The sequence below is a fragment of the Gigantopelta aegis genome, chromosome 9 (assembly GCF_016097555.1).
Source record: "Gigantopelta aegis isolate Gae_Host chromosome 9, Gae_host_genome, whole genome shotgun sequence".
In the NCBI taxonomy this organism is placed as follows: Eukaryota; Metazoa; Mollusca; class Gastropoda; order Neomphalida; family Peltospiridae; genus Gigantopelta; species Gigantopelta aegis.
In genome coordinates this window covers 15,489,422-15,613,360 of record NC_054707.1, presented here as the reverse complement: position 1 = coordinate 15,613,360, position 123,939 = coordinate 15,489,422, and the positions used below count along the sequence as shown (strand labels likewise).

The 123,939-nt window shown below is 37.7% G+C and overlaps 1 protein-coding gene across 1 annotated transcript; it reads left to right on the top strand.

Annotated features, from left to right (window-relative positions):
• The first annotated feature begins 2,510 nt into the window (after positions 1 to 2,510).
• On the top strand, positions 2,511 to 73,727 carry LOC121381388. The gene is made up of 27 exons (XM_041510676.1): positions 2,511 to 2,519; positions 13,433 to 13,507; positions 18,685 to 18,802; positions 27,421 to 27,547; positions 30,039 to 30,099; positions 31,323 to 31,428; positions 32,265 to 32,374; positions 34,937 to 35,060; positions 40,970 to 41,101; positions 42,643 to 42,897; positions 45,000 to 45,164; positions 46,351 to 46,494; positions 47,469 to 47,578; positions 48,336 to 48,442; positions 50,675 to 50,799; positions 52,307 to 52,451; positions 52,710 to 52,837; positions 53,381 to 53,524; positions 56,914 to 57,096; positions 59,877 to 60,048; positions 64,203 to 64,318; positions 66,526 to 66,633; positions 68,778 to 68,915; positions 69,461 to 69,643; positions 70,942 to 71,137; positions 71,532 to 71,824; positions 73,579 to 73,727. The coding sequence occupies exons 2-26, from the start codon at positions 13,436 to 13,438 to the stop codon at positions 71,821 to 71,823; spliced, it is 3,561 nt and encodes a 1,186-aa protein (XP_041366610.1). The 5' UTR covers positions 2,511 to 2,519; positions 13,433 to 13,435; the 3' UTR covers position 71,824; positions 73,579 to 73,727.
• Positions 73,728 to 123,939: the final 50,212 nt, after the last annotated feature.

The window sequence follows — 123,939 nt, the reverse complement described above, 5'->3', positions numbered from 1 at the left end:
GACGATGACAGCAAGCAACACGATAGGACGTCATGGAAGGCCTATCCATCCAATGACGGTCATCCGTCGACTCGGATGCAGACGCCCGTACAACGGTAACATCATGACACCGCGACATCGTGCTGCGAGACTACAGTTTGCTCTCCAGAATGGTAATTATCCACCATCTTCCTCTCATAAATTGTTATTTTAAGTCCAATAAATATATTTTTCATTAATCACAACAAAATATTGAAAAATATCTGTTTTGCGTTTTCATTGTATGTCATTATATATGGAAATCGTTAAAAAAATATCAAGCTGATCACCGCTAAAACAATAAATGCATTATATTCATTAGCTAAACACTGGATATTTGGGGTGGGGGAGTGCGCAGACCAAAACACTCCCGCCGTATCCACGCCTTTAGCCCATCGATAGCAGTTCTTCTGTTTAAATTGATACAATCAATTAATTACATTGTCTTGAATTATTCTCACGAACATTTCTCATACAGTCTTATTAATATGCTTTGACGTAGCCATTGCCCTCCCCAATCACACCTCATCCCACCCGTATATAGTATTACTAGGTTGTCTTGCAACCCTACTAGTAGAGAAACGCACTCTTGTAAACTTAGAACATATGGAATAGTTCAGAAAGAACCTTCTCCCTCAATCATTTAATCTATTTCAAACGCTAAGCACAAACAATGTTTAAAGGGACATTCCTGAGTTTGCTGCATTGTAAGATTTTTCCGACTAATAAAATATTTCTACGATTAAACTTGCATATTAAATATATTTTCTTGTTTAGAATATCAGTGTCTGTATATTCAATGTGTTTCTGGTCGTCTTAATATTTGTAAGAAGCCCAAACTGGGTTTTGTCTTCAAATAATTTCGTACAAATTTTGAAAAGGGCACTCACAGTATTCAAAAGTACATTAACAGACACTACAGTTTGGAAATATTTCCCGGAAACACCAAGCCAAGCAAGATATGACATGTTCTTCGCTAAGAATTAATATATGTATTGTATCCATTTAATAAACACAGGAGTTTTCAGGGCACTTCGCCATTGAGGAGTTCTTTGTCAAATTCAAAATATAAAATCGCGTTTTAACCTGTCGATTATCTTTGTATAATTGGCATATCGGGTGCCTCCCCCCCCCCCCAACTCCCCCAAAACAAACAAAAAGCCCCCAAGAAAACGATAACCCTACTGAATACAGAATTCTTTAAAAACAATGGAGACATTTAAATAAATTTATTTACTACTGTTTTTAAAAATATATCAGGTGCCACAAAAAAAGGAACCTCCCCCCCCCCCCCAAACAAACAAACGAAAGAAAAAAAAAAGAAAAAAGATAACCGTACTGAATATGAATATGTCTAAAGAATATTCGCACTATTCACTACATGGATATTTGCCACATTCAGTGAAAAATGTTGTTAAAATTGCAACAGTTTCAAAATTGTTAAGTACAAAAATGCGACGCCAAAAGCTTTAGTGATATTTTATTAAATTTGGCGCCCTTGGCCTGGGCTCTACATGAATCTCTATCTAGTGTCTCATCGACAGGAGTACAGCCACTCCAGAGGAGATCCTGTACTGGACAATACACCTTTCATGTACCGCTCACAAGAGGACTGCCACTTTATCTGACAAAATAATGTAATTTTCTGGGAATTAACTGAAAGTCCATTCACACCAAATCAAGACTTTTCGGGTCAAATATACCTCTAAATTTAATATTTTCTTTTATTCGGCGTACTGTTTTTATGCTAAATATACATATATATAGCGGTGTTATTATTAGAGAATTGCTACTATAAACATTGTGTAAATCCGTTAAATTCCGAACAAATAAATACAGGCAGCTTACATGGGTATTTCATAGACTAGCGAATATCAGTTTTGTTAGATATTTCATCTGTATCACAAATGGAAACTGTTTTGGTGAAAGGCAACCTATAGAACAAGTTTCTGACAATGTGAGATTTTAATAAAATAAGATTGGCCTCTGGGCAGTGAAGATGAAAAACAGTACTTTCATTTGATATTATATATATATATTAGAAACAACCGGTAGTAGTTGCAAGCAATACAAATACATATATACGCATGCATATATATTAATAGTTAAACAAAACGGTCATAGTTGAAAGCAATATCAGTTTTCTTTGTATTATTTCCTTTGGGTGTAATTTTAACAAAATAAAGAAAGGTAAACTAATTGCATTTGATATAAGAATTGCAAATAATAAAAACACCAACAACAGAACGACAATAATATTTTTCGTATATTTTATCTTAAATCTTAATTGTGTTCTTTAATGAATTTGATACACAGGCGAGCTGTATGTTTACTAACAATGAATACAATACGTAATGTACGTATAAAACATATTTTATTTGTCACAGGTGTTTTATTTGTTGCGATTAACAAACATTCGTGTCTTCGGGCTAAAACGGTTATCGCTATATAAATGGCGTCAGACAACGTATTTCTAGACAGAACTTCAAGAGCCCCCATTGGTAAGTTTTGCTTAGTTGTTTATATATTATGTGATCGTTACACATGTTAGCTTGTATCTACAATTATCTTTGAGACAAAAAGCACACGCACTAAACTCATTTTGGTAGTTTCATCCAAAAATGTTTCTCATTATTTGCAATATACTTTGTAAATATAATTCTGACAGACCCGTTGGTGAGAACACCATGCGTTATTTTTGGAAAGAAAAAGAAAGAAATGTTTTATTTAACGACGCACTCAACACATTTTATTTACGGTTATATGGCGTCAGACATATTGTTAAGGACCACACAGATATAAAGAGGAATCCGCTGTTGCCACTTCATGGGCTACTCTTTTCGATTAGCAGCAAGGGATCTTTTATATGCACCATCCCACATACAGGTTAGCACATACCATGACCTTTGATATACCAGTCATGGTGCACTGGCTGGATAGAGAAATAACCCAATGGGCCCACTGACGGCGATCGATCCCTTACCGACCGCGCATCAAGCGAACACTTTACCACTGGGTTACGTCCCGCCGCTTATTTTTGGTTACACCTGGTTGTTAACACACAATTTCAAGACATACGACTAGCTGCTCCTAGGTGATGACCAGGTCACCAATGCCATACAACTAAAAAAAAACTACACGATGGAAATCGATTAGACTGACGTATAGTTAACCTGACATTCATGTATTTGTGACGCGTAAATCAGCTACAAGTACAAGGGCTGTAAATAACTTTTAGTCGAAAAAGATGTTAAAATTTGCTTAAAACCTGGTTTATGAGGATATGTAAGAAATAGAATAATACATTCGTGTCCGTTAAATACCATTTATCTCACAACTTGTTGTTTAAAAACGTATCAAAATCGCTTTTGCTCGTTAGATACATTTTAAAACAACTCGTTGTGAGATAAATGATATCTAACGGGCACTCATGTATTATTCTCTATATATACATTCGGAAACGACATTCAATTCTCAAGTCTATGTCCTGTTATCAGTTTCTCGCTAAACGTTTGCGAACTATTTCAACTAGTTCCCGAAGTGGTGATTCAGTTTAAAAAAAAAAAGTTTAGCAAGGGTTACCGACACACGGCGAACTGATCTTAAACCTGGACACGACAGAACATAGGGTTTAACGTGCACATCCAGAACAAGCTGCTGTAGCGCACGCCTGCCATGGGCGCAGGTGACAGTCGGCTTTCGCCGGCTCGTCCGTCCAGGACAGGCTTAAAGCTGCCCCAAGTTCAACCAGTTAACGTTTCACAAATGTTAGCGAACTTTATGATTGGTTCCCGACATGGCCATTTGGTTTACCGTGAATCGCTTAAACCGGTCTAGCGGACGATTTTTTGCTTGGTCTCACTGAACGCTTCCCAGTTTCTCACGGCAACTGGTCCTCTTACGACAATGCAGTACACACCTAGACTAAAGATAGAGATGCACGTATCATCAAAAAGGAATATTTTACCTATGGAATTTGATGGTCATTTGTTAAAAAAAGTTTTTAGTTATGCGAGTTGGTATTTGTTTAAAACTTAATAATACGTCTTGATTCGAGTTTTAACGCTATTCATTATGGATTTACACGCCAACTAAGTTTGCTTTTGACGCAAATTGGGGACGTGACGTAACTCTATTTCATTTAGTGTTGGTCTGATGCAAGATCGGTCTAGGATCGATCCCCGTCGGTGGACCCATTTGGCTATTTCTCGTTCCAGCTAATGCACCACGACTGGTATATCAAATGCCGTGATATGTGCTATCCTGTCTGTGGAATGATGCAAATAAAAGATCCTTCGCTACTAATGAAAATATATAGCGGTTTGTTTTAATATCTAAGACTTACCAAATGTTTGACACCCAAAAGCCGATGATTAATAGAGCAATGTGTTCTAGTTGTGTCGTTAAACAAAACACACTCTCAACTAACTGACTATACTGTGCAGAAACCGCTGTACTACTGCCGGTCTGTCCTTGTTTACGTCTGTTTAATTTGACTGTCTGCTATCGGTTTTATTTTTGACCAATTACACTTTAACAAACCCGGTCAGATTCACGCTGTTGAAACGGTTCCAAGGGCTTCTTGATTATGGTAGCCCCACTCCCATGGCTAGTGATATTCAATGTTGGGCTAGGAAATAATTACTGTTGCTATGTCCGACGGATAGTGATTTTTTGTGTCAAATGTTGCAGTTAAATCTATTTTGTAAATTTTATATCAATATCCTGCCCCCACCTCAACCCCCCAACGTTAGTGATTTAAGCTCTATCTCCCTCTTTAGGTGACATATCAGATTATTACTATTATTTGGTAAAAATGTATTAACTTAATGTAAAGTAGGGCTAGTGAATTTTTAATCGTCAGGCCCGTAGGGACCGGGAGGGGGTGGGGGCACAAAATCTGATATAGAATTTGTACGCGATCCGTCAGTGCCCCCCCCCCCCCCCCACACACACACACACTCCCTCAGTCGTTCCTACGGGCCTGATCGTGGCTAGTAAATGTTTGAAATCACTGATCCCATAGCTACTGGATTTTATAAAAATTCTAGAAGCCCTGGGTTCCTCTTGTCCTACATCACTTCGCCTATAAACGGTAAGTAGTTTAACACAGTGTGTTAAATCGTTTTAGTACAGTCACTCTGTGAAACCAGCCATTTGGTCAAACACTTGCCCAGTCATTTGGTCAAACACTCGCACAGCCATTTGATCAAACACTTGCCCAGCCATTCGGTCAAACACTTGCCCAGCCATTTGGTCAAACACTCGCCCAGCCATTTAGTCAAACACTCGCCCAGCCATTTGGTCAAACACTTGCCCAACCATTTGGTCAAACACTCGCCCAGCCATTTGGTCACATCTGAACGACAAAACAGAAATACGTGATCAGGGCCGGATCTCTGCACCATGCAGAGTCGAATGGGCATCATTTGGCTAAGTAAGGTTTATTCCACGAATCTCTGTCTAGTGCCTCGTCTATAGGAGGACAGCCACTCCAGAGGAACTCCTTTATTGAAGATTTCACCCCTATTGCATCGCTAAAAGAGGACTGCCATTCACAGACTAAATCAAAACTAACACCGGACAGAGCTCATTAGAATACGTACAGCTGTGATGACATGCACGCTTTCCAATCATTTGGTCAAACAAGTCTCAACGAATTGGTCAAACACTTCCCACTGATTTATTTTTATTTTTCGTGCTGGGGTGTCGTTAAACATTCATTCATTCATTAAACTTTCATTCATTCATTCATTCATTCATTCATTATTTCCCACTGATTTGGTGAAACGCTTTCTTAATAATTTAGTCCGACCTTTTCGCAGTCATATAGTGAACAAGGCACGTTTGTTCAAACAAATGATACTATATTTTACTATACTATATACTATATTATATTCTATTTATACAGTTGTTAACTACAAGTAACAAAAAAGAACTTAATAACCTATGAAAATATCTAGTACAAGCAAACAAAATTAGAGATCAGCTATTACAGTAAGAAAAACCTTTTATTATTATTATTTAGTATCCCTAATTACTTTTAAGAAAACCATACCCACCATTTTTGTGCACATGTATATATATATATATATATATATATATATATATATATATATATATATATATATATATATATATATATATATATTTGTTTTGTATTATGTTTTGTATATATGCTGATGAGTTGTAAAACTTAAAGCTAATAAAGAATTGAATTGAATTGAGAATATTAACAACACATGTTATAATGGGCAAAGCAGACTGATGGTGAATGATTTCATCCTGTGTGGATCACAACCAGCTATGTCAAAATAAAATCATAACACAGTACATACAAAATAAAACCATCCTCTACCTGAAAAATAATTATAAAAAGCATACTGTTACTGAACCAACACATGTAACCATATGCGTATGGACTCCCATTTTTGTAGAGGGGTAGGCTGGTTTTTGCCCGCATGAAACGAAAATGACCGAATCTGAATAACAACGTTTATTCATATTAGCATTATTGCAAAACAGCTATATAGGGATGGAAACGAATCACTATACATTTTTTTTACTTGGATTACAACTAATTTTACGGGTAGAATGATGCAAATACGTGAAAAAAAGGTCTCAGGTTAGCACATTTCCCCCGAAAATCTCTATAATGTTTGCCCGAATTTGAGAATTTGCTCCAGTGTAACGATAGCCGTTTACTAACAAATTGTTCCTATTACAGTCAAACTTCGTTATCTCGACCTCTGTAAACTCGAGTACCCAATATATATCGAAGTCCAATGCCGGTCCAGACAGTTTTCCCATGTAATGTTACGAAACTAAACACTATTATCTCGAGCATGCTAATCTTGAGTACGAGGCTTATCTCGAGCATATTTTGATATCCCTAGGTGCATTTTCCTGGTTTTTCTTGAAGTATATACAAAATTTACACGTAAAATGACTCCTTTTTAACTTATGTTTAGGGTATTAATTTGATATGTACTAAAAGATATATATACTGCCATATACATACCAATTCCTTTGTCAGTGACAAAAATGTTTTATAATAAATAGTTTTTAGACATAGGACACATGTGCAATACAACCTCAGTAACAAAAGCACCATTCATATCTGATAACATTGGTTTCCAGTATGATTCAATAACTATATGAGATACGTTTGTGTTGACCAGATCCTCGGACATTAATAACGGCCCGCCATATGTCGCGTTAGTCTGTGTGTCACCAGACAAATTAGATAGATTGCTGATGAGACTCACCAGCCTGTAGCATATCGCTTTGAACAAAACTCTCGTCAGTTATTTATTTCCTATTTCTTTGTGGTGGTAAACCGCGCGAGTGGCGCAGACTGCTCGATTGAATGACAGTAAAATCTCCACAATGTAGGCCACTACGCACTAGGCCAGTGTGCCGTGAGAAAACCGTAATGTGCCGCGAAATGTTCGACAATGGCGTAACTTTAAAGAAGTGCATGTAAAAAAATACATTCGGAAATAAATTCACTCACCCCATCCCCCTTATAAAACCCACACAAAAATCCACACACACGCGCGCACGCACGCACTCACACACACACACACACACACACACACACACACACACACACACACACACCCCGAAACGAAAAACAACTAAACAAAAGAAAACAAAAACTAACCAGAAACAAAACAAACAACCGAAACATATCACCTCAAACAAAACCAACTAAACAGAATAGAACAAAACAAAAGAAAACACGGACGAATAACTCCATTATTATTTTTTAAAATATGAAATATTTATCTAATTTTAAGTTTAAATATAGTATATTACATAGACATTTCGTGTATGAACGAATGGAAGAAAAACGTTTGTTTGTTTTATTTAACGACACCACTAGAGCAAATTGATTTATTAATCATCGGCTATTGGATGTCAAACATATGGTCACTATATTTTTCCATTGGTAGCAAGGATCATTTATATGCACCATCCCACAAACAGAATAGCACATACCACGGCCTTTGATATACCAGTCGCGATGTACTGGCTGGAATGAGAAATAACCCAATGGGCCCACTGACAGGGATCGATCCTAGACCGACCACGCGTCAAGCGAGCGCTTTACCAGTGGGCTACGTCCCGCCCCGTGTGTGAACGAATAACAGTTTATTGTCAAACCACACAGTACAGTGTATGATGTAATCCGTGACTTCCGTGTAGATAACCGTGAATGAATGAATTAATGTTTAACGACACCCCAGCACGAAAAATACATCGGCTATTGGGTGTCAAACTATAGTGAATAAAAACAAATACAGTGATGTGCAACATCAATATAAAAATTCAAGAGTTAAATAAAATCACAGTGTAAAGAACTGGGCAAAAATACAAATATCACAGATAGATTCTGACTTTTATTCAAAATTGTAATTGTATCCCAAAGAAAACAAGGAGATTTGTGCTGTATTGACCATTCTCAAAGAGAATGTTACACCCCTGCACCACGGTGAGGTTACAGCACGCACAGGGGTGTAGATAACCAGCCCGCAGCCATTTGTTTTACGTTAGATGACAAAAGTGACGGCCTCCATTGCAGTTGAATTTATGGAATTCATCTTTGCACGCCATCAAGCCGGTCTTGGGAGAGTGCCAGTCCTATAGAAAATGCAGTGAGAGTGGCAGTCCTCCTATAGATAGTGCAGGAAGGATGAGGTAATCTTGTTTCGTGCCCGCATCGGTCATACTTACTTGACCCATTCATTTCTCTTGAAGAAAGATCCTCCACCTCAGTGTGAGCACTGTCGGTGTCTTCTGACGGTGCGACACATTTTGGTGGAGTGTAAGCATTTGTCAGGAACTTGAAAAGATTTATTTGGACAAAGAAATGTGATGGAATCATTTCGTTTCCATCCAGAATTTGTTTTACAATTTTTACGCGATACTGACTTTTACTTTAAATTTTAATTTTATATATCTGTGACATTTTAATTTTTTGCACAGTTCTTTACACTGTGTTTTAATTTAACTGCTGAATTTTTATATTGATGTTGATCATCAAACATTTTTGCATTTACCATAGTTTAAAACCCAATAGCCGATGTATTTTTCGTGCTGGGGTGTCGTTAAACATTTATTCATTCATTCATCTTTACACATACTATTTTGCACGATGTGTGTACGGTTGTCGATTGGTGATGAGTACAAAAAGATCCTTGCGAAGTGCGGCATGGGGTATGTACTAAGAAGGCTGACGGCAGTACAGATTAAAAGAAGATAAGGGGTCAGAACGTTGAACACTGTTAAATCGACCTTGCATATTATATTATAGATGTTAAACTGACACTATATAAGTACATGTATATGCTTTAAAGTATTTACAAAAAAAAGAAAGAAAAGATACCCCTCCCGCCCCCAAACAAAAACAACAAAAACAACAAAAACAAAACAAAACCCACCAACCCCAAAAAAACGTTCACGAGAAATTATTATCTGATAAGGTGACTGTGTCTTGTATTCACCTCTCACGGTAAAGAAAACAACTCCAGAAAATGGTACAAGTGTTTAATGTGTAATATAATGGGCTGAAGTGCAATTCCACGGTAACTTTTTCAGTTTTAAATACCTGAATTTTAGCCACTTTTAAGATTACTGTCAGACTATCATAGGCTACTTAATGCTGCAGTGAAATTCGCCAGACTATCAAAGGCTACTTATTGCTGCAGTGAAATTCGTCAGACTATCACAGCCTACCTGATGCTGCAGTGAAATTCGTCAGACTATCATAGGCTACTTAATGCTGCAGTGAAATTCGTCACATTATCACAGGCGACTTAATGCTTCTGTGAAATTCGCAAAACTACCACAGGCTACCTAATGCTGCATTGAAATTCGTCAGACTATCACAGGCTACCTAATGCTGCAGTGAAATTCATCAGATTATCATAGGCTACTTAATGCTGCAGTAAACTTCGTCAGACTATCACAGGCTACCTGATGCTGCAGTGAAGTTCGTCAGACTATAATAGGCTACTTAATGCTGCAGTGAAATTCGTCAGACTATCACAGCCTACCTGATGCTGCAGTGAGATTCTTCAGACTATCATAGGCTACCTAATGCTGCAGTGAAAGTCGTCAGACTATCACAGCCTACCTGATGTTGCAGTGAAATTCGTCAGACTATGATAGGCTACCTAATGCTGCAGTGAAATTCGTCAGACTATCACAGGCTACCTAATGCTGCAGTGAAATTCGTCAGACTATCACAGGCTACTTAATGCTGTAGTAAAATTCGGCAGACTATCATAGGCTACTTAATGCTGCAGTGAAATTCGCCAGACTATCAAAGGCTACTTATTGCTGCAGTGAAATTCGTCAGACTATCACAGCCTACCTGATGCTGCAGTGAAATTCGTCAGACTATCATAGGCTACCTGATGCTGCAGTGAAATTGGCCAGACTATTATAAATTACCTAATCCTACAGTGAACTTCGTCAGACTATCTGAACTCGTCTTTGGTGGTCATTTAATAGTTGATCGTGTCTGACGTCACCGGGTCAGGTCAGGTCATAAGGCTTTACGTGCACATCCAGAGCAAGCTGTTGTAGCGCACAAGACAGGAAAGGTGGGGGTGGGAAGGAGGAGGGACCGCCTGCACTGGCAGGTGCAAGGGAGCACCAGCAGCCCGACCGTGGTCGGTAACAGGCGGGGTGGGTAGGTAGTGGTGTTATGGAATTTTGAAGGAAAAAAAATCGCCAAAGAGAAAAGCTGCGCAATTTTGATTAAGGAAATTTGGCGCAATTTTGAGCGGTCGATCAAAAAGAGAAAGATCAAGAGCTAACATAGGTTTTGATTTTAGTGAGTCGAGAGTATCTCGTTAATTAGACCTGGGGTGTCTCCCTAGGTTTCCTGTGACATGACAACCCAGGGGAGACGCGTGCAATTTGTGTATATACACCGGTAGGTAAGGCGCCTTGATGTTGTCCCGGGTTTTTTGTTTTGTTGGTCTTGTCGTCTTGAAGGCGTCCTCCTCTTCAGTCACCAAGTGCCCAAGTAGTCCACCAGCAGCAAGTATTTGGGATTGGGTTAGGGGAGGCCGGTATTCTTTTGTCCAGCTTCCCCTAGGTGCATTGCAATTGTGCACACGGAGCCGGTTTTCTTTTGCCCAGCTCCTTATTAGAGTACGTGCTGGGCCATTAATTGTGGGCGGATGCATTGTTATCATTAGTCAGTTTACCCTATATACTGTTGCGGTTGTGCGGGCAGTCTGTTTGTAAAACCCTAGTTTAGTGTTAAGGTTGTTCCTAATGTCCTAAGTTCCTACTCTAGTGTAAACCAACGGCTAATCAAAGCCACCCATCCCCCTATCCTTGGATTATAATGGAATACAAGGAGAGGGGGGGATTATATTAGCCTAGCTATCTAATTTGAAGGGTGTTCTCTTATAGTGTAGGTATTGGTTAAAAAGCCTAGTGATTAACATATCATTTCTTATCATCGGCTATTGGGCGTCAAACATATGGTCATTCTGACACTGTTTTTAGAGGAAACCCGCTGTCACCACATAAACTACTCTTTTACGACAGGCAAGGGATCTTTTATTTGCGCTTCCCACAGGCAGGATAGCACAAACCATGGCCTTTGTTGAACCAGTTTTTTGTAGTTACGGTCATCCGTCACTAATTCGATTGCTTTTGTTAACCATTCTACCGTTGACCCCCGGAGTGGAGTGCATAATCGAGGTCGAGTGCTTAGAGGTGTACAGGTGGGACGGTGTTACGTGTGGAAAAATAAAAAAATAAAAAGAAAGAAAGAAAAAACCAGAAAAAAACCTGTATTTGTAATTGTAGTCATACGTCATTAAATTGCTTGTTAACAAATCCGCCGTTGGTCCTCCGTGCTGGAGTGCATAATCGAGGTCGAGTGCTTAGGGTCGCTCCTCCATCCGAGAGACGTACGGGCGGGCGGTGTTATAAGCAATACCCAATTGGCCCAGGACTCTGCATCTATTCCCCACTCCACGAGAGGGTCGTTAGAGCTGGTGTCGATTACAGTGCCCGAGCCAAGTTCTTCATTTGGTTATTGTCTTGCGCTACGACGACTTTTCTCATTTATTTTAAGGTGTCAGGAGCCCATTGAGGTTGCTACCGTTCCCCATCCCGCCCGCAATCAACCGAGTTGGAGTGCATATTCAAATGTAGGGTCGCTGCTCCGTGTCAGTTTAACGCTAGCGGGGCAAGGTGGTGGTAGCTTCTAAAGTTTAGGCTTGGTGGACTGGACGAAGTGGAATATAGCTTTAAGTTATTATTTTTTCTTGTTATCTGACAGCCTAGCATATTAATTTTAGCAAGTTTAGAATGTCTGGATAGTTTTTCTTCTACTACTGCAAAGCCAATCCTACCGTTATCTGGATTTTTAGAGCCATCTGTGTAAATGTGGATGTGCTCGGGGTAGTTTTCATTAGCTGCGGCTTCGAACAGGATTTTTCTTAAAGGGTGGAAATGGAGTTGTATCGGTAGCTTTTTTAATTAGATAAGGTGTGTGGCAATCTACTGGCTGATTGACATGGTATAATGCCACTGGTGTGTTATCTATTCCTACTTCAATTTCTATTTTGCTAGCTTTAGTGGGGAAAGAGTCATTAAGGTTCCGGTTGGTTTTAAATAACTGCCCTGGTTTAGCTATTATAGGTGTGAGCTCCTGAATTGGATGGTCTAGTTTAAGAGAATGCATTTTGAGATGGTAGTTAAGATGTTGAAGGTTACGGCGATACTTCAGTGGCATAATATTAAACTCGACTTCTAAGCTTTGTCCGCTAGTGTTTGATGGAATGACGTCACCAAAATGTAATTTGTTTTGTAACATATGTCACGGCCAATTAAATGGTCACCCCAACTTTATTGTTTTAGAATTAAGTAACATATGACCACCTGATATAAACATAACAGTAAGGAATGCGTGGATGCAATAGTGACAACACTAGGTATTTGAAGTTTAAAAGATGGATTTAAAACGCGGAAAGTTGCGGTCGAACTGTTTGACAACGTCTCGAAACGCCCAAAATACAGCGGAGCGGTTTCTGCGTCTGGGTCTGGCGAGCATGGTACCAGTAAAGAAACAAACGCACTGGGTCGAATGTAACGAAACACATCGCGTCTGTGCTGGCGCGAACTACAGATCTGGCAGCAGACGACATAGAATATGCGCTATATACTGACAGCGCCACAAAACCCAGGTCCAATTTCTGTTTGTTTTGGGCTTTAGTTGGCTTTCTGTTCCCCACATCGACCACAGTACACACAACCTACAGAACAATAGTTTTTAAAATACCAAAATAGCTGAAGTGTGTGCCCAACCCTACGTACTTGAATATCATCGGAAAATAGACACGAACATTAAATGAATCCGTTTTGAATTTAATTTCAGAAAATGGAACTCAAGATATTATTTTCCGTTCTTCTGTGGGTTGTTTCTCTTGAAATATACTCCTGTCAAGACAAGGTTTGTACCATCTGACATTTATTGTGAAAAGTTATATTATGTGGCTTCCTATTAATTCATGGGTTTTTGGGGGTTTTTTTGGGGTGTGGGGTGTGGAATGGGGTGTGGTGGACGCATTGTGGTCGGGGAAGTTATTGTTTTATCAGGCCCATAGCCAGCCATATTTGCGGGGGGGGGGGGGGGGGCGTTGAGATATTGAGTGGAACTAAATTTATATCATGGTTGCCGAAGGCACCCGAATCTAGAGCCCAAAGGGCGCGAGAGGTCTAGCGGGGTTTGGGGGCATGCTTCCCCGGAAAATTGTTAAATGTAAATGCTCAGAGGTGCATTCTGGAGCTATTTGTAATGGGGTTTTTATATTGTATTTCAGGTATTTCGAGGTCGAAGCGCGTACATTTTTTTTATAAGACTTCAACAGCAGCAGTAAACTTGAACTACATTAAATGTGTGACACGTCGTCTTGTTACATTACTGTAAAACCGTTAACATTGAATAATGTACTTAATTAAGTATATTGCTTATGTGTATGGGTAGAAGAAACGTAAATATATGGAACATGCATATGCTTACATAATGGGTACATCTCGTACACTATTGTATGATAATACGCCAATATATACTTTATGTCTGATCCCATCATGCATGTCCAACTCATCAGTCGTGAAATTTAATGTCACCCTTATGTTCAAGTATTTTGTTGAAAAACATATTTGGAACGACTAGTGATCAGTTTAATTAAAAAAAAGTTTTCCCCATCTTCATTCGTCGAGGGTTCAATGTCGAGAATACAGGCATTAAAAAAAAAAAACCTTTAAATTCGGGCAAAACTCAGGCTCCCCTCCCCCCTCCACCCCCAGAAAAATTGGAGCCCGTACGCCTGTGAGGGGCTGTATGATGAGTATAATGTTATCATTAGCAGACAAGGATTCATAGTTTGTGAAAACAGGAATCTAGAAAAATAACAATGGAATCACTAAACGCGCGCATGGTAAAACAGACCTCACCAATGTGTTTAAATTTTGGTTTTGGGCATAGCTTTCGTTTACTATTTGGTGTACTGACGGCATCGGAATCGCTTTCGTGAATAATATTTAAGTCAGTTGCTTCCTCTTGACTGTTAATTCGACAAGGGTATTGCAGTCGAAGTTCCACCAATTACTTTATTCAAGACAGAATGAAATGTATGACATGTTAAACATATTTACAGTACCGGTATCAATCATATGCCAGACACGGTTTGAGTTGAGAACGCAATGTCAGCTGTTAAAGAAATTAATCTCTAAACAACATGCAATATAAAAAGCAATTCGCCGAACGCATCAAAGTCAGTAGCCATATTTAACTGGCATTTTATTATTTTTTGGGTGATCGTAATTGATCAAGATATTTCGTAAACGTATTTATTTTATTGACCAGTTATATTATACTTTTTTCTTTTTCGTAAGAAATGCGTCTATTGTTTGGCAGCTCTTGGCTGCGCGATTTTTGCTTCGCTCTCTTTGCTCAGGTCGTCCCATGATAGTCGTAGTTTGTGAGTCGACAAAATAGCGCGCCACAATTATTACTTACTTGATAGACTGGTTCTCAATTGAATATACCCATAACGACGTCTTGTAACAGCATTCGTGTAACACATGTACCATTTTAGGCCAAAAAATATTTACGGAAATTTCCCAACGCTGAAAGGAATATTTGAGCTTCTACAGAGACGAGCCAAATATTATCAGAGGGCGAGTTTCCAATAATGGTTTCGAATAAACTAGCATTTAATACAACCATCTGTTAGGGTAAACGTTAAAATACTTATAATAGGAAATAAAAATAATTATACATTTTTGGGCGGAACTCCAATTCTCACGGGGTGGGGTGTGGGGTGGTAGGGTTGGGTACGTTCGCACCCGTCGCACCCCCCTGGCTATGGGCCTGTTTATAGAACAACCGATATGTTGCTGAATGATTATTAAAACTGGACAGATTCAGAATATATATATATATATATATATATATATATATATATATATACACACAGTAGAATCTCGTTGGTTCGACCTCGGAAGGGTCGAAGACACCGCAACGTTCGAACCAACAACGAAGTCCCGAGTTTTTTGTTCGGTAAACCCTTATATTAACTGCTGAAGGGTCGAATACGTCCAGGGTCGACTATAAGCCTTCGCTCGAACTAAATTGTCGGTCCCATCTATGTTAATAGCTATATTTCCCTCGAACTGGTGATCCATCAAATTAGGCCAAATAAAAAAAAAGAGTTGGTGATCGCCCTTTTGATCACACAAATCAGGGTGGGGGGGGGGGGGGGGGGTGGAGGGGGTAGGTTTTTGTTTTTTCTGTGAAAAACTTTATAAAACCCTGGAGATCAGGAGTAGCAGTCAACAGCGCATGCGCCTGGATGTTGTAGTTCCTTCACTGGTCGCCAGATGGACCTGGTGATAGTTTAACCCGTTACGGTGCTTACGAAAGTTGAATTGCTGCTATCTCGACGCATTTTAAACAGTTTTTAACAAACTAAAAAATAAAATAATTTCAGGGGCGGGCGCATTTGTCAGGTACGGGCGGGGACGATGACCATTTTTTTTTTCTGGCCTTATGGTAAACCGCCAAACAGGACTAACAATTGCTGCGCTTGCGCAGTTGGTTATTATAACCTTCGGATTAATTATTTAGGCGGAACGAACTATAAAAAGAAAGAAAGAAATGTTTTATTTAACGACGCAAACATAGATGAATCGGGGAATCGCAACACTAGCCATGCAAACCTTTTGTCACCACACTTGTCATGTTGTTTGTTAAGCGACAATCGGTAATGATCTTTCAAGTACAGCTAGTGTTACTGCAACTGTTAAATGAACCGTGATACCAATCAAACAATTAGTGCACAAACGGGCCTCAGCATAAAGCGCTTCTTTGAAAAGGACTACATTTCTGAAAAGTGGCCAGTGCTGCGTTTTTTATTGTTGAAGTATTCAAATTGTTTAGTAATAAATTCATGTAAATACAGATTGAGAATTTGCCATTTATTTATTTGATTTCAGTGCATTTACGTGTATTACGCAATTTGTATCTAATTCAACTTTCTAACTGATGTTACGGAAATGTGCGATGTTGACCGATGGTTCGGTCGAACTACCCGATGGGTCGAACATTTTTCGAGCACCGACGGGGTTCGAGCCAACGGGATTTAACTGTGTATATATATATATATATATATATATATATACTCTTAAAATAAGTAGGGGAACTCTAATAAGAATTTATAATTGCCAAAATTGTAAGGTATATCAGCTGTGGGGAATGGTTATATGATAATAGTGAATTAATTAGGCAAACATTACAACCGGTATTTCAGTATTACAGTAGGTTTTATGACCACCAAAGATCTTGAAAGACGATTGGGGTCAGAAGTGAAATTTGAAAGTTGACGTGTTTCTTTATCAGTAAATCGCAAATTCAAACAATAAAAATGACTAAAAACAAAACCATAACAACTGTACGATCAACATAATTAAAAAGATTGACAGAAATAATGTTCCACAGTGATAAATCGACCTTCCTGGAAATTGTCAAAATCGAGAATGAGACCCACGCACGTGTACGGGGCAACTGCGTTATGCACGTACAAACTATGGAATGTGTTTCGGTGTGTTGATAAACAGACCTGAACGTTCTTTACTAGGATGTCTGTGGTCAAAACTTATGTTCGGTCTAATAGTTGATATTAACATTAATGTTTCAGGTACCCCTACGTTATATATATATAAGCAAAACAAATAAATAATGTGAATGAAAGTGAATATGAAAAGTTATTCATTTTCTGTTCGCCAGGATATTCCACACAATGATACTTATAATAGATTGGTTCCGCACAGCTAGATATGATTTAATCAAAACACTGTTGTGTTGCTCAGGATATTCGACACAGTGATATGTTTTTAAAAAATTATTATCCCCAGAAACATAAGCAAGGTCAAGGTTGGCGCCTTGAATCATTGCTGTACATGGTATTATTGTATATACATAAACGATACATAATTAAAGCTTTTCACTCGTATATAATGCACTTATTAAATAATATATGTATACACATGAATGTGCGTGTGTGTGTGTGTGTGTGTGTGTGTGTGTGAGAGAGAGAGAGAGAGAGAGAGAGAGAGAGAGAGAGAGAGAGAGAGAGAGAGAGAGAGAGAGAGAGAGAGAGAGAGAGAGACAGACAGACAGACAGACACGGACGTGTGGAGTAACAGGGATGAAGCCGAAGATAAACGAAAGGGAACACAAAGGGCGCGAGACATATGCACACATGCATAGTATTGAATATTAAGATGAAACAAATAGGCTTAACATGATACTGTAAAACGGGATATTAGCAATGCAAAAACCTCACATAACTGAAGGGGAAATATTCTGGAGAGTAGGAAAAAGAGTACTAGAAATAGAAATAAAGAGTGAGATAAATAAGATCAATGAAATCTTAAAAAGAAAAGAAATTACAGAAAGTCGAGGTACATTTTCCGAACTGGCGATATTTTGCATAAAAGTATGCTTATTAGCATATTCGTATATTTTGTTATTAACAAGTTTATACATGAATTTATACAACTTGTTTGAAGAACTGCTGCCAAGGTTCCCAACGATCATCAACGTCTTTATATAGGCAATTTTTACAATATATGTATTTTTCAATCTGTATTTTATCAATAATGAATCTTAGCATTGCGTTTTTATTTAATAGGATCTTTTGTAATTTCGTTCTATATATATTTAATACTTTATATTAATAACCAACCAATTAATAAAACAATGCTTTTTTGTTATGATACCAAATAAAACCATGTTTTTATCCAATTGACATTTTTCACCTTTTTAATGCCCATTCTTCTACTATTTTCCATAGAACTGTAACTTTAGAGCACTCATAAAATAAGTGTTCGAACACAGTGATACTTAGTTATAGACTGGTTTCACACAGCTAGTTACAATTTAATCAAAACACTGTTTTATTACTCAGAACATTCGACACTATGAAACTTATAGACTGGTTCCGCACAATTAGTTATAATTTAACCAAACACTGTTTTACTGTTTAGGATATTCGACACAATGATACATATAGACTGGTTCCGCACAATAGTTATAATTTAACCAAACACTGTTTTATTGCTCAGGATATTCCATACAATGATACTGAAGGACATCTCAGAAAGAGGCTGACGATTGGCACGGAAGTAGCCTGGAAGAGATGGCCCAATGGAGTTGTGCCATACTGCTACGACGCAGCACTTCGTATGTATAATCATAAGCCTCACCTTCTGAATGAATGAATGTTTAACGACACCCCAGCACGAAAAATACATTGGCTATTGGATGTCAAACTATGGTAATGCAAACAAATAAAGTGATGATTACCCTGACACTATCATAACATATTTCTGGGGCAATAAACTATTTAAAAACAACAACAAAAAAACAACAACATTGAGTGGTGGGGGTAGGGGCAGGATATTCCTATTTAAAGAGGGAGATAGAGCTTAAAAACACTAACATTGAGTGGTGGTGGTAGGGGCAGGATATTCGTATTTAAAGAGGGAGATACAGCTTAAAAACACTAACATTGAGTGGTGGTGGTAGGGGCAGGATATTCATATTTAAAGAGGGAGATATAGCTTAAAAACACTAACATTGAGTGGTGGTGGTAGGGGCAGGATATTCATATTTAAAGAGGGAGATAGAGCTTAAAAACACTAACATTGAGTGGTGGCGGTAGGGGCAGGATATTCATATTTAAAGAGGGAGATAGAGCTTAAAAACACTAACATTGGATGGTGGTGGTAGGGGCAGGATATTCATATTTAAAGAGGGAGATAGAGCTTAAAAACACTAACATTGGATGGTGGTGGTAGGGGCAGGATATTCATATTTAAAGAGGGAGATAGAGCTTAAAAACACTAACATTGGATGGTGGTGGTAGGGGCAGGATATTCATATTTAAAGAGGGAGATAGAGCTTAAAAACACTTACATTGAGTGGTGGTGGTGGTGGTGGTAGGGGCAGGATATTCATATTTAAAGAGGGAGATAGAGCTTAAAAACACTAACATTGAGTGGTGGTGGTGGTAGGGGCAGGATATTCATATTTAAAGAGGGAAATAGAGCTTAAAAACACTAACATTGAGTGGTGGTGGTGGTGGTGGTAGGGGCAGGATATTCATATTTAAAGAGGGAGATAGAGCTTAAAAACACTAACATTGAGTGGTGGTGGTAGGGGCAGGATATTCATATTTAAAGAGGGAGATAGAGCTTAAAAACACTAACATTGGATGGTGGTGGTAGGGGCAGGATATTCATATTTAAAGAGGGAGATAGAGCTTAAAAACACTTACATTGAGTGGTGGTGGTGGTGGTGGTAGGGGCAGGATATTCATATTTAAAGAGGGAAATAGAGCTTAAAAACACTAACATTGAGTGGTGGTGGTGGTGGTGGTAGGGGCAGGATATTCATATTTAAAGAGGGAGATAGAGCTTAAAAACACTAACATTGAGTGGTGGTGGTAGGGGCAGGATATTCATATTTAAAGAGGGAGATAGAGCTTAAAAACACTAACATTGAGTGGTGGTGGTGGTAGGGGCAGGATATTCATATTTAAAGAGGGAGATAGAGCTTAAAAACACTAACATTGGATGGTGGTGGTAGGGGCAGGATATTCATATTTAAAGAGGGAGATAGAGCTAAAAAACACTAACATTGAGTGGTGGTGGTGGTAGGGGCAGGATATTCATATTTAAAGAGGGAGATAGAGCTTAAAAACACTAACATTGAGTGGTGGTGGTGGTAGGGGCAGGATATTCATATTTAAAGAGGGAGATAGAGCTTAAAAACACTAACATTGGATGGTGGTGGTAGAGGCAGGATATTCATATTTAAAGAGGGAGATAGAGCTTAAAAACACTAACATTGAGTGGTGGTGGTGGTGGTGGTAGGGGCAGGATATTCATATTTAAAGAGGGAGATAGAGCTTAAAAACACTAACATTGAGTGGTGGTGGTGGTAGGGGCAGGATATTCATATTTAAAGAGGGAGATAGAGCTTAAAAACACTAACATTGAGTGGTGGTGGTAGGGGCAGGATATTCATATTTAAAGAGGGAGATAGAGCTTAAAAACACTAACATTGAGTGGTGGTAGGGGCAGGATATTCATATTTAAAGAGGGAGATAGAGCTTAAAAACACTAACATTGAGTGGTGGTGGTGGTAGGGGCAGGATATTCATATTTAAAGAGGGAGATAGAGCTTAAAAACACTAACATTGAGTGGTGGTGGTAGGGGCAGGATATTCATATTTAAAGAGGGAGATAGAGCTTAAAAACACTAACATTGAGTGGTGGTGGTGGTGGTGGTAGGGGCAGGATATTCATATTTAAAGAGGGAGATAGAGCTTAAAAATACTAACATTGGGTGGTGGTTGTAGGGGCAGGATATTCATATTTAAAGAGGGAGATAGAGCTTAAAAACACTAACATTGAGTGGTGGTGGTAGGGGCAGGATATTCATATTTAAAGAGGGAGATAGAGCTTAAAAACACTAACATTGAGTGGTGGTGGTAGGGGCAGGATATTCATATTTAAAGAGGGAGATAGAGCTTAAAAACACTAACTTTGGGTGGTGGTGGTAGGGGCAGGATATTCATATTTAAAGAGGGAGATAGAGCTTAAAAACACTAACATTGAGTGGTGGTGGTAGGGGCAGGATATTCATATTTAAAGAGGGAGATAGAGCTAAAAAAACACAAACATTGAGTGGTGGTAGTAGGGGCAGGATATTCATATTTAAAGAGGGAGATAGAGCTTAAAAACACTAACATTGAGTGGTGGTGGTGGTAGGGGCAGGATATTCATATTTAAAGAGGGAGATAGAGCTTAAAAACACTAACATTGGATGGTGGTGGTAGGGGCAGGATATTCATATTTAAAGAGGGAGATAGAGCTTAAAAACACTAACATTGAGTGGTGGTGGTAGGGGCAGGATATTCATATTTAAAGAGGTAGATAGAGCTTAAAAACACTAACATTGGGTGGTGGTGGTAGGGACAGGATATTCATATTTAAAGAGGGAGATAGAGCTTAAAAACACTAACATTGGGTGGTGGTGGTAGGGGCAGGATATTCATATTTAAAGAGGGAGATAGAGCTTAAAAACACTAACATTGAGTGGTGGTGGTAGGGGCAGGATATTCATATTTAAAGAGGGAGATAGAGCTTAAAAACACTAACATTGAGTGGTGGTGGTGGTGGTGGTAGGGGCAGGATATTCATATTTAAAGAGGGAGATAGAGCTTAAAAATACTAACATTGGGTGGTGGTTGTAGGGGCAGGATATTCATATTTAAAGAGGGAGATAGAGCTTAAAAACACTAACATTGAGTGGTGGTGGTAGGGGCAGGATATTCATATTTAAAGAGGGAGATAGAGCTTAAAAACACTAACATTGAGTGGTGGTGGTAGGGGCAGGATATTCATATTTAAAGAGGGAGATAGAGCTTAAAAACACTAACTTTGGGTGGTGGTGGTAGGGGCAGGATATTCATATTTAAAGAGGGAGATACAGCTTAAAAACACTAACATTGAGTGGTGGTGGTAGGGGCAGGATATTCATATTTAAAGAGGGAGATAGAGCTAAAAAAACACTAACATTGAGTGGTGGTAGTAGGGGCAGGATATTCATATTTAAAGAGGGAGATAGAGCTTAAAAACACTAACATTGAGTGGTGGTGGTGGTAGGGGCAGGATATTCATATTTAAAGAGGGAGATAGAGCTTAAAAACACTAACATTGGATGGTGGTGGTAGGGGCAGGATATTCATATTTAAAGAGGGAGATAGAGCTTAAAAACACTAACATTGAGTGGTGGTGGTAGGGGCAGGATATTCATATTTAAAGAGGTAGATAGAGCTTAAAAACACTAACATTGGGTGGTGGTGGTAGGGGCAGGATATTCATATTTAAAGAGGGAGATAGAGCTTAAAAACACTAACATTGGGTGGTGGTGGTAGGGGCAGGATATTCATATTTAAAGAGGGAGATAGAGCTTAAAAACACTAACATTGAGTGGTGGTGGTAGGGGCAGGATATTCATATTTAAAGAGGGAGATAGAGCTTAAAAACACTAACATTGAGTGGTGGTGGTGGTAGGGGCAGGATATTCATATTTAAAGAGGGAGATAGAGCTTAAAAACACTAACATTGGGTGGTGGTGGTAGGGGCAGGATATTCATATTTAAAGAGGTAGATAGAGCTTAAAAACACTAACATTGGGTGGTGGTGGTAGGGGCAGGATATTCATATTTAAAGAGGGAGATAGAGCTTAAAAACACTAACATTGGGTGGTGGTGGTAGGGGCAGGATATTCATATTTAAAGAGGGAGATAGAGCTTAAAAACACTAACATTGAGTGGTGGTGGTAGGGGCAGGATATTCATATTTACAAAATAGACTTAACGGCAGCATTTGACACACAAAAATTCACTAGCCGTCGGGCATGGCAATAGTAGTTATTCACTAGCCCAACATTGAATATCACTAGCCATGGGAGTGGGGCTACCATAATCTAGAAGCCCTGTCGTAAAATCTGTAACAGGCTACAGACACTACGTTCCCACATGTCTCGACTTTCCGGATCCGTCGCAGACTGTATGTTATCATGTTCTCATAATACCTGTCTGCAATGTTTTACAGATGTTACGTGAACCAGGCTTAACCATGCATTATTAAAACCATGGTTTAGTCTGTTAAACAGAGTATATAGTCGCCATTATATGTAATATAGATTATAGTTCACTCCTCAGTTTTCCAAAACAATGTATACGCAATTGCAAAAAAACCGGGAAATCCTCACATTTCATGATCTCATCATACCCGGTTATTTTCCTACTTATGAAATATTACGATATTTACATTTTATATTTTAATTATATTAATAGTTTTACTTTGTTCAATAAACCATTTGGTTTAAAAAAACAAACACAAAAAAACACAAAAAAACATAAAGTGATGATCAACATCAATATAAAATTCAAGATTTAAATAAAAACAGTGTAAAGAACTGTGCAAAAATACAAATATCACAGATAGATACTGACTTTTACTCAAAATTTCAATTGTATCTCGATGAAAACAAGGGGATTTGTGCTGTATTGGCCATTCTCAAAGAGAATGTTACACCCCTGCACCACGGTGAGGTTACAGCACACGCAGGGGATCAAATGACTGAATGCATCAGAAGGTAAGGTGCGCGTGCTGTAACCTCACCGTGGTGCAGGGGTGTAACATTCTCTTTGAGAATGGCCAATACAGCACAAATTGAAGTTTAGAGTAAAATTCAGTATCCGTAAAATTCTGTGATGTTTGTATTTGTATTTTTGCACAGTTCTTTACACTGTTTTTATTTAAACCTTGAATTTTTATATTGATGTTGATCATCATTTTATTTATTTGCATTACCATAGTTTGACACCCAATAGCCGATGTATTTTTCGTGCTGGGGTGTCGTTAAACATTCATTCATTCATTCATTCAGTCATTTGATGTTCATTTTGGCCCCAAATGAGCATGTTCGAATCAAGCGGGTTCCATAATGGATATCGTGAAAACGTATGGAGGGGGTGTGGTATAGAATCTAAAAAATGGGTTCCTGAGTTTATGACGAGGATCTTTTCATGCAATTATCACAAAATGTGAAACTCACAATTTGGTGTAAAGCTGAAAATATGTGCAGTATGTTCACAATACTTTGCACGTGCAAACAGCATACCTTGGACGCATAATAGGCACAGATTGATTATTGGATAAGTTGGTGTGAAACAATGCCACGACTCAGCAGCTGATAAGAAGCGGTTACGTTGATAGTTTCTCCTTTCTCGGTCTTGTCTCCGAGTTGTAACAGAAAGTTGGCCTGGTTGCCCCTGCGCGTGCTGTAACCTCACCGTGGTGCAGGGGTGTAACATTCTCTTTGAGAATGACCAATACAGCACAATTGATACAATTGAGATTTTCAGTAAAAGTCAGTATCTATCTGTGATATTTGTATTTTTGCACAGTTCTTTACACTGTTTTTATTTAAATCTTGAATTTTTATATTGATGTTGATCTTCACTTTATTTATTTGCATTACCATAGTTTGACGTCCAATAGCCGATGTATTTTTCGTGCTGGGGTGTCGTTAAACATTCATTCATTGGCCTGGTTGAGGATAGTCACGGAAACGTTCAGTCAGGTTATATCGCTCGACCTTCAAATTGTTGAAGAGTGCACTTAAAAATGCCTAGCTTCCCGCTGTTGCGAAATTCCACCAGTCAGTATTCCTAATGAACGCTCCCTCTGATCATTGCCGAGTCGTGACATTGTTTCACACTGACTTATCCAGCAATCATATTTGCCTTTTATGCATCCTACGTATGTAGTTTGCTCATGAAAATTATTGTGAACATACTGCACACATTTTCAGTGTTACATCACATTTTGAGTTTCCATATTTTGTGTTAATTAGATGAAAAGATCCTTGTTGTAAACTCGGAAACCCACGTTAACATGCGGGAATATAGCTTAGCATATTATAGTAATACATTCATAGATATACATTAAATATTTTGTTTTAGTGTCACATTAAAACCAAATTGCGTGTTCAAAGTGTCAGTATATACATATACATATATATATATATATATATATATATATGCATTTTAGGTATATATGTGGGCATACGGGCATGATTTGACCAGTGTGTGTATGTGTGTGGTTGTTCGTGTGTGTATCACGACCATCGTTATCTCGGGAGTCCAGGGTATTTCGAAGTCCAGGAATAGCTGGTATAATTTAAACTAACAATTATTATACTTATCTCTAACCATCGTAATCTCGAGATACTGACGTTTAACTGTATATTCTTCAACCTAAAGTAGTGTCGGAAATAGATTAAAAATGATTTTCGTCGATTATTTCTTTCATATTAAACTAACAGGTAAATATTTTATAAATATCTATTTAATGATAGTCTACCTAATTTAGCATTTAATTGTTTGGGCTCTTATTGATGTACAAGGTGGTGTTTACTCTTGAAATTTAAAAGAAAGATGTCGATAAACAGGTGATTTGTGCATTTTATTGGAACAGACTATAACAATTGTTGATGTGTCAGTTTCATTGATCCTTAAACAACTTTTAAGTTAAAACTGCAAGTTAACTGAGTATTTTGAATTGCAGCATATATTATTATCAGCATATTTAGTGAATATTGTCGTTAAACATTCTTTCATTCATTTAGTGAATATAAATTCAATATAAGGACATAAGAAATTTACACATCTTGCAACCACTTAAAAGTGCTATATCATAGTTATATGTGAGCATCTGTTTGTGATAAAAATTCTCCAATAAAAATGTATTTTTTACTAGTAGATAAAATTATTTTGTTAGAATCATTTATGGGCATATTGTTGAAGGTGTAATCTTTAAATTTTAAAGGAAAATTTAATTGTAAAACATGATTTGCAATAGCTGTCATTATGCAACTTGGAGATAGCTCCTTTAATACATATCACCTTTAATACTGGTATGATAGATCACACACTCAGAATGGTTCTTGACAGTTTTGCTCAAAAAGTTACTGAGAAATGTCTACAAATATTTTGTTTTGGAAAGGGGTATGGGTAAACCGTCATCTGAGATAAAATTGACACGTTGATCAAAATGTTTTATAGTCTGTTCCAATAAAGTACACAAATCACCTGTTTACTGACATCTTTCTTTTAATTTCAAAAGTAAACACCACCTTGTACATCAATGAGAGCAGAAACAAGTAAATGCTAAATTAGGTAGAGCATCACATGGGCGGATCCAGGAAATATTTTTAGGGGGGGGGGGACCAAAAAAGAAGGGCACATTGACTCGTCAAAAGGGCACCTTACTACAAGTTTTGATATTTACAATTAATATGAATTCCTACAGTTCTACGTCATAATATACTAGCAATAATGAAGTAAATTGGCGTCACTCGCGTTAGAACCTCAATGGGGCCCCATTGAGACTCAATAACACAGACACATATCTGCAAGCTTGCGCATGTACACGAAAATCTTGATTTCATTTATCTACAATATAATTATTGTTAACTTAAAAAAAAAAAAATTCTACAAACAAAAAGGGCACTTGGACATTTTGAGGGCACTTGAACAATTTTTGGGGGGGACGCGTCCCCCTGGTCCCCCCCCTTGGATCCGCCCATGCATCATTAAATAGATATTTATAAAATATTTACTTTAGTTCTATATGTAACGTTTATTTGTTATATATGTACTAGGAAATATACTCAACACACTTAATTAAGATCGAATATATATTTTAGCATAATTATTTATGGTACCGTACAGAATACATTTGGTTTTGGTTTTACAAAACAATACAAAGCTTTATTTTTGTTCATTGTTAACACTGGTCAGAAGTTACTCAATCAACGTTTATAAATCATCTGTGATGAAAACTGATCAAAAGCTCTCCACTGGTCCTTATGTAACAATGCTGAGTATACAATGTTGAGTATACAACGTTCAGTCCTTTCAACATCGAGATATCGACGTTTGACCGTATAATCTTCAACATATTGATGCTTATGTTTATTTGTTTCAACGACGTTCAACACTTATTTCTCGAGCTGTTTTGTTCGGTCCTTTCAACATTGAGATATCGACATTTGACTGTATAATTTTCAACATATTGATGCTTGTTATGTTTGTTTCATCGGCGTTCAACACTTATTTCTCGAGCTGTTTTGTTTGGTCCTTTCAACATCAAGATATCGACGTTTGACTGTATAATCTTCAACATATTGATGCTTGTTATGTTTATTCGTTTCAGCGGCTTCCCGGTATCCCATCTACACCGCGGCAATGGACGCATACTCGAAACACTCGTGCATCAGCTTCAAGCACTTCGGCTGTGCCTACCTGTCCGGTGGAGGAATCAACCTCAAGAGTGGGGGCGCGTGAGTGACGTCACGATGTCCTTTACGGTTACTGGGGGGGGGGGGGGCGGGCGGGCGTAGACCAGTGGTAAAGCGATAACCTGATTCGTGTTCAGTCTAGGGGTTCAATCCCCATCTATGGGCCCATTGGGTTATTTCTCGTTCCAGCCAGTGCACAACGACTGGTATATCAAAGACCGTGGTATGTGCTGTCCTGTTAGTGGAAAATGATGTGGGCTTCTTCTTTAAGAATATGTCATAATTACCATGTTTGACATCCAATTATAGCCGATGATTATTAAATCAATGTGGTCTAGTTGTGTTGTTAAACAGCAACCCAAAAACCTTTAACTTTACTGTTACAGAGTTACAGTTTATTTTGTTTAACGACACCATTGGAGTACATTTATTTACTAGGATGTCAAACATTTGGTAATTTCGACACGTTGTCTTCCATTAGCCAAAATTATCTTTATATGCACATTTTTATAGACATGACAGCCTTTGATATTCCAGTCGTAGTCGAATAAGCTTTATTAAAGTGGCAGACCCTAGTTTCAACTCGTGAAAATGGACCCTAAGACTGATTATTATACAAACGTGTGTCACATTTGGAAACAAGAGTCTGTGACGTTGTAACGGGGAAACGCCCTTAAACAAATACACTAGAGCTCGTATCCATAACCGTTACTTTTCAGAGGTACGTGCATTTTTAAAAATATCAAAAATGAATTTCGTGAATTAGAAACACCAGGATGACCAGAAACACTTTGGATAGCGTTTCGAAACTAAGGTCTGTCGATTTGACGTTGTTTCGAGACCCGCGGTATCGGGGTATGGATCAGAAAAAAAGGAGAACTCAGATGGCGAAAACACTGTCAAACAACTGGAATTATTGTGGATCTGTAAGTCAAATTCACACTGGAATAATACAGACACGGGTGCAGAAATTTAGAAGGGTGAAATGAAGATTATGACGAGCGAAGTTTATACGGTGACGGGAGTCTCCTGAAAAATGTTTTGAAAAAAGAGAAAATGTTCCCCCTGCATACGCACCTACAATAACATATAAACCCAGTTCTTGTAAAATCTAAAGGGTCATATATGTTGGTAGCTCGAGTCACCCCTAACCCTCCCCTTATTGATATCAATAACGGGAGGGCTAGAGGTTACTCGAGCTAATATGTTGGATGCGTCTGCGGTTTGCGTTTTGGGCATTTACACCATATACGATTATTGCATTGTGGCTGACCGCATGCATTTGGTAGACGCACGCATCGCACGCAGTCTAGACGCTCTCATCTAAACTAATGTAAAAATTGATTGAACGCACGCACCGCTTCCAGTCGATATAAATAAAATGCCGAGACGGAAGCGAGACCCAGAGCCTGATTGACATGAGTGGTTCTCAACCGGGGTAACCAATAATGAAACCTCTCTCGTATTGCTTAATAAGAATTTTTCTTATGTATATTACTTTATATAATATATATATATAAATACACACACACACACACACACACACACACACACACACACACACACATACAGTAAAAATACTTAAGAAAAATTCTTATTAAGCAATACGAGAGAGGTTTCAGTATTGGTTACCTATCATATGCCTGTATATTTTACTGTTAATATGTGATTGTTTAGTCTCTTATAACTCCATAAGGAGTGGCCTTTATATTAATTGTTTATTAAGAATGTTTCTCATGTATTTTGCTGTGTATATATTGGGTTACACTTTAAACAAATATCTGTCTGCCTATCTGTCTGTCTGTCTGTTTATCACGTCTGCTATTCGGCTGGTTAAATTGTCATGAGATACAACGTTGCGGTGGTTTCAGTACATAATATTGCATCGAATACTCGCAACTAACAATTTGTATACGGTATATTATTCACTGTATAGATACCAATGAATGCACTTTCTGTAATCTGCTGCCAGAGACAATGGAACACTTATTTTATGATTGTCATTTTGTTAAAGAACTATGGAAATCTATTGCAAATTGGATAACAAATACTTTGGGTGAACATATATATTGGAAGAATTTAATAGTAAAATTTATTTATTGACAATTTTTCCTGAACTTTTTCAACTGTACTTTAACATACTGGCTTAGAGACAAACATTAAAAGAGAAAATGTATTGCACCGTTATTCTTTTCTGTCTCTTCTGATATTTCTTTTCCCCCGTTCTTCTTTCCCTTCTTTTTTGCTCCCAAAAATAATTAAAACTAATTACTGACATGTATGAAAACAGATGTACATGAATATTTGGTGTGTGTGTGTGTGTATGAGAGAGAGAGAGAGAGAGAGAGAGAGAGAGAGAGAGAGAGAGAGAGAGAGAGAGAGAGAGAGAGAGAGAGAGAGAGAGAGAGAGAGAGAGAGAGAGTAGGTGAGTGGATGAGATAGTTTTTGAATACATGATATGTTTTAAACATGGTTGCCAAGTATTTCTAGGGACAATAAAATTTACTTTAAAAAAAATCATGTATTATTTCAGTGGGTATGCGTATTACGGAAGACAATGGAACTTGAAAGGCACCATACTTGGTTCAGAATATGTAAGTATTGGTGTATGTATGTATTTTTGTATTCAGAACTCTGAATATATTGCGTGAACGATCGTTTGGTTGACGCGTCGCTCAAGTAAGTCTAGTTCTGCGTAACCTATTTTTCGTTCGCGCATTAAATTTAGTGCATCGTTTGCATGAACATTAGAGGCCTGGGGCCTAATTCACAAAACTATCTTAGGCTCTGTTAGACAACAAAGCATCCTCTTTGCAAGGCTTTTTACACTGGACTGCGAGATCGCAAAGTTAATCGCAACTTTGCGATCTCGCAGTTCAATGCTAAAAGACTTGCAAAGAGGATGCTTTGTTGTCTAACAGAGCCTAAGAGACCAATATAATTAAAATTAGCTCCACTATTACACGTGGATCTAACAGCAGCCCGTTGGAGCTCATGTCCAGTTGACCTTTCATGTGACCAATCAAAACCTTACTTGTAAAAATCATGCCAGTGATGTGAAAAGAATTTAAAAACATTCGGGATTATGCCGAGGGTATACAAAATGATTCGGGTGAATTACGAAGTATGCCGGAAACTAATTTCAATATAAAATGTTACATAAAATTCGTTTCGAGATGAAAAAAAACCCCGTGATGGTATAGCCATAAAATCTGTTTATACTAGTGTACAATCTAGAGTTTATTACTACACTGTTTTTTCAATGTTGAAATAGAGGAACAAGTTCACCTATTGCAGTCTCGCCCGATATTTTTAGAATTTGTATGCTCCCGAATAACTTTATGAAAGGCGACGTGTAATTGGTCGATATTTAAATTGTTATTTATAGATGAAATGTCACCTGGACATGGGAGTCCACGCAATGCTGTTAGGCCAGTAGAACTAATTTAATCAGATTGCTAAGAGACCTTTATGTATTAGGCTTCTGGTATGTATGTATAAGAGTATGAATGTATGTGTGTGTGTGTGTGTGTGTGTGTGTGTGTGTGTGTGTGTGTGTATATATATATATATATATATCTGTATATATATATATATATATATATATATGTGTGTGTGTGTGTGTGTGTGTGTCTATGTACTATCTAATTAAATACAATCTAATCTAATCTAATCTAATCTAATCTTAATCTAATCCATTCTAATCCTTTCTTGTGTTACATGACCAAACATAATGCACACGTACACAAAAGCTGTAATTTAAAATGTGCTGAGGTGTCGTTAAAAAGATTCCTTTTCTGTTTCTTAAAAAACCCAGCAAATGATAGCCCATGAATTGTATCACGTGATCGGTGGGTACCATGAACAGCAGAACTACAAATCGATTGCCACAGCCCAGTTGATGTACAAGAACATCATGCCATGTAAGTCCGCACTAAGGCCCAAAACACACCGAAGCTGCGTCTATGTCTGTGTTTGTGTCTGGCGAGTGTGGTACCATCTAAAAACAAACGAACTGAATCGAATGCGACAAAACTCACCGCGTCTGTACTGGCGCGAACTACAGATCTGTCAGCAGGCGAAATAGCTTCGGTGTGTTTTGGGTCTAAAACAAGTGACGTATCAGCTGAATTTACAGTGAAATATGGTATCTAGAATATATTTTGTATTACAAGTTGTGCTAACTTCAACCGTGTTCTTCTACTCGGACATTAAATGCCAAAGAATCCGCAGTTGGAATTTTCGGAAAACTCTCCATCTAACCAAAGGTTTTCGTTAGTAGAACTGAATAGCATGATTTATCACGCCTATCTCTAGGAGAGGAGAGGAGATGCCTAGTTGGGGTATATTAACAAATTCTCTTTCAAAAATATTATATTTTTCTTGGCGTTCTGTCAACTGAAATTAGTTTTTACTATTAAACTATGTTAAATAATAATAAAGATTTTGAATGATGCGTATTTTATATGAATGCAATAATATGAAATAATGTGAGAAACAAATGATCTTCTATAGAATAGTTCTTATATAGAATACGTAGTTTAACACTGTTGATATATTCATAAATTAAAAAATATAAAATGTTAGAAGTTATTGACATTAGTCGGATATTTGGGTTGAAAATGGCTGGATCCAATCGCAAACGGAAATAATCGATTACTTCATCGGAATGGCAATCTTGTTATTAATATTCATGATACTTGCGATTGTGTTTGTAACGAACGAATATTTAACATTCGATTTTTTGTCCTTTGTACAGATTACAGGAAGCAATTTGTACCAGTATATTCCGAGAAAGACAACATTGTTGACCATGAGGTCATCACATACCACTTCGACTTTGCCTCCCCGACACTATATTCACGTTATGTAAGTTTTTAAATAAATAATGAATAATGAATCTCTTGCTATTTTAATAATATTTATAAATGTCCACATAGTAATGGGTATAAAATACTTTTTAAAAATTCCATATTCAGTAGTGTTATCGTTTTTTCGGTCACCCGATATATATACATATTATTCATATACATATACTCGAATAAATAGAGAATAACAAATTAATGACGTCGGATATCTGTTTTATCCTGTGAAGGTAAGAATGGGAATTTCTCATTTGGTCTGAAGAGGATAAAGCAGATATCCAACGTCATTTACTAGTTATTATGTTTATCCTGCAGACCATAAAAATTATGGGGAAAGACTATAATTTCTGTTATTTCAGCCACATTGTACGATGATCTGGAGGTTAACTGAGCAATTTTGCAATGTATATATGCGTATGACGTCATATGAGTGACTTCAAAAGTCATAATCTGCTAGTATACGTTTATGACTTTGCTTTAATTGGTCAATAGAAACAGTGGTTGCAGGATAAATATATATATTTCTCCCATCCCTAGCCATGCAAGACAGACCCATCCCATGACGTCAGCCCATGCGGAATAAATATGTGTTGCATGGGCTATGACGTCATTGAATTTAACATGGGAAGTATTACGGCGTTGGTAATATATGACGTCATATCAATGCGAGTTCATTAGATTTAGGTCGATATTTTGTAATTAAAAACTTCATTATAAAAGCTATCTTGTTAATTTGTAGTGTTAAATTATATGTTAAGTCCAGGATCGAAATTTCCACCACCTCGGATGTACTTTTTCTATCCCACATGACCACATATGATGGGGTCTATTAATATATATAATAAAAAAACCTTCATTATAAAAGCTATCTTGTTAATTTTAGTGTTAATTTGTAGTGTAAGTCCTGGGTTGAAATTTCCACCACCTCGGGTGTACCTTTTCTGTCCCACATGACCACATATGATGGGGTCTATTAATATATATATATATATATATATATATATATATATATGTGTGTGTGTGTGTGTGTGTGTGTGTGTGTGTGTGTGTGTGTGTGTGTATGTGTGTGTGTAAATATATAATCAAACTTGTCTTAAGCGGTCACACAAGGGAGTAGATAAAAGTGGCCGCTTAAGACAGGTGGCCGCTGATTACAGGTTGCGACATATAGTCTTTAAACATATGTTGTTATTTCTTGTTTTAACGTCTGTACTGCTAATTAATGGATGTGCTTCACAGTTTACTATAAATACACGTTTGACACGTCGCCTTCTTCAGGAAAAATTGCAACTGGAATGTGTTCAATTAACCATTCTCAACAAGTTTGTTTTCTCTTTCCATTTAATTATTTAATTTCTACTTCATGCTGTGTATTGTCATAGTCAGTGAATCTACAAATGTCAAGCGTAGCCTGCCCAGAGGCAATTAGATGCTTTCCATAGTCATACCTTCTTAACTGATACACAGTACCGATGTCGGGACTGAATGGGTACCATAATTCCTGAAGGTGTGAAGATCGGTTATTTGCTGCATCTTGTCGCTGTTGTTAAATATCTCTTTTATATAGTAGTAAACATTTACAGTGGCCGCTTAATACAGGTATTTCAGAGATTTGGGATCCGATTTGAGTGGCCGCTGGCCGCGTTAGACAGGTGACCGCTTATTACAGGTGCATTTACGTTATAAATCATTTGGGAGGGATAAAAGTGGCCGCTTAAAGCAGGTGACCACTGAATACAGGTGACCGCTAGGACAGGTTTGACTGTATATATATATATATATATATATATATATATATATATAGATATATATAAATATATATAGATATAAAAAAATAAATAAAAATAAATATATATATAGATATAGATAGATAGATAGATAGATATATAGATGGATGTATGTATGTATGTATGTATGTATGTATGTATGTATGTATGTATGTATATATATATATTATATATATATTAAATATATATATTAATATACACTATCACATATACAGTAAGCTGCAAAACAAAGAACCAGTGAGTTAACATGAACTAGCCGGACAACATGACAGAGAGCAGGTGACGTAGTTAGAGGCTGATGCAGTATTTATCCGGCGGGTGGGTGTAACGTATACAAATGCACCTACAATATTCAGTAGAATAACATGCATTATCTATACCAAGGCATCACACCCCCACCGACCCCCACCCCCACCCCGTCCAAGCCAGTGCACCACGAAAACTGGTATATTTTTTATCGAGTGCAATCATCTGAAGGAAACTAGAAAATATATATTTGGAAGAAGAAATGTGATGAAATTATTTCGATTCCATCCTGAACTGTTCTTGCAATTTCTGATACTGTGATACTGAATTTTATTATAAATTTTACTTTTACTTATCTATGATATTTGTATTTGTGCACAAGTTTTTTTTTTACACTGTTTTAGTTTAACTGTTGAATTTTTATACTGATGTTCATCATCACTTCATTTTTGCATTTACCTTAGTTTCGCAGCCAATAGCCGAAGTAATTTTCGTGCTGGGGTGTCTTTAAACATTCATTCATTTGTTGACAGCTTCCGTCTGTAACCGGGTTTCCCGTCTACGATGTCATGTATCCTGATCAGTATTTCACAGATGAAAAGCGCGTCTTCCTTGACCAGATATCGGAAGAAATAAACGAGTTCTACAACTGCTGGGGTTAGCCATTAATTTTAATTAACATTTATATTTCATCATCCATTCCAGTAAGAAAGAAAGAAAGAAAGAAATGTCTTATTTAATGACGCACTCAACACATTTTATTTACGGTTATATGGCGTCAGACATATGGTTAAGGACCACACAGATTTTGAGAGGAAACCCGCTGTCGCCACTACATGGGCTACTCTTCCGATTAGCAGCAAGGGATCTTTTATTTGCACTTCCCACAGACAGGACAGCACAAACCATGGCCTTTGTTGAACCAGTTATGGATCACTGGTCGGTGCAAGTGGTTTACACCTACCCATTGAGCCTTGCGGAGCACTCACTCAGGGTTTGGAGTCGGTATCTGGATTAAAAATCCCATGCCTCGACTGGGATTCGAACCCAGTACCTACCAGCCTGTAGACCGATGGCCTACCACGACGCCACCGAGGCCACCGAGGCCGGTCCATTCCAGTAAGATGATGCACGTTTTATTGCGGAATTATATTGTTAATGATAATATGAAACAATGAACAACGTTGAACACAAACCAGTAAATATTTCCCTTTTGGTATGAATGTTCAATAGCTAAAACTTGCAAGATTGAACAAATTATATCGTCAGTACCTTAGTATTACGTCAGATTACTGACATATTTTTTTTTAAACAAACAGTTTATCCTTTTGAAAAAAAAGATTACTCGGATAAATTATGACCGACACACATCACATTTATCTTTATAAAAAATGCACGTGCGATATGTGACTTCACGTTATGGTCTCGATAGCTAAGGCTCCAGTTGTTTAAAACATAGTTAAATTAACACTGGGTTTTGTGTAATATTTTCCTTTTAAAGGGATATTCCTGAGTTTGCTGCACGTTTTAAGATGTTATCGACTAACAAAGACTTTTTAACGATTGTAATTACATATCAAATATATTTTTCTGCATATAATATTAGTGGCTGTATATTAAACGTGTTTCTGATCGTTCTAATATTTGACAAAATCCATTTTGGCTTCTTACAAATATTAAGACGACCAGAAACGCATTGAATATACAGACACTGATATTCTAAACCAGAAAATATATTTAATATGTAAGTTTAATCGTAAAAATATTTTATTAGTCGGAAACATCTTACAATACAGCAAACTCGGGAATGTCCCTTTAATTATTTCAGCACAAATACAAAATAAATTTTAGTTTTGGTTATGTATGGATACCTTTTGTTGTTTTAAATCAAATTTGCACATTAGGTTTTCAATTAATATTTGTTTTTGATTCAGTCCTTAGTTTTGAAATTGTCTGTTACCCACTGGTTAAGCTAACTGACGTTTGAACAGCAGGGTCATGCCTTAGGGCCTCCATGAGTCCAAAATATTGGACTCGAGTACTAGAACGTCAAACTCAACCCGGACCCGAGTATCCGACACTTACACTAGATGACAATGAGACTAAGGAATAAAGTAAAACAACATTGTGCATTTATTATTCCAGCGCTGAACATGGATGCCAAATAATGCCTTTGTATTGCATTTAGAAACCTTTTGATACGTTCAGAATTGTGACGAACGGACGGCCGTATTAAAAAGAGAAAGAAAGAAAGAAGTGTTTTATTTAACGACGCACTCAACACATTTTATTTACGGTTATATGGCGTCAGACATATGGTTAAGGACCACACACATTTTTTTTAGAGGAAACCCGCTGTCGCCACATAGGCTACTCTTTTTTACGACAGGCAGCAAGGGATCTTTTATTTGCGCTCCCCACAGGCAGGATAGCACAAACCATGGCCTTTGTTGAACCAGTTATGGATCACTGGTCGGTGCAAGTGGTTTACACCTACCCATTGAGCCTTGCGGAGCACTCACTCAGGGTTTGGAGTCGGTATCTGGATTAAAAATCCCATGCCTCGACTGGGATCCGAACCCAGTACCTACCAGCCTGTAGACCGATGGCCTGCCACGACGCCACCGAGGCCGGTATATATTAAACAGAGAAACTAGCTAGCACATGAACATTGTGTAAGTTGTATTGCTGATTAGATACTGCTGAAATGAATGCTTGACATTGTCTCACTTGTACGGGTACTGTGAACGGACTCGAGTCATGCTAGACTTGGCTTGGGAGCACGAGTACTCAAGTACCCGTGGATACCTTACCATGTCTTCAAAAGCAAACACATGTTTCAGTGTTACGTTACTTCACAAAGATATGCCAGTCGTGGAACATTGGTTGGGAAGGGAAATGGAACCTAAAACCCGTTTTGGCTTGAAACCGTAGCCACTTTCTTTTTCAAACGAATTGATATTCCACATTTAATATCATTAAGTATTTGTGTAAATTCTTGGTACTGTAATAACAGCCCCATCGACTCTAATAATGAGGAGTAGCCTATCCGGGCCATGGGTTTTCTTAGGTTTTCCGTTTTGTGCGATTACCGTGTGCCGTCTAATGCTTGGCACACACCTACCAATTAACGTGGACTCGACCGTCGCGTCGGCGTTAATCGGTAGGTGTTTTCAGAGCAAAAAAAAAGTTTGTTTTATTTAACGACGCCACTAGAGCACATTGATTTTTTATCTTATCATCGGCTATTGGACGTCAAACATATGGTAATTCTGACACTGTTTTATAGAGGAAACCCGCTGTCGCCACATAGGCTACTCTTTTACGACAGGCAGCAAGGGATCTTTTATTTGCGCTTCCCACAGGCAGGATAGCACAAACCATGGCCTTTGTTGAACCAGTTATGGATCACTGGTCGGTACAAGTGGTTTACACCTACCCATTGAGCCTTGCGGAGCACTCACTCAGGGTTTGGAGTCGGTATCTGGATTAAAAATCCCATGCCTCGACTGGGATCCGAACCCAGTACCTACCAGCCTGTAGACCGATGGCCTGCCACGACGCCACCGAGGCCGGTATATATTAAACAGAGAAACCAGCTAGCACATGAACATTGTGTAAGTTGTATTGCTGATTAGATACTGCTGAAATTAATGCTTGACATTGTCTCACTTGTACGGGTACTGTGAACGGACTCGAGTCATGCTAGACTTGGCTTGGGTGCACGAGTACTCAAGTACCCGTGGATACCTTACCATGTCTTCAAAAGCAAACACATGTTTTAGTGTTACGTTACTTCACAAAGATATGCCAGTCGTGGAACATTGGTTGGGAAGGGAAATGGAACCTAAAACCCGTTTTGGCTTGAAACCGTAGCCACTTTCTTTTTCAAACGAATTGATATTCCACATTTAATATCATTAAGTATTTGTGTAAATTCTTGGTACTGTAATAACAGCCCCATCGACTCTAATAATGAGGAGTAGCCTATCCGGGCCATGGGTTTTCTTAGGTTTTCCGTTTTGTGCGATTACCGTGTGCCGTCTAATGCTTGGCACACACCTACCAATTAACGTGGACTCGACCGTCGCGTCGGCGTTAATCGGTAGGTGTTTTCAGAGCAAAAAAAAAGTTTGTTTTATTTAACGACGCCACTAGAGCACATTGATTTTTTATCTTATCATCGGCTATTGGACGTCAAACATATGGTAATTCTGACACTGTTTTATAGAGGAAACCCGCTGTCGCCACATAGGCTACTCTTTTACGACAGGCAGCAAGGGATCTTTTATTTGCGCTTCCCACAGGCAGGATAGCACAAACCATGGCCTTTGTTGAACCAGTTATGGATCACTGGTCGGTACAAGTGGTTTACACCTACCCATTGAGCCTTGCGGAGCACTCACTCAGGGTTTGGAGTCGGTATCTGGATTAAAAATCCCATGCCTCGACTGGGATCCGAACCCAGTACCTACCAGCCTGTAGACCGATGGCCTGCCACGACGCCACCGAGGCCGGTATATATTAAACAGAGAAACCAGCTAGCACATGAACATTGTGTAAGTTGTATTGCTGATTAGATACTGCTGAAATTAATGCTTGACATTGTCTCACTTGTACGGGTACTGTGAACGGACTCGAGTCATGCTAGACTTGGCTTGGGTGCACGAGTACTCAAGTACCCGTGGATACCTTACCATGTCTTCAAAAGCAAACACATGTTTTAGTGTTACGTTACTTCACAAAGATATGCCAGTCGTGGAACATTGGTTGGGAAGGGAAATGGAACCTAAAACCCGTTTTGGCTTGAAACCGTAGCCACTTTCTTTTTCAAACGAATTGATATTCCACATTTAATATCATTAAGTATTTGTGTAAATTCTTGGTACTGTAATAGGTGTTTTCCCAGCCCCATCGACTCTAATAATGAGGAGTAGCCTATCCGGGCCATGGGTTTTCTTAGGTTTTCCGTTTTGTGCGATTACCGTGTGCCGTCTAATGCTTGGCACACACCTACCAATTAACGTGGACTCGACCGTCGCGTCGGCGTTAATCGGTAGGTGTTTTCAGAGCAAAAAAAAAGTTTGTTTTATTTAACGACGCCACTAGAGCACATTGATTTTTTATCTTATCATCGGCTATTGGACGTCAAACATATGGTAATTCTGACACTGTTTTATAGAGGAAACCCGCTGTCGCCACATAGGCTACTCTTTTACGACAGGCAGCAAGGGATCTTTTATTTGCGCTTCCCACAGGCAGGATAGCACAAACCATGGCCTTTGTTGAACCAGTTATGGATCACTGGTCGGTACAAGTGGTTTACACCTACCCATTGAGCCTTGCGGAGCACTCACTCAGGGTTTGGAGTCGGTATCTGGATTAAAAATCCCATGCCTCGACTGGGATCCGAACCCAGTACCTACCAGCCTGTAGACCGATGGCCTGCCACGACGCCACCGAGGCCGGTATATATTAAACAGAGAAACCAGCTAGCACATGAACATTGTGTAAGTTGTATTGCTGATTAGATACTGCTGAAATTAATGCTTGACATTGTCTCACTTGTACGGGTACTGTGAACGGACTCGAGTCATGCTAGACTTGGCTTGGGTGCACGAGTACTCAAGTACCCGTGGATACCTTACCATGTCTTCAAAAGCAAACACATGTTTTAGTGTTACGTTACTTCACAAAGATATGCCAGTCGTGGAACATTGGTTGGGAAGGGAAATGGAACCTAAAACCCGTTTTGGCTTGAAACCGTAGCCACTTTCTTTTTCAAACGAATTGATATTCCACATTTAATATCATTAAGTATTTGTGTAAATTCTTGGTACTGTAATAACAGCCCCATCGACTCTAATAATGAGGAGTAGCCTATCCGGGCCATGGGTTTTCTTAGGTTTTCCGTTTTGTGCGATTACCGTGTGCCGTCTAATGCTTGGCACACACCTACCAATTAACGTGGACTCGACCGTCGCGTCGGCGTTAATCGGTAGGTGTTTTCAGAGCAAAAAAAAAGTTTGTTTTATTTAACGACGCCACTAGAGCACATTGATTTTTATCTTATCATCGGCTATTGGACGTCAAACATATGGTAATTCTGACACTGTTTTATAGAGGAAACCCGCTGTCGCCACATAGGCTACTCTTTTACGACAGGCAGCAAGGGATCTTTTATTTGCGCTTCCCACAGGCAGGATAGCACAAACCATGGCCTTTGTTGAACCAGTTATGGATCACTGGTCGGTACAAGTGGTTTACACCTACCCATTGAGCCTTGCGGAGCACTCACTCAGGGTTTGGAGTCGGTATCTGGATTAAAAATCCCATGCCTCGACTGGGATCCGAACCCAGTACCTATAGCCTGTAGACCGATGGCCTAACCACTACGCCACCGAGGCCGGTATTTCAGTGCAAAGACGCAACTGTAGATTCGGCTGGTGGGTGCAGGTGCACATTTTCAGACTACTGCCGACTCGACAGTCGAGTTGGCGTTAATCGGTAGGTGTGCGCCAAGCAATATGTGTCATCATAGACATTCTTTCTGCAATTTGTTTCAGAACTGAAGTCTTGTGGGACGAAGCCCATATGTGATAACGAAGGCTACCCAGGCTACTACAACAGACAGTGTGGGTGTGTGTGTCCCAGAGGACTCGATTCAGCGTCCAACTGCGCCGCTATCAAAACTAAACGTAAGTCCATACGTGTCATACATTATATTAACTAGTGTCTTACACCATCAAAACTAAACGTACGTCCACACGTGTCATACATTATAGTAACTAGTGTCTTACACCACCAAAACTAAACGTAGGTCCACACGTGTCATACATTATATAATTAGTGTCTTACACCACCAAAACTAAACGTACGTCCACACGTGTCATACATTATATAATTAGTGTCTTACACCACCAAAACTAAACGTACGTCCACAAGTGTCATACATTATATAATTAGTGTCTTACACCACCAAAACTAAACGTACGTTCACAAGTGTCATACATTATATAATTAGTGTCTTACACCACCAAAACTAAACGTACGTTATACTCTCCATAGTCTAATGACGGCTGTTTGTGGTCAAGCAGCAATATTTTCATCTCATTTTCGTTTTGGGAACAAAGCTTTATAATTCAGTAATTTCAGATGTTTAAACAGAAAACCCGGTAAACTACTTTTTGGTGAGAAACAAAACTCTAATACACGATTACAGGTGTGTTCAATGAATGAATGAATGAATGAATGAATGTTTAACGACACCCCAACACGAAAAATACATCGGCTATTGGGTGTCAAACTATGGTAAAATGCAACAACAGTGTGATGATCAACATCAATATAAAAATTCAAGTTAAATAAAAACACAGTGTAAAGGACTGTGTAAAAATACAAATATCACAGATATATATTATTAAAATTTTGAATAAAATTCAGTATCGCTAACTGCTTACACTCCACCAAAATGTGGCGCACCGTCAGAAGACACTGACAGTGCTCACACTGAGGCGGAGGATCTTTCTTTATGAAGGTGTGTTCAAGTAGATATTTTCTCATAACGGTGACGATATTGTTCTAAACATAGCATGCGTTTTCAGTTCATGCATCAAGCTTCGTAACTTACTTTTTTCGTGAAAAGAGGAAGGAAATGGTTTATTTAACGACGCACTCGACACATTTTATTTACGGTTACATGGCATCGGATCGTAAAAAGAGTGAAAAAACTATTTCAGTCCCAACTTACAACATGTTATAACTGAACAGGTGCAGTGCTCATAAACAGTACATCGCATGGTAAATTTCAGTCTATAACAGAAAGTGGATTTTGTCTTTGGTATATATATTTTTAAACATTTCCACATATGCAATAAGATCATCATCAGTTGTTATGTAGTATAATGTAGTATATGCTTATAAAGATACGAGCGAGTTGAATAGTGGTGGTGGGGGAGCAGTTTTTAATTCACCTTTCAACTGGGATGGGGGGGGGGGAGGGTCAAACATATGTGATTACCTCAGCTTCAGGGGAGGGTGACTTTGTTTCTAGTTGTGAAATTTCTCCTTCACCAATTTATCCGTACTAAGGTTACAATAAAGATTTGAATAGCATTGCACTGTGTTATATTGTACTATATTGTATTCCGTGCACGACATACCCTCCGAGTTCTGGAGGTTATGTCTATCAGTAACTTCCCAAAATGCTTTTTAAAAACAATTCACACTTCACCTCCAGCTTCTGGTTCGTGGCCCGACACCGACATAAAGTTGTTGAAAACGACGTCGGGCTGTCCAGCTGGATTGAAGGAGTCCACTGTTGTCGTGACCGGCGTCACTGCCATGACGAAGTCATCAAACTACAACCTGGCGACGGCGTTGTCTGGCGACACGTTGACTGTGTACCTCTGCAGCAAGCCGTCTGCTGGAAACACGGAGGTGTGGGACCACGGCATGAACGGCTTTCTGGCGGGAAACAACCAGTGTCCGTCTGGTAAGAAAATTAACAACCACTGTCCGTCTGGTAAGAAGATTTAACAACCAGTGTCCGCCTGGTAAGAAAATTAAAAACCACCGTCCGTCTGGTAAGAAAATTAACAACCAGTATCCGTCTGGTAAGAACATTAACAACCACTGTCCGTCTGGTAAGCAAATTAACAATCAGTGTCCGTCTAGTAAGCAAATTATAAACCACTGTCCGTCTGGTAAGAAAATTAACAACCAGTGTCCGTCTGGTAAGAAAATTAACAACCAGTGTCCGTCTGGTAAGAATATTAACAATCAGTGTCCGTCTGGTAAGAATATTAAACAACCAGTGTCCGTCTGGTAAGAAGATTAACAACCAGTGTCCGTCTGGTAAGAATATTAATAACCAGTGTCCGTCTGGTAAGAACATTAACAACCACTGTCCGTCTGGTAAGCAAATTAACAATCAGTGTCCGTCTGGTAAGCAAATTAAAAACCACTGTCCGTCTGGTAAGAAAATTAAGAACCAGTGTCCGTCTGGTAAGAATATTAACAACTAGTGTCCGTCTAGTAAGCAAATTATAAACCACTGTCCGTCTGGTAAGAAAATTAACAACCAGTGTCCATCTGGTAAGAATATTAACAATCAGTGTCCGTCTGGTAAGAATATTAAACAACCAGTGTCCGTCTGGTAAGAAAATTAACAACCAGTGTCCGTCTGGTAAGAATATTAATAACCAGTGTCCGTCTGGTAAGAACATTAACAACCACTGTCCGTCTGGTAAGCAAATTAACAATCAGTGTCCGTCTGGTAAGCAAATTAAAAACCACTGTCCGTCTGGTAAGAAAATTAAGAACCAGTGTCCGTCTGGTAAGTCTGTGTAACAACCAGTGTCCGTCTGGTAAGACGAATTAATAATCAGTGTCCGTCTGGTAAGAAGATTTAATAATCACTGTCCGTCTGGTAAGAATATTATCAATCAGTGTCCGTCTGGTAAGAATATTTAATAATCAGTGTCCGTCTGGTAAGAAGATTTAATAATCAGTGTCCGTCTGGTAAGAATATTTAATAATCAGTGTCCGTCTGGTAAGAAGATTTAATAATCAGTGTCCGTCTGGTAAGAATATTGACAACCAGTGTCCGTCTGGTAAGAATATTAAACAACCAGTGTCTATCTGGTAAGCAAATTAACAACCAGTGTCCGTCTGATAAGACGAATTAATAATCAGTGTCCGTCTGGTAAGAAGATTTAATAATCAGTGTCCGTCTGGTAAGAATATTAACAACCAGTGTCCGTCTGGTAAGAAGAATTAATAATCAGTGTCCGTCTGGTAAGAAGAATTAATAATCAGTGTCCGTCTGGTAAGAAGAATTAATAATAGTGTCCGTCTGGTAAGAATATTAACAACCAGTGTCCGTCTGGTAAGAATATTAACAATCAGTGTCCGTCTGGTAAGAAAATTAACAACCAGTGTCCGTCTGGTAAGAATATTAACAACCACTGTCCGTCTGGTAAGCAAATTGACAATCAGTGTCCGTCTGGTAAGCAAATTAAAAACCACTGTCCGTCTGGTAAGAAAATTAACAACCAGTGTCCGTCTGGTAAGAATATTAACAACCAGTGTCCGTCTGGTAAGAATATTAAACAACCAGTGTCCGCCTGGTAAGAATATTAACAACCAGTGTCCGCCTGATAAGAAAATTTAACCACCAGTATCCGTTTGGTAAGAAAATTTATCAACCAGTGTCCGTCTGGTAGGGAAATCAGTTTTTATTTACGATACCTCTAAAACCAATCACAGAAAGGTTTGCGAGATGTTCAGAAATTTTAATTGTTGAAATAAAATGAAATTATTTCTTTTTATTCTGTGGGTGATGCGTAGTAAATTAAAAAAAAAACAAAAAAAAAAACACAACCCCCCCCCCCCCCCCCCCCCCCACAACAACAACAACAGAGAAGGGAATTTACCCTGAAATTAGGATTACGCGTACATAAAATGTTAATGGAACGTGATTTTGAAAATGTCTACCCATGCGAAACCAGCCAGAACATGATCTAATGCTGAGGGACCAATTGTGGAACAAGGAGGATCGTCAAATACTTAAAATGTGGAGTGCTGCTTTTTCAGCCATTGAAAGTGGAGACATCAAGTTTTACGCCGCAGATGGCTCGAGCGCTGGATCCCTGGATTTCTGTGTTCAGCAAGGGCTAGTCGAGGAACCGCTGATGGGACTTCCCACAACAGACGAGTTCGCCGTTTTCTCTCGAGCAAGCACCTGCCAGGAAATAGACGGTTTGTTTCAGTTTTATAGGGTTTTAAAACGAAGTATACCGTAATACGTGACCAGAGTCTATCTCTGTGCAATGCAGAGTCGAATGGGCATTTGGCAAAGTAGTGGTTGACTCCATGAATCTCTATCTAGTGCCTCGTCTATAGGACAGGCACTCCCTAGCAGATCCTTTTCTATCTATCTTATTTTATCTTATCCGTCCGTCCGTCTGTCTGTCTATCTATCTATTTATCAATATAGACATATACCATCTATTCAGGTACCAACGGAAATTTATCTATCTGTCTGTCTGTCTGTATATATATGTGTATATATACATGTGTATATGTATATATTAAATTTGTTGAAGTTTCTGCCTGTCCGTGGGTTCTATCCTAAGCACACACCTCGGCTATTTGGGCTGTCTGTCAGGGACCAAGTTCACAAAACGTCGTAAACCTAGTTCTGCACGTAAACGTGAATCTACGACTGAACCCCAATTCGTGTCTTACTAACAACACAACTAATATTGTTTGAAGTATACTCATTTCTGCGTGACGTACTAACAACACAACTAATATTGTTTGAAGTATACTGATTTCTGCGTGACTTACTAACAACACAACTAATATTGTTTGAAGTATACCCATTTCTGCGTGACGTACTAACAACACAACTAATATTGTTTGAAGTATACCCATTTCTGCGTGAAGTACTAACAACACAACTAATATTGTTTGAAGTATACTCATTTCTGCGTGACGTACTAACAACACAACTAATATTGTTTGAAATATACTCATTTCTGCGTGACGTACTAACAACACAACTAATATTGTTTGAAATATACTCATTTCGTTTTCTCTCATCCTTGCACTGTTTCATCTTCTGCAATGATGTTTTTGGTGGGGTTTTTTGCGTGGAATTGATGACAACCACATCGAAATGTACGACAAGAATAACAGCTATTTGCAAACTTAACGATATTTTGTAAACCTGACTCCCTGACAGGAATTGCTGCCTAGTTGTTAATGATTAGAGAAAAGTCAGTGTAGTTGCCTAAAACCTTAATGAACCGTTAAAATTCACTCTGGGTAGGAGCCAGTATAGAGATGTGAGCCCACTATGTACCAGCTTTAAGTCCAATGGCTTAACCACAACACCACCGAGACCGACACAAGTGTAATACTGTTGTTGTTATTTTACCAGGTTTTGTCGCCAACAGAGAATCCTTCACCATATCCCACCCGAATATCACGGACATGCCCGCTCTTCCAAAGTACAGCAAGAAGTTGAAAAATGGCAAATTCGACCTCAAGCTCGACTACTGTGTTTACAAACCTCTGACCTACAGTAAGTATTATTGAAATATTCTAGTATAAAACAACAAAAACCTGAATGTAAAAAAATAAAATTTCTTATAGGTAGTACTAAACCAAATGACTTTCAACAGAGCAGTTAATACTAATAAAATAATACCACAAGTCCTGTTTGTCATTGGTGATATATGTGTACATGTTATTTCATCTAGTACCGAGGTGTCATGTAGCCTTGTGCTTGAAACATGCATTGGGTACCTATATAAAAATACAGAAATTATGTGTGGAACTAGGGTAGTCATAGACGCTACCCGTTATCTCTGAAATGAGCAGCTTGACCCCCATTTGCTTTAAGGGTGAGTGGTGGTAGTATTTATATCCGTGGTGTATATGTCGATTGATACGCTGCAGGTAGGAATTTTAGCCAAATGTTACTATTGATGTCTATGGGATTTGATTTGGTGGTATACACCCTGAAGGATGTTCCACATTATTCACCCCTTTTGTCAACTTTTGTCAAAGAACGGAAATGAATGTTTGTTTAAAGAAACCTCAGCCCATTTTGTCACCATTTGTCAAAGAACGGAAAGGAATGTGTGTTTAAAGACACCTCAGCACATTGTAAATTATGGCTGTTTGGTGTTTAACATACGGTTATTTCTACATCTGGGCCCGTATTTTCGAAGCTATCTTAGCGCTACGATATCGTAGAACTGTCGTAGGCTATTACATCACAATGGCGTGTGTCGTAGTGACGTCATAGCCTATGATGATTTTACGATATTGCAGCGCTAAGATAGCTTCGGAAATCGTTAGCTTGGTTGGGAAGGACAAAAACCACAACATCCATCAAGAGCGATCGATCGCACCCGAGCCTCATGTCTTAAAATATACCCGATATTGCGCCTTTAAAACTGACATTTGACGACCAGTTAAGCTTGTGTAAAAAATGTGTGTTGTACACATAATTACGATATTGGCCAAGACGAATGTGTATTTTACTTACAGACTGTGGTGGAGTGATCAAGTTGGATTCTACAAATCGATTCACCGTGATCAGCTCGCCTAACTACCCCGCGGCCTACCCACAGAACACGGAATGTAACTGGTTCATAGAGGTATGATTAAATAAAGTTTCTTTATCTCGCTCACCCCATCTTCCACCAGTGTGTATCTACTTATCCACATACATTTAACATCCTACAGATATATTTGGCAACAGAAATGTTTTGGAATCTTTTACATTCCATCCAGAATTAATTGTAGTAAAGTTTTAAAAATACTTTGAATTCTATACAAAGTTTTAAAATATACTTACCTTGATTGTATGTATTATACTTTTCCCCCATAGCTACTTACACTGTGGTTTTACATAAATATATGTAAATAATATTCACCATATACTTACCATTTGTGACACCCAAGAGCAGATGTATATTTTTGTGCTGGGGTGTCGTTAAACATTCATTCATTCATTCATTCATTCATACAAATTAGTGAACAAGCGGAACTGTTGTAGGATATTAAACGAGCATCCATTTTGTATCAAGTTTACATCCCGAATTTTCAGTTGTCACGAGCTTTGTTACGAGCGAGTGACAATGACAATTATTACACGAGCGACATAAACATGATACTAAATGGTAGCGAGTTTAATATCCTATTTATTACCCATAATCCATCTTAATTTATATTACTCAACTCGTTTGGTTGACCTTCCTGTAATAAGGTTGTAATGCGCCAATCGATGACGTCATCACGTGACGTCGAAGTGTTACGTCCCACGTGGCGTTCTAGTGGGATGTATCACTTTGATATGTACCAAGATATTCTGTAACCATATGGGTATCAATGGTGTTTCTTGTACTCTTGCAGGTAGAACATGACGCCACAATCAGAGCCGAATTCAAGGCTTTTGATGTGAATGCTGCCGATTCCTTCACTCACAGACGATACATCCTTAATGCCATTCCAGTGAAGCTGTAAGTATCGTCATGACAATAACTACTAACACTGACGTAGCCGGGTTGGAGTCGGGGTAGGACATGGGGGGCCACGGAGAACCTCATGATAATCATACCTCGTTTGTTTTCCGCCACCTTCTATATTTGTTTGTCGCCCGATAACACTTGTAGAAACGGGAATTAATACCCATAAACAACGTGGATGGCCACATAATGAGATCAACATTAAATTTAGCTTTATTTCGTCATCCCTAATCGAATTTGTAAAAAACAGTAACTGAAGAATTTTGACACAATATTTAAATATACACATTTCTTGTTAAGACACGTTTCCTAGGACTCGACGTTCTCACACAAAAAGTTACTTTAATTAGCCGACAAAACAGTTTTAGATCTATTGCAATTCATACACTTATAGTGTTGGTATTGACACATGCAACAACATGTCGTTCATGATCCCACTACCAGCTCTCATTTATTAGTGCCGTGAAGCAGGCAAAATTTATTATCGGCAGAAGTCGAGGAAACCAAGTGACAACATGAATCAGGTAGGTTTTCCTGGGTTGGATAAAATGTTTACAATCCTCTTGTATATTATGTGCAATACAATCTGTCTGAATCAGTCAAGGGACATGAGAGGATTTATCTTCATTTGCCATGATTATTTACACCTTTAATAACTGACTGATTTACACCTCTAATATCTAATATTTACATCTCTAATATCTAATACTTACATCTCTAATATCTAATATTTACACCTCTAATATCTAATTGATTTACACCTCTAATACCAAACTGATTAACATCTGTAATACCTAATTGATTTACATCTCTAATACCTAATATTTACACCTTTATTAACTAATTGGTTAACACTTCTAATACCTAATATTTACACCTTTATTAACTAATTGGTTAACACCTCTAATACCTAATATTTACACCTTTATTAACTAATTGGTTAACACCTCTAATAACTAATATTTACACCTCTAACACCTAATATTTACACCTTTATTAACTAATTGGTTAACACCTCTAATACCTAATATTTATACCTCTAATACCTAATATTTACACCTTTATTAACTAATTGGTTAACACCTCTAATACCTAATATTTATACCTCTAATACCTAATATTTACACCTTTATTAACTAATTGGTTAACACTTCTAATACCTAATATTTACACCTTTATTAACTAATTGGTTAACACCTCTAATAACTAATATTTACACCTCTAACACCTAATATTTACACCTTTATTAACTAATTGGTTAACACCTCTAATACCTAATATTTATACCTCTAATACCTAATATTTACACCTTTATTAACTAATTGGTTAACACCTCTAATACCTAATATTTACACCTCTAATACCTAATAGTAATATTTACACCTTTATTAACTAATTGGTTAACACCTCTAATACCTAATATTTACACCTCTAATACCTAATAGTAATATTTACACCTTTATTAACTAATTGGTTAACACCTCTAATACCTAATATTTACACCTTTATTAACTAATTGGTTAACACCTCTAATAACTAATATTTACACCTCTAACACCTAATATTTACACCTTTATTAACTAATTGGTTAACACCTCTAATACCTAATATTTATACCTCTAATACCTAATATTTACACCTTTATTAACTAATTGGTTAACACCTCTAATACCTAATATTTATACCTCTAATACCTAATATTTACACCTTTATTAACTAATTGGTTAACACTTCTAATACCTAATATTTACACCTTTATTAACTAATTGGTTAACACCTCTAATAACTAATATTTACACCTCTAACACCTAATATTTACACCTTTATTAACTAATTGGTTAACACCTCTAATACCTAATATTTATACCTCTAATACCTAATATTTACACCTTTATTAACTAATTGGTTAACACCTCTAATACCTAATATTTACACCTCTAATACCTAATAGTAATATTTACACCTTTATTAACTAATTGGTTAACACCTCTAATACCTAATATTTACACCTCTAATACCTAATATTTACACCTTTATTAACTAATTGGTTAACATCTCTAATAACTAATATTTACACCTCTAATACCTAATAGTAATATTTACACCTTTATTAACTAATTGGTTAACACCTCTAAAACCTAATATTTACACCTCTAATAACTAATTGATTTACACTTTTGATAACTAAATGGTTTACACCTTTAATAACCGATTGGTTTCATTCAGATCGTCAGGAAGTGCCTTACCTCGAAACGTCGTGTCGATCAACAACCGATTGGCATTCAACTTCCGGTCCGGATTCGTCGGCACTCCGGGAACTGGTTTCCAAATAAACATTACGCGTCTTGGAGGTAATAACAGCACCAGTTGATTCTACATGTGAAGAATATTCATGACTTTCATATTGCTGAATATGCTTATGGCTTTTACGTTCAGTTGCAGTATATTATCATGTTTGCTCTGTTCCGTGTAGTCCATCCTTCAACACTTTGCATCCCCCCCCGCCCCCAGAAAAAATCCGGAAAGCATTGTAGAAACTTAAAGAAAATTCTCTTCTTGACTGTTTAAGGAGTTTTAGACTATTAACTACTCAGTTGCCCCCCCCCCCCTCCCCCCAACAAAAAATCCTAGATACGGCCCTGCTGTATTGCTGCCGCGTGGGTCACGTTATGTAATCCATAACTGAATGACAAAACCAATAACGAAATTCCATTTTATATTTCTGTGCAAGAAAAAGTCCAAAGGGCATTTTAGCAAATTCGTTATTGCTTCATTAATAATTATCAGCTGCATCGTAGATAGGACTTCCGCTCCCAAGACGAAGACTTTTTTCTTTCATGATGTAAGAGGAATGCCACTCCAAAACTGGTTTTAAAAACCTCAACCTGCACAAGGCTTGATATCTAAAAGATTGTGATGGTGTGCAACAATATGACATTTATTCATGAAATACTTTATTTTGTACACGTACTGTTTAAAGAAAAATACATTAAAAAAGGAAACAAACAAAAAACCCAATATATATGTATATTAAGCTTTTGGGGAGGAAAATCGATCCGGTATCCGTAGTACACAGGATTCGGTTTTTAAAGGATTTTAAAGCACAGGCTATATACATGTAAATTCGGGACCAAACAATATGGCCGATGTAGACAGGAATCCGGGATAATCAGGGTCCGGTTTTTACCAGTTTTCACTGTATATATATATATATATATATATATATATATATATATATATATATATATATATATATATATATATATATATTTATTTATTGAGTTTATATTATTAATTATTTTGTACCACAGCATTATCGATTTTTTTTTTTAATTTTGTACCACAGCATTATCGAAAAAAATTATGTTACGTTTTCAACGTAGTTTCCATTAAAACATTTTTTAATCTAACTAGATTCATTTTTGTTTCTAAAATAGGCAACATCAAACGATCAACATCAACATCAAACGATCCGCTGTTGGGTCATCGCCAAGATAAATAATATTTGAATGTTTGTAATTTGTAACTAAGGACTACGGCTACAGTGTGAGTGATCCGATCTTGTATCCTCACCAAGATGAATAAGATTTGACTGTTTGTAATTTGTAGCTAAGGACTACGGCTACAGTGTGAGTTATCCGCTCTTGTATCCTCACCAAGATAAATACGATTTGAATGTTTGTAATTTGTAGCTAGGGACTACTGCTACAGTTTGAGTTATCCGCTTTTGTGTCCTCACTAAAATAAATACGATTTGAATGTTTGTAATTTGTAGCTGAGGACTATGGCTACAGTATGAGTGATCCGCTTTTGTGTCCTCACTTAGATAAATAAGATTTGAATGTTTGTAATTTGTAGCTGAGGACTACTGCTACAGTTTGAGCGACAAGGGTGAGAGCTACGACGGTAACTGGAATTATGCCATCGACGGTACAAAATGTCTGCCGTGGAGCCTCCGCCTTAACCAAAATCTGACATCCAGTGGATACGCGGACTACACAGGGTAGGTGACTCATTTATCGTTCTTTTGTTCAACATGATTTTCATGTTTATATCCAAGCAAGGTTTAAGCACACTGTCCTGGACCCAACAAAAGCTATCTGCCCGTCTGCCCACAACAGGGGGTAAATAGTTGTTAGTGATTAATGATTAAATGTTAAAGGATAGTTGTTAGTGAGTCGGCCAACTTCGTCGTAACAGTTGATAGTCTGAGACTAGCATTACACAGTGTAATTGTGTATTTCCCTGTTTTGATGTCTAGGAGTACGAGCACCTTTCTGACGGGTTCGGCTTGTAGAAACCCGCAAGGAAAACTCGACAAACCGGCGTGTTTAACGTTCGCCAAGGGAGGCAACTTCACTGTACGATACTGCGATGTGTGTCAAATTGGTGAGAAGGATCTCTGGCTCCGTCTCTGTTTGTCTGTCTCTCTCTCTCTCTCTCTCTCTCTCTCTCTCTCTCTCTCTCTCTCTCTCTCTCTCTCTCTCTTCCCTCTGTCTTTTTCTGTCTCTGTGTCTGCATCTGTTTGTCTCTATCTGCCTATCTCTGATTCTCTCTCTCATATACAACACATCACACACGCCACACACATGCACGCATGAATCCCCATACACATATACATACACAGAGATGTTTTAAATAGAAAGCAACAATGAGAAAGATTCGGTGAAAATTAACATAAATTGACGATTGAGAGAGAGAGAGAGAGAGAGAGAGAGAGAGAGAGAGAGAGAGAGAGAGAGAGAGAGAGAGAGAGAGACAGACAGACAGAGACAGGAGGATTGCGAAAAAAGCGTACATGTGTATGCGCGTGTGTGTGTATATATTTTTTTTTAAAACCCCTCATAGACTATGTGCAAGAGTTATATAAAACTATCGGACCTTGGCTGCAATATAAAGCATCATAATATACAATACGTATTTTATTAACAGAGTATGGAACACAAGATATATACGATGATTGTGAAACAGCTATTGCCGCCGAGCCCTCGATCTGCACGGGCTCCACTGCTGGGAAGTGTCTGGAAACTTGCGAACTTAACGGACTAATACCACTGATTTTGCCTCCTCCAACAGGTGCGCAGATTTCTTTCCGTTTGTACCATAAATATTCTTTCATTTCAGTATTCTTTATTGCGCGTTGTTTCTTGTAGTAACATCTCTCACAGGTAGGCATCTTACATTGTATTATGCCCAAGCTCGATATATTATGCCAAGCACATCGAGCTTAAACCTTAGTGGGAAATAAGATTTAGTACGAACATAAATACATCATTATCAACGTCAAATGCGAACACCAGGGGCAAAGTGGGGTCTACATCGGCGGGGTGTGAGTGTGTGGGTGTGGGTGGGTTGGAGGTTTAAACAAGCATCTAGAGAAGCCTTTAATTTAATTTTGTGTACATTTTCCCTATAGACGGGTTTTTCCGATTGTCGCCCAGCAGTTTATGACGTTGTCGATAGATGGCGTAACCGTACGGCCGCCATTAAGGGAGTGAATGAATGAATGAATGAATGAATGTTTAACGACACCCCAGCACGAAAAATACATCGGCTATTGGGTGTCAAACTATGGTAATGGAAACAAATAAGGTGATGATCAACATCAATAGAAAAATTCAAAGACTGTAAAGAACCGTGCAAGAATACAAATACAAATATCACAGATTGATACTGACCTTTACTCTAAACTTCAATTTGTGCTGTATTGGCCATTCTCAAAGAGAATGTTACACCCCTGCACCACGGTGAGGTTACAGCGCCCGCAGGGGTTAAGGGAGTGAAATTCACACAACAATAACATGTGACGGTATTGCACCTGGGTGCAGTTTTAGTATTTATGACTGTCTTGGAACGTTTTGTAAAAACAAAACCAGTCTCTCGGATAATTCAACCTCTTTTAAAGATTGTATATTCATATCAATGTCGGTGAAAATCTGTGAATGATTAAAAACATAAATAATAAAGCACGTATACACGCCAATACAAAAGCATAGCGAATAAATTAAAAACACGCAAGTAAATGTTTGATGGTTATTAAGTGAAACTTTACTGAATGTATCCTAAAATATAGAAAAATATTTCAGTTATGTATTTTTGTAAAAAAAAAAAACGTGGTGTACCATTTTTAAAAAGAAAGACTGACTTTAAATCTAGATACCAACGTTTAGCTGTTACTATTATTAGCTTTGGAATCACATGGGGTTGAAGTGGGGCGCAGTTCACACTTCCATATATTGCTCAAATTTTTTTTTTTATTATTTAAAAAATAAAAAATAAATATGAGTTATTATGGTGTTAAATGTGTGCAAATAAAATGATAAATAAATAATTTACTAACGTAACACGCATGCAGGCCATACCAAAAATCGCATCCCCACCCACTTCGTCAAATTTTATTTCTTAATTATTATTATTTATATTTATATTTATATTTATATTTATATTTTTAATTAATTAATTAATTAATTAATTTATTTATTATTATTTTATTATTATAAATAATTTTTAAATTATTATTTTTTGTTTCTAGAAAAAAATATTAAATTAAATTAATCATCCACAATATTCAACACTAAATTACCCTGAAAAACCACCTCTGATTAGTCATAAAATATTCTATATACTAGTTAATTACAAAACGAACCCCGTTAACACTGGCGATGCCCAAGACAAATACAAACAAAACAGGAGCATAGGCTGGGGTGGGAGGGGTCATCTGATACCCTCGTCCGCTGAGGTTAAAATGCTGTTTTAAAGTTCAGTATATTAGGCTATATAGGTGTCTAGGGAAATTATATTTGCTTGCATCAGTTGAAATTATTCGTTATGCTTTTGTATTCACGTGTATATACATGCTTTATTATTTACGTTTTTAATAATTAACACACTTCCACCAACTTTGATATGAATCTACAATCTTCCAATGAGATTGAATTATCCGACATACTGGTTTTGCTTTCAGAAAATGTACTAAAAATGTAATAAATAATGAAAATGCAACCAGATGCAATGCCATCACATGTTATTATTGAGCAAGTTTCACTCCCTTAATGGCGGACCGATCACGTGATTAAAAACATGGCCGAGCACAGTACTTTGACGTCACTGGCCAATAAACCCGTCTATATGAATAATTTAATTTTGCACTGTAAACATTGTTTTTGACACAGCGGGGGGGGGGGGGGGGGGGGGGGGATTGATGGTGACCCCCCAGCTTACACGTGTAACCAGTTATTAGATTTAAATTTATAAAACTTAATATTTTCGATATTTTTTGTTTTATTTGGCAGTAGTGGTTTTCTCTCTCGAGTGTCTATCACAATAACCAAATTATAGACACCACGTATTCCTAACCTTAGGAATGTGCTGGGGAGTCGTAAAACCAAAATTCCTTTTCCTCCCCTTTGTTTTATTAGCTGTAGTAAATCTAAAGTATTTGTTGATTATACAGGTTTTTGTTTTAAATTCTCTATTATTCCAGTACCTGCATAAATGTTTGCTTAATATTCATTTGTTTTGGTCATTTTATTCCAGAGGGTAAATGAAAAGTGTTAAATGTTATTAACAGTTTTTATCATATGCATGTAATATTCGAGTGAGTGTAAATGAATGTTCAGTATGATTTTTAAAAAATATTATTTTTATTCCAGTGAACGAATAAACAAGTTCTAAATATTCAGTGTTTATCGTATATTATTATTATTATTATTATTATTATTATTATTTTATTTTTTAAAAATAAATATTTATTGTCCAAGATCAAACAGCAGAGTCTGGGTTGGGAGCTCCTAATAACCGATTTCCATACATATCCATTACTCTCATCATGGGTAACTTGACAAGTGCTAAGTATTCTGCTTTTATACTACATTATTCTAATCATGGATAAATAGATAAGTGATAAGTATTACGTTTTTATCATATATTATTAAAATCATGGGTGAATTGATAAATGATAGGCATTAAGTTTTTATCATATACTATTCAAATCATGAATCAATAGATAAATGATAGGTATTAATATTTCACCATATATTATTCAAATCACGAATCAATAGATAAATGATAAGTATTCAGTTTTTATCATATATTATTAAAATCATGAAATGTACCTTGGTTTCACACGTTTTTTTATCATATATTATTCAAATCATGGATAAATATATAATTGAACAGTATTCAATTTTTATCATATATTATTCATATGGTTGAATGGATAAATGACAGGTATTAAGTTTTGATTATACATTATTCAAATCATGGATGAATAGATTTTATAAATAGATAAGTGCTAACTATTCTGTTTTTATCATATATTATGAGTGAATAGGTAAGTGCTAACTATTCACTTTTTATCATATATTATGAGTGAATAGATAAGTGATAACTATTCATTTTTTATAAAATATTATGAGTGAATAGGTAAGTGATAACAATTCAGTTTTTATCCCATATCGTTCCAGTGGATGAACAAACGTGCCCGACGCCGCCGATTCCGTCGGATGCGACGCAGACCTCAGAAACCGTGAAGAGCACATACCACCCTGGTGACACAGTGCGACTCCAATGCATGGATTCCGACAAGGATGTCAGCGTGACCTGCATGACGTCAGGGAAATGGTCGGAATGGAACGAACCCTGTAAAGGTAGGCGCACTCTTGCTGACAATTCAAAAAAGGTCAGGTCAGGTCAGGTCAATAGGCTTCACGTGTACATTTAGAGCAATATGTTGTAACGCACGCCTGTCATGGGCGCAGATGTCGACTTATGCCGGCTCCTCCGTCCAGGACAGGAAAGGGTTTGACGTGGGTGGGAGGAGGGACAGCCAGCGCTGGCAAGTGAAAGTGAGAACCAGTAAACCCAACCAGGGTCGGTAGCGGGCGGGGGCGCCGATAAAACTCAATTCGCGACAGTAAATCTGAACGACAAAACCGTAATACGTGACGAGGTATAGTATCTCTACACAATGCAGAGTCGAATGGGTAATTGGCAAAATATCGGCTCAGTCTATGAATCTCTATCCATTGCCTTGTCTATAGTTGAAGAGCCACTCCCGATGAGATCTTTTAATGGAGATTTCATGCTTCTTGCATCTGCACAAAGAGGACTGCCACTTCCAGATTAGTTTACTAAATGAAAACTAGCACTGTGTAGAGCTCATTGTAACAAGTACAGTCGTGAGGACATGCACTCATTTTGCACCAATGAATCACAACTGTGCTTTCATGATCCACTAACCGGAGTTCATCTTTAGGAGGACTGCCACTTCCAAGACTAGCTTAAAAAACTTGTATCAGCACGGGCGGGCGTAGGAAGGTGCCAAAAAGCGTGTGTGTGTATGTGTCTATGAATGGGGGTGGGGGCGCGGCGCGCGCGCGCGCGCGCGCACACACACACACACACACACACACACACACACACACACACACACACACACACACACACATTCTTTTCATTCTGTTGATCATACAGTTGTTATTGTTTTGTGTTTAGTCTTTTTTATTGTTTGAATTTGCGATTTACTAATTTAAAAAAACGTCAAATTCGTTTTACCCAAATCGTCCTTCAAGATCTTTGGTGGTCATAAAACCTACTGTAATACTGAACTACTGGTTGTAATGTTTACCCAATTAATTCACTATTATCATATAACCATTCCCATACAGATAATATACCTTACAATTTTGGCAGTTGTAAATTCTTATTAGAGTTCTCCTACTTTTTTGGAAGAGTATATATATATATATATATATATATATATATATATATATATATATAAAACATCGCTGCACCCCTGCTTTCTACGCCAGTGATCAGACAAGGTTGTATAATGTTACCCCTTTTCTTTCTAATAACTAATATTTAGATAATATTTACTAGTTCTTTTTTTCAAAACAAGAAAAATTTACAGCCAGGAATTGCGAATTTTACAGTCGTGTAGAAAGTAACATTTTAGCAATGTACACGTATCGCAAAACATGATTTAAAAATTAGCAACATCATGAGGGAAGTGTATATTAGCAGGACTTCTACATTATGGTAGCCCCACTCCCGTGGCTGTGATATTCAATGTTGGGCTAGTAAATAACTACTGTTGTCATGTCCGACGGCTAGTGAATTTTTAAAATCAAATGTTGCAGTTAAGTCTATTTTGTAAATATAAATATCCTGCCCCCACTCCCAATGTTAGTGTTTTTAAGCTCTATCTATCTCTTTAGGTGACATATCCAATTATTATTTAGTAAAATTGTATAAGCTTAAAGGGACATTCCTGAGTTTGCTGCAATCTTTTAAGATGTTATTGACTAATAAAATATTTCTACGATTAAACTTACATGTTAAATATATTTTCTTGCTTAGAATATTAGTGGCTGTATATTAAACGTGTTTCTGATCGTTCTAATATTTGTACTAGGTTAATTTTCATTTTATTTTCTAAAAAATATGTTTTCGTACGTACGAAATTATTTGAAGACAAAATCCAGTTTGGGCTTTTTACAAATATTAAGACAACCAGCAACACAATGAATATACAGACACTGATATTCTAAACAAGAACATATATTTACTATGTAAGTTTAATCGTAGAACTATTTTATTAGTCGGAAACATCTTACAATGCAGCAAACTCAGGAATGTCCCTTTAAAGTAAAGTAGGGCTAGTGAATGTTTAATTGTGGCTAGTGGATTTGATAAACATTCTAGAAGCCGTGATATTAGTAAGAAAAGCAGTTTAAGAAATACTTTACGTCCAGCTGGCAGGGGTTTCAAACTAAAAACGAATACATGTATATTAAGTTGGCATAATTGGTTAAGAAATACTTTACGTCCAGCTGGCAGGGGTTTCAAACTAAAAACGAATACATGTATATTAAGTTGGCATAATTGGTTAAGAAATACTTTACGTCCAGCTGGCAGGGGTTTCAAACTAAAAACGAATACATGTATATTAAGTTGGCATAATTGGTTAAGAAATACTTTACGTCCAGCTGGCAGGGGTTTCAAACTAAAAACGAATACATGTATATTAAGTTGGCATAATTGGTTAAGAAATACTTTACGTCCAGCTGGCAGGGGTTTCAAACTAAAAACGAATACATGTATATTAAGTTGGCATAATTGGTTAAGAAATACTTTACGTCCAGCTGGCAGGGGTTTCAAACTAAAAACGAATACATGTATATTAAGTTGGCATAATTGGTTAAGAAATACTTTACGTCCAGCAGGCAGGGGTTTCAAACTAAAAACGAATACATGTATATTAAGTTGGCATAATTGGTTAAGAAATACTTTACGTCCAGCTGGCAGGGGTTTCAAACTAAAAACGAATACATGTATATTAAGTTGGCATAATTGGTTAGATATTTAATACGATCACTAAGAAAGAATTCTTTACAAGATTCCTATTACTTTTTCTTTATTTCAGGTTGTCCCCCTGGTTTTGCTGAAATCTCCGACAAATGTTGGAAACCGATTGGTCGGCTAGACCACAGGTTTGACGCCAAGGCCCATTGTGTGAACAACTACAACGGTACCCTGATGACCATCAGAACGATAGAAGAACACGAGTTCTTCTACGAATGGAGGAAGACGTTAGGGTAAGCCTAAGGCCTTTTAAGTTCTATTATTTTCATAATATATTAAAGTCGCTGACGCTAGTTTCAGCCCGTGCATATGGACACTAAGTTTAATTAATCTACAAACCTGTAACACATTTGGATAAATTGACAACAGAGTGAAACAAGAGTCTCTGACGTTGGAATTGGGATACACCCTTAGAAATAGACTAGAACTTAACTCCATAACCATTACTTCTCAGACGCACATGCGTTTTTAAAAATATGAAAAAATGCATTTTGTGGTATTAAAACACTAGGATGACAAGAAACACTTCGGATGTACGCAACTGGATGATCTAAACAATAAAATCTAATTGATCATAAACGGTTCTAATAGTAACAAATATGTCTTAGTGTTTAAAAACAAGGGTCTGCCACTTTAAATCAAAACAAGCATTCTGAGAGTACTGCTAAAGCAATACATGTCCCCTACTGGGCCCAACACACTTTGTTATCTTCTAAGTTCAAGTTCATAACTCTCTGAAAAATAAGTAAAATCGCCATAAAAGTCAAACCTGGGGCCTAATTCTGTTAGACAACAAAGCATCCTGTTTGCAAGTCTTTTAGCATTACACTGCGAGATCGCAAAGTTGCGAGAGTTTAGTGAATTAGGCCCCATAATAAAGCTATACAGAATATTTCCGCTCAATATCACGACTTTACGACGGTTGCAGTTGCTAGCCTGGGCGCTCTAACAACTCATTTTTTGTCGTATAATCCATTAGTTGTTAATCTGAGCGCACCCCGTCGTAAGTCGGGAGTTGTGGAACTTACAACGCAACCGTCGAATTTGTCAACATCGTTGTGACAGTTGACAGTCTTATGTTTGTTCTACTAATTGAGAGCTGAGAAGTATCGTCGACCAACTTGATGTAACTAATATGTGATGCTTTTCTACTAATTGAGAGCTGAGAAGTATCGTCGACCAATTTGATGTATCTAATATGTGATGCTTTTTTACTAACTGAGAGCTGAGAAGAATCGTGAATCAGTTTGATGTGATTAATATGTGATGTTTTTCTACTAATTGCAGTGTTTCTGCCAGAAAGAAATTGTTGGGTATGGCACTATGAAATTGAATATTTACAATGTGTGTGCTTAATGCAAAAGTAGTTGATATAGGGTATGGGGGTCTCCCCCAGAAATATAATGGGTTAGGTTTAGTGTTAGGAACATCATACATTAATGATGAGAGTCATTCATTTTGTCAAAAGATCAACTTAAAAAACAAACAAATCTGCAAAAAACATTTGGGTATGGCGCCACACCCGCTTTACCCTCTGGCAAAAGCCTGAAATTGAGAGCTGCGAAGAATGGTGGATCGATTCGATGTGATTAATATACCGAGTCAAATTAAAAACTTCATAACCGTTTCATCTTGGCTAATTAGCAAATATGACAGAAGAACGTGTTAAATAAAGTATTTTTTATTGTATGACGTCGAAAGAAAGAATAGGAATAAATGTTGAATAAAAAATCTGTTCGATGCGCCCACAGCATTCGTTAAAACCACAAACAGTCAAAATGGTAATTCACAAGCGGGGTCGTCTGATGAAATCACAGGTTCAGTAGCGCGTATGCCCTCCATATGTACCCACAACTCCTCATTGACTGCCCGATGCGTGCAAAGACTACATTGGGCATACGGCGCCATTGTTCCACTAATGAGGCACCAAGTTCCTGCAAAGTCTATGGAGGGTTCTCAAGAATGCGCAGGCGTCTTCCCAGCACATCCCAGACGTGCTCGATAGGATTCAGGTCGGGCTACCTTGAAGGCCAATCCATGACATTGATGCCCGCGTTCCTGAGGTAATCCCTTGTCAAGATGGCCGTGTGGGGACAGGCGTTGTCATGCTGAAAGATCAGGCCTGGACCATGAGCTGCCATGAAGGGAACAAGTTCCTGGGCCAGCACCTGGTCGCGGTATGCAGCAGCGTTGAGGTTGCCATGGATCACAAGAAGTCGAGAACGTCCATTTCCACAGAAAACACCCCAAACCATTACACTTCCGCCTCCGAATCTGTCAACTTCACTGACACAACACTGAGCATGACGTTCACCACGTCGTCTCCAACACCCTCTGCCTGCTATCGGCAAATCGCAGTGTGAATCTTGATTCATCGCTAAACACGACTCTATTCCATTCCCTCGTCGATGAAATTAGGTCAAAATGGGTCCAACATATGGGCGCCATGCGTGGAGGTGAGCGGTTCGCAGCCGATTTCAGATCGTTTGCGTGGACACCCGATGTCTGAAAAGTTCATTAGTGGTTGCTGTCGCTGTCATGAAACGGTTGCGGAGGTGACGTAACACAACATGACGGTCATCTGCCTATGTCATCAGACGTGGTCTACCCGGTCGCTGGCGATCAGCTGTGGTGCCCGTTTGTTGTACTCGTGTACGCAGACTGCAACCCAACACCCTTGCAACGTCAGTTACTGACGTTCCCGCGTGAAACATGCCGACGGCACGTTCACGCTGTACATATGTGAGACGTGGCATCGAAACAGGTCGTGACAAATATCGTTTTAATGCGTTTTTTCTTTGTGTCAGACTACTGTTAGCAAATAACGATGAAAACACGTGTGCTATTGTAGTCACGTGACCAGTGGTCGTGCAATACTACCTTTGCCTTAATGGTGCTGTGCACGTGCTATGGATCGGGTCACGTGGGCTGTGATGGGCTTCAAATGAAAGGAAGGAAATGTTTTATTGAACGACTGCACTCAACACATTTTATTTACGGTTATATGGCGTCAGACATATGGTTAAGGACCACACAAGCATTGAGAGAGGAAACCCGCTGTCGCCACTTCATGGGCTACTCTTTCCGATTAGCAGCAAGGGATATTTTATATGCGCCATCCCACAGACAGGATAATTCATGTCACGGCCTTTGTTACACCAGTTGTGGAGCACTGGCTGGAACGAAACATAGCCCAATGGGTCCACCGACGAGGCTTCAAATGGAGTGTAGACATTGCCATTACAATATGTATTCCTGACAAATATACCGGCCTCGGTGGCGTCATGGCAGGCCATCGGTCTACAGGCTGGTAGGTACTGGGTTCGGATCCCAGTCGGGGCATGGGATTTTTAATCCAGATACCGACTCCAAACCCTGAGTGAGTGCTTCGCAAGGCTTAATGGGTAGGTGTAAACCATTTGCACCGACCAGTGATCCATAACTGGTTCAACAAAGGCCATGGTTTGTGCTATCCTGCCTGTGGGAAGCGCAAATAAAAGATCCCTTGCTGCCTGTCGTAAAAGAGTAGCCTATGTGGCGACAGCGGGTTTCCTCTGAAAAACAGTGTCAGAATGACCATATGTTTGACGTCCAATAGCCGATGATAAGATAAAAAATCAATGTGCTCTAGCGGCGTCGTTAAATAAAACAAACTTTACTTTTTCCTGACAAATACCTGGTGTCAACACTCATTGACTTTATTCAAATTTTAGATTGTGAAGTTTTTAATTTGACTCAGTACATGTTATGTTTTTCTACTATACTCTTCAAAACAAAGTAGGGAAACCTGAAATATTAATGTTAATATCAACTATTAGACCGAACATACGTTTTGACCACAGACAAACAAGTAAAGAACTTTCAGGTCTGTTTATCAACACACCGAAACACATTCCATAGTTTGCACATGCATCACGCAGTTGCCCCGTACACGTGCGTGGGTGTGGCATTCTCGATTTTGACAATTTCCAGGAAGGTCCATTAATCACTGTGGAACATTATTTCTGTCAATTCTTTTCATTCTGTTGATAATACAGTTGTTATTGTTTTGTTTTTAGTCATTTTTATTGTTTGAATTTGCGATTTACTGATAAAAACCCCGTCAACTTTTAAATTTCACTTCTGACCCCAGTCCGTCCTTCAAGATCTTTGGTGGTCATAAGACCTTGTGTAATACTGAACTACCGTTGTAATGTTTGTCCAATTAATTCACTGTTATCATATAACCATTCCCCACAGCTAATATACCTTACAATTTTGGCAACTGTAAATTCTTATTTGAGTTTTTGAAGAGTGTTATTGATAGCTGCGAAGAATGGTGGATCAATTTGATGCTCTTTTCGATTAGCAGCAAGGGATTATTATGTGATGTTTTCTACTAATTCAGAGCCGAGAAGGAATGGTGGATAGGCGCGGCTGATTGGGACCAGAATGGCTTCAAGTATGATGATGACCAGACACTGATGTCGTCGTATGAAACTGGCGATCAGTTTGAATTGCCCAGTAAGTATACTGAACACACTGAACACCTCATACAGGTGCATAAAACCCCACACACCCCAAAAAAAACACACAAAAAAACCACCGTAAAAATATTAGTGCATCTATAAATTGTAGCATAAAACGGTCTTTGATGTCGCATGTTCTGTCTATAATACCACTTTGGGATGTCACTCAAACATTGGAGGCCCTGACTGAGATGGAGTGCGTGAATCGGTCGAGTTTTTAGGAAGTTTGTGGGCAAACGTTTGAAAACCTGAATGAATGAATGAATGAATGTTTAACGACACCCCAGCACGAAAAATACATTGGCTATTGGGTGTCAAACTATGGTAATGCAAATAAATAAAGTGATGATCAACATCAAAATTTAAGGTTTAAACAAAAACAGTGTAAAGAACTGTGCAAAAATACAAATACAAATATCACAGAATTTTACGGATACTGAATTTTACTCTAAACTTCAATTTGTGCTGTATTGGCCATTCTCAAAGAGAATGTTACACCCCTGCACCACGGTGAGGTTACAGCACGCGTAGGGGGAATGAATGAATGAATGTTTAACGACACCCCAGCACGAAAAATAGATCGGCTATTGGGTGTCAAACTATGGTAATGGGGAATTGAAAACCTGATGTCCCGAACGAATTAACGTTTAACGACATCTCAGCACAGAAACACATCGGCTATTGGGCGTCAAACAAAATGCAATATTCTGCATTCTATCAGTAATATTGATCACAACAAATATCTGTAAATACAACACTTTTGAAATACATTTTTCATAATACATAATGTTTGCATACTTATGTATACGCTGAAAATATATACATGTTTATAAACACCAGCCATGTACCAAATTGTTGGATAAAATTTGATAAAATGAAATAATTAATTACAATGAACAACTGATCGAATCAATAATTCGTTACAATTACATATATAATTAAAATTAATAACAAACAAACAAACAAAAAAATCAACTAGTAAAATTGACCACAACAGAATGACTGAAATACATGGTCAAAAATGTTCAAGCCAACTAGATGTGATCCAGCACTCGGGGGAGGGGGAGCAGTTGCCCGCACCCCGTCTCATACGCTTATGCATATGTTGGTCAGATGGGCGTTTCTGGGAAATATGTTTCAGTATGTAATGCATGTTAGTGCACTTTGCAATACTGTAGGTACCCCTTTATAAAAATGTTGCACCCCTACCTAGAATATTCCTATATCTTCTCCTGCATACATATCTAAAGGTTTCATAGTCCGAGGATACTGACGTTAAACTCGATGTTTGTGCCAACATCCTTCACCGTTATTAAAGGCACATACCCTAGTTTTAACTTGTAAAAAATGGACACTAAGTTTACTTAATCTACAAAGCTGTAACACATTTGGATAAAGTTACAACAGAGTGTGACGTTAAAACCGGTAAATATCTTTAAAAATAAACTAGAACCCGAATCAATAACCGCTACTTCTCAGACGCACGTGCGTTTTCAAAAATATGAAAAATGCATTTTGTGGTATTAGAAACAACAGGATGACCAGAAACATTTCGATTCTACAGAAATGGATGAGCTAAACAATAAAATATTACTAATGTTTGATTTCAGTGATCATAAACGGCTCCAACAGTGAAAAAAACATGTTGTGATTAAAAACTAGGGCATGTCCCTTTAAAGCAAACCCAGCGTTAAACCTGTCCAATAGCAGGTTTATCGAGCAGGTGTTATCCTGAGGCCAATGAAACCCGTGTTTTTCTCTAAACAAGTAAATACTGTTACTACATTTTGCAAGTAGTATTCTGTTGATTAGTAACTCGATTGTTAGAGTCATCACATTTTGAGTGGTGGGAGGAAACAGGTGACATTATTTGTATGTAAAACCACAACTACCTAACTGTTGTGCTAGGTTCAGACTACCAACTGCCACAACAAAGTTGGCCAACTTTCTGCTGTCACGACTTCTATGACTGTCCAGTTACTAGTCTGAGCGCTGTTACAACTCTATGCTTGTCATATAACCCATTGGTTGGTAATCTGAGCGCAACCATCGCAAGTCGGGATTTTGGGAAAATTACAACGCAACCGTCGAGTTGGTCAACTTTCTGATGGTGGTTGGTAGTCTGATACTAGCATTACAGGTGATTCGTATGGTGAGAAGAATGTTCTTATTTAAAAAATCTTAACTACTTAACTTTTACAGAAGATGCGCGGTATTCAAAGAACTGTGTTATCCACGGTATTTGGGAGAAATGGCATTCCTCAAAATGTATGAGAACGAGTCAGTATATGTGTGAAAAACCACTGGCAGGTTAGTATAAGAAGTTATTGCTTTGTTCTTAACTATCTACTGTGAGATTTACATTCGTATACGGAACGAACCGCTTACGCCATACACATTCTAAACAGTAAACGTTAAGTTAATGTTTATTTTGTTTAACAACACCACTAGAGCACATTGATTAATTAATCATCGGCTATTGGATGTCAAACATTTGGTAATTCTGACACGTAGTTATCAGAGGAAACCAGCTACTTGTTTTCCAAATGAACATACCACGGCCTATGACCAGTTGTGGTACATTGATTGGAATGGGAAAATTGAATCAGTTGAATGGATCCGCCGACATTGTTCAATCCTGCGATGCAACCACCTCGAGCGAGCACTCAACCGACTGAGCGACATCCCGTCCCTCTAAACAGTATCTACTCCACACATACACTGTCCTCATACTATACAGTATCTACTCCACACATACACTGTCCTTATACTATACAGAACCTACTCCACACATACACTGTCCTCATACTATACAGTATCTACCCCACACATACACTGTCCTCATACTATACAGTACCTACTCCACACATACACTGTCCTCATACTAAACAGTATCTACTCCACACATACACTGTCCTCATACTATACAGAATCTACTCCACACATACACTGTCCTCATACTATACATAATCTACTCCACACATACACTGTCCACATACTATACAGTATCTACTCCACACATACACTGTCCTCATACTATACAGAATCTACTTCTCGTACATCGATTAATTAATCATCGGCTATTGGATGTCAAACATTTGGTAATTCTGACACATAGTCATCAGAAGAAACCCGCTACATTTTCCTAATATAGCAATGGATATTTTATATGGACATGCACATACCACGGTCTTCGATATACCAGTCGTAGTGCACTGGCTGGAACGAGAAATAGCCCAATGGGTCCACCGACGGGGATCGATCCAAAACCGACCGCGCATCAAGCGAGTGCTTTACCATTGGGCTACGTCCCGCCCCTTTCTTGTACGGAATCCACTTCTTATACAGAATCCACTTCTTGTACGGAATCCACTTCTTGTATGGAATCCACTTGTACAGAATCCACTTCTTGTACGGAATCCACTTCTTGTACAGAATCCACTTCTTATACGGAATCCACTTCTTGTACGGAATCCACTTGTACAGAGTCCACTTCTTGTACAGAATCCACTTATATTGAATCCACTTCTTGTATGGGATTCACCTATTGTACGGATTCCACTTCTTGTATCACCCAAATTATATCAAGTTAACATAATGCTTATTCCTGCAAATTGTGTATAGTTTTAGATTATTCTCAAGTCATACAAAATACCTAGCTTAAATTATTCTTACATCGTGCAAATTATGTCTAGTTTAAATATCTTTATGACATACAAGTTGTGTCTAGATTATGTCATTCTTACATTAGCCTATAGAAAATATATCTAGTTTGTGCTATATGATTACACAATTGCAAATTGTATCTAGTTTAGATTATTTTTACGCCATCTTATTTATTCTTATGTCATGCAGTCTATATCTAGTATATATATATCTATATATATATATATATATATATATATCTATATATATATATATTATTATATTATATTAATTCTATGTAGTTTATTATACATGTTTACTTCATGCGAATTGCATCTAAAATATCTCATGTCAGATAGATTGTGTCTGGTTTAGATTATTCTTTCATCTGGTCATACAGATGTTGTTGTTCTTAAGCCACATAGTTCGTAATCAGATTATACAAATTGTATTTTTACGTCATATTAATTGAAATTGAGTTTCTTATTATGCCATACAAACTACCTACTTTAGATTATCATCACACACACACACACACACACACACACACACACACACACACACACACACACATACACACACACACACTTACCTACGCACACAGACACACACGCGTTGGCACGCATGCACGCACGCACAAACACAATAAGACAAATACAAAATGCTTATACTATACCATATAAACATTAATTTGCCAAAAGAAAAGTGACATTTTTGTTTTAACCCATTAGTTAAGCCATTTCTAAACTTTTGCGGGTATTTCAATAAAATTTCAGTTGTCTGTCTATTTATGTGAGTTTTCTTCACAGGAAGTCCAGTGACATGCAAAGATCGCAAACGGGAATGTATCACTCTGCTGAGAGAGAACCCAATGGCCTGTACAGACCCTGTGGTGAAGACCAACGTTTGTCCCTACACGTGTGGGGCTGAGGTCTGCATGACGTCTGGTAAAACTAGTAGCTACACTCAAACAGAGCAATAGCCACCTCGTGCTATTGTCTTTAGATTAACTATAGTTGTACTATAATCAATATATCCAACAATATAATTTGTAACAATCACAACTGCAAGTATTAAAAATATTCTATTAATTAGATCAAACAGTCAAACAAACGAATAACCACGTCTTACTCTTGTCTTCAGAGTAATTATATTTATTGTGTAATCAATATATCCAATAAAATAATGTGTCAAAATCACAATCGCAAGTATTACGAATATTAATAAGATCCAATTATAGTCAGACAAAATAACAGTATTTTACTCGTCATTAACATATGGTATAATCCATGACTTAAAGAGACTGTCGTGTCTGGAGGCGAACATTTACCGACCAACCGGGCCATTATAATGCTTGAAACACACGTTTCGTTGATGATGAACATATGGTCGAAGGAATTAATCTGTATTGAGATAAAGCAAACTGAATTTGTATTGGATCCAACCATTTGGAGCGTGCGTACCATTTTAGATTTCTATTGTGTTTTTCAAGGCAATGAATGCTCCAATTTACAAACTCCTGCCAACGCAGCTATGGTAGAGGCCAAAACCTCCTTGGGTCCTGGAGAATTCGTCCAGTACACGTGTGATCCAGGATACGACCTTCAGAGTGGATCCCTGACCAGGGCGTGTCTCAGAAATGGCCAACTCACTGGGTGTCCGCCTGTGTGTGTTGGTAAGACTGTTGTAACTTTCATTCTTCATCTGAAGTATTTTCAACAAATTAGGATTCCGTTTTATTTCTTAATCAAAGTTAAAGTTTGTTTTATTTAACGACACTACTATAGCACATTCACTTATTCATCATCGGCTACTGAACATGAATCATTTGGTATTTGTGACACGTAGTCCTCAGATGAAATCCGCTGGATTTTCCCATTAGCAGCAAGCGATTTATATGCACATTCCCACAGTGAAAACAGCACATATCACGGCTTTGATATACCAGTCGTGGGGCACTGCTTATTTTGTACTCAAATAACTATAAATGTAGGTTTAATTGGCAATATTTTGGGCATTTTGAACGTTTATTAACGTTTTGTTATTAAGCACAAAATATAGTACGCAAGATCTTGCCTTACTGTTTGGGGGAGGGGGCGATTGATGAGGGTGATGGGGGTGAAGGGGGAAGGTGGATCGCACCAAGAGGAAAGAACACATAAGGCCATACCTGGGAGGAGGTAGGCGAGAGGCAAAGAAACTATTAGTGCTTTGAAAATCGAAACTTTGTAGAAGAAAACAGAAATTTATTTTACAATGTATAGTTCCACAAAAATCATTGTTATTGTGCACTAAGGATAATGTGATGAAGGCCATACGTATTTAGAGTCTGACTGAAATCGAATAGAAGAAAGAAAGAAATGTTTTATTTAACGACGCACTCAACACATTGTATTTACGGTTATATGGCGTCAGACATATGGTTAAGGACCACACAGATTTTGAGAGGAAACCCGCTGTTGTCACTACATGGGCTACTCTTTCCGATTAGCAGCAAGGGATCTTTTATTTGCGCTTCCCACAGGCAGGATAGCACAAATCATGGCCTTTGTTGAACCAGTTATGGATCACTGGTCGGTGCAAGTGATTTACACCTACCCATTGAGCCTTGCGGAGTACTCACTCAGGGTTTGGAGTCGGTATCTGGATTAAAATTCCCATGCCTCGACTGGGATCCGAACCCAGTACCTACCAGCTTGTAGACCGAAAGCCTAACCACTACGCCACCGAGGCCGGTGAAATCGAATATTACTCTCCATACGTGTAGGTCTGCACAAATAATCTGGCAAAATCCAACGTTATTGCTAGTCCAGATGACCTTCGTTTGACCAATCACACAGCCGCTGGTATACATCTGCCGGCAGCTTAAGACATTCTGATTCGCTGTTCGAAATACAAGATCACTTGGAAATGAAATGGCTTTGGTTCAGATTTCTTTTCGTAATTGAAACCTTACGTTTATATTGCTTTCAGCTTCTGGTAACGCGGTGATATCGGTGAATGATTTCCCCATGGGAATGTTCCGTTCCATTACCCCTATAGGTATTGTGTTTATGGGAGAATCGCAACAGTTTAAGGTCACTCGCAATGGAAAAATCTACTCGTGGCAGGTGTACTGCGCCAACAACGGTGAGGTCTATATGCAGGTGTGGAGAAAACAGTCAGGAATGTGAGTGATTTACTCCAATCTAGGTTCTACACCCCCCCCCCCCCCCTCCTCTCTCTCTCTCTCTCGTACTCATAGCGTGTCATTAGTACACTACAAACTACTTCTAACTGGAACACGCGGTGGAAACATCATCATCATCTACCTATCTATCGGTCTATCTATCTATCCATCTCTTTCTCTGTCTCCCCTCCTTCTGTCTTTCTCTGACTCCTCTCCCTCTGTTTTTTTCTGCCCCCCCCCCCCCCCACCCTTCCCCATCTCTCTCTGTTCTCTCGTAGATCCATTTCGTCGAACGACACGTGACACGGCACCAGATCGGTGTACGCCATGTAAGCCATTACTGATAATTTACATGTTTTTATTAACATTTGTTGTTTTCTTTTTGCAACTGTAGGACGTATAAACTGATTGGTCAGACAATAGTGCAGTGTTACGCCGGTCTTTCAAGGGACATAACTCTTAACAGCACAGCGAGAATTCCAGTCCAAAGCGGTGATGTTCTTGGCTTCTTTGACAGCACTGGTGGAACTTTAACTTACTATTCCTGCAGGAATAACCTGATGCCAGAGTTCGCCAACATTCACGTGTACGCAGCATGGCCATCCGCCATGGTCGTGTCAGCTGACATAACCTTTGTCAGCAACCAATGCAAGATGTTTGCAGTGAACGCCAAAATAGGACCATAAGGTAATAACCCAACCCCTACTGTTGCCGTGGAGTTTGTCGTTCTCTAGGGCACTATATTCGAGCTTTGTTTCACACAATGTTTCTTTTTCCCGTTAAAGTTAAAGTTTGTTTTGTTAAATGACACCACTAGAGCACATTGATTAATAAATCATCATCGGCAACTGGATGTTTTTCTCGTAGACATTTACTCAATTGCAGGGTCTGTTACAACTTTGCATTCTCAGAACTCCATGGTAACAGTTATGAACCACAGCTGTTATTATGCAGTGGTGTTAATAATTAAACACGTGTACACATACACTTACTCGTGATATTTATAGGATATTAAACTAGCTGTCATTTCCTATTATGTTTATGTCCCGAGTAAAATAAGTTTTAACTGTCACGAGCTTCAGCGAACATCATTGAACAATATTTCACTCGGGGCATAAACATGACACGTAACCAATAATCGATTTTAATTTATATCACTGATCTCGTTTTGTTGATATTCCGGTAAGATTGTAGTGCGCCAATTAATGACGTTGAAGTGTTACGTCCCACTTGACGTTCTAGTGTGACATAACGCTTTGATATGAAATATGAACCAAGATAATGGTTAACCATAATGGTAATAAACATTGTAATTGCACACGTGTGATGTTTTGACTCGAATGAATGAATGTTTAACGACACCCCAGCACGAAAAATACATCGGCTATTGGGTGCGTTTTGACTCGAGTACGTTTATTTGGCAACTGACTTGTACCACGTCCCAATGTGACGTTGTATGACACGAAAAAGAAGTCTGGCTCGGCGAGAGATCGGATTTAAGAAGTGTGCGGTTATACAGATGTGTTGCATACGTTTGTCAATGGGAACACGAAGCAAGCGTGGTACAGTTGATAGTAAGAGTCAACAATGGATAGGAAACGTTAAAAAGTTTATTTTGTTTAACGACACCATTAGAGCACATTGATTTATTCATCATCGGCTATTGGGATGTCAGTCACTTGGTATATAATCGTAGAGAGGAAAACACTATATATTTTCCATTAGTAGTAAGGGATCATTTATATGCACCATCCCTCAAACATGATAACATATACCTCGGCCTTTGATATACCAGTCGTGATGGACTGTCTGGAACGAGAAATAACCCAATGGGCCCACTGACGAGCGCTTTACCACTGAGCTACGTCTCGCCCTTAAATTAAAATAAATTAACTGAGATGAACATAATTCCATGGACTGAATGACTGACTGTTTAACGACACCCAAGCAAGGCTATTGGGTGTCAAACATCTCTGGGCTCAACAGACACGGACATGCAACACGTTTATGGCAGGCGAGACATTCATTGGACGGATTGTTCTTATATAAATTTTAACTCGGGCCTAAACAAATTGCGTGTTTCCGGGAACCCAATCCTACCTAATATGTAGGTGAGAAAAAAAAGTACATTCCTAACATCTTAGTTAGACCCGTAGGGTTTAATATAGTAAACCCACACACCCAAAAAACCAACAAAACCAATCCCAAAACAAGCCCCCCCCCCCCCCCCCCCCCCCCCGCAAAAAACAACAACACCAAAAAAACCCACCAAAAAATCCCCCAAAACAACCCAGACTTACGCTACCAATTATTTTTTAAACAGGTTCCCTAAAACACACATTGCTTTAAGTTTTGTGTATATTATTTTATTTATATTTTTTTTTATTTGTAGTACTAGGATATTTATTATGATTAATTGATTTTTTTCTTAATGTTTTTAGTGCCGACTCGAGCCTGACCTCTCTCTTCATTGACGACAAGAAATAAATCAAGAGACAAACTTACAACTGCGTTGTACCGAAGGAAAACGTGTATTTTGTTTGTTATATCTCGAAAACAAAAGTTATGACTAATAAAATATTTGCATCGCTGTTCCAGTTTTGTAGTTTGTAATAAGACAGAAACTACAGTCGTCAACCACAAGTCAAAGAAATATATACGAGAAAAATAACATAATGATTTTGTCATGGTGCCATCAAGCAAAGGCATTTAGGGGGCGACAGAAACATAGAGAGATGAAGTGGGGTGGGTGGGTGGGTGGGGTGGGGGTGGGGGGTCTGAGAAAAAAGAGGGAAAGACCGAGACCCCTGCTGCAGCCAAGATGTTATATTGGTGCTCACCCGCATTGGGGGTGGGGTGTGTGTGTGTGTGTGTGTGTGTGTGTGTGTGTGTGTGACACCTACACTGTCATATTATGGAGGCGACAGGCAAATATAAAAGGAAGTGGGGAGTAAAGGTGTGTAACTGGGGGGGAATGTCCTCCGGATACGCCAGAGAGAGAGAGAGAGAGAGAGAGAGAGAGAGAGAGAGAGAGAGAGAGAGAGAGAGAGAGAGAGAGAGAGAGAGAGAGAGAGATGAGAGAAAGTGAAAGGGAGGGACAGAGCAAGATAATGATATTTTGTAAACGAAAATATAATAGAATATCCATACATGCATTTGTTTTGTGCAAAAAAACTGTTGAAGTAGTTGATAGCTATGTATATATAGGTATTACATTTAGTTATAATGGCACACTGTACAGCAGAGAACAATCTGATTAAAATTACCACAACTGGTCTACCAGTAGATCTAACAGCATTACGTGGCCTCCCATGTCCAGGTGACATTTCATCTATAAATAACAATTTAAATATCGACCAATTACACTTCGCCTTTTATAGCGTTATTCGGGAGCATACAAATTCTAAAAATATCGGGTGAGACTATTTATGCAATAATAAATAAGAGAAAGAAGAAAGGATCGGACTATTTAATAATATTAAAAAAAAGAGTAATTTCGACATAAAATTTTGAACGAAGTCCGATCCATATGTCCACGTGAGTGGCCTCGTTAAGGCCGTTAGGGTGTGGAGGTTGGCCTACGGCGAACTGATGAGCAGAGAATCGGCAAAGGCGGGGATGAAGTGCTTCCATCTCTGGTCGGCGAGGATGGTTATAACACTCCGGTAGTCGGGCCTTGACGATCCTGTGGATGGTGTGGCTACCCATCTCTCTAACCAGTACCAACCCCGTCTTGCCAGCTGTAGACTTAATGGTGTGTAGCTCGTAAGCGCTTCCATCAGGCAGTTGTTTTAGCTCTGGTTCCACTAGTCCGCCCATCAGAGATGCCTGATCCGAGGTGTCCCCCTGCACGAACTTCAGGAAGCCGAACATGATTTTCCCGATCTGAACTTTCCAAACGGCTTCCGAGTCGGAGGGGGACGGTGCTTTTGGACGTGGAGGCCTTGCCTTGTCGACGGCCTTCCTCTTCGCAACGGCTCCTGCCCGGACCGCCGCCTTCCGAACTGGCAAGACTGGTGACAGTGGCCAGTTACGTGTAGGCGGTGGCGTAGAGGGAGATGGAGGTCCGTCTGCGGATGTCTCGCACACGCGACAGCGTCCAGCTTCTTCGAGAGTTAGCTTGGAAGTGGTTTGCCTGTAGATTAGCCAAAGTACTCCGACCTGTAAGAGAGCAACACAGACATGTGGACAGTTATGACGTTCTCGTTACGTAATGGAAGCGTCATAACTGTCGATATGTCCGTCTTGCTCTCTTACTGTCAGAGTACTCGGGCCACCTGTAGATATACAGTGGGAATCCTTTGACTCACTGGCATTATCAATTTTACTATATTGATGTGAAGTTTGCGGTTTTGAAAAGTTAGAAGTCATTGAAAAAGTTCTTTGGACCTTTTGCAAACGGATTCAGTGCGTTAAAACACGTTGTGATATATTGTGAACAAAACCCGTGATAAACTACCAGTGAGAACCGTTTGGGACAGAAAACGGTCAGTCGATCTATCAAAGCTCAGGCGAACACTCTACCACTGGGCTACATCTCACAATTCAGTCTGTTGAGAATAGTAAAACACAAAATATCATCAATTCACAATTTATATGTCTGTCCACATGATAACAGTACACATTCTAAAGCGACTGTTTAACAGTCCAACTATTTAACAACTCTAGATGGGGCGGGTATCCTGATGACCTCCATTTGACCAATGGGAGAATCGCTGGCATGCATCGGTCGCCAGCTTGAAACTACTGTCCACTCTTTGCTGTCATAATTAAGATGTTTTCAACTATCAGAGGCTGCTTAACAACTAAACTTATATAATATTACACACATTATGTTTCTGGTTTAGAATATAAATTTTGGTAAATATACGTGACAGTGAACAACCAACTTTTACAATACATGACATGTTGAACAAGCCGAGAACGAAATAAAGCTATACGTCATAACGGTGACGTATCACTGCTGACGTAAGTCAGTTGTTCACGTGACTCCTATGGCTGTATATTCAATATTCTAAATACACTAGTTAATCATACATTAAATACAGAGACTGGTCTATGTTTGTTGCCATTATTAGAACTCTTTGAAAAGCAGACCAAGGCCACGCTGGGTCAGCGGGTGTATTCCCTGGTAGAACCAAAGGAATACCGAATGAAAACAGAAATAATTAAAATGCAGTGAAACCCATCTAAATCGGACACTCGTGGGACAGTTTACATTAAATAAACACATTACATGGTCTCGATTATTCATCCGCTTTTCAGTTTAAAGGGGTGAACATCAGTGTTAAAAGATGTGTAGACCACGGAACCGTGGGAAACGTCTGGCTTTGAGATAATTCGGGTTTATTGAGAGTCCGGTTTAAAGGAATTTCACGGTAATACATAAACAATAACACTCTTTATGTCAGTGTTAATAATTATGTTATAAATTGTACTTATGTAAGGTAGTGAACACAATCGGTAAACGACAGTCTGATAAACCCGAACGTCACTTTGCTGTATGAGATTGTCTGTAAGAAAAGATCAGGTTGACAAGCAGTCGAAATTAGATTATTTTAAATTTTAAAAAAATACTTATCATTCATAACTTGTAAATTGACAACTGGTTATGAGATCGTAGCATGATTTTCTCCTTTCTTTCAAAATGTCAATATGCTTCATGGAATGAATGAATGAATGTTTAACGACACCCCAGCACGAAAAATACATCGGCTATTCGGTGTCAAACTATGGTAATGCAAATAAATAAAGTGATGATCAACATCAATATAAAAATTCTAGATTTAAACAAAAACAATGTAAAGAAGTGTACAAAAACACAAATATCACAGATAGATACTGAATTTTACTCAAAACTTCAACTTTGTGCTGTATTGGCCATTCTCAAAGAAAATGTTACACCCCTGCACCACTGTGAGGTTACAGCACGCACAGGGGATATGCTTCATGGATCCCAATGTTTGTTTCTACCTTTTTGCCAAGTTTAAAGCAAAACATATTGTATCTGGCTTTTATTAAAAGCCACATACAATATATCACACGTTTACACTATTATAAAGCAAAATATCTGAAAAGTTAGTGTGTGTGTGTGTGTGTGTGGGGGGGGGGGGGGGCAAGTCACGTGAACCCACGACGCGCTAACCGGCATAACAAGAAAGCTTGATTCGCAGCCTTTCAAACATTTTACTGGGAAGGTTAAAACGCGAAAATTGTATGGATGGAATATTCTTTTGGAGATATTGTGAACCATTGTTTAGTGTTTGGATGTATCAAAGAAGCAGTTTTTCCAAACTTTAAACAAACCGACAATCACAGGGTTTGCATGGAAGTGGTTCTTAAACAGAACCCGTGCGTAATGGGAAGGACCATCACGATGGGATAGGATCTGCAGTGACCACTTCATCCCTGGGGATTACGACAATTATTTAAGGTGGTCGATAAATATGACACCTATTTTATTTTTTTTAAACATATCTGTTCCAAGCCTGTATCCCCACCGGCACATGTTCTACGATTGCGCATCATACAACAAACAAGAAACCACGACGAGCACGAGCTAAACTAGAGCTCAAAAGGGGGAGGGGGAAGGGGCGGGGAGGGTACCAGAGCAGGGGCGGCAGTGTAAAATATAGTTGTACGACTCTTCTTTCAAATTCAATTGAGGAAATTTTCACAGATACAACAAATATAACACACAGAACTGGCTCTTTGAAAAATGTTAGGCCATGCGCCGTCCCTGCAGCGGCGTAGGGAGGGGGCCTACGGGAATCCACCCCCACCCCCATCAGACTTAAAAAAACAACTATTGAATTTTATAAAATCATATATACACATGTATATACATAGTGTGGGTTCCTCCCCCCCCCCCCCCCCCCCCCCCCCCCCCAATCCCAATATAAAATCCTGCCTACGCCAGTGGAGGGTACCAAGCCTAGAACGATAAAAAATATGGGGCTTGTATTTCATAATTAAATACAAACATGTTCGTGCTTTCAATATGACAGAAAACACAACTGAAAAACGTTTCAAACCAACGATACAAGAAAAAAAATCATATTTGCAAGATGGATTTTACGAAAGGGGAACGACAAATTTGAAGAAACGGGCCATTAGAAGGACAGCCAAAACAAACTTCAAAGTAAGCACTATAACATAATATTATGAAGTATAGTTTCATATTTATACTATATGTCATAGCGTGTGTAACTTTTATTTCTCACAATGTTTGTCCATCAGACCTCTATTCCTCGTATTCCAAGTCCGCCGGACTCTCATTCCTAGTACTCCTAGTCCGCCGGACTTTCATTCCTAGTACTCCTAGTCCGCCGGACTTTCATTCCTAGTATTCCTAGTCCGCCGGACTTTCATTCCTAGTACTCCAAGTCCGCCAGTCTTTCATTCATAATACTCAAAGCCCGCTACACTTTCTTTCCAAGGCTGGGCACCCGTTTTGCAATTATGTAAATAAAACTTTATATATATATATTTTTTTAAATAAACAGTTTTTTAATTATTATAATATAAAACATTTCACTTTATAATATGTGTATATTGTTGTCATTGGTTTTTTGTTTCAGATTGATAAAGGCATACTTTATTTTAAAATAAAAACCAAAAAGAAAAATGACGATCTTCTAGATGGAATGGACTCTTCGGGAGTTACTGACAACTGGCGAAAAGTGCTAATGAATGACACAGACATTCAAGAAGCTTTGAATTATATGCACGCCAGCCCATTGGGCACGTATAGGCAGGCAGCTACTTAATAAAATTAATAAATTTATAAAATGTATACATTATTTTAAATGTAATGTTAAAATACCATTATTGTATACGTCTGCATAATTATATAAAAATATTATTTTGAATGCGTATTAATTTTACCAATTAAATTATATTGCATAAATTAAAAAAATATATATCCAAATAAATATTATAAAACTTAATAAATCTCAATGTTGTTCCTTTTAGGTGGTCATTTTGGCAGAGATAAAACTCTAGACAAGATTCAAAAAAGATATTGGTGGCGAAACCTTGTTACTGACGTTAAGCAATTTCTCCAGGCCTGTGAAAGATGTCAGCGGGTCAACAGGAAACCCAGTAAAGTTGGCCCACTCCTACACCCCATTCCTGTGACAAAGCCCGAAGCTTGGCGAACAGGAAGTTATTTATAATAAATGTTTTGAAGATACTGATTCACTCGTTCTCATACACTTTACACATTATCATTATGTTTTAAATATTCACATTAGTAATTGTCAAACCATTGGGTGAGGGGGGTGAAGGGGTGGGTTGGGGGGATGCGTGATTATCTCAGAGGATAGAGCGTTCGCTTGAGGTGCTGAGATCGCAGGATGTATCCTCCTCAGTGGATGTCTATAATTAGGCCTTTTTCCGTTGCAACCAGCAGTGCCACATGATTAGTATAACAATGGAAGTGGTATGTACTGTTCTGTCTGTGGAAAAGTGCATATAAAAGATTCATATGTTTGACGTCCAATAGCCGATGATAACATGAAAATCAATGTGCTCTAGAGGCGTCGTTAAATAAAACAAATTTTACTTTTTGTTAAGCTATCGATGATACCAGATATTTACAAAAGGTTAACATTCTTTCCAAGTCAATTACAAAATATTACGTACATTTAAAAAAAAACAATTGTTCATGCAAATATAAAGATTATTAAAATTATATGTTATAGATCGGCATAGATTTGGTTGGCCCTCTGAGGGAAACTGACAATGGGAACAAATATATTTGCACGGTGACGTGCTATTACAAAAAGTGGGCTCAGGCAAAAGCTTTGCCAACGAAGCAAGCATCTGGTGTTGCCAAGTTTTTACTGGAGCTATTTTTATGGTAACTTTATTAAATTATTCATTCCAGCCAGTGCTCCACAACTAGTGTAACAGGATGTGGTATGTACTATCCTGTATGTGGGGTGGTGCCTATAAAATATCCCTAGCTGCTAATCGGAAATAATAGCCCATATGGTGGCGACAGCGGATTTCCTCTTTCAGGTAGTACTAAACCAAATAACTTCCGGCTGGGTCAAAGTTCGAGGTGCACCGAACTTTTGATAGAGAAGTGAACACCACAAGTCCTGTGATTGGTTATAAATGTGAGTGTGTTGGTTGTAAAAAAAATTACTTTCATCTGGGCTTAAAATGTATGCAATTTTATTTCATCTAGTACCACTGTGTCAAATAGCCTTGTGCTTGGAACATGTATGGGGTACCTGTAAAAAAAAGTACTCAAATTTTGTGCGGAACTAGGGTAGTCATAGACGCTACCCGTTATCTCAGAAATGAGCAGCTTGACACCCACTTTTTTGTGATTCACTTTAAGGGTCAGAGGTGGTAGTATTTATATCCGTGGCGTTTATGTCGATTGATACGTTGCAGGTAGGAGTTTTAGCCACATATGTTACTACTGTCGTCTATGGGATTTGATTTGGTAGTATACACCCTTCAGAATATCTGTGGTCCTTAACCATATGTGTGACGCCAAATAACCGTAATTAAAATATGTTGAGTGCGTCGTTAAATGCAAAAAAATCATTCCTATTATTTGAAAAATGAAATGAAAATTCATGAGCATTATTTTAAAACAATGGTGCGTATTATTAATTCCTTTAATGCATACAAATGTGCATCTCTTATTAATAATAAAAATGTATGCAAATAATGTAGTGAATGTGGGTTATTTTTACAAACTAAATAAATATTAATAAATGTAATGTTTTCACTACTGAATTTAAATGTAATACTTTAATTCAGCTTTGGTTTTCTCAAAAAACTTATCAGCGATCAGGGTCGTGAGTTCAACAATGACGTCGTCGATGCTATTACAGATGCTCTAAAAGTTGTACACCGCCTATCACCCGTAGTGTAATGGACTGACAGGTAGTATACATACACACTGTATACAAATGAATGAATGAATGAATGAATGAATGTTTAACGACACCCCAGCACGAAAAATACATCGGCTATTGGGTGTCAAACTATGGTAATGCAAATAAATAAAGTGATGATCAACATCAATATAAAAATTCAAGGTTTAAACAAAAACAGTGTAAAGAACTGTGCAAAAACACAAATATCACAGAATTTTACGGATACTGAATTTTACTCAAAACTTCAATTTTGTGCTGTATTGGCCATTCTCAAAGAAAATGTTACACCCCTGCACCACGGTGAGGTTACAGCACGCGCAGGGGTACACACTGTATACATACACTCTGTACATGCTAAGTAAACTTGTTTCTACATCAGTTTGGGCCATCCTATTATAACGTTTTATTATTATTGTTACACGTTTACTGTAGTATTAAATATCGATTGTGATAATCGTTAGAATAATAACTCGAATGTCATATATAAAAACATCGCTTCCCAACATCTTGGCCAAAGACCTTTGTCAAATAAATAACATCATTATATATTAGTGTAGTTATGGTTTAATATACATGTATATTTAAATTTCTGTATCATATCTTAAAACACAATGTAAACCAACAGAATTTGTGAATTGATAAAGATACGTTGTGAATGAACGTTTTGTTGTATGAGATGCGTGTTATCCGTTTAGATTGTAGTTAAAGTGATAACTCGATGTGTTCTATTTCAGAGAGATTTAACCAAACATTGGAGAACATGCTTTTGAAGCTCGACGGTGATGCAGAATGGGGACACATTATTGCATCAAGTTGCATTTGCCTACAACACATCCAAACATGCAAGCACAAAGTTTTCTCCCTTTTATCTTATGTACGGGAGGTGAGTGCTTTGAAAGGCGTGCATAAAAGGTCTGCTGCCATATAGTTTCCACAATGTTTTTGATTAATGAATACTATCACACCAAACTGATAAAATAATAGAACATAATATAACTGAGTAAAGTGTAATACTAAACGCTACTTTAAAATAATATAAATATAATTTAGCACTGTTAGAAATATCACATATCATAAATATTAAGTACACAATTATTATAGGGAACCAACGATGCCCGATGATGTTGGAAATTCAGACGATCAGACGATGAGATGGAGGCCACAGTTTCCGATGAAACACTTCAAGCAGAAATTGGGAAGAGAGTGGAGACAATGATGAAAGTCACAGGCAAAAGAGCTGTAAACAAAATCAAGGAAGCCCAAACAAGACAAAAAAGGAACTATGACCAACGACATACGAATCAGGAGGTGAAACAAGTATATAAAAACAAAAATATTTAAAATTGGTAGCTATTCATTATGCGTACATGTTACATTATTTATGCAATTTTGCAAGTATGTCTTAAAAAGTATATGCTAACTATATTAATGTTTTTAGAAAACAATGCGAAATAATTGTTTTAAAAACACCTGTTTCAATGAAACGATATTTTTTACAATTATTATTATTATATATATATTTAGTATGAATAAAGGTATCATGAAATGACTTTAAATGTAACTTCCTATTATTAATGTATAAAAATTAAATTGTATTTTTTAGAAAGTACCAGTAGGAACAAAGGTTTTAAAAAAACCCTTAAGACGCCAGGACCGCAAAGGTGGTAAGGGGGAGAAACCTTGGATTGGGCCATACGTCAACAGAGGGGTAACAAAAAGCGGATCATACTTGCTGTCGACAACAGATGGAATTATTTTAAAAAGTGCCATAAACGGTGCCAATTTGAAAGTGTGGACGGATGTGCCTGCAGCCAAGACACGTAAAACTGAATAAAACAATTAATAAATTGAACTGTTTTAAATTGTGTAACTGCATTTTTATTTGCATACATGTAAGCTATAGGACCTGTATTTCGGTTTTCTAGGAATGCAAGTCCGGCTAGGTCTTGAATTCCTAGTAGGCGGACCTGCATTCCCAAGGAACGTAAGTCTTAGGACTTCCATACCTAGTCATGCTAGACCTAGGACTTGTATTCCTAGGAGATAGAATCCAGGCGGACCTGTATTCCGTTTACATCGGCATTATGTGTAAACTGACAGTTTTAAAGTCCCGTTCGGCTACCGTTAATTTATTAGGAAACAAAAAATCTGTCGACAACGGATGCCTTCTATTCCGGACTTCGGATGCAAATTCAAGAACAAAAGAACCTTTCATGTAGTAATGTAGTAATTAGCTCTGTCTACACCGGCATGCGATCATACCTACTGTCTGCCAGTGGTTACCAGGTAATTAGGACACCACAGAAAGTGTTATGAAATAATCGCGCCTCTTTGAAAACAATGAACACCTGTAGTAACGGGTGTAGGTAGCAAGATAAATCGTTTTATTATTTGTATGTGTTCGTATCTGCATTGCATCATACCGATCTGTCTAAGAAAATAAATTCAGATCCCTATTTTATGTGATATTAATCAATAAAATAATATTATTTATTATTCTTGTTGTTTTAAATGCGTTCTGATCTGAACACATATTTTTGTTACAGTCAAATGTTAATATCCCACTTTCAAAAGTCGGGACTGAACTCGTGGCCTGCTTTTCACAGGTAGGTAGGTAACAAGGTTAACGTGCTTATATACCACTTCCTCACCAATCAAGGTACCATTAGAGTAGATGTACAAATGTGTTAAGACCAAACTGTCCAAACTAGCGTCTGTTAAAGGGACATTCCCGAGTTTGCTGCATTGTAAGATGTTTCCGACTAATACAATATTTCTACGATTAAACTTACATATTAAATATATTTTCTTGTTTAGAATATCAGTTTCTGTATATTCAATGTGTTTCTGGTCGTCTTAAAGGCATATTGTCACAGACCACTGACCTATTTAATGGTCTAACAAAGTATTACCCGAAGAAAAATAATTTGATTTGTCCCTAAATGTACTTTATTCAAGCATCTTCATAACCACCACACTCCATTTATTAATGACATTTTGTAAAAACTAAAATTGCCGAGAGGGATGACATGGATTTCACTCCAACATGGTTCAATTAAGGTGATGCGATAGCTAGATTTGGTTTCCAACAATTAATGTATTTTTTATTTATTATCCATTGTTAGAGAAATAAGTTCCTTAAATCCGTGACAGTATACCTTTAATATTTGTAAGAAGCCCAAACTGGATTTTGTCTTTAGGAAATAAAATGAAATTTAACCTAGTACAAATATTAGAACGACCAGAAACACGTTTAATATACAGCCACTAATGATTTATGCAGAACAATATATTCGATATGTAATTACAGTCGTCAAAAAGTCTCTTTAAGTCGATAACATCTGAAACATTGCAGCAAACTCAGGAATGTCCCTTTAAGAATCAGCTGTTTTTCGAACAGTCATTCTTTGCTGTGGGCATGTTGACCTACTAACAGAACACCTGATGCTACGTCACAGGTCTGATGCGGTGGGGTTTTCCCCAAGCGTTTTACAAAAGGTCACTTTATTAATAACTGGGATGGTATTTTTGTTTTTTATTTTTAATACTGTAATGTTTATGTATTTGTTTTATATACTGTGTATTAATAATGTGTCATGATTGTGGACCTTTAAGAACTCGCTCTGGATTGGAGCCGGTACCGGGCTGTGAACCCTGTACCTACCAGCTTGTAGTCTGGTGCCTTAGCCACTGTGCCATCGAGGCCGGTAATCATTTTGAACAACAGATCTTGGTAATCTAGAAAACATTAAAAAATAGTTCCACGAACATCTGTCACGAATCCCTTATACTTTTGTATCTACTACTGATACAACATTACCAGTTATTGGTAATGAAATGGCTAAATGTAATAAATGTTAATATATAAAAATGCCCAAAGGTAACACGATGTCATCCTTCAGATCTGTGCAATATATTTCCTAAACATATATAATCAGAAAAAAGCCCAATCCCAACAACTTAATTCCATAAGCTTGAGTTTAGTGGTTGGCTGTCGGACTAATATGGAATAAACTTACATTTATAAAATTATATAATGAATGAATGAATGAATGAATGTTTAACGACACCCAGCACGAAAAATACATCGGCTATTGGGTGTCAAACTATGGTAATGCAAATAAATAAAGTGATGATCAACATCAATATAAAAATTCAAGACTTAAACAAAAACAGTGTAAAGAACTGTGCAAAAACACAAATATCACAGAATTTTACGGATACTGAATCTTACTCAAAACTTCAATTTTGTGCTGTATTGGCCATTCTCAAAGAGAATGTTACACCCCTGCACCACGGTGAGGTTACAGCACACGCAGGGGAAAATTATATAAAATACAATATCTGTACAATATTTAAATTACAATCAATGACTACATATGCAGGGAAAAGTGACCACCTGTACAAGTCACCGACTCACATGGATAAACCGACAGGAATGAAATTGGTTTGCGTCGACAATAAAATTGTATATTCACATGGAATGTGTTTTTTAGGGCCACAGACCACAATTAATTATGCTATATGTTTCTATATAGCGTTAGTGGCTAAATGAATGAATGAACTGAGGTGGAGGATCTTTCTTCAAGATAAATGAATGGGTCAAGTAAGTATGACCGATGCGGGCACGACACAAGACTACCTCATCCTTCCTGCACTGTCTATAGGAGGACTGCCACTCTCCAAGACTGGCCTGATAACATGAAGCTTGTTCGCAACCGCACCGTCCCAATCACGTTGCCAAGTCGAAAAGATAAATTGGCTGATATTAAGTTTAAAATCAGTATGAGGCAAATCCAAAGCAGACTTGGCAGCAGAATCTGCCTTTTCATTACCCCTGATACCAACATCTTTATTGACAATAGATAAAAAGACACACTTTCGTATCACCATCCCAATTAAGGGATGGTCCTGCTTCATATTGCGCAAAGCTTGGAATGAATGAACGAATGGATGTTTAACGACACCCCAGCACGAAAAATACATCGGCTATTGGGTGTCAAACTATGGTAATGCAAACAAATAAGGTGATAATCAACATCAATATAAAAATTCAAGATTTAAATAAAAACAGTGTAAAGAACTGTGCAAAAATACAAATATCACAGATAGATACTGAATTTTACTCAAAATTTCAATTTGTGCTGTATTGGCCATTCTCAAAGAGAATGTTACACCCCTGCACCACGGTGAGGTTACAGCACGCGCAGGGGCATTTTGGTGTTGAAGCCATTTCATCTACTGGATGGACACTTTACTGAACTGATCATTTCGGATGTAGCCCTCACTTGGAACTTGAGCAATGGGACTGGATACGGTTTCCGATTCAGCTACGGTCATCCCACGATCTCTTAATTCTTGTTCCGTCAGGAACACATCTTGTGTAACCTGGATGGATCAATCCTCTCTGACCGTCATCCAGTCTGTGATTTTCTGTCCATCTGTGAGTTTGACGTGCTTGTGTTTCTTGAGAAATTTGCTTTGAAAAATACACATACACACTGAGGCGATGGTGATATACTCGGCAAACGGGTCGATGCCATTGATGTAGCTGACTGCTTTGGTATCGAGGTCGATTTGTTCTTCACCAGTTGCTTCCAGCATGAGCTGTTGAAACTTTAAGCAGGCTTCTCGCAGTACAGCGACATCAGAGACACAGTACTCCTTCATTTCTTTTTGAAAGTCGAACATTCCGTGTTGTTCAGCATGCCACTTCAAACAATTCTATCCTTAGATCCCATGTAGTTAAACAACATACATGTTAAGTTCTGGAAACGGTCCACGATAATTCTGATGTTCTAGGATGTTAAAATAATGTGGAAAGTATCCCTTCTTCAGTTCTGTTAAATCAATTTTAAGGCCTTGGGAAAAGCAGCCAGCTTCATAGATGGAAAATTCAAACTGTCTATGATTCTGATGTTCAAACCTCTCTCCACTTGCAGGTACATGATTTTGGAGCCGTTGTAAATGATTTTTTCAGGATACATCAACTGGTCGATCAGGCACTCGAGGATAAAGTAGGCATCATAGGTCTTGTTGTTGTAGGCGATGGCTGTGAAACCCTTGTGGTTGTCTTGGAACAGCCATTGCCAAAACCGGATGTGGGCTCTGTTGCCGTGACGAAATCCACAGGTCTTGTCACATGGTTCCTTCAGACAACTCTTCTTTTTGTCACGTTTGTTACAGCATGGACACCGTGACCCGCATGGACACCGTGACCCGCATGCATGACGTTTGGATGTTTCTGTGACTGGTTGGTGTTTACATACTTCACAGGCTGTCTGCGCCACCAGGTAGTTTGGCACGTGTTGTTGTTTGCCGTACCACGATTGATGGCAATGTCGACACCGAGACTGACGAGTACAGGTCTGTCTTGGGCAGGTGGGACAGGCTCCATTGGGCGAGTAACCTTCCTGGCATTGTAACAGCTCGTCCTGGCGGCATTCAAAGTCATAAAAGATCAACTTGGTACGGTGTTGTTGATTTCTTTGGGAGGCTGGTAGCACAGATGGCCTTGATCCATGTAGCTGTTACAGCAAGAGCATTTTCATTCCCCACAAGTGTAGAGTTTAGGATCCCTCTCACTCCTATTAACCTTTTTGTTTTTGCAGATGGTGCATTTCTAAAAAATGTCACACTTGGAGGGGATGGGACATCCCTTTTTGTCTTGTTTCTATTCCTTATGACGCTGGAAACAATCCATGGATCGACAAGTCACATAACAGTGGAGGCACGTCATCTGCACTTCGGTCTCGGGACAGTTTTGGCTGTGGTACACGATGCAGGTTAATGAGCAGGAATGATTTTTCTTCTTGTATGGTTTCAAGCAATGTTTGCAATAATACGAAGCCGAAAAAAATCCTGTAATTTTCCCAATGGCATGGAAGTGCGGTCGTGGCTGCTCTACAAAGTATAGAAACAGTTTGGGCACTTGTGACGTCTGGTCGCCCAGTCGTAGAAATTGCATGGATGGTCGGTGGGCACTCCTGCCAACTCACACAACTTCAGAGCCAGTGTCTTCTGCTCTTGACGAGTTTTGGTTCTCAATTGAATTTAAAATGATTGGGGACATTTCTTGTGCTGCAGAATCAAGTCGATCAGTGGCGTCTTGGGGTATGGGCCGCCCACGAGCTCTTGCCAGTCTTTGCTTGATATGCAGTTGACTTTTGATTTCTTCATGTGGACAGAATTGTTGGGCCCCGTGAGATCAGTTAGGTTGCCGTCAGATCTCCCACCTCTCGGAATTTGAATGGTTTCGGTCTGAATTTTGAAATACTTTGCAAGACTTTTTCGACGTGAGCCAAGATGACATCAGCATTCAGATCGGCCAGTGGTTGTGAATGAACAATCACCCATCCAAGGACGCTACCTTGTAGATCGATGGTGGCTTCTTCCAGAACGTGTTCGAACATGGTATGTAGATTTTGTGTATATGTTTCAGCTTTTCCTCTTGCCACTGTTCGACCGGCCTCGGTGGCGTCGTGGCAGGCCATCGGTCTACAGGCTGGTAGGTACTGGGTTCGGATCCCAGTCGAGGCATGGGATTTTTAATCCAGATACCGACTCCAAACCCTGAGTGAGTGCTCCGCAAGGCTCAGTGGGTAGGTGTAAACCACTTGCACCGACCAGTGATCCATAACTGGTTCAACAAAGGCCATGGTTTGTGCTATCCTGCCTGTGGGAAGCGCAAATAAAAGATCCCTTGCTGCCTGTCGTAAAAAGAGTAGCCTATGTGGCGACAGCGGGTTTCCTCTAAAAACAGTGTCAGAATGACCATATGTTTGACGTCCAATAGCCGATGATAAGATAAAAAATCAATGTGCTCTAGCGGCGTCGTTAAATAAAACAAACTTTACAAACTTTACTTCTTGCCACTGTTCGTTACATTTAATTTCTAACGTTGTGTCCATTGTCGCCATCGACCGTCACACTTTTCTTGTTAAAGTATATGGTGAAGGCTGCACGGTAGACGCAGCAGGTCCGATCCCTCCCACTTGATTGATGGTACGCTGACGCTTGACGGGTGGTTCTGACGATGTGGATGGCAGTGGTGACGATGGTCTCTGTTCACAATGTACTTTGTGTTGTCTTAGCTGGCACATTCTTCTGAAGGTGTCGCAGCAAAATGGACACGGCAGACCTTTGGAGGTAGCAACAGGTTCCTCTAGTTGCCAATCACCATCGATTATACATATTCTGGCCAATTCGTTATAGTCTTCATTCACGTGTTCGTCACAAAGTTTTATGAATTCCTCGTATTGCTCAGGCGTTAAGGGAGACCATAAATCTTCAACCTCGGGACCAGGGGGAGTCTCCAACGCAGTGGCTTCTTCTGATTGTTCCATCTCCATATTTAATTTCTTGGCACAGTAGCTCTATGAGCTTTAAATTCATGTGTTTGTCATCCTCCAAGCTATATCGTCCCTGTGTTCGTAAGAAGTTATTGAAGATGTCATGCACAGTGTAACTTTTATGCAGTATGTTATGCGAAGCGAATCATGGACCTATTAGCCTTTGAGCATTAATGCCATCGAGACCAGTAAACACATTTCCCCGTGTGCTATATTATATCTATGTTGCTGTATAAAAAAAAAAATTGTAATAAATCTAAAGACGAACTGTCTGTTGTTTATTCAATAGATTTTCTGTATGCAAAACCATGCTATAGGTTATTTCAATGCTGCTTGTAAGAACGCGAACTTCAATTACTCCATTTAAAAATAAACAAATGCTAGCTCAGTTTTGCATCCGTTTATAACAGTTCCAGAGAACATTGTGTTTCGTCACTGGAGATTCACAGCTTGCGAGAGGTCAGAATTTACACACAGACGATAAAGTTTTTTGTGTTTTTTTGGCTGTGGCTTGACGGAAAAACAGTTCGAAAACCGTGACGCCGATTCCATGAGTTCACATAGGAAATGGAGAATAACCTAGCACAATAAAACGTAGTCTCACGTTAAAAAAACACACTACCGAGGAGGGTCATGGATTTTAAGAATTTAAACTTTATCCTTCATGTGTGTACGCCACTACACTAGTCTTCTGATTATATATTTTAAACTATATTTAATTTATTTGATTATTTGCATTCATTTACTTGTCATTCTGTGTTCAACTATTGCACGCGAAAAATATATCATTTTCCAATTTTAGCACCAAGAAACGGGGTTGTTTCGTTGGATTGTGTAACTTATTATTGAACAACGTGATTCCCTTTTTTCTTTCTGTCCTTCTCATTTGCTATATTGCTGAGAGAAAACGTATTGATGACAAAAATTGGCGCCAAAATTATGGGGATGTTTTCTCGTTTGGTAATTTTTCTGGAGTTTTGGAGGTTTCTATGCCAATTGTGTGGTCTCATGGGTGGGTCACTGGGACAGGTCATGTCATCGAGGGGTATAAATTCACGTTCTTGTAACACATTACTAATACACATGGACTTCCACAGTGATAATGTGTAAGTGTTAAATACTTATTGTATTAATTCTTTTATTTTAGTTACATTTAGTTAAATAATTTACATATATTTTATCTGCAACACTTAAAGTTTATCATTTTAAAAACAGTATTGTTTTGTTCCAGTACAAATTAATTTTATATCTAAATTTCAGTTAAAAAATCCCATTCACGTTAAAACTTATAAATGGCTTTTCTTTTTCAGAATCGATCAATTTGACTTTCAGAGTCTGATCGACCAGTGGATGTAGGATTTTTGTTATAACTCACTCTCGTCATAGTTCATTTTTTTAAATGTTACACCATATTTTATGTTCCACACAGCGATGTTCAAAAGGTTATTTATACAATATACACGGCTTTGATCAATGCTTGTATTTTAAAGTAATATTTGTATATTTCCAGTGACGGCAGCCACCACCCCCATACCGTCGCCACAACACCCACTACCGCCAACAATGCCGTCACTTACCCCGTAATGAGCGTTTTTTTAAGCCCTCAGAAGAACACTTGCATGTAAGTATTTACTAAAGACAATCTATTTTACTGTGCTTTTAAAATCGTGCTGTTTTGTTCTTGTTTGTTGCTTTTTATATAATTAAGAAATTAATGTCCAGTTGATGATATGTCATAGGGACGTCAGAAGTAAACTGACATTAAGGAGGCGGAGTGGGTGAGAGGATGTTCTCTCTCTATACCACTACAATGTCTGGATATGAATTTAAAACATACTGATTAAAATGGCATTAAAATGCGAATCGTGTAAAGGAAATTACATGTTACATGTTAAATACATTAAGCTGAAATTTTCAGAAATATTAACTTTTTGAGACCGAATGCATCAGATTTGAAAAACTATTTCTTTTTCTTTGTCCAGGGACAGAAGAGAACTGATTAAAATCAAAGAAGAATTAAACAATGTAATTTTAAAAATTGAAGAAATAAAAAAACAAATACCCTATTAAGAAAGAAAAAAACAACAACCCGTAGGGTAGTTGGCGTATGCAGCATGCTTTCTAGTAATAAATATAACCTGGTTACATTTGCATACTTCAATTATGCCTGTTGTGACTTTATGACATTCTTCTCACAGAAAGAGAACCAATCAAACCACTTGACATTTGAAATCAAAATGTTAAAGGAAGACGGTACACCAAAAGTGGCTGAGGATAATTGAGGCGTTATGCGAGATGCTCTTGCTGAATTCTGGGACACCTTCTATCTGCCTATTCACAGAAGCTAACACATAAAGTTCCAGTTCTTCGCCATGATATGACAGAGGTACAATGGCTGGCTGTCGCAACAGTCTTCAATATTGGTTTCATGCAGGAAGAAGTCTACCCGATCAAACTTGCACCAAGGAGTCCTTTTATGCAGCAGGCCATCTTTGGTACATGCGATATTTCTGATTTGCTCGAGTCCTTTCTGAAGTTTGTGCCCGAGATGGACAAGACAAGACTTCAAGCTGCTTTGAAGGACTTTGCGTCTGTAGATGAGGATGACCTTCTTGATATAATGGAACAGCATGGAGCTAAAAAGCTGATAAATGCAGAAAATGTTGAACGTATTATTGCTGACTGCTTCTATAAGGTTGTTCACAGCACTAGTCTAGCCCAGGAGAATTTATCCCTTCTCTACTACAAGCTGTATCCAACTCCAAGAAAAGTGCTGAAATCACTCATGTTCCCAGAACAGATGAGCAAAGATGAAACAGTGCTGAGTTCACACATAAAGAAACTTGTACATGAAATGGACGACCCGGAGTAGTTGGGACTCTTCCTTTGATTCTGCACTGGATCTGGTATGACCAGCAAGGCTGTACATATCCAGTTCACCTCGAATGATGTATCGGCCAATGTGCGCTGCCCATCATCACACACTTGCATTGCTCAAGAACAGATATTGGCAGACGGACATTGTTTAATGTCCAAGACTGCTCTGCCTTTTTTTACAGGTCGCTAAAACATATTTAAGTTATTTTTGAAAGTGTTGCAATAGATCGATTTTAACAATGCCAGGTGGATACTGATTTTAGTTTGCCAGGAGTGTAGGCAATTTAAAGAAACTTACTGTCAGAGAAATACTATTTTTTGATTCGAGAACGTTTATGCTTTTTAATGTTTTAAATAGTTTACCAGGTAGGGGTAATTTTAATATTGCCAAGTACATGTTCAGTTTTAACTGGCAGGGCAAGTGGACATTTTAAAATTGCCATGAGCATTATGTATTTCAGTTTGTCATTTTATAATAGTCATGTCTATTTTATTTTAAGTGGATGTTCAATGCTGTCCTGATAAAGGTACTCAATACACCAACAAAGTAACAGATTTGTTGCATCGATTAACCTTTTTCATTTAATATCTTAACCTTGAAGACAGCAAGTTATTTTTTTTATCTGCCAGCAGGTTTCATTTTAACCTTGTTGGGTCATATTCAGTTATATTTATCAGTTCACGTGGACATTTTAATGTTGCTAATAACATGTTTTACTTTGCCAGAAGTGTGCTCGTGTTAATATTTTTCAAATCCGTGTTCGGGTTAGTTTACTAGGTACATGTATCTGAAGATATTTTAATATTTAACATAAACTAGGTACATGTATCTGAAGATATTTTAATATTTAACACAGATCTATACATACTGTATAACATTTAACATATGTTCAAATCTTTTATAAATATGTCTTACATAGCAAGTTCTACACAAACTAAACATTTTCTAGTCATATAAAATGCCCGAATTTGCCCAGTTATGACCATGGGCTTCCTGAGAAACTTCTCTACAGCCCAGTCACTAGAGCCTGTTGGTTCAATGAATGTGAAAACTGCAAAGATGGGAAAGTGTTCACAGCCACCACTGAAATGGATTCTGCTGCAGCAGTTTCCTGGTACCTGTGGAAGAATGACGCTGATAACAAGACTTGACAAAATGGTTGAGGAGGGAACGACAGATGATCTTCGAGTCCGTATCTGCTCCATACTTCCACAGTTCATGGAACACTGCTTTGTGAAGCGCCAGCAGGCATCCACATACAATGAATGAATGAATGAATGAATGTTTAACGACACCCCAGCACGAAAAATACATCAGCTATTGGGTGTCAGACTATGGTAAATGTAAACACAATGTGATGATCAATATCAATTTAAAAATTCAACAGTAAAATTAAAACACAGTGTAAAGAACTGTGCAAAAAATACAAATGTCACAAATAGATAAAATTAAATTTTTGAATAAAAGTCCGTATCACGTAAAATTCCATCACGTTTCTATGTCCAAATAAATATGTTCGAGTTGCTGACAAATGCTTACACTCCACCAAAATGTGTCGCACCATCAAAAGACACTGACAGTGCTCACACTGAGGTGGAGGATCTTTCTTCAAGATAAATGAATGGGTCAAGTAAGTATGACCGATGCGGGCACGACACAAGACTACCTCATCCTTCCTGCACTGTTTATAGGTGTGAGGATAAAGTCCTTCTACAAGTAGATTTTTCCGAAAATTATACAACCATGTACCAAGATGAAATCCAGAGTGCCCACTGGCAGCAGCACCAAGTCAGCCTCTACACGGCTGCTCTCTGGCATTCGGGCAGGCTGCACTCCAAAGTGATAGTTTCGGTCAACCTGACCCATACAAAGGACAACCTTTTGGCATATACAGATGTGATCCTGAAGACCATACCTACCTCTGTCAAATCTGTGTCAATTTGGTCTGATGGCCCTTCACAATTCAAAAACCGTTATATTGCAGCAGCCCTGAATATCCTGCAAGAGAAGCATAACATTCTTATCCACTGGAACTACTTTGCAACTTCCCATGGGAAAGGTCCAGTGGATAGGATTGGTGGTGCCGTAAAGAGGCATGTTTGGAACAAGGTTAAGACCAGGATACACACTGTGGTGAATAACGATCCTTCCTTCGTCGAGGCAGCAAAGGATATGCCAAGCGTAATAGTTACAGAACTGTCGACAACAGACATTGAATGAATGGTGTAATAATTCCCTTAAGTTGAATGAGGTGTTTGCTGATGCCCCGGTTATCAAAGATATAGCTTGGTTCCAACACCTCCGTGTTAAACAGGGCAAGGTTGAGACATTCACTCTGACTAGTGATGTTGCCAATTCTTCCGACAAGACAGATGTTGCAGATTCTTCCAACAAGACGGATGTGATCGAAATACCTGCTCAAAATGCTGAAATAATGGAGGCACCAATTGCAATAGATGGTTGGTGGGCTGTCGAATACGATGGTGAACTCTCAAGAATATTCAGAACAATAACTTTGAGGTCTCTGTTATGGAAAACGTTGGTGCCTCATGGCAATGGCCATCGAAGGAGGATAAACTTTTCTATCACAAGTATCCAATGAATAAGAAGCTGCAACCTCCAGTCATGATCAATGAATGAATGAATAAATGAATGTTTAACGACACCCCAGCACGAAAAATACATCGGCTATTGGGTGTCAAACTATGGTAATGCAAATAAATAAAGTGATGATCAACATCAATATAAACATTGAAGACAAACAAAAACAGTGTAAAGAACTGTGCAAAAACACAAATATCACAGAATTTTACGGATACTGAATTTTACTCAAAACTTCAATTTTGTGCTGTATTGGCCATTCTCAAAGAGAATGTTACACCCCTGCACCACGGTGAGGTTACAGCACACGCAGGAGCCAGTCATGATCAATGCCAGAAATCACTGGGGTGCCACTTTCCTTGATTTTGATTAATTGGGGGATGACAGTGGTACATATCATTCACTAGTGAGCAATGTAACTTTGAAAATGTTTTCAATATAGTTTTAACTCAACATTGAAACTAATGCAAGACTCTAATCTGTCTAATGGCATGCCTCTGTTATGACTGAACTGTGAAATACTTACATGTATCGAAATTGGGAACACTTTTCCAGTTACTGAATTAATATTCATGCGTAATGAGAAACTGTAACGTCAGTCACGGTAACGTAAGTCACACACTGACAAGTGACTATTCTGTAATTATCCTAATTATTGCACTTTCAACTTTTTTGTCATGTTTAACTATCAGTGTTTAATTGTCTTGTTCCCCCAGGATGAAAACTAATGTGTACCATGTTTTAAGTGAAGCTTATAACCATGTTTAAAGTGAAGCTCCGTTTTGAAAATTTCACACCACCATCAGTGGTGCATCTGTAATGAAACTTGCAGCTACCACAAACATGACAAACCTACTTATTACCTCTAATTTGTTGTAAAAGATGTATGTAATAGAAATGGTGGGCATTTCACCTCGTTATATTAGCACAAATCCAATTATAAAACATTGATGCGTTCTGGACAAACTGTAACGTCAGTCACGCACAATTATGTAATCATTCTTTTAATGTTGTGGTTTTCCAATTTAGTAATGGTTTCTAGAAATGTAGTTTCATGTTACCTAGGACAGAAACATTTGTTAACATTTCAAGGTTTGAAGACAAATTTAAAATAAAGTTGAGGTAATTTTTTATCTGTCTTTTTCGTGTAACGTCAGTCATACAAATGTTTTTCATCCCCATTCAGCAATACAAAAGAATGTGATTTTTTTTTAATGTTACCAAGTAGACTTGGACCCCAGTATGCTTGATGCAAAATATAAAGAACTAGGAGGTACAGGTTTGATAGCCACACCACTGGATATGACCTCCAACCTCTCTGAATGTAACGTCAGTCACGGTGGAATTGCCCCTTAGCAAATTCTACACAAACTAAACATTTTCCAGTCATATATCCCAGTAATGTCCACATTGGGAGCACTGTACCAGTTGTCAAACGACAGTACGTTTTGAACATTTTCAAGTGCAAACATGAATCTCAGTTTGTCTGATCTTGATTTTTTACCCTAAAATACTGACTGTCTTTCTTGGAACGTTTATAATAAAGTACCTAGTTCAGTGTAAAGAATGAATGAATGTTCAACGACACCCCAGTACGAAAAATACATCGTTCTATTAATGAATGAATGAATGTTTAACGACACCCCAGCACGAAAAATACATCGGCTATTGGGTGTCAAACTATGGTAATGCAAATAAATAAAGTGATGACCAACATCAATATAAAAATTCAAGGTTTAAACAAAAACAGTGTAAAGAACTGTGCAAAAATACAAATACAAATATCAGAGAATTTTACGGACACCGAATTTTACTCCAAACTTCAATTTGTGCTGTATTGGCCATTCTCAAAGAGAATGTTACACCCCTGCACCACGGTGAGGTTATCGTTCTATTAATGCAAATTGAAATATATTTACTTAAATAGGTTATTATATTATCAAATCATTTATATTATTTTACAAGTCAGGTTGATAAAAGCGAAGCGCCTTGTCGTAAATGACTGCCTTTGTTTACACCCTGCATACTGGAGTTGGACGGAGCTGACGTCACTTCGCCCCAAGCTAGAATTCCTGAAGCACCGGAAAGAAACGAAAATGGCTGCCCCCAGTTAGAAGGAATAATCACGGTTTTTTTATTAACTGTAAAATTAAGCGTTTTTCATTTCTTAAAGTGTCAGTATGTGTTGACCATCCGGGTTTGCATCTTTCCAACACACCAGGCTCATATTTGAGTTGACCCTCCCTTTAATACTAGCATTTGTGTGTGTTTAAAATAAAACGGAGTTATCATTGATGAGGCAAACTTATTTTTTTAAAGTTGGGGGTTCATACCCCCTTCAAGCATCCTACTAGACAGCATTTTTTTTTTTTTACACATTAGGGGCCATTAAAACATTACGTAACGCTCGAGTGTGTGTGTGTGTGTGTGTGTGTGTGTGTGTGTGTGTGTGTGTGTGTGTGTGTGTGGTGAATTTTGACAAAAATAGCATTAAGCTGGATTTATACTTTTGACGCCGTCACCTGCCGTCATACGCTAGTATGAGTTAAAAGACAGGCAGAGATGATAAGTTCTATTGCATTTTTCATTGAAATCTTCAAGTATTCAATATTATTATTATGAGTCTAGGTATATAGGTGTTGTTTTGTTTTTGTTGTTTTTTAAACTATTTTGCAACAAGAAGCTTATTTTTTATGTAACATGTGCATCCACTTTCCATCTGCGATCTAAACCTTTACGTTTTCCTTTTTATTATTGGTCTGGATGTACATTAGTGAATAAATGTGAACTGAGATTGTTATTCTGATGTAACATTTGCATAAATTATTATGTCATTAAATTACGTATGCCAAGATTTCTGTGTTTTTGTCATTATGGAGCGGTTTCGAACCTACCCCAAGAATACATATCTTATCAGAAATCATGGATGGGACGATTATTCAATGTTACCAAATGGTTTATGTATAAACGTTTCCGCACATTGCTGGTAATCCAGATGATCCGTAAAGTATTTCGGCCAATCACAGCGTTCGATTCCCTTAAACCGGACATGTTAAAAGGCATGTACGCATATGCGTAATGGTCGAGGCTGTCTGCAGTTGTTCTATAAAATATTCTCTTAAAATTGACTCAAAAAAAAGATTGATTAAAATGTCCCAGAAAAGGCTCAGAAAGCATCTACAGGTGTCCCGAGTTTCAAAGTATTCTGGCTACACCCCTGATGTTTGCATGGGCGATAGGTGTCGTTTGGATCCTGAAAAGAACCCGCGAATTTCTTGCCGGGACCGTAAAAAATTGCAACATCCCAAAATAAGAACTGACCTCAGTGATATTTTAAGTATGTTTTGTCCCAGTTGTCAAAATTAAAAAAAAGGTAAACACGTGTTAAGTTCAAGAATTATAATTTCCGTCATATTAACTTAAAACTATTCAACATCGCTAATTTCCGTAAGTTTTTTTCGGGACGAAACCGTCCACAGTTCCTGAACTACAACGTACGAAAACTACTTTGCACTTTGTTTTGGTTTTTAAATAAATCTTTGCAGATTTATTTTTTCACTTTCAGTACAAGCAAAACAAAATAATAATAATAACAACTAGTTAAATAATGTACTTGCATATCTTTCTCTCTTTGTTTAATTAGTGATAGCTTTTTATGTAACTTATATTGAGTTAAATAATCAAAAGTAGGACTTTATATTATGTATTTGTGCTTATATCGAGTAAACCATGTTTTAATATATATATATATATATATATACATACATATACATATACATATATACATATATACATACATATACATATATATATATATATATATATACATATATATATATACATATGCATACATATACACTATATATATATAGAGGTTATTACCAGAGTATTTTTTGGTATCGTCAATATCATATATTAGGAATAAAAATTGTTATTATTTTTATTCCTAATATATGATATTGATGATACCGAAATACACGAGGGTAATAATCTCTTTAACATATAAGCTCAAGCTTAATACAACATGCATCTTTAATTCCAGTCCGCCATTACTAGATATTCAAATGACCAAGAATATGTGGCGCGGTGTATTTTTTAATAGAAATGACGTCAAACTCGAATGACGTCATTTTGGATGTCTTTACATCAAAATAAAGTTATGCTTAACTTGTTTTGTTTTCTGAACGCTGAACAGCTTTCAGTGTCAAATTTTCATTGAAACGTTTGCTTAAATGTCAATAAACCTAGTGCCGAGACCTCGACTAATTTGCAAAGTTATCAAATTCTTAAAGTATGTGATCTGAAAAATATCACATACTTTGATTCACTGAAAATGTAAGATATTATATGTATATATATATATATATACATATATATATATATATATATATATATACATATATATATATATATATACATATATATATATATATACATATATATATATATATATATATACATACATATATACATACATACATACATACATACATACATACATACATACATACATATATATATATATATATATATACTCTTCAAAAAAAGAAACGCAAAAGGGTACAAATGGGTTATAACTCCGATTTTATGTTTCCTACCGGTTCATGCTTTGTGAATATAAGGTCATTGCATGTCCCAAACACATTCCCACGGTTACATTCGATAAAACGCAGCTTCTGTACAATAAAGTTCCAAAATGTGAATATTCGCAAAAACGCAGCCACGTGCAAACCATGTCACCACTGCACGTGCGTTGTCTGCACGTGCAACATGAACACCGACAGTATAAAAGTGCAGGGTGTTCGCTTGCCTGGCCTCTGTATCTGGCCGACAGTTGACAATCCAGGACATGCCACGTCTCAGTGAACCGCAGAGAAACAATGCCATCGGCCGACTAGACGCAGGCGAATCCAGAACGGCCGTTGCCAGGGCATTCCATGTGTCCCCAAGCACCATCTCCAGACTGTGGGACCGTTACCAGCAACATGGATCAACACGTGACCTCCCTAGATCCGGTCGACCACGGGTCACTACCCCCGGGCAGGACCGCTACATCCGGGTACGCCACCTTCGGAAACGATTGACTACTGCCACCTCCACAGCCGCAGCAATACCAGGTTTGCGCAGGATATCCGACCAGACCGTACGGAACCGCCTACGTGAGGTAGGAATTCGTGCCAGACGTCCAGTTCGAGGTGTCATCTTAACACCACAACACCGTCGACTCCGACTGCAGTGGTGCCAGATTCATCGACAATGGCCTCAACTGCGATGAAGACAGGTGTGGTTCAGTGACGAGTCCCGATTTCTGCTCCGACGTCATGATGGAAGATGTCGCGTGTATAGGCGTCGTGGTGAACGTTATGCGGCAAACTGCGTGCAGGAAGTGGACAGATTCGGCGGGGGTAGTGTCATGGTGTGGGCAGCCATCTCACACACTGGCAGAACTGACCTGGTCCACGTGCAGGGCAACCTGAATGCACAGGGCTACATTGACCAGATCCTCCGGCCACACATCGTTCCAGTTATGGCCAACGCCAACGCAGTGTTCCAACATGACAACGCCAGGCCTCACACAGCACGTCTCACAACGGCTTTCCTACAGAACAACAACATTAATGTCCTTCCTTGGCCATCGATATCACCGGATTTGAACGCAATTGAGCATCTATGGGACGAGTTGGACCGACGCCGATGCCTCCGACAGCGACAACCACAGCCCCAGACCCTGCCCGAGCTGGCAGCAGCCTTGTAGGCCGAGTGGGCCACCATCCCCCGGGACGTCATCCGTACTCTGGTTGCTTCAATGGGCAGGCGGTGCCAGGCAGTTGTCAACACACGCGGAGGCCACACCCGGTATTGACTCCAGATGACCTTGACCTTGGTGGTGTGTCCTATCACTTACTCAAAATGGACTAGAGTGAATTGTGAACAATCCTGCAACATTGGGTAATTATCGGACTCACCATTCAATAATTAAATCAATTCTCCAAATGTTACGACAATGTGGTTTTTTGTTTCTTCTTTTGAAGAGTATATATATATATATATATATATATATATATATATATATATATATATATATATATACATATATACATATATATACATATATATATATATATCTATCGGTATTGGCGGTTAATGTTTGGCATTAATTGTGCACCGGAGATGTATCAACGTGTTATTCAACATGCACTCCAACGAGTTAGGAAGGTCTTACAAAGATTCCTAGACTTGAGACTAACTTTGAATTTGGAGAAATGTCTGTTTGGCATAACAAAACTGACATACATGGGACATGAACTGTCATCTCAGGGAATTGGACCAACACATGAGAAAGTGAAAGCAGTTGTAGAAGCTCGAGAACCTGAAACGGCTAGTGATTGATAAATTTTAGTGGACAATTCATTCCCGACCTGGCAACTGTGTCAGAGCCATTACGTAGACTTACAAGAAAAGGAGAGACTTTTGAATGGGGTTGCAAAGAAGTTAAAGTTTCCAGGAGTTGAAGTGGAGATTAGCAAAAGCAGAAATACTGGGATACTATGATGCAGATGCACCTACACAAGTTATAGCAGATGCAAGCCCTGTAGGTTTGGGTGCAGTGTTGATTCAGGAGGAAAATGGGGAAAAACGAGTCATCAGTTATGCAAGTCGGAGTTTGTCTGATGTGGAGTTTGTCTGATTCACAGACGGAAAAAGAAGCATTAGCACTGGTATGGGCATGTGAGAAGTTTCATACTTACCTTTATGGATTGTCATTTGAACTGTTGACGGATCATAAACCAATGGAATTCATATACTCTACCAAGTCAGAATCAAGTGCACGTATTGAACGATGGGTACTTCGTTTACAACCATACATGTTCAAAGTACGACATATTCCTGGAAATATGAACATTGCAGATCCACTGTCGAGACTCACGAAAACTTTGGTACTAGAGAACGACTCTGTTGCAGAAGAGTATATCCGATTTGTTACAGAAAATTCAGCCTCCAAGAGTATTCCGACTGGTGTCATAGAACGAGAATCAGCTGTTGATCCAGAGATGATAAAACTACGGGAATGTATTCAAAATGGAATTTGGACTGATGTTCCCGATGGATATAAACAGGTCAGAAGTGAATTGACAGTACTTGGACAGCTAATTCTGAGAGGGTCAAAGATTGTCATTCCAAGAAAACTGAAAAAGCAGGTTGTAGATCTTGCACACGAAGGTCATCAGGGGATTGTAAAAACCCAAACAAAGGTTACGCAGTAAAGTATGGTGGCCAGGAGCAGATCATGATATGGAATACAAGTGCAGATCATGTCATGGATGTTAGTTAGTTAGTCAACCAGAACATCCTGAACCTATCGAGTCAACAAAATTGCCGTCAGAACCATGGCAGGCATTAGCAGCAGACTTACTGGGACCATTACCAGATGGGAGTTACATATTTGTGGTAGTGGATTACTATAGTCATTATTTTGAGATAGACATTTTGAAAACAACTACTTCAGAAAAACTTATAGAAAGCATGGAACGGATGTTTTGCACACACGCTGAAAACTGATAGAAAGCCTGGAACGGATGTTTTGCACACATGGGTATCCGGAAACGCTGAAAACTGATAGAAAGCATGGAATGGATGTTTTGCACACATGGGTATCCGGAAACGCTGAAAACTGATAATGGTGCAAATTTCGTGTCCAAAGAATTTGAAGCATATTTGTCTGATCATGATATTGAGCATAAAAGAACGACTCCATTGTGGCCTCAAGCCAACAGAGAAGTGGAAAGACAAAATCGTACTTTGCTGAAAGTCATGCAGATTGCACAAGCGGAGAAAAAGAATTGGAACATCATCAATTCTTACTAGCATACAGATCAACTCCTCACAGTACAACAGGAGTAAGTCCATCAGAGTTGATGTATGGAAGAAATATTCGTACTAAAATGCCACAACTGAAGTTGAACTATTCAAATGTTGATTTACAGGTAGAAGATCATGATCGGGAAACTAAACAGAACGGGAAAGATTATGTGGATACTAGAAGAGGAGCTCGTAACAGTGAAATCTCGTCAGGAGATACCGTTTTGCTTAAACAGAAATGGGAAAACAAACTTTCAACATGATTTGCAAATATTCCTTTCAAGGTAATTGATAAATGTGGTAACCAGATCACTGTACGGTCACCAGGAGGAGTACAATACAAACGCAATGTTTCACATGCTCACAGATATTGTGGAGATCCAAATTTCACTCAACAGGAGGAGCAGACCGAGGTTTACATTCCAGGTTACAGTGATGAGGGAAATGATGTTTCGATTAACGAGCCAAATGGGAAAGACAATTCAGTTGATGTGAGATCACCTAGACCACAACGAAAGAAGAAAATGCCAAGTTATTTGAAAGATTATAAGTTAGCTGAATAACTGGGAGACGTGTGAAGGGCAGAATAATCCCTGTCTCACCAGAGAGGTATTTGGGTAGTCTTCCCAAACCTCATTAGGGTTTTATTAGTAGTAAGATAATAGTATTTGAGTTGGTGTTTATTTTTGCGTTACTATTCAATTTTGAAGTGCAAATACTGTTAATACAAGAACATTAGGATGGAAGTGTTATTTCGTTCATAATTATAAGAACATAACGAACATTAACATTCTGTGAAACTGAAAAAGTGAGATATTTTGGTTTATTTTGGAACAACAACAAGAAACTATATACTTTTATTTCAAACAAAGGGAGGAATATAGTGTTTGGCACAGTCCGAATCGGTGTTTGTTACGGCCCGAATTGGTGGTCTGTTCAGGTGATTGTGAATTGGTTGTTATGTTTTACATCCGGTTTCCGGGGAATACAAGTTGTGAGATGAATCTCGTTTTTGTTGTCGTTTGTGTTTAAATCCAGGTCATCCGTAATAAGAAACGTAACACTATCATTAATCACATTTTTATTATTATCATTTAAAAAAATATATTTTTCAGCCTTTTATATTTTTTTCCAAATGTATTTTTTGTTACTCTGCTTAAATCAAGAACTCCCCCCCCCCCCCCAACCCCCCACCACCACCACCACAACCCAAAAGACCCGTCACCCCCTCCCCCCACCACCAACTTTATTTTTCTTCAAAATATTTTCACTATCATTAAACAGACTGTTTTACCCTATTGTATTACAATGGACTAGTCCCTGTCACTAACTTTCGTCACGTGCTCATTCAAACGCCCATGTGCACTGCCTTTATTTTTTTATGTAACATTGTTTCACTATTTATGCATAATAGAAGTTGGAAATGAATGGGGTATTGTTGCATTGTCCTGATAGGCTAAATAAATATATTAAGTTGCGAAAACAACAACGTCGCTTTGTATAGGGGACGCCATATGTTTACGGAAATGACGTCACGATTTCTTGAGGTGCGCGCACTGGTAGGCAGAAGTTAACAATGGCGTGTGCTAACAAAGCGAGCGAGTCTAGTGTGAATGGAAAAGAATGGTCTGATTATGTGCTGAAGTTGCCCCCCGAGGCAAGAGAACGGTGTGAATCAAAACTATTGTATGCATATGATTCGCGGACTCTTCCTGACCCGTATACTTTGTTGGCTGGATGGGTAGAAGAGCCACCAAGTGGCCAGACATAACATACACGGACATTTATTTTTATTTGATTGAGAGACCAGGACAGTTCACCCACGAATCTTTGAAGGCCTATAAATCTCTTAGTGCATATACTTATGTTATCAGCGGACATGTCCACCCAATTCAGTACAACAACATAGACGACAATTCCATGTTTTGTTTTCTAAAGACGAAAGTGATACCATCACAACGCCTACGAGAGAAGCCCCACCAGCCATGGGTTTGCGACGACAAACAACGGGACAGTTCGTTGTGCTCACTGCACGTGTATGGCAGGGTATGTGTAACAGATTTGGTATAAAATTAACAAATTAATTAATAGTGGGAAAGTTTATTGCAAAAGAGATCATGAACCCACTCACTGGTAAAGGCACAGTAGACCGAATATTTCTCTTTTCTGTCTGTGATTGTATTATGTATAAGTATTTTACATATCTATATTCATTTTGTCATATTTGAATATTTTAATTTTATTTAATTTAAATTTTTCCTCGCCTGTAAAAGGCAAATAAAAAATAAAAATAAATATCCAAATATAAAAAAATGAATATAGATCTATATGTAAAATACTTTTACAAACAGATTAATCATTAAAGTTTGTTTGTTTTTTACTGTATCATTGACGTCAATTTACATTCAGAAATATTTGGTCTAAAGGCACGGTGGTTACACAAATTAAGAATTGTATATTTTACTATTTATAATTTGTATGATCAAAAGGGTATATATTTTTACAATTTATTAAATGACCATTAATTTTGTGTATGTGTGTGTCTATATGTCTATATATATATATATATATATATATATATATTAATTTAGTGCTATTAATTTGTGAATTTAGCAATAGTATTTGTATTTGTTGTACTTTCAGTTTCTACCATGACATATATATATATATATATATATATATATATTTATGGTTACGAGAATATATTGATAGTATAGATCTGGACTATTAATGTCAATTCTGATTATTCTTTTCAGACTTGGAGAAGTGTTTAGCCATATTGCTGCCCTACTTTTTAAAGTGGATGTTGCTGTCAAAGCCGGATTGACTGAGAAAGCATGCAAATGGAATTCAACTTACAGAAAGGAGGCAAGTATATTTCATGATGCTAAATATAAAAATTACAAATTAAAACAAAAGTATTATAAACATGTATTATAAACATCTATTAACGATATATGGACAAACTCGACTGGACAACATGCTATTGATTAAATAATAAGTATAGCACACAACAATAGATAGTTTTATGCAAGACTTAAAATTTTATATGGAAGAAAGTAACTTCACTTTTGTGTTTCAGGCCAATTCTGCAACTGGAAATATATTGCATGCTTAAATTTTATGTTGGTAATATGTCACAAATATGGACTTCGCTAAATTGTAAGGTTGCTAATATTTTATGATTTATAGTATTCCACCATTGCATACTCAAATAAAATATGTAACTTTTTGTGATAATTAAATTTATACTAAATTGTGATCTATTTATTACAGCTGGTACTCACAACTATATGTGAATCACCCACAGCATTTGGGGAAAAGAGAAAAACTCTGTTGAAACAGTTACAGCACATGGAAATGGACCGCTTCCTGAATCTGAAGTGATGCAATCCCTGAAGTAGGTTTGTCCAAGTGCTGTGTTTTTTAAACACATTCCACCAATAGATGAAGAATCTATTGATACTGCAGATGAGGATGAAGACACATGCATTTATTCCTTTCCTCCTTTATTGACAGGCATAACGTGTTTAAAAGAGTGGGAGAATTACAAGTGTGAGCCAGTACAAGTACGTAAATTGGAACAAGTAACCAAAAACCAAGCTGTTAGCCCGTTATGGTTTAATCACAGAAAAGGTCGAATCACAGGAACAAAGGTCCATGATGTGTTGGTACTGAGAGCGACAACTGATCCAGCTAATGTGGTGAAAAAAATGATGGTGTACATTACTAGGGATGTATAAAAAAAACCCCAAGGCTGGGGATAGACAATGAAGCTAGAGTTAGTTTTGCAACTGTTCAATCTACCAAGCATAAAAACTTTCAATGTGAAAGAGCTGGACTGCTCGTCAGTGTGAAAGTGCCCTTTCTTGAAGCATCGAGTGATGGTTTAATTCAATGTGACTGTTGAGGAAAAGGTTGTTTGGAGATCAAGTGTTTTTTCAAACACGGAGACAACCCCATCAATGTGGCTATTGGTGACCCCAATTTCTATTTGGACCGATGTCTCCAATTGAAGAAAACTCACAAGTACTTCACTCAGGTCCAATTGCAGATGTTTGTGCATGATGTAACATATTGTGACTTTGTGGTATACACAAATATAGATCTTAAAATTATACGGATAAAGAGAGATGATTTATACTGCACGAAACTAAAAAATGCATGTGAACATTTCTTTCTGACATATGTGCTTCCTGAAATTTTATCTCACAAATTGGAAAACGCCAGACCTCATGATGCCATTCCGGACATTGATTTAGTATGGTGCCTGTGTCAACAGGAAGAGTATGGGCGCATGATAATGTGTGATGGTTCAGACTGCTACTTCACTTGGTTTCACTACTCGTGTGTAAACATAAGGAGAAAACATGTGGGCTCCTGGTATTGTCCTAGTTGTAAAACAGCTTAATGCAGTAAAAGGACACTAAGGCAATTCATGATAATGTCAAACTTCTATGAAAAGCTATGAGGTTAGGGATTACAAATTGTTAAAACATTCTCCAAATTGTTGGTGTCGGCACAACTTTATATATAAAAAAAACAAAACAATAACAAGGTTATGTAAAAATCAAATTTTTATACAAATGTAATATTTTACGTCAGTTTTGTTTGTGTTAAACTGGCATATTTGAAACATCATAATTTAAAAACTATTTCAGCATGTCATCATTTTTTGTACATCTATCACAATTTTTTTTAACTACACACAAACCGTGCCACCAATTTGTGGTTTTATATTTCAAAATAATGGCTTACCCAAAAGCAATATGTGCATAAATATTTTGAATTAAATATCCACAAGTTATTATAATATGTGAAATGTTTAGTGTGTCTGTCACAGAAAATTTTGTCTTGAATGAAGTACATATCAAAATCCCAGTCATTTACGTCATGCCCATTCTAATGGAGCACTGCAGTGCTTCAAGAGAATTATAATTGTTTTGTATACATTTTTTATGTTTAATGTGAGCTTCGTCACCTTTTTAAAATAATGGCTTACAACACTTTTTTGATGAAAGTAATAATATTCCTAAGTCATCTCTTCGTGATGCTACCGACCTCTGGTAAAACTGACTAAGTCATTAGTTACCCTATGTCAAGCATGTGACTATATTCTATATTTAATTCAGTATTTCTGTTTTTCTCAAAACATGAAACCACAGTGTAGGCCATTATTTTAAAAAAGTGACAACATTTTAAATGATACCATGTGATGTTAGTTTGACAGTATTTAGAATACCACACGAAAAGTTGGGTATTCAGCATTGTGGCAAAAGCCAATTTCTCATATTATAAGATAGTATATAATAACAGCTTTGTGTTGGTTTACCACAGAAGCAGTGTGTATATGTATACCGTACATGTATATATGTTTACGTATGAACTGCCTCTGTCACAAGCACTTCAGTGTCCCAAAAATAATTATACGAAACAATTCAGTTAAAATATGCCTCATCTCATTTATTTAAATAATGTATTAACTGTACATTGTTAAATGAGGTTTTAGCCAATCAGTTTTGTTAATAATTGTAGTGAGTCTTACATAATGCACATATTTAAACATCATTTATTAATAAAAATGGAATACATTTTGAAATATTTGTCTGATCTGTTATTTAAAAGATCCAATGAAGGCGTGTCATAATGTTGTACTAATACTATACATGTACATGTGTACTTGTAAAATGAAGACTTGGCCAACTAGTTTTGGTTGAAGGTTTGATATGGCACTGCATATTGTAATAATGGTGTCGGCATGGGGTATCAGGGAAATGTTCATTGTGGTGCTAAAAAATTTAAAGTTCTTTATTCTCTCAATAGCTCTTTCAACGTGAATCCGTACACATGATAACTGTCGATCACATTCAATTTCTTTTGGACTTAATTGTGATTTACCTCTGGTAAAAGCTGGAATGGCAATTTGCGCACCACATGCTACTAGTTCATCAGCAATTAAAAAAACCCACGGTCAGCTAAAACCAAATCACCGTGTTCTAATAACTGCAGAAACCCTGATCTCTGTGTAATTATTTTATCGGATGTCCTTCCTCCAAAAGCTCTTGAAACAAAAGATATCCCGCCCACTGGTGAAATAGCTACTAAAATGTTAATAGTGTTATGACTTTTATAATTGGACCACGTCATGGCCCGTGTGGTTAAATTACCAGGCCTGTCAATAGATATTTCACAACAGTCAATAATAACTCTGCACTTTCTGTACATACCCTTGATAACTTTAGGCATATGTCTAAATACCTCTTCCTTATCTGGCCAATGCACAAGAAATGCCAACTTTTTGGCAATAGAAGGAAGTGAACTTCAATAATTCTGCAATATAAGTGCGTGAAACTCCAAACCTATAACTTAGATCCTGATTAGAAAAATTAAGTATCAATTTCATCAATGTCATCATTACAATGGTAACTGGATTTAGAACTCCAGATGTTGGCAATGTAGAAGAACAATACTGAACTACCCACAAGAATGTTGCATAGTTTGGAATGCCAGTGACAAATGAAGTTCTGGTGTCCTTGTTGTGCGCAGAAAGGAAAGAATCACAGAATCTGACACCATTTTTCTCCTTAACATGCCTTAATTCATGATGAAGTGTCTCAACTTCATCCAGGAGCTGTCTGTTCTCTTTTTTTAAGAAGGCAATTTTACGAAGACAGTGATCATGGATATCTGGGGGAATTTTTTTTTTTAATTGTTACACAACAATAACAAACTTAAATCTACTTGTGTGAGTATATACATATGTTTTTGTGTGTTTATATATGTATGTTACACATTTTATCATTAACAAACTTAGAAGATATACGTTTGTGTGATATATGATATTTGGAGACTTCAGCTGATACCGATAGTGACATAACCAACAAATTAGCACGAAAACATCAAATATTCTAAAATTATTTTGGTAAATGTGCTAATTATTTTTACATTACCTGATCTTGTGAAATTTTCTTTTTCCAACGTGCCATCACTTGTATCTGCAACAATTGCTTGTGGTTCATATAACTCCAACATGGCTGATGCAGCACAATCTCTGCTTTTTTCATCTGCTTTCTTTATCATATTCAGATTTTTCTCACCCTCTCGTCTGACTGTTCTTGCATATTGATCTTTCTTTGCTTCTGGGCTGAAAAGCACTGATGCTTTTTGGTATCCCATGTTGACATGTGGGATGTAGTTTGGGTCTGCCTTTTACTGCTAGCAGATCCTGGAAACACAAAGTTTGATTGAACACAGTTATATATTTATTTATGAAGCGTTTTTCTAAATTCATTTAGTAACCCACCCCACCAAAAAAAAAAAAAAAAAAATCTCAAACGAAATTAATAAACTGTGTACTTTATTTTTAAAATCATTTTATACGTTACAAATACACGAGCACTTGTGAATCACATCTTCAATCAAAAGTAAAATCTGCTACGATATAATTATTAACAAATGGTTGAATACTTTTTTTTATATATAAAGATTGAAAAAAAAAAAAATATATATATATATATGATTGTGCAGACGTGACTTAAGACTAAGACTGTCAAAACAAAGACCGACCCATTTCCCCATAATCTACAACTTCCCTGGTAATAGAACTCACTCCAAAAGGTATTGGCATATAGTAATGTTGAGAATGTGTAGCATACAACAAACCTGATATAAAATGAACTCCACAAACACGATCTCCGCTGTGGGAAGGCGTCCATTGCTTTCTGTTTATGGCTTGAAGCCATTTGGCTCATCGTTCCGCCTCCAAAGGAATTCGATGGAACTTAATTCTACAGTCTTTTCTAAATCGATTTGTGCAGCCAACAACCACACATGAAATTACCATGACGGAATTTCTTAAATCTTATCTATACGGACGAAATAGTAAATAAATAGCTTGCTCATACACCCTTGCTCTTAATAACAACACTGGTTCTTGCCTACCGGAAGTCAGTGCGATACCACGTGATCAGAACATGTGACGTCACCGTGTCATCCCCTATTGCTTATTTTCCGATTTTACGTTTATAACGACGTTAGGGTTCATGATAATTTCCAGTGGCTTCAAAAACACTATAACATATTCCAGAATAATATTTGGCGTGTTTCAGTTCCATTTTAAAGTGCAATATACACATGGCGATCAGTAGTTGAGTTTAACCAGCAAGTTTAAAAAAGCGAGTCAGAATTTGGCAGACATATTTCACAGCACGCCAAACTTCAGAGGACTATAACTTTCTAACCACTATATATTTTTCCTTCCGGTATTCATTAATTTACATCTTTTGGTTCATATTTTTGTTTAAAATAAAAAACTTGACCACATATTTATTTTTTATTTTTTCGTTGTTCTACTTATCTCCAGTCCTAAAGTCCGAACCAAATTGTTAACAACTACGATAAATTACTCTCCTATCTTTAATTACTGTTACATTCCCCCCAATTTTGTCCAGACACATGTTATGAAAAAAAGAAGAAACATATTACAGCGACACAGATTCCACATATGAGACTGTAACGATGTCACCAGTATCGACTTCGCCGAGATAACAGGGCAAAATACATGCAATTTTCTGCCGTCTGCCAGTTTGGGTTTTTTTTTATGGAATAGTCTTCAAGAGGGGTGAAAGCCTCCAAAGTATATGAAATAATTAAAGGGACATTCCTGAGTTTGCTGCAATGTTTCAGATGTTGTTGACTAAAAGAGACTTTTTGACGACTGTAATTACATGCATCGAATATATTTTTCTGCATATATTATTAGTGGCTATATATTAAACGTGTTTCTGGTCGTTCTAATATTTGTACTAGGTTAAATTTCATTTTATTTCCTAAAACATATTTTTTCGTACGTACGAAATTATTTGAAGACAAAATCCAGTTTGGGCTTCAAACAAATATTAAGACGACCAGAAACACATTGAATATACAGAAACTGATATTCTAAACAAGAATGATAGTGATGGTGCATTTGAAATATGACGTCACTGTGTCGTCTCCTAGTTGTGGCTGAAACATTTTGAGCTGGGTCTTGCTGTTCATAAAAGAAAACAACAGTAATTCAGGGCCGTAGCTAGGATTGTTTTTTTTTTTGTTTTTTTTTTTTGGGGGGGGGGGGGGGGCAACTGAGTAGTTAATAGTCTAAAACTCCTTAAACAGTTAAGAAGAGAATTTTCTTTAAGTTTCTTTAATTCCTTCCCAAATTTGTTTCGCCCCCCCCCCCCCCCCCCCCCACGCTAGCTACGGCCCTGGTAATAATATGGATTGAATAATAAAAAAATTATTACACTCGCGTGTGAGTCGTACTGATTGTACGAAACTCGTGTCAGGATTCATATATTAAAAATAAAATGTGTTGCTCTTGAAATAGTTTATAAAAATGTATGTAGACAAGACAAGACAAGACACAGAGATTTACGTGCACATTCAGAGCAAGCTGTTGTAGCACACGCCTATCCTGGCCACAAGGACCGGCCTTGGCCGGTTCACTCTGTCCAGGACAGGAAAGGGTTGGGGGAGGGTTGTAGAGAGGGAACGCCTGCACTGGCAAGTCCAATGTTTGTGGCAGGCGGGGGGTTAATGTATGTATGGTAATTGGCGTACTTGTACTACTTGTAAAACGAATTTCGAATAAATCGAACCGCGGACCAAAAACCGAACCAAAATACCCAAGACAACCCCGAACCGTCCCATCCCTATCAAAAACAAAATAAAAGTAACCCTTGATATTTTCACTTGAAATTTTTAGAGATACAACCTTAATAACTGCTTGTAACATCTATAAGCTTACAACGGAAATTTCTCTTCTTTCTTTTTGTTTATAAAAGTCGGCATAAAACACAGCGATCGGGTACAAAACGTCCAGGGACGAACAAGATTGGGTACAAAACGTACCGTGAAGCGCAACAAACACCAGTCTAGGAATTCACTTCCTGTTTTGTTTTTGTGTTTCTGTCGCTTATTATCCCGTGTGTATTTATTGCACTAATCTTAAAAGCTACATCCATCCCCCAAAATATGTTGTGTTTATTAATGGTCAACAGGACTGATATTGCGTAAGAGAACCAGTAGCGGTCTCGCTGTTAAACACTATTGAGGTCAACACCACAAGAAAACTAGCGGCTATATATCCGGTCGCCGTGTGCATTGGAAAGAATACATATAATATATATATACCACCAATTCGGTAAAATTGATAGATATTGTAATTGTTCAGACTACAACTTGAATGCACTGTTTTTGTTAGGGGCGGGGCGTAGCCCAGTGGTAACGCGTTCGCTTGCGGCGTGGATCTAGGATCGATCCCCGTCGGTGGACCCATTGGACTATTTCTCGTTCCAGCCAGTGCTCCACAACTGGCGTAACAAAGGCTATGGTATGTACTATCCTGTCTGTGGGATGGTGCATATAAAAAAATCCCTTGCTGCTAATTCTCGGAACCGGCGTGACGTCACACGGCCTAGTTACCGATCATCCGGGTCTTTGGGGGTGAAGCAAAGCCTTAGTGATTACTGGTTTACATAGAATAAAGTTATCATATTAACTTTTTACATGCCTTACATATTGTCATTTATTTTCTGTAGCTAACACATAGTTGCAATACATCTTATGTGTATTATAACTGCTTGGGTTGCCATATAAGAGAAACGAACAACGGGAATCTGAATTAGTATAATCTATATTTAGTACCGATGTGTTTCCGTGTACTTTGAATGTCGAGGGGACAGGGCAGGTTGGGCAGAATTTAATTTTTGTTGATGCAATTTTCAGGTAATGTTAATTATAAATTTTAACAATTTTGAAATGATAAGATAATTATTAATATAATAATTATGAAGTGGGCTACAAAATATATAATTTGTATTTATAATAAAATTTGTATGCATGATTAAGTTAATTATTTTTATGATTTAATAATTATTTTATTTCCAAATAATATGTAATAATTAAACAATGGCAAAGTTGTTACTTTACAACTTCAAAATTACAATAGTATTATTGTCATATCTTATTATATAGATGTATTAGCAATAGTATGTTCCACTGAATACATTCTTTTATTCTTAAAACAAAATACAGTTTCTTGAAATAATGAAATGCTTTTGTTTTTACAGATTGCAAAATTACCACATGATGTTGCCCTTCCTTGCCGGTTGAATGCAGGCAACAAAAAATAGCAATAATAAAATATAGCCATCCTCAGACCTTGACATCTAGGGGGAGCAATATCTCTACTTACCCATCACACCTGAGATTAGTTCAAGGAGAATAATATATAGTTTCCTTTGGCATGTGAATTTATATACATGTAGTATCAATATGGTAATATTTTAAATTGCCCCCCATAAACTACATTAGGGAGCAAATAATCAGTTCCCTCAGTTATTTTCATGTCGAGGTCTACAACCTAATAAAACGTAAGTGTTACCTCGTCGAACAAACATGCAAATGTTGTACTAATAGGGTTTAACCTGGTATATTTAGTAATAAAACACAAAAACTTACCGGAGTAAATAATGGTTAATATATATATATAATATTGGTGTTGTTTTATATCTAGTCACAATGGATATTGCAGATATTTTCTTGTTCAGTCTTGTGCTGTATTGGAATTGTTATTGCAGTTCAATTTAAGTAATATCTACAAAACTAATTTGTAATAGTATACAAATGTACAGCTGGAGAAAGGAGGCAAATATGGTTGTTAATAAACTGATCTATATCGGTATGCCTTCTACTAGACTACACATATTTAACCCAAGTTGCTTTTAACCCGGGTTAAATTACCTCATGTAGATGCACTTGTGTAGCATATTCAAGGAAAATATATGAATGAGATAGTTAAATGCTATATTCTCCATGTCAAACAGTGTTTTCAAAATGGAAAACAAATATCAGATATGGCAGTTGACCATTCATTTTATTGCAGGTAATTTCTAAAGCAGATTACACACACAAACACACACACACACTCACACACTGAACTGTAGAATACTATAAAACTACATATACATGTAAAAAGGTAAGTCCTCTAACTTGAACAAGCAAAATGTACCACAACCACCAAATTATATTGATCCACAATAGAATAGATTTTTGTGTATTTTTAGATTTATGTATATGTATGTGTGTGTGTGTGTGTGTGTATATATATATATATATATATATATATATATATATATATATATATATATATATATATATATATATATATATATATATATATATATATATATATATATATATATATATATATATATATCAGTGTTCTAGCTAGCAATAAATAGAGGGGCGCTGCGCCCTGCCCGCGTTTTGCGCCTCCCTGTCGTATTTGTTTCAGTACCGCCCCTGATTATCGCCGCCCAGCCCTAATTCATTGTCAAATAAAAATACAAAATCTTGTTTCCTGTCAAAGCGTGTACGGTGTTGTTACGAGTCTGAATTCCCAATTAAAAAACGTTTGACAATACATTGTTTGGCCAGTTGTGAAAGCCGATAGCAGTAACGTGGTATGTTTTTTCTTCTTCTATTGTTAGTCGATATAACTGCAGACGAGGGGACAGGCAGTCTTACAAAGCTTGAATGTGAAGTAATCCTCACACCGTCACGCACATAACCACACACCACCTAGCAAACACCTAGCAGAAAGTAGGCCATCATGATAAACTTCGACAGAACGTCAAATGCGACATTTTAAAAATAATTTTTGCCGTTGCAAATACCCAGACCAAGATACATATAGTTTTAACTGGTGTCAGTAGTCCTTATCAATGACACATTGATTGCATCTTTATAATATGGCACAGAGTAAACTAGCAACACTGGTTATTTGGTCTACGTAGGTATAACTGTGTTTTGTTAAAAGCATGCCTGCTATTTAATGAAATCTATCTAGACCTTGACATGCAATAATAGCCATTTTTAAATGCAGTGAGCAACTTGTTACAAATATATCTTTATGTCAGTGTTTTAAATTTGTTCTTTTATTTCTTTTTATTTATTTCTAATCATTCTCTTTTCTTCTTTTTTTTTTTTTCATTTCTTGATTTCTTTTAATTATTTCATTTATTTATTTTAAATTACATTAGGGCATGATAATAAATGGTATAAATACTATATATAATAGAAAAAAAGAATAGGATTTTTTTAGGTGATCCAACCTTTTGTAAAACATTTTAATAGTTAAAGTTTTATTTTATTTAACGACACCACTAGAGCATTTTAATTTATTAATAATCGGCTATTGGATGTCAAACATTTGGTAATTTTGAAATTTAGTCTTAGAGAAAAACCCGCTATTTTTTTCCTTTAGTAGCAAGGGATCGTTTATATACACCATCCCACAGACAGGATAGCACATACCACGGCACATATCAGTCGTGTTGCACTGGCTGGAAGGATTTTTTTTTTAATAGTGTCTATATTTAATATATTGGTACAATAATATTGCATTCGGCGATGAATGTACTGTTTCATCAAACATCCAAATTTAAGAACAATAAATTTGGGTTTAGAAATTGATTGCCCCCCTCCCTCCAAAAACGTTTTGTAAATTAAAACCAGCATAAATATCTCTACATATACATGTATGATATTTATGAATGTAAAATATTCGATCATATGCCTCAAAAATAAGATTTTTGCGTTAAAAATGCCCTACAATTAAATTAGCGCCCTGCCCCATCAAAATCCTAGCTAGAACACTGTATATTGTATGTATGTATATGTATACATATATATAAATAGATATATATATACACACACACTTTATATATATACTGAAACAAAGGCACACACATTATTTACCCTCTGCACCAAAGTAAATACTAAACACACGGGGGTGGGGGGGGGGGGACGACCTATATTTTCTTACTGCAGGCCTGCTACAGACACATTTGCAAAAAAAAAAGAAAAAAAAAAGTTTAAACAAGAATTTAGGCCTATATTATAATTATTATATGTGTGTAATTTAGCAGTATAAACTTTTATTTTAAAATTAAAAAATAAATAAATAAGATGTAGTAGCTGTAGTATGGCAAAATAAATACAAGTATAGATAATATCCAAGCAACTGTGATTAAATGAAAAATAAAGACCACACAAATTTATTGATAAAGGAATATACTCTATTCAAGCACTGGATGCATCGTTTTGTAGGGGTTTTTTTCAAGGAAGACGATGGAATTGTGTATTTTATTTACAGTATAATGTGGGATTTTTATCACTGCACATGCTTTAACCATTTTGTTTGCTAAATTAATCTCTATTGGTGTCAACAAGCAACAACATTAAAGTCAACGTAGTCACATTCTGTGAGGGAAGCCATGAAATTTCATCAGATTTGTCGTTTTAATGACCCTACCCACAAGCGGCGCCTAGTCTCTTCTTTTGGAAATTTGTAAAACGATATTTTTTTTAACATCATGTTATGGTTTATGCAGCCAACTGCACAACATGTTTTAGGCATCGTGACCGTCAACTGTTGTAAATGATTTCACTATCAAACCATACGTAACTATGGAGAAGCTTCACCGCGTCACGTGATAAACAATGGCGGCCAGGGGTCGAAGTACCCGTATGTTCGGTTCCGAGAATAAATAGAGTAGGCCATGAAGTGGCGATAGTGGGTTTTCTCTCAATATCTGTAGTCTGACGCCATATGACTGTAAATAAAATGTGTTGAGTGCGTCGTTAAATAAAATGTTTCCTTCCTGTTTTTGTTAATTTTTATTGCTGCCGTTTGTTTACTTTATGCCATTTATTATCCACATAGTTCAAGATATTCAGGAAATATAATCAGTATGACCCACGTATGTCATAATGTAGGCACTTGGACATATTTTTTCAGTCCTCAAAATGTTCTTTAGAAAGAGCATGGACAATGCAGCATTTTGGTACTTCATTTGTCAAAATCGGACCAACGGGGACTGTCATATGGGAAGTTGAAGGTATCAATTTCGGGGCCTTTTGTCTAATGGAAAACTGACAAAAAAGAGAGACTTTTCTCATTAAAGACGAGGGATATTTAATAACAAAGTTACCACACAAAGTATCAACCAATTCTAATTAAATTTTGAGGGGTGTATCTTGGATGGTAATGGCATCTTATGCCACTTGAATTTTGTTCATGCGCTGACCCCTCTGACCTCAAGGTCAAGGTCAAATACTGAAGCCTTCCCTGAGTTCCCAGATTAAGTTTAAAATATCACAAACACCATTAAAATCAACATTAGTGCCCTTTATATTGTAAATCAATAGTAGTTGGCTTCATCAATTACAACATCAATATTCAAGTATCGATGCCTACCTACCTTCAGCTTCAACAATAGAAATGTTTGTTGCCATGGCAGAGTTATTCCTGACTCGAAGGGTTAAAATACCGGTACCTGAAATGAAAAGGGAGCGGGACGTAGCTCAATCGGTAGCATGTTCGCCTGTGAAGCGGTCGGTCGTCGGATCGATCCTTCTCAGGGGAACCATTTGTAGTTTGTGCTATTTTCCGTTCCAACCAGTGGTCCACAACTGGTTCATCAAAGGCCGTGGTATGTACTGTCCTTTCTGTGGGAACGTGCATATAAAAGACCCCTTGCTGTTTATCGGAAAGAGTAGCCTATGTGGCGGCAGCGGGTTTCCTCTAAAACAGTGTCAGAATGACCATATGTTTGACGTCCAATAGCCGATAATTAAACAATCAATGTGGTCTAGTGGCGTCGTTAAATAAAACAAATTTTACTTTACAGAAATGAAAAAGGTATTATTAATTTCCCCAAACATTAATTTAAAAGCAGATTATTCATATTTTGTGACTCCAAGGGTTAAATATAAATGAAAAAGATATTATTAATTTCCCCCAAATAAAAGCAGATTATGTACAAATAAAATGGAAAATAAAGAAGTAAACAAGGAAGTCCATAAGCCACGTGTGTTTGTTTACAAAATTAACATTACAGTTAGCCAATCAAAACGGAGTATATCATATGAACTAACCCGCACAAATATGTTTTATAAAGCTTGTGCCTTAATATTTTTGTGTTAGTTTGAGCTTATCACCATTGAACAGAAATTATCGTGGGGTGATAAATGGTCTAATTTCGCGACTCTCGCCGCCCGTGTTACAATGCATTGAAAACATCCCGCATTGGCAAACAGTCTAAGCGTGCACATATCCGGATGAAACTCGCCAAGAACGTTTAGACATGACAAAACTTGCCTAGGTACAAAATAAAGTTGCCTGGTATGTCTTACGATGTTTACCGTGAGTCTGAATCCTACCTTTATTTCAGAATCGTGTATCTTCCTTGAAACAAAACGAAAATCGATCGGCCAAAAAGCAGTCGAAAGAGGAGACTAATTCAAAATGGCGGAGTTTCTAGCAGATTCTAAGAAGAGCTAGCCTCCGGAAAGCCGTATTTTCGTACCTAGCTGGTGTGGCGCTGAAAAATTGCTGACGTCATCAACGACGCGCTAGATCGGCGACTGCTGAGGCTGCGTTCCAAGTGCCTACATAAAGATTTCACGTGCACCACGAAGGACGTAATTTTGTGAAGGGACGTCATAACTTAATGTGGCTTCCTCAGTGTAAATGCCATCTAAAAAAGTTACATTTCAAACGTTTTGACATGGTCCCAGCTTATTATTCATAAAAAATAATATTTTGGATAATGTGGATAAAGAAAGTATTACACTCGCTTGTGAATCGTAGGGGAGAGTGGGGCATAACGAGATACTTAACGTTGTGTTCTCATTGGCCATGGATATGCGTTACAAGGGCAAATGTAATACATTGTGCTTCATTAGGTTATAAACTATCAATATACCAGATAGACAACAGCCGGCAATTGTAGAGCATAACCAAATATTGTGAAAATTTCAAAAGGGTCTGGAATTTCCCATATTGCCCCATTTACGAGGTAAATTGGGATTTGGTAAAGGAGCAAATTGAAATGGATGGGGCATAATGGGATGACATTCTCCCTCCACAGATCACAGAAAAATAAACAACTGACAAACTATGAAAGCTGCAAAACATTTATTTTAACTGAATAAAAGCACTGCATGAACATTGTTCACAATAGATTATAACTAAAGCCTAAAATGCAATGAATAAGTTTCATCAGTCAAGTTAACTTCCATCAATGAAATTTTAAATGAGTTTACATTTAACCTCCAAACACAAACTTATAAACTGAATTCTAGGGAAAAGCAAATCACTTTACAGAAGTAATCAGTAAATAAGTAAAAACCTTGTATAAAACAACAGTTTACTCTTAACTCACAGAGTAGGCCAAACAAGAAAAAACGGGTCAGCTATCATGACTATTCAACTTCTGAACCTCGACTGTCCGATTTACAGTGATTTAGTCAGAACAGATATCACAAATAAAGTCATCCTCCTCAACCCCTGCACAGTCCTGGTGAGACCACCCTTTGCAGGTGGTACACTGAACCTCACCTTCAGCCGAATTAGAGTGTCCATCAATGCTGTTTCCAGCAGGCCCCTCCCGCTTACTACCACATTTCGCTTCTTTCCCCTTTGTTTTAGGTCTAATTACTTTAATTACAGTATTTGCTTTCTGCTGTTCCAGGAGTTGCTGCTGGCATGGGCTACGTGTTAATAAGCCGTTGATCCACGTGTTATGCCTTTACGTGTCACAGAAACCTTTTCTTTGAGCTTCGAGATTGGAGAAATAACAGACGGTAAAACAAAGGACGGTAAAACAAAGGACATCGGTTTTGGCCTATGAGAAGCCACTCCAGAAGTGGAGGGAACAGCAGGAGGAACCTAAAACCCATCTTTGAGTGCTGGTGCTGTGCGGGTGGGTGTTTGTGAGTTGATAGAATGAATGAACGTTTAACGACACCCCAGCATGAAAAATACATCGGCTATTGGGTGTCAAACTATGGTAATGGAAACAAATAAAGTGATGATCAACATCAATATAAAAAATCAACAGCCAAATAAAAACACAGTGTAAAGAACTGTGCAGAAATACAAATATCACAAAAATACAGATATCACAGATAGATACTGACTTTATTCAAAATTTTAATTGCATCCCGAAGAAAACAATGGGATTTGTGCTGTATTGGCCATTCTCAAAGAGAATGTTACACCCCTGCACCACGGTGAGGTTACAGCACACGCAGGGGCACATTAAAAGAACCCATCTACTATCACTCCTATCAGATTATTTTCTAGTTCCATCTATAGTTTGTTTTGATGATTTTTTTTTTTTTTTTTAATATAATTTTTTATATACAAATATTGAAAACCCCCCAGTATAAAATGACGAAACTGAAGAAAACCCCCCACCTTTTGTCAAATACAACAACAACCAAAAATAAACCAGGTGAATGAAATGTTTGTGTACGAAGCCTAAACGATGGTCCACGAACACCTGTCGTCGACCTTAGTAACCGGTTTTCCCCATAACGTTAACTGGGCAATAGGCCTAGACAGAAACAAAATTGTACATATTAATATTGAGATTTTTTGGTACTGGCCTATAGTGAATGGAGTGTTGCTTACGTAAATATACTATAAATATACCGTACTTCTATAATAATTAATAATAATGTAATGGTAATGGGAGTTGACGAAAGTTGTAATACAGGTCGTGGGTGGATGCCACATAAATAGTATTTTTAATATTTATTCTGGAGGCGGACATCTTACATATGTATGCTGTAATAAATAACAAAATATTAAATATTAAAATTAAAATTGTACTAACCAAGAAAAGCAGAATTCTCCATCATGTAATCGTCCGCTTGAAAGTGCTTGTGCACACGACATCGTGTCTGCCTGGCTCCCACAACTTGTTTGGCGCCTGGTCAACTCGTTTGATTGCAACGCGCCACTTCAAACTGTTACCTGAGTTTCGAGGAAACCTGTGACCACCTGTTCTTGACGTACAACCGGGTACACAACAATACTGAGGCATAATTAATTGAACAATAGCTAACACACTCCACTGTCTCTATACAAAACTAAATGGCAACAATACCGGATGTATGAATCAGAGGACTGATAGTACGCGCGCACCACCTATAGGGAAGACAATTCGCAGGTTAACCTTATTCTGTCGCAGTTGGCATCACTTGGTGGTCTGTAACTTTTATAATCTAATGAGGGTTCCATGCTGCTATAAGTTTCCAAACAAAATATTAGACCACAGGGGAAATGTAGGCATAAGATTTTTATTGAACTTTTCGAGCAAAAGTGGACAGTATATCTTGTTCAACCGTCCACTCTTGCAGTGTTGTTCACTTTATTCTTTACATCAGTGACTATCTGATAAAAAGTGGATCCCTTGGCCCGATTAAGGAATGCTTCTTCAGTGACCCCTGCGTGTGCTGTAACCTCACCGTGGTGCAGGGGTGTAATATTCTCTTTGAGAATGGCCAATACAGCACAAAACTGAAGTTTTGAGTAAAATTCAGTATCCGTAAAATTCTGTGATATTTGTGTTTTTGCACAGTTCTTTACACTGTTTTTGTTTGTCTTGAATTTTTATATTGATGGTGATCATCACTTTATTTGCATTACCATAGTTTGACACCCAATAACCGATGTATTTTTCGTGCTGGGGTGTCGTTAAACATTCATTCATTCATTATGCTTCTTCAGTGAATGTATTGGCATTGTCTTCTTGGGTGTTATTATCAGATACTTCGTGGATGTCACTAATTAACGTGTCTCCTGAAAGTTCGTTAATATATTTTGGACATTAGCTTCGCACTTTTTTTTTCAACATCTTTTGTTATGTAGCGGCTTAAGAGCACAAAATGGATGCATTAAAGGGACATTCCTGAGTTTGCTGCATTGTAAGATGTTTCTGACTAATAAAATATTTTTAAGATTAAACTTGCATGTTAAATATATTTTATTGTTTAGAATATCAAGTGTCTATATATTAAATGGGTTTCTGGTCGTCTTAATATTTGTAAGAAACCCAAAGTGGATTTTGGATTTAAGTGAAAGTTAACCTAGTACAAATATTATAACGATCAGAAACACGTTTAATATACAGCCACTAATATTTTATGCAGAAAACTATATTTGATTTGTAATTACAATCGTTAAAAAGTCAGTTGAGAACATCTTAAAACTTGCAGCAAACTCAGAAATATCCCTTTAAGCAAAATACTGAAGCAATATATTCCGAAATGAAAATTGGTTGTGTAGAAGTCATTGCATAGGTTTTTGACGTTCATTATGTGGGAGACACAGGCATGAGGGACGGTTTTCGATAGATCATCAACTGAGGCTTCACCTTGGATCTTGGATGTTCCTCCATGCACGTTCAAGAAAGAATTGTTTGTCTGAACTGCAGAATTCTGATAGCCAATACCTTATCATTTGCTCTGACTGAGAACTTGTCTACATTGATGCCACTGGTATTGCCGGCTTGTATGGAACAGGATGTTGAAAAACAATTTCATAATACAAAAGTCTTGTACCATGTTCAATTTTACGTACAATATTTCCAGTTGCTTCCCAATCATGCCACAGACGTACACCAGCTTCATTCAAATACAACACACACTGTGGCATCATCATTATGATTTGTACGAAGCCAGTTACTTTCACGCCTTTAAGGTTTTTTTTCTCTGCAAGAGCAATGATTTGTAACCTTTCTATTTAATTTTTTGCTTTCCAGCTTTGCTGTCGACCTTCAATAGCAATATTTTGCAGAAAACTGGAACTTACAGCAATTGAATCAGTTTCCTGCAACTATAATGTCTGGGTCCTTGTTCGATCTGATAGAGGCATATGATCATGAATATGAACAGCCATAACTTCATTGACTTTGTTATAGTCCCAATGGCGTAGCGTTCTGCAGACCTTATGTCGCATAAGACACATTTTCTTGTCATCCTTAAAGAAATAAATCAACCAATAATAAACCATTTAGATGAGTAAAAGGTCAATATAATTAAGATAGCAATATTTACCGTCACAGTGTAAAATTACTCCAGCTCATTATATACAAAGCAGTATATTCGTTAAAAAAACCCACATGTGATAACTACAAAAAATAAGGTGATGTGTCACTTTGTAAACTTGTTTAGGAAAACGTGTGCATACTCATGTGGGCCAAGCCAGACCAGTTCAACAGAATGAATGAATGGATGAATGTTTAACGACACCCCAGCACGAAAAATACATCGGCTATTGGGTGTCAAAATATGATAAATGCAAAATTAAAG

What these genes read in the sequence shown, in the direction of transcription:
- LOC121381388 (XM_041510676.1), top strand. Translation starts at nt 13,436, where the DNA reads ATGGAACTCAAGATATTATTTTCCGTTCTTCTGTGGGTTGTTTCTCTT. An exon ending in CCATACTTGGTTCAGAATAT is followed by an intron (nt 30,100 to 31,322) that starts GTAAGTATTGGT and finishes TAAAAAACCCAG; the next exon opens with CAAATGATAGCCCATGAATT. An exon ending in CTGCGATGTGTGTCAAATTG is followed by an intron (nt 52,838 to 53,380) that starts GTGAGAAGGATC and finishes TTTTATTAACAG; the next exon opens with AGTATGGAACACAAGATATA.